Genomic DNA, 115,909 nt, shown 5'->3' with positions numbered 1-115,909 from the left:
GGGCAACAAATTTTCTGTTCTGTTCTGGTCTTTTCTTTACAAATTCTTGGAATTCTTCTATTTTGTTGAATGACCATACTTTCCTCTGTAAGAATATAGTCAGTTTTTCTGGGTAGTCGATTCTTGGTTATAGACCTAGTTCCCTTGCTTTCCAGAATATCATATTTAATGCCTTTTGTTCCTTCAGTGTGGATGCAGCCAGATCCTGCATTAACCTCCCTGTGGTTCTGTGGTATCTGAATGACTTCTTGGCAGCTTGTAATATCTTTTCTTTGGTCTGATAGTTCTTGAATTTGGCTATAACATTCCTGGATGTTGTCAGTTGGGGATTAAGTACAGGAGGTGATCTGTGGATTCTTTCAATCTCCACTTTTCCTTCTTGTTCTAGAATATTGGGGCAGTTTTCTTGAATAATTTCCTGTAGTATGATGTCCAGGCTTTTTCTTTTTTTCATGGTCTTCTGGTAGATCAATGATTCTTAAATTGTCTGTCCTCAAACAAATTTCTAAATCCTCTGTTTTGTGAATGAGATGCTTCATATTTTCCTCAATTTTTTCATTCTTTTGGTTTTGTTTTATAGTGTCCTGCTGCCTTGTGAGGTTACTTAATTCTAGTTGTTGTATTCTGGTTCTTAAAGACTGGATTTCATCCCTGGCTTTTTGGTCATCCTTCTCCTTCTGGTCTGATTTTCTTTGGAGGTCATCTTTCATTCTCTTTACCTCATATCTCATCTCATTTGCCTCATCTTTCATCTTCTTTGCCTCATATTTCATCTCCTTTGCCTCATTTTCAAGATGGTTGATTTTGGCTTTCAAGACACTATTTTCTGTTTCCAGATGACTTATTTTAGTTTTTAAATTCTTTTCCCCAGTTGTCTTCAGCCTCTCTTAATTATATTTTGAATTTCATTTAGAATTCTTCCAAAGTCTGTATCCAATTCTCTGGGATTTCTGTTTTATTACGTGCCTCCTCCTGTGTATTATTTGTTCTTGGTTGTTTGCCTGTGCAGAAGCTGTCAATTGTAATTTCCTTCTTCTTTTTCTGTTGTTTGCTCATATTTACCACTTCTTTGCTCCCCATATTTGTCTGTGTTCTTGCTCCTCTCATTTTTTTTTTGTTTTGGGACTTTCTGTCAGTCTCCCCTCTTGGAGCTTTGTCAGATTTCTCAGTGCAGTCTCTGAGGGAGGAGTGTTGGAGTTTGAGCTTCCCTGTCCTCTGGAGGCTTTTGATTGGATTAAATTCCAGCCTCAAGGTGTTGGACCTTGTTCCTTGATTCTTCTCTTACATTTGCTCTTTGTTCATTGGCTGGATAGAAGCTGTTGATTGTAATTTCTTTTTTCTTTTTCTGTTGTTTGCTCATATTTGCCCCTTCTTTTCCCCCTGTAGTTGCCTTCACTCTTGCTCCTGTCATTGTGTGCTTTATCGGTGGGTTTGCACTTTTCTGTCAGTCTTCAGCTTTGGAGCTTAGCAAGGCACTCAGAGCAGCCTGTGTGGGAGGGGTGTTGAAGCTTGTGCTTCTTGGCCCTCAGAAGGCTTGGTGAGATTAAGCCCAGATGAGTTGAACTTGCAGAGCTGGATATGCCCTGAGGCCAAAACCTTGGGAAGGGGGGGCAATATGTAGTGTCTCCGCTGGTGCGACTAGGCTGTATCCTCTGTGTTTCTTCTCGAGGTGCCTCCCAGCCACTGTATTCAGAGCCCTGAACCTGGTACAGCTTTGCCAGCAAGGTACTCCCTCCAGTCTAGAGCCCTTGTCTGCCCAGAGATTCCAGCCACTGCTGGAGGCTCAGTACTGTGGGTTGGGGAGGGGTCTGGGGACCTTTCTTCTTCCTTCCCCTTAAACCCAAGTCTTCTTGAATTTAGGCTTTTTGAAGAGTGTACCTTTTAAGTTGATTCTAGCAGGAGGGTTCCGTCGCTCTGTCCTGTTGTTAGGTTTGGTTTTCAGTCCCCTAGGAGCATTTGATTTTTAATTGGTTAGGAAGGGTTTTCAGAGGTCTGAACTTTTACTGACTCTAGCCACCATCTTTGATACTACCCAGTTGTAGCAGTTTTAGTTCTATATTGAGCCCTTTTATCTGAAGTTCACTTGGGTGTATTAGCCAGATGCCCCTTGGTTTTGGTATGCTCCGTACCTCAGGGACTTTCTTACTCTGATTTGTGCCAAATTGCTACTAATTGGATATGATTGGGGATGCAGACTCTAAATGCTCACCCTAGTGCAAATATCAATAATATGGAAATATATTTTGATCAATAACACATGTAAAACCCAGTGGAATTGTGCGTTGGCTACGTGGGGGGGGGAGAGAGGAGGGGAGGGAAAGAACATGATTCTTGTAATCATGGAAAAATACTCTAAATTAATTAAATACAATTTTCCAAACCCTTACCCCCAAACCTTTAAAAACAAATTGCCATCCTTCCTTAAACCTCTTCCCTTTAATTTTGAAGTACGGTGGATATAAAAAGCTATTGCATAATTGATGGTTGGGATTGAAAAAGGGTATCAAGGTTTAGTAAACTTATCCCTTGATGCATAACTTCCACAGGGAACTATGTATTTTTAGGAACTATTTTTTTTCAGTCAATTGACAAACTTCTATTAGGCATCTTCTATGTGGTACTTAATATGTGACACTGTGCCAAGAGCTAAGGATACAGAAACATGTTTTCTAGCTGTCCTAATAAGTTCTCCACCATTGACTGCTGTTATGTATAATATTGATCTTATTGAAATATTGATATTGATGGCCCATTGATATTGATAGGCTAATGCTGTCAGGAAGCTCAAGTAGAAGCTGAAGCCAGTTGATGAATTTGCTGGATACAGCTTAATTCAACTCCTATTTATTTATAATTAAGAGAAAGGGCAGGGACAGGATAAAAGATAGAAGTAAAGTAGGATCGATTAAATCTAAAACTAAGATTTCTTTTTTTTTTGTTCTGAACACATTTTTTTCAATGTAAGAATTTGTTTTATTTGATGAAGAATCTGTATTACAAGGACTTTGTTTTTCCTTCTTAAAAAACACCACCGCCCTTGACTTCCATCTTAGAATGTGTATTGGTTTTAAAGCAAAAGAATAATTAGGACTAGGCAATAGAAGTTAAGTGACTTGCCCAGGGTCACACAGCTGAGATGTGTCTGAGACCAGATTTAAATCCAGGATCTTCTGTCTTAAGGCCTGATTCTCTATCCACTGAGCCATCTAGTAAAACTAAGATTTCTAACTATAACCCCGAACCCCTCTGTCCCTCAAGGTATTGCTTCTTTGTCTGCAAAGGTAGACACTGCACTTACTATACTATCTGACTAAAAATGACCCTCTAACTTAATAAGCCCATTTCCAAAATGGTGAACCTTAAATATTTAGTAACTCCTAAAATATCTTATCAAAATCCACACGTGGCCTCAGCTAACTGACCAATGTGGCAGTTAGAAATCACTAGATGGTCTGACACTCCCAGCAGGGGGTCAGACAGTCACAATATTCAGTGAGAGCAAGCAGCACCCTCTACTTGTCAGCTGCTTCTCTCTTCAGGAGAGCAGCTCTCACAACAAAAAACCTTCTCAGCTAACAGATGTTCTTTCAACTTTTCAAAGTAACTTTTACAGAAATATTCAAAGATAATTTCAGAGAAAAGTTTTCAGCCACCTACTCCAGAGTCAGTTCAAGAGAGTCGCCCAGAGTTCTCTAATTGTCTTCCCATAATGCCAATCTTCATTAAAGTGACCCACAGACAGTTCTGCTCTTCCCTGCTTAAAGGAGTCTAGGTAAAATTCAAAACTCTTTCTCTACACTAAATCCTTACTTCTAACTAAGTTAATTAGCTAATTAAATTCTTATCCTGATACCGTCCTTATAAGTTCTCCACCATTGACTGCCTGAACAAATTGCAGTGATTCGATGGATAGTAAGACACCTGGAGCCAGGAGAATTTGGATCCTAATCAAGTCTCAGGCACGTCCTACCTCTGTGATCCTGGACAAGTTACTTGGGCACTTCCAAGCTGTTTAACCCTAGCCAAGTCCCATGACCATTGTATGTCTAAGGAGGCAGTGCTTAAGACCCCTGGGCCTGGCGTAAAGAAGACATAGGTTCTGGCACTTCCTTGCTGTGTGACCCTGGGCTATCCCATATGCTGTATGTGTCTAAGATGTAACTAACTGGTGGCTCAGTGGTTTAGAGCCCTGGATCTGATGTGTTCCAAAGATATTTTTTAAAAATGGGGAAGGACTTGTACAGAAATAATTATATCAGCTTTCTTTGTGGTGGTAGAGAATTGGAAAATGAGGGGATGCCCATCAGTTGGGGAACGGGTGAACAAGTTGTGGTGTATGATGATGATGGAATCTTTTGTGCTGTAAGAAAAAATGAGCAAGATGATTTTAGAAAAATCTGGAAAGACCTATATGAACTGATGCAGAGTGAAATAAACAGAACTGGGAAAATGCACACAGTAATATCAATATCGTGGAACAATCAACTGTAATAGACAGCTATTGTTGACAATACAATGATCTGTAACAATTCTGAGGGACTTGGAACAAAGAATGCTCTCCACCTCTAGAGAAAGAACTGGTGGAGTAGGAATGCAGATGAAAGCATGCGATTTTTCACTTTACTCTTTCTGGGCTTTTATTTTGGGGTTTTGATTAGATACTTTATTTTTATAATAACAATCACATGTAACTACACTTTTCAACATGTTTTTCAAAATTATAAGATCTAAATTCTCTCTCCTTCCCTCCTCCATCCTGGAGATGGTAAACAGTTTGATCTGGATTGTGCATGTATTAACATGTGAAGCATACTTCCATATTGGTCATTGTTGTGAGAAAATATTCATATAAAAACCAAAATCCAAAAATTAAATTGTAAATGAACTAATGTGAGTCTGTTTTGATCTGCATCTGACTTTAAGTTCTTTCTCTGGAGGTGGAGAGCATTCTTTGTCATAAATTCCTCAGGATTGTCCTGATCCTTGTGTTGTTGAGAGAAGCATACAAAGTTCTCCTCCTTCTGCTTATTTTGCTCTGCATCATGATATTCAAGTAGTTATTTCTAGTTTATTCAGAAATCATCCTGCTCTTCCTTTCTAATAGCACTATAATATTCCATCACAATTATATGCCACAACTTGTTCAGCTATTCCCTGATGAATATCCCCATAATTTCCAATTCTTTGCCATTACAAAAAGAGCGGCTAGAAATATTTTATGTACAATTAGGTCCTTTCCCCTTTTTATGATCTCTTTAGGACAGGGGTCCCCAAACTACGGCCCGTGGGCCACATGAGGCCCCCTGAGGCCATTTATCCAGCCCCCACTGCACTTCTGGAAGGGGCACCTCTTTCATTGGTGGTCAATGTGAGGTATGTGGCAGTGCCACAAAGCGCGATGCTGCTCATGTACAGAACTACTTCCGGTGACATAATCCTTTGCGTGGTGCCTTGTTCTGAGAGTAACTGAATGAGAACAAGGTGCCACTCAAAGAATAATATGGCTGCACAATGGTAAGCAGTGATCTGGGGGAGGGGATTCCTCACTGTGGATACTGCTGCCCGGTATAGTGGTGGCAGTGATGAGCCTGCCACTATCCCAGATAGCGGTATACACTGTCACAGGCCCAGCACCACCTGTAGTACTGTATATAGGCATTGGATACTGGTGATCTGGCCTGTGACATCAGTGGCAGGCCTCTACTGTGAGAAGCCCACCACTGCCACTGAGTGTTTTATAAGACACCCCCTGTTTTTTTGGGTCAAATTAATATGAGACAGTGCCTTATTTTGGGGGAAACACAGTAGTATAATGGCTCTAATACTCCCATAGATGCACTACATAATGGCCCCTATTATAGAGGCCTTCTAATAAGAGGAAATTACAATAGTTAGATAGAAGAGGGAAATAGAAGAAAGACAGACAGCAAAACCAATGTTTGCTGGGCACATTGACAAAAACCAATTAGGTTTTTGTCAAAAAGGCAGTCCCCTTTTGGCATAGAAGTATACATTCAAATAAATGTTCAATCAAACTTCAGTTCAATCAACCACACCCAAAGTTCGTTCTGGATCTTCTTGATGTAGTGTAGGGTTTCTGGCATCTTTCTGCAACAGTTCATTTTCTGGATTTAGGAGTTAGCAAGCTTCTTCCTTGAAGATCTTTCTCAAACAAAATTTCAAAATCTTGTATTTTTATTAAAATACAATCTCCCCTAAAGTGGGTGTTAAAAAACATCCAGTTCAGCTCAGGATGCAATGTTGAGTTATGGGGGTATATGAGTCAATTATTAAAAGGAAGAGAAAAACAAAACAAAAAAACCCCCAAAAATATAAAGAAAGAAAAAAATGGAAGAAAGTTAAATTTTGGTAGAAAGAAAAAAATTCAATATCAGAAAAAAATACCATATTATATGTATATAAAATGTTGAGTAAGCAGGAATAAATTCATAATAGGTCCATGTATCAGGGTTCAATAAATTTGTATCCCACAAGTCTGTAGGGCAGAATACAGTAATATTTCACTTACCTATTTGCAGCCAAGACTACAGGAAGTTGCCATAGTATAAGAAGAAAAAGAACTAGAATTTTATTTTGGTAGGGAAGTGTCATTCCCTGGTCTGATTTTTGGTCATTCTCAGGGACATGGGGAGCCAGGATGATAGTCAAACTTTGGTACTTGTCTGAGTACTTCACAAAGAGTGTAGATACAAGGAAGTCCTATGACTTAACATATGCCAAGCGTCACAACCTCAAGTCTCACACTAGTTTTTCCTGTGTACTCTTTTTGGCACTATTCAGGTTAAGTCTATGCGCCTTGTTTTTGTCCCATTTCCTAAAATCAGACACAAACATTAATCACAGTTCCATAATATTTTATTAAAAAATGGCAGGTTCCCACAGTTTAAAGCTTTTGGGTATGCATTGATATCATAGCAAGTATATATATATAACTTGTATTCTGCAGAAAAAATATATTAATTGTATGTATGTTTAGTACAAGAAATGAGAAAAAAGGGAAAAAATAAAATATTCTAATAAAAAATAATAGAAAAGCAATAATAAAAATAAGGGGGAAAGAAAAAATCATGAATTCAATGTGTTCTTGAAAAACAGCATCCACTTGTCAATGGATTATTATCTCCAATGCATGTGATAGGGTACAGTCAATCAGTCTCAACAGAAGATACTATCTTTATATGTGAGCAATGAATCCAAGAGTCCTTTTCTCTAATCTTTATAGATTTTGGAGTTGTCAACAATATTTGGAATGGCCCTTCCCAGTGTAAAGGATAATTTTATAGTTGTGACTTAAAATCTAAATTAATTATTGGTCACCGTGGGATATCCCAATTAATAAAATACCCAAGGCAGTTGGAAATTATGGTGATTTTAATTTATATAGAGAGAAGGAATTATGGAGAAGAGAGAGAGAGAGAGAGAGAGAGAGAGAGAGAGAGAGAGAGAGAGAGAGAGAGAGAGAGAGAGAGAGAGAGAGAAGAGTTAATTTAAACTGCTCCATCTCAGGCTGAGCCAGGCAGGAGTTAAAAGCCTTGGCCAAGGCCTCCCTTGAGAGTCAAAGGAAAGGGAAGTCAGTCTTATCACTCACCACGAGACCGTCTCAAGGAAGCTGTGTAAGAGAGCTCCTCCAGGCTCAAGTTCCAGGATCGAACTTGCTCCCAGGCCTGCTCACAGGAAATCACCAGCCAGATCCACCTCTCCAGGGAAAGACCAAAGAGAGGAAGTGACATACCCTATTTAGACGGTTTTAAATCACTTTCCTTCTTCTCATCTGTACCAATGGTAGCTTATCTTGACTTAGGACAGCCCAGGGTCTGTCAGCTGTTTCTGCACATGTATGTTGAAGATCATTCTCCTAGATACTTAATCCTTGAGTATGGGTGCAGACATTCCTGACCTTGTTAGACTAAGTAGAGTGGAGCAATGTAGAGTTCACAAGACATTCTTGATTCTATTAGGCCAAGTATCTCCATTGTTACAATCAGGAGATTACAACTTTATCTTCCCCAAAAGTATGTCTGAGTAGGGTGGAGTAGTTTTAAAGTTCACACCAGGAAGTCTGAGTTGCTCCAGTACACTGGAAATTCTTAATATACACCTTGTCTCCTGGGTTCAGGTCATAAAGTGAAAAGTCTAGTGGTCCGGGTTGTACTGCAGCTCCAGATTCATGGAGTTCATGCAGTCTGTGCTGTAATTTCTGTATATAGGAAGCAATAGTAGGATCTCCCCATAATAGTGATGTATATGCAGGGGAGAAAGGCTTAGCCTGTATAGGTGGAAGTCCAAAAAACATTTCAAATGGTGAGATGTGTAGGTCTTCTCTAGGTCTTCTTCTAAGATAAAATAGGGCCAGAGGGAGAATTTCAGGCCATTTTAAATGTGTCTTAGTGCATAATTTGCCAATCATAGTTTTAAGTTCTCTGTTCATTCTTTCAACTTGGCCTGAGCTCTGGGGATGATATGGTACATTAAATTTGGGCGTTATCCTCAAGCAAGAATATATCTGATTTAGGAAAGAATCAGTAAAATGAATTCCTCTATCTGAATCAATATGTGCTAACAGGCCAAAGTGAGGAATAATTTCTTTTAAAAGCACCTTAGCAACAAAAGCTGCTATGGCTCGGGTTGCAGGAAATACTTCCAGCCATCTTGTCAGTTGATCTACTATGACTAGACAAAATTTATAATGTCCAGCCTTTGGCATTGTTATGAAATCTATCTGTAGGTTCTCAAAAGGTGTGTAAGCCAGAGGACGCCCACCAAAGGCTTTGCCACAAAAGGAGTATTGGTTATATGCTTGGCAGGTAGAGCAGACTATACATAATTTAGAGGCTATAGTAGTTATACCAGGGGCTATCCATACTCTCTTAACAGAATCCATGATGCCCTGGGTACCAAAGTGACGATTTTTATGAATAGATTGGCAAATTTGGTGATAGAAACTTCTAGAGAGCAGGGGTTTTCCTTCAGATGACATCCATACTCCATTAATCTGTTTTGCTTTGAATTTTTGCTTCCATTTTTCTACTTCCTTTTCATTATAAGAAAGTGATAAATTTAAGTCATCAGTGGTTGTTAATGTTAAAATTAATTTAGGCCCTTCTATGGCTGCTAGCTTTGCAGTGGCATCTGCTCGATCATTTCCCCTAGATACAAGGTCAGTGCCACCTGTATGGGCAGAGAAATGAACTACAGCTAGGGCTTCAGGCAGCTGGAGAGCAGAAAGAACTTCATTAATAATTTCTGCATTAGCTATGGATTTTCTAGCTGAGGTTAAAAATCCTCTCTGAAGCCATAGCATCCCGACTGAGTGACAAATGCCAAAAGCATATCTAGAATCTGTATAAATTATTGCCTTTTTATCCTTGGCAATTATACAGGCATGTTTTAAAGCTATGAGTTCTTCCCCTTGAGTGCTAATATTAGAGGACAGTGAAGCTGACCACTCAGTGGCAAATTCTGTGACTGCAGCAGCTCCAGTGTAGTGTATGCCATCCCTCATAATAGAGGAACCATCAGTAAATAAGACCAGATCTGAATTGTCTAAGTGAGTGTCCAAGAGATTATCTTGAGGCTTTTTTGCCATGGACACTAGTGTTTCACAACTGTGTAATGGTTCTCCTGAAGTAGGTAAATCTGGAAGCAAGGTGGAAGGGTTAAGGGTTGTACAGTGTTTCAAGGTAATGTTTTCACCGTTTAACAAGGTTATTTCATACCTTGTAATTCGCTGATCCTAGAATGCCTGTGTTCTGTGGCTTAGTAACAATGCTTCTACCTCATGTGGGCACATAATTGTTAATGGGCATCCCAATGCTAGATCAACAGTTTTTGTCACTAGTAAGGCTGTAGCAACTACTCCTCTAAGACATGGTCGTGTTCCTGATGCTACTGGGTTCAGTTGGGCAGAATAATAAGCAATTGGGAGCTGAGAAGATCCTAAAAGTCTGAGTTAAAACACCTGAAGCTACCCCTCTTCGCTCATGTACATACAAAGTAAATGGCTTGTTGTAATCTGGGATGCCTAGAGCAGGGGCAGACAGGGTAGCCTGTTTTAGATCTGATAGAGCTGACAGGTGTTCTGGCTCTAATTTGAGGAGTTGAGGGACCAAATCTCTTGTTAGTACTATAAGGTGTTTAGTTATTTCCCCATAGCAAGGAATCCATTGTCAACAAAACCCTGTTGCTCCTAAAATTGCTCTCAACTGTTTTTTAGTGGTAGGAGCACTTAAATTTTGAATATTTTCAATTCGTTTGGGAGAAATAGAGTGGGCACCCACAGTCAGGATGAACTCTCTTTTGGGAGATACCACTGAACCGTATCCTTCGAGATCTTATTCCCTTTTTTGTGTAGTTCCAAAAAAAAGGTGTTTACTATCTTCCTGATATACTTCTGCATCTGCTGAGGCCAAGAGTAGGTCATCTATGTATTTGATTAATTTACTATTTTTAAATGTTATATTATCTGTTGTTCACAGCCCTCAAATCCTGTACGAATCTATAGAGGTGCTTGCCATTGGACCCTATTTTTGGTTTTTTAATGGGCAGGATGGTGAATTGTATTCAGTTTTACAAGGGATTATTATTCCAATTATTATTCCCTGTTCAATTAATGAGTTTATTACTGGGGTAATACCCTCAATTGCCTTTTGAGAGGGGATACTGAGGAATGGAAGGAGGTGGGCTAGATTTAGTTTTTTATCTGTGCAGGAATAGCTGAGTTATGTAAGCCTACATCTGAAGAAGATGTGGCCCAAGGAGACTCTGGTATATCTGTAGGAATTACAAAGGTGGGATGCTCTTTTCCCTCCTGACTCTGTGAGAGAAGTACAGGGAGTAATTTTAAAGATTCCTCAGGTACTTCCAATAATAAGGAACCATAGTTCCGTGGATTTTAGCTTAGGATTTTTGCATGTTTTTCTGCATTTCAGCTTCAATTTTTTTTGATGTTAGCATTTATTAACACAGTTTTGAGGAGTACAAAAATGACATTACCTAATTACATAAGAAATTGGAGGTATCCTGAATTCCTTAATGTCTCTAATTCTTCAACCGCCATATAAATGTTGGAGAATTCATTTATATATATATATATATATTTATTAGTTATTTCCCTAGTGAGCCTCACAAAATACGTGGGGAGCAGGACAAGGCCAAAACTTTCTTCAGGTTTCTCTCAGTGCTAATTAAGAGTAATCTAGGCAGTATTGTCAGTGAGGGTTGCCTAATTGGGTTGTTTGTTCCCTGAGGGAAAGGGGATTAATAGGTAAATAGCTTCCCCAGACCTGCCACTTTTAGGTTTTTAAAAAAACACAGTTGTTTTCAATTCAAATTAAGGAGAAAAGAGAAAAAAATGTTTTATACTCACCTGCTCTAGCAGCTGTGTTTTGAAGACAAGTTAGCTGTTTAAAAGACTGACTGAATTGAACAAGTAATAAAGAGAGAAAGCAAAGAGATTTCACAAACATTTGAGGGTCCTCGTCATACCCTTTGTGTATTAGCTAGACTGTAAGGATAATTCAGGGTCGTGACCTAATCTAAATTTAATTTTTTGTCGCCAGGGGTTATCCCAAATACAAATACCCAAGTCAGTTTGGAAATATATGGTGGTTTAATCAGTATATAGGGAAGAAATCAAGGAGAAGAGAGAGGAAGAGGGTATAGAATTTCTCTCGCCTGGCCTGTGCCGGGGGAGTTCAAAGACCTCTGCCACAAGGTTTCTGAAGAAGATTAGAGGCTTCTAAGTGGATAATGTTTGAAAGGTAAAGGAGAAAGAATCATCCTAAAACTTCGAGAGATCTCAGAGAAGATACCTCACCTGAACTAGGTTATTAGGCTTCCTCCAGTATGGTGTCAAGGAAAACTCACCAGTAAAAACCGGACAATAGCAGCCACCATGCCAAGATGCCAACACACTCAGGCAGCTGCCTTCAGCCACCTCTCCACCATCCCAGAGACCCCAGAGAAGAAGTGATGCCAAATATATAGATGGTTTTACATCACTTTCCTGCATCTCACATGTACCAATGATATCTTAGGCTTGACTTGGGACAGTCCAGGGATCTTCTAGTTGTTTCTGATTTGTCATTTGTTAGCACATGTCTGTCATAGGCCATCCTTCTAAATACTTAATCCTTAAGTATGGGTGTAGACATTCTTGATTTTGTTAGACTAAGTCAGGTGGAGTCATCTAAAGTTCACCAAAGTGAGACCTTTTATAAGGGAAATTTATTATAAAACTTTTTTCCCACTTTGTTGTTTCCCTTCTAATTTTGGTTATATTGATTTTGTTTGTATAAACCCCCTTATTATAATAAAAATGATTCATTTTATAACTTGTATTGTTTTCTATCTCTTGTTTGGTCATAAATTCTTCCCTTCTCCATAAATCTGCCAGGTAAACTATTCTATGTTCCCCTAATTTACTTCTATCTAGGTCAAATCCAGTTTTGACCCTATCTTGGTATAGGGCATGAGATACTGGTCTATACCTAATTCATGCCATTACTATTTTTAAAATATTACAGTTAACAACGTAGTGATGAGGTTTTGGTTTTATTTGAGTATTCTCTCCCAAGAATGAGGAATATGGAAGTATGTTTCTTATGATAATATATACATAAGCCAAATTAAATTGCTTACCATCTCTGGGAAGGAAGAGAGACAATTTGGTTCTTTTAACTTCAAGAAAACTTATGTGGAAAATTGTTATTACATGTAACTGAGAAAATAAAATATCTTTAAAAAAAGCCCTGGGCCTGGAGTGAGGAAGACTTGGGTTCTAATTTGAACTCTGGTATTTCCTAGCCACCTTAACCTGAAGGAGTCTGTTAACCTCAGTTTACAAACAAAAGGAACCTCTGGGGAAGGAAATGGCCAAAGTACTCCATAGGCTTAGCCCAGAAACCCAGTGGATAGTTACAGTCCCTGAGTCAGGAGGAGTCAGACACCACTGAAAGGCTCTCAAAGGACTCAAGGTCTAAATGGAGATGACACTCATTTAAAAGTTTGCAACCAGAATTTAGAAGCAGGCCTTCAAGTCACTGTTATCCCAAAGTTTCAGAAAGAATAAAGCAATTGCGTTGCTGCTACTAAAACAGTCGCCAAGCATTATCAATAACATTTATTGGAGGGCCGATAGGTTTTGTCTGGCATTTCTTGAGAAAGGATCTCAAAGGGAATTAATCGGATCTGTTCTCCCCCCCCCCCCCCCCATGTGTAGGCTTTGAATGCAGAAATTTATTTCGAAATGTACAAGTAGAGGACTTCCGACTTGTGAAGTCAAAGACAAAGTGACAGGATTCCCTTTTTGTAAAGGGAAGAATAATTTAGCCAGTCGTTTTGAAGGCTCTGGCTCAGCCCCAGGGAAGCACCCCCAAGGCAGCAGATCCCTCCCCTCCCCTAGGGAAGGCCAGTTTCCCATCCTATAGCAGGGCTCCGCCTCCTAGTCCCGCCCATTCCTAGGAAGGAGGGGGGAAGTTTCCTTTCAGTTGGGTGGCGGGGGCTGAGCTCTTCCTCACCCCCCCCCCCCCCCCCGCGTGCTGCTCGCTTCCCCGCCCTTTCCGAGAGTAGCCGAAGTAAGCCGAACGGGCCCCAGCTCTGTCCCGGAAGGAGCTGATGGGAGCCCCCACCTCCGCCCCGGAAGGAACTTGGAGGTGCCTGGCGCTCTCCTTGCTGAAACCGCCCCCGACCCCCTGAGCGAGCTCCTCCCTCAGTCAAGGAGCAGCGGGCGGGCACCCCGAGTTTGGGGAGAAAGGAGGCCGGGCGGGAAGCACTTCCGGAAGGGGAGTCGTAAGGGGGACGGACGGACGGACGGACAAACGGACAGCCAGGGGGAGGCAGCCATTGGCTCTTGGGGCCGCAGCCGCGTGAGGAGGCGTTGGGCCCCCGTGCCCCGCGCACAGCGCCCCCTGGCGGCACAGGAGACGCTGGCTCCAGCGGCAAAGGCAAGGGAGAAGGCTCCAGCTGCGGCTGAGGCGGCGGGTGGAGGAGCCAGCGGCAGGGGGGCGGCTGGAAGCCGGGCTTCAGGCTTCCTGTAGCTCAAGAGGACGAAGAGAAGCAGAAACGGACGCGACGTCCGCGGCCCCTGGGGACCAGGTGAGGAAGGGCTGTGCTGGGGGCTCGCCTGGGCTGGGCCGCTGGGCCCCCCCCCAGACACAAACCAGGAAGCGACAGCCCGTGTCTCGGGTTTTCCTTTGTGCCGGGTGGGGGGGGTCTAGGCCAGCCCACTGTGTGGGGCGCCCCGGGGGTACAGAGTGCGGGAGAGAGCTGGCTGCTTTCCGGGTGCCTACGCCTGGGCCAGACAAGTGGGAGCCCTTCCCTGCTGCCGGTGCCTCTTCTCTAGGGGCCTCCTTTCTCCCAGCTGACCCTGGCCTAATCCGCCCTTGTCCCCCTCCCCCTCATCTCCTCGACCCTTCGGGCTACTTCCTGGGCCATAACAATGCCGCCCGCTTGCCTGCCTCCCTCCCTTCCCACTCCATTCAGGCGCCTTTACTTTCCCCTGATGGGCCCGTTCTGGGGGGCCCCCCCACCCCCGCCCAAGCTGGCACCAGTAGCTGGTGCAAGACTGTCCCTGAGGGAAACGCTGGTTGCAAGGCTTCCAGCCTCCTGGGCTCCGAGGTTAGAGGATGGGGGGGGGGGGATGGAGTGGAGCAGGTGGAGGAAGGGAGACAGGTTTCAGCTGCTGTAGGGATCCCCGCGGCTGATCCTTCCATATCTGATTCTGTTATCTCCTCTCTACACCCCCCCCCCAACAGTCAGAAGGTTGGGCACAAAATAAAATGGTCGTGCAGCAGGGATTTCCCCCCAAGTCACCTTGTAGATTCTCAATTTGCCAACCCGAGAGAAACAAACAAATGGAACTCTACCAACTTGCAAGGTTTCCTCTAAGTGTCAATTAGCTTTGCTTCCAGTTTGGTAGGACCCCTTTGTGAAGCACAGGAAATCGCAGGGCCTTTTTCGGAAATCCTGCCTGCTGAAGACTGGGTTGAAATTCCCACATTTAGGTGTAAAGCCCAGAAGCCACCTCTTTTTCATCCCATGGATGCTTTTATGTTACCCTGAAACTTTTGGATATTAGCCACAAGAAATAGTCTACAAAGCAAAAGATCTGTGATCTTTTAGTCAGGTAACATTATGGTGAATTTGGAGACTGCTCTACTTTGCATCCAATGAATTTGGCTTTAGAACGCTGAAGGGTTTCTAGTTCTGACATTAAAATGTATCATCTTGATGATGCTAAAATTGGTTTTGCCACAAAGCTGTGAGATTTTATTGATCATATCTTTGCATAGTGTCATCATCGTTGTAACAAACATCTTTTTCAAGTTTAAAGAATGTTCTTGCTGATTATATATGCTAAGTTCAGAGCAGGGTTTCAGTATTATTTTTAGCCAGGCTTTACTCCCTCTTTCTGGGAGAATTTCTGAATTGTCTTTGTCATCTCAGCATTCAAAAGCTGCCAACTTTATACTGGTAGAGAATAAGTTGCTCCATGTTTTCATGGTGTATTTTGCTATATGATTTTCCTAGGACTGGAGGATTTATTGATCATTTAGTCCAACCCTTTCATTTTACAGAGGTGGAAGATGAGGCACTGAGTAGAGTTGGGATACAAACCCTGATGGTAAGGCCTTAGAGTTTGAAGGGATCTTAGGGGTGATCTGTCCCTCACCCCCTCATTCTATACTTAAAGAGATCTACAAAGGTAAAAAGTTGGTGAAATTCAAACTTAGGCACCTGGGAGGCTCTGTGGGTAGAGTGCTAGTCCTAGATTCAGGAAGACTTGAGTGTTGCCTCTGACACTTTCTACTTGCGGGATCTTGGCAAGTCACTTAACCTGTTATCTTTTTCACTTTCCTCACCTTTAAGATGATGATGATGATGATGATGATGATGATGATAATACCACCTTATTTCAAGGTTGTTGTGAGGTAAAAATGAGATATTTGCAAAGTGCTGAGCACAGTGTCTGGCACATAGTTGGTGCTATATAAATGCTAGCTATTACTATTCTTAAACCTATACAATTTGACTTTGATAACAATTAGTGATGCTGCCTGAACAAATCCCACAGACTCTTTTGAGAAGTTTAAACTTCTTAGCTCTGGACTGTGAGGGAGAAAGAAAGTTATTCTTGTCTACATCTAGTTTGGGTGATGACATTGTGATTGCTGAGAGTAGAATGAGCTGGCCGGTCACAAATAAAAAGCATTTGAGTGATTTCTGTCCCCCCCCCCAAAAAAAAAAGATGTTGCAGTATTTGGAATTTAAGTTAACATATTGGCCAAGGAAGATGAGTAAAAAATGTTTAGTGCTTAACAATGATGGGTCAATGTCAAAACCAAAGTAAGCTTCAAATTTCTAGTACAAAGTAAATGCTGGAGATAAGTGGTGGCAGAGGGAGAGAGAGAACATTTAGCAAAAGGTCAAGAGAAAGAAGAAAAGTTTGGGTGAGAATTCATGTATTCTTTCTGCACAGAAAGGAATAATAGTGTGCCCCTCTGTAAGTTTGGAGAAACTTGGGCAGGAGTGGGTCCTCAGCTTGGGTAGCTTGCTGAGCATTCATTAAGCATCTTCTGTGTGCAGACACTTAAAAAGATACAAAGATCAAAATAAATTGTTCTCTGTTCTCAAGGTGCTTGGGTTCTCTGGAGGAAGAGAGCATGTACATATTGAGGTATATACTAGATACATACAACTTTGGCTATAGTAGATCAGAACTCCTTGATTAGCTAATTAAATGGAGCAATTAGTTGTAGTAAAACATATAGCAGATAATAGCTAATGTACCCTCTTAAAGGTTTACAAAGTGCTTTTGTAAGAAGTACTTCTAATGCAAATAGGTCTTGATCAATGACACATGTAAAACCCAGTGGAATTACTCATTAGAGGGGGTGGGAGGAGAGGAGGGAAAGAGCATGAATCATGTAACCATGGAAAAACATTCTAAATTAATTAAAAACTCATTTAAAAAAAGTACTTATAGATTATCTCAATTGATTCTCACAATAACCACATGATGTCTCATGTACCTTTGGCAAAGGTTATATCAAATAGATCCATTGCTATGGTTGACAAGATTCATCTCACAATGGCCAAAGCTTGGCTGGCTTGGTATTTTAGACATTGGCCATCTAGCTAGTTCTTTGCTTCTGCCTGAAGCTGGTTCAGCTTGGTTGGCATCATCTGGCTTGGCTCCTGTCCTGTTGCTTGGCCAGCAGGTATCTAGATTTCTCTCTATACTGGGTTGGGGTATTAGAAGATGATGGTTGTGAAGGTGCATGCCAGCCAAGAAAATCCTGCTTAATCTTTAGGGAAAAGAAATAAAATTTTGCATGTGAGCAATTTATATAAAAGAAAGAAAGATTAGTTTTAGAGCTAAAGGGAACCTCGGACCTCAGGATCCATTCCAACGCCTTGATTTTACAGAGGAAGAAACTCAGGCCCAGGGAGGGTAAGTGACTTGCCCAAGGTCACATAGTAATTGGCAGTGTTGGGTTCTAATCCAGAACCTCTTCTTCTGAGTCCATTGTGTCATAAGACTATCCAGTGCAATCTCCATAGGTTAAAACTAGAATGAACTACATAGTTACTGAAACTATAGGTCTCTTATTGTTCAGTCATTATTAGCACTGTAAAGCTATCCTTGGGGCTTACTTGGCAAGGATATTTAAACAATTTGCCATTTCCTTCTCCAGTGGATCCTTTTTCTCAGGCTAGTCACATGACATGCTCAGGGTTACACTGATAGCAAGTAGGTAAGTCCAAATTTGAATTGAGGTCTTCCTGACTTGTAGACCCAGCTCTCTATCTGCTGTGCCATCCAGCTACTTTCTAGACATACATATGATAAGTGACTTGCCAAGTTTGGGCCATACACCTAGGAAGTATCCGAGGGCAGATTTGAACTTGGGTCTTCCTAACTCCAGGCCTAGGGCTCTATCTACTGAGCTACAGCTGCCACTAAACTCTAGATTAAAAAATATCTAAATAGTAAAATGCTTTTGTTTTCATTCCTTCCCCTCCCTCTTTCCTTGCTTTTTCCTTTTTTCCCCCTCTAGGCATGGAGAGCAGAAAGCTTATTTCTGCCACTGACATTCAGTACTCTGGTAATCTTCTGAACTCCTTGAATGAGCAACGAGACCATGGCCTGTTCTGCGATGTCACTGTCATTGTGGAAGATCGAAAATTCCGGGCCCACCGGAATGTTCTGTCTGCATCGAGCACTTATTTCCACCAGCTTTTTTCTGTTGCTGGGCAAGTGGTTGAACTAAACTTTTTAAGGGCAGAGATTTTTGCAGAAATTCTCAACTATATTTATAGTTCTAAACTTATGCGTATTAGATCAGATCTACTTGATGAGATAATTAAGTCAGGGCAGTTATTAGGAGTAAAGTTTATAGCAGAACTTGGTGTTCCTTTGTCACAGGTTAAAAGTATCTCAGGTTCAATAAAGCCAGATAGTGGTGAAACTTTATCTGGCACAGATGAAAATGGTCTTCAGATGCAAAAAGCAGAAAATGAAGGGTCTGATGCTGGTGTGACTATGATGCCTGTTATAACTGAGACTTTCTCTTTATGTGCTGAAGATTATGAGACAAAAAAAATTGGTACCGATTCTGATGAAGATGATGATGTCATTTTCTGCTCTGAAATTTTACCTCCCAAAGAGGGTTTGCCAGGTAGCACCTCGGTGGCCCAAGTCCAGCCTGACCCAGAGCCTGTTGCCTATGCTGATAAGGCGTGTGGTACTAGTAGTTCTCCTCCTCTAACAAATAAACCTCTGCAGACACTTGCTACTTCAGTGAGTCAGACAGTCCCGAGCCAAACCCGAAATAGTGAAGAAACACTTAAATCTGCAGCCCCAAAGCATCTTACTCCCAACATTATTTTGTTAAATCAGCCATCTCTTAACTCAATGCCAAGTTCTTCACATCCCAGTCAGATGTCTCCTGCAGTTAATTTACTGGTCCAGAATCATCCGCAGATACCAAATAATGCCACGGCCTTGCCTAAACATAGGACCAATGTAGACATGGAAGCAGAGATCATAGATGATGATGATGATACTATTAGTTCTAGTCCAGACTCAGGAGTTAGTAATACCTCTTTAGTCCCACATCCCGATACTCAGAAAAATGTTTCTTTTAATGGCTCAGCAATTCAGTCCAAGCAGGTCTCACTTTTTCATCAAGAACCACTGTCTAACTCTTTAAAAATTTCAAATGTCATTACTGAAAGCAGTAAGGATTCAGGTGGAGGTTCCAAACATGTGATGGAAGGTCAAAAGATCATTACACTTGATACAGCTACTGAAATCGAAGGCTTATCTACCGGTTGTAAGGTTTATGCAAACATTGGGGAGGACACATATGACATAGTGATTCCTGTCAAAGATGACCCTGATGAAAAAGAGGCCAAGCATGATAATGAGGTCCCCAAAACATCTGGTGATGAGCCTTCAAACAAGCGTGTGAAAGTTAAACATGATGATCACTATGAATTAATAGTAGATGGCAGGGTGTATTATATCTGTATTGTGTGCAAAAGATCTTACGTCTGTCTGACGAGTTTGCGGAGACATTTTAACATTCATTCTTGGGAGAAGAAGTACCCATGCCGTTATTGTGAGAAGGTGTTTCCCCTTGCAGAGTACCGCACCAAACATGAGATTCATCATACTGGAGAGCGACGGTATCAGTGTTTGACCTGTGGCAAATCTTTCATCAACTATCAATTTATGTCTTCACATATAAAATCAGTTCATAGTCAGGACCCTTCTGGCGACACTAAGCTTTATCGCTTACATCCATGCAGGTCTTTGCAGATCAGGCAATACGCTTACCTTACTGATAGGCCGAGGAGTATACCTGTAATAAAAGAAGATGGGATTGTGTATAAGGTTGATGGGAAAGAACCTTCGGAAGGGACTGCTACATCTACTCCCCAAAACAAGCCAATGACTTGGGATGATATCTTTATTCAACAGGGAAATGATTCAATGTTTAAACAGAATGTAACAGATGGCAGCACTGAGTTTGAATTTATAATACCAGAATCTTACTGAATTGCTTTGGGGAAAAAAAATCTGACTCTGTCAGGGGGGCAGTGGTTTCAAAAGACCAGTAAACATTTATGAAATTGAGATGGAAATGAGTTAATTAGTCCTTCAAAGTCATCTGAGAGTAGTTGTTATTTGTATTCTTTTTAGTTACAGGAAATTTGTAGGAACAAAGTTATCTAAAACTTTACTTGAATGTTAAGTGAGGAGTTACCTTCAGGGTGAGCTGTTAATTTTTTTGGGGGGGGTTTGTTTTTTAAAGAAAAATTAATCATTGTATAAAATAGTTTTCTGAAGAGAATTTGAAGCAGTCACTCCTCTCTAACTGGTATTATTGGCATAGCTGAAAAATTGAACTTCTTGTATGAATTTTCTCTTATGTATAGCACTTTACTGCTGATTTCTGCAAAAAACATTTGAAAGTTAAGTCTACAGTTTTTGTGTTGTCTAATGTATATGACCTAAAACTATCCAGCAACTTTTAAAGTCATTCTGAAAAGGTTCAGCGTAACTATCCCACCCACTTGATGCTATACTTTTTGGGTCCAGCGGTGCAGACTTTCTCTGGTTCAAATGAATTATTAAACTGCTCTCTGGATAGTTAAACTTGTCCTTTCTCATAAGCTTGTCTACCTGGAAGTGATAGATTTGGGCTTATCAGAACAAGCTTTACTTCTATCTGGCAATGTAATGAAGGAGTCCAATGGCTAGTCCACTTTATCCCTCTGCCACATGGGATATGCAGAGGAAAACTTGATGGACTAAGAGCTGAATGGAATGGAATGGAGAAAATGGAGGAGTCCTACAGCATTTATTTTAAGTTAGGAAATTATCAAGAGCTCTTAGCTGTAGACCCAGAATTTGTTGATGATTTGTTCATGCCCAGATTTATGTAATGTTACTTTGATTTTTTTTAATCTGAAGGAGGTGGCATCCTAGGCTTGAAAAAATGTATAAAACTCTAAGAATAACTAAAGTTTATCATTTTGGAGGGAGGAGTTCCTTGATGTAAATTTTTAAACCAGGAATTTTTAAATAGGAAATTTTCCTTTGAAACATTTGAATCATTAATGTTTTTTTCCCCTCAAAGAAAAACCTTTAGATGCTTACATATCCTAGGGTATGCTTATGCTCCATCCTATCTGCAAATCACTGTGATGCTATAGCATTCGGGAACTTTGTATGTCATAATGTCAACCTATTGGTTCAGGCCCATTTGTAGGACCTCCACCATGGCCTGTGTTGCCTTCAAATTGGTGAGCTGAGAAAATGGAGTTAATACAAAACATTCATTGGACAGGCTAGTACCAAAAGTGAAAGAGCAAGTCAACCTGTTGAATTTCTGTAAATTATTTGCATAAATAAAAAATGTTTAAAAAATTAATAGATATGAAAAGGTTGTCCATAGTAATAGTTATTTGTAACCTTTCATTCAGAATTTCTTATCTGACAGTTTAAAGAATTTTTCTTTTTATGTATTATAAGAAATAACTGTTTTTAAGCTTAAAGCTTTAATTGTAAAATTTAATCCCTATATCATGGTTGCCAACATGAGTTAGATTTGATGATATTGCTTTTAAGCTTCTGAAGCTACAAAGGTACCAGAAATCAGTATTTTTAATAAAAGTAGAACAAAACTTAAATCATGCTTTGCCTACCCAGCTGTATGCTGTGCATATATTTTTGGTTCTGTGTGCGAAGAGATTTTCAAATCATTTTGTAAATTTACCTTTTTAAAAAAATTGAGTAGTAGTTTTTAATTTAAGGCTCTGCTACCCGAAACCATAGTAGTAGAGCTGGTCTGTGGTATATAGATTGCTAAGGGTGCTTTTCTTTTGTCAATAAGGGTGTCTTTGTTTTTTAAAATGTTCTTTCATTAATATACTCCCTCAGTTAAATGCAGTTATCATGTATGAACAATACCTATACCAGCATAACTTCCAGACCTTTCAGACTTAATGGCCCTTGTGCAGTTAAACACATAAGATGCATTGTGTCATGCTAGGGCTTGCTTGGTAAATTTTATGAATTTGTTGTATGTGACCAATGGGGAATCATGTGTACCACTCAAATTCTCTAATCAGAATAAAGTAGATGTTATTAATTGCTGCTGAATATTCCCTGTTTAAGTCTTACATTTAAGCTCTATGCCTAAGGTCATTTGGGGGGGGGATAGAGGGAGGAGCAGGGCCTTGAAGGAAAACTGGAAAAAATGAACATTAAATTGTATTCTTGCCAGAAGACTCTTACTTGCATGTCTCAGGGTCTTCAGTTTTCCTAGTAGTAATTTCAAAATCCAAAGTTCACAGAGCATATGGAAAACTTTTTTTGGGGGTGGTGGGAATAAAACCCTTCACTTGTAGTATTTATTGGTTTGAAAATGTGTAGAGACCCCTGTTACTTTTTTTTTAATGGGGCCTGTTGGCCTTTAGATCTCAGCCTATTGCACTTATTATTTGGGGGATTGTTAAGGTAGCTTTTTCCTTTTAGTCTTATGCAGAATTTCCTGTAAATATTAGCAGGTGTTAATGCTTTGAAACAGTGCTTGTGTTCAAAACAATTCCAGAATTGGACAGCGCTTAAAAGTCTTATTAGCAAAAATCAGAAAAATACCATAGCAAATTTGCAAGAAGCAATTTAAAATACTTTTAACGTTCATGATGATATTGGTGGTGAATAGTGTGTCCCCCTCCCCCTGAGCCCCTCCACCACTAAGGGAGACTGCTATCTTTTCAGTAGAGCTAAGAACATGTAACACGTTAGAGGTAATCACTGTTAGATTGCTTATTTATTTTCGGCTGTTAAGGGACGAAGACTATTCTAAAGATCCAAAAGCTGATAACTAACTCTACACATGGGAGAGCTTTGACCGCTGGAGCTCAGAATTCAAACTGCTGTGCATTTTTATCAACACTGTAATGTGTATATAAACACTTGTACAGTCTTTAGCTTCAATTTTAAAAAGTCGTGCTTTACTTTAACCAGTAATTCTTGCTGTTAATTCTTAGCTTTCTATGGTAAAAATAAAGTTTTAATTCTGACTGTCAACTGTATTTATTCACTCATTTATTATCCATACCTTCTTAGAATTGATAGCTAGTAAGCCTTGGTGCCACGTTAGAAGAGCAGTAAGAGCAAAGCAGTTGAGATTAAGTGACTTGCCCAGGGTCACAAGGCTAGGAAAGGTCTGAGGCCAGATTTGAACCCAGGACTTCCTGTCTCTAGGCTTGGTTCTCTCCACTGAGCCACCTAGTTGCCTCAACTATTTATTTTTAAAAATCATCTTTTAGGTTTAATTTCTTACTTAGAAATGTATTTCTCAGGGGAATATATATATATATATATATATCAGTCATTGAGTATTTCAAAAAAGTTACCAAACCAGATGGAAAAAGCAGATTGATGTCTATTAGGGGACACACACAGGAAGAGGTTTCTTTGTTTCCTCAACTTGACTGAATTGTGAAAGATAAGAAATAAAAATTTGTGTGGATTTAGATTTCACTATTTTTCAGTTTTGGCAGCCAGAGATGAGAGCTAGATTTCTGTTGACTTTTTCAAAAAATTTTGGACTAGACCTGTGATTTTATTGGCATAAGGAACTCCTAGTAGGTAAATTCTCTTTACCAATTAAAATCTGTAACTTCTCTGCAACTTGGTCTTAGGAGTTCCTAAGATAGTGCTCACACAGCTAGTCAAAACTTGGTACTTTTTGCTATACACTGCAACATGGGACACTTTTTTTTGCTCTTAAAGGAGTTTTATTTTTTTCCCATTTGAATTAATTTATTTAGTCAACTTAGAACATTATGCCTTGGTTACAATAATCACATTATTCCCCTCCCTTCCCTCCACCCACCCTTCCCACAGCCAATACGCAATTTCAATGGATATTACTTGTGTCCTTGATCAGAACCTATTTCCCTGTTGTTGTTTGCACTAGGATGTTCATTTAGAGTCTACATCCCCAACCACATCCCTTCGACCCAACATGGGACACTTGAACATGCAATAATGTAAGGGTGGAAATGCAACACTGCTACTAGATAGCTATAGATTTGAAGCCTATACCCAAGTGCCCCAAGGATTTCTCATGACATTTCTGTGACGTGGGCAAAATTTCCTATGGTTTGGGTTTTTCCTGTTGTATTGTTTGGTCACATCTCAGGTGTCCAGTCTCTAGCCCCTATGGGCAAATGAAAAACATTGGTTTTAGACAAGTTATATTAAATAAAAAACATGAGAATGGTGAATATTTATACTTTTAATTTCTTTTAGGGGGGGTGGGCAGAAGGAAAGGATAGTTGAATTAGTCAAACATCACAAAAGAAAGCAATTTTCAACATGGCAGTGATACAGATTTTAAGCAACACTCCATTTATACAGATTCTGGATTAATACTTTATATTTTCATGCCTTGATCATTAGCACTTTAATACAGGGTTAGGAATAAGGCATTACATATTACAAAATGCAATCAAAATACATATTTTGGGAACATTCCTTTATTGCAAATATTTTGCTAAGTTAATATCTCTTATGATAACATGTACTTTATATATATATATATGTAGTTCAGTATAATATAAATACTGGTAAAGCTGCTTAAATTAATTTAGTCTTAGAAAATCCATAATGCATTATTTTCCAGTTATTTTGGAAAGTAAGAAAGATACATAGAAATGAGATCCTTTTACTCTTCATACTTTGGTGTGCAGAAATGTGATGGTACACTGAGTCATCTTGTATTGTTTCCAAATGAAATGATGGTATTAAAAATAAACAGAAAAGCCAATGATCATTTAACAAGTTAATAGTATAGAGTAGCAAGATAAATTAGGATATTCTCTACCTAGAATTCAATGAAATCCCCTCTCATGCTTAGATTTGCAAAAAATAAACAGCAATTTTGTTAAGAATTATGTTTTTTCAGACCCTAAATATGGATGACAAAACTAATGACGCTAATAGTTGTTTTCCAAAGAGATGCACTGAGCAATTGAGTGCATTTTAAAGGCATTGAGGAATTGTGTGGCTAGGTGTCTACAAATATCTATTTGTTTGGATAACCAGCACCTGTCTACTACCTCTAGACCCCTAGCCTGCTCTAATAATATTGATCATTTATCAAATTGGGGAAAATGTGACCTATGTACCAAAGGATTCAATTTTTCTTTGGCCCTTCTGTTTTATAATTCCCAAATGTAGGATTATCAAATTGTTCCTTTAGCACTCTCTTTCCTAGCATAGGTTGAATCCCCCAATTAGAATATACACTCCTTGAAGGCTGGGAAAGTTGTTCTTTTTTGCTGTTGTTTAATTGCACTGAAAGTCTTTATTTGGTGGAGGACCAGGTGTTCAATTTGGTAAAGTGGGAGGCAGCCTCACCCTGGGTGTTCGAGAATCAAACAGAATAATGTATGTAAAGCTGTAAGCACCATATACATATCTATTATTTGACCTTTACTAGTGTGGTTTAAAGCTTAGAATACATCTAAAAGCTGCTCAGATGCTTTACACCTACTATAATACTTAGAAATTGAGCGAGATGATGGACGGTGTTGCAGTTTTTACAGAGGCCAGACAGGAGCCTGACATGATGGAATGATCTTTTTGCTGTTTTGCAGAATGTGAGAAGTTTGTTAGAATGCTCAGCCAGCCCAGTTGTAGAAGATTAAATAGCCACAGAGATCACAACAAATTACTAACAATCCAAGACAAATCAATCACTAACAGTAACACACAAAATTTCACCCAAGTAAGATGTGTACTTCCAGCAAGTGTATTTTTGCATTGAAGCAAAATGTATGAGATTCATAGGTTCATGAGTCTGCTTTGGGGACCCCCTCTAAAAAAAAACCTCACTGTATGTCTGAATGGTTTGTGAACAAATTCTGATTTCCCCACTAAATGAAGATGAGGAACTATTATTGCACTTTTCCCTTAAGAGGTATCAACAATAGGTTCTGAGCTGAATTTCTGCAACACTCTGGAGAGTTCAAGAACTATGTAAAGCCCCATCAGCTGGGAACTTTTCTCCTTGGGACTTTGACTGGTTGAAGGAAGGGAACATTGGGTGGGGCCTCCAATCTGGGTGTTTCAGTTGTATGGCCAAGGGCTATGGCAAATTGGTATAAAAATGAAAAATACCAATTTGGTGGTTGCTGATTGCAATGAATGCAGTGGGAGAATGGTGAGGTGGCAGCATGCCAAGTCCTTGCGACTGCCCACATCCTCTGCCCTGCATGGTTGCAGAGAGAGGACAAACTGATCTCAGTGAAATGGAGAGAAGCACTGGGTTTCACCTGGTCACCCCACTTCTGCACTGAGAAATAATGAGATTATGAGGCTGGAGGGCTAGTGATGGAAGGATCACACCTTTACTCAGCCAGTGCTACATACGGCAATACAGACATCCATGATCTCAGTGGTGGCCAGGAGTTCTTCATCATGGGCTATATGGAGGTGGCTTCTCAAAAGGCGAGTAATATGGTGGGGAGTACTGTGGTGGCTCACTGGAGGACCACATGTAGCTTGGAGAAGGAGAGTTGGATTGGGGCTCCTCAGAAACAGCAGGTGGATTTGAGCCCGGAAAGACACTGGGATGCTGTGTGAGGAAAAAAAAGTTAGTTCTGGGTTTAGTTGGTCACTGAACAAAGGGTTAATGTACTCAGGAGTACTCAGTTCTGTATTTGTGGTGTGGGGTAGCCTGTTCCCCCACCATCAGCCTCTGTTGCCTTTTGAATGATACTACTAATTTACTGCTACATGGCAACAAAGAATATTTGCAGACAAGATGCTTTTATTCTAATATATCTTTGCTTTTGTGTGAACACAATGTCTGACTTGAAAAAAATCTATTTAAAAAAGCGATTTCTTTCTCCCTTATCTTCTTACTCAGAATTGACACTAAGGATCAGTTCCAAGGCAGAAGAGCTGTAAGGTTAGGCAACTGGAGTTTAAACTCTCACTTTTTGTCTTATTAACAACTCTAACCAGAAGGGCAAGAGCTAGACAATTGGGGTTAAGTGACTTTCCCAAGGTCACACAACTGGTAAGTGTCTGAGGCCAGATGTGAACCCAAGTCCTCTTGCCTTGAGTCCTGGCATTCTATCTGAGCCACCTAGCTGTGTCCCTCTGTTGTTCTTAATGTAAAAAAAAAGTCTAAAAAATCCTCATACACCATTTACATTTTTCTTGTTTGTTGTTTTATTTTCATTTTCACCCCTATATGTCCTTGGGAAAACTGCTAAGTTGGGTTTCTTACCCAGCTGTCTCTAAACTATTTTTACTCTCCGTGGAGGTCTCCCTCTTTTGAGGGGGTCCTGATTGGTCTTCTGGTATTCTTTTTAGTAATATTGACAATTGGCTGCCATCTCTGTCTGCCTGACCAATGAGTGTTAATTGCCTATTTGTCATTTTGAGATTGCTTTGGTTTTTCTCATGAGACAACTGATTTTGCCACTGGTACAACTTTTGAACATGATGGTTGTAGGCCCTGTTCTGCAGGTTTGAAACATACTAAGTTTGGTCTTTGACCTAAAAAGTTGGTGGTCTGACTCTACAGTGACAGCTGCTTTGGGAATGAGTCCCACTTCTGTAACAAGTCACCTCCTGTCTGTTATAGTATCAGTTTCAGTTTTTAGTGATGCTGTTGGGCACTTGGCACAGTCAGTGCCTTCTGATACCTTCTTGAAGAAAACATTCCTGATATATAGATATGAAGCTTCTCATTCCTCATTCCAAACTCTATTTTATAGACATGATTCTCTACAACATTACTTCCTTTCCTTTCCACTGAGGTCTTTGAGTATTCAAACAAGTATAGATTGATTGAATTTGCAGGGTCTTAGCAAGTTCTTTTGAAAACTATTGGAAACAGAAGCTGATGCAACCATGGAAATTCTTTTTCTGGTTGACTTGGCTTGTTTTGCAGAATATCACCTAAAATGCTGCTTCTTATTGTGTCTGCGTAAGTGATAAGATGTACTCTAAATCCTTTGTTGTCTCCCCAAGGAGCAGACCCATCCTGCCATTTAGTTGAAACTTCCATCTTTCCTTTGGTCTTACTTCTAATAAGAATGTTAACGAGATGACTAGATTTTGTTTCCCATGGTGGTACATCTACTGGTTATACTACTTGGTTATTAAGAATGGATCTGAATTTAGAGCAAACCGATTGTGAAGCTAACAATGATTTTGACATTTTTAAACACAAAACTATTATAAAATGTCAATCATTCTTGACTCAGGCTATAAAAAAATAGGTTGCTGGTTGCATTGATTTAGACTATAAACAACCAAGTTAAAAGTTTATAGAGTGTCTACAGACCACGTGAGTCTTAGCATCCTTTGTTCCCTTTTGATGGTACTCTGTTTCTATCACTGTGGAAAAGGAACGCACAGGATGAAAGGTCATTTTTATATGTCTTTTGTGGGGTGTCATGGCAAAAGAGGTCAATACTAAGTGGTCAACCTATTGATGGTGACCTCCATTCTTAGTCAGGCTGGTCTTTGGGAAAATAGGGTAGGCCTACTTCCTCAGCTAGACTTTGAAGCCTTTTCAGTGTGATAGGGCTTATACTCTCCTGTCAATGCTCTTGAAAACTTGGGATACCTGCCATACCATGTTTAAGTATTGATGCAAAATGCTGGAGATTGGTCAAAGTTGGGGAATTGGGGTGAGGTGGGCAAAGTCAACAATTTGTAGTCATCAGTGGGGAAAGAATGTTTTTAAAAAAGGGGCATAGGGCAGCTAGATGGCATGGTGGATAGAACACCAAGCCTTGAGTTGGATGCACATGGGTTCAGATCTCTCTTCATATACTTCCTCGCTATATGACCTTGGGCCATTCATTTAAACTCAATTGCCTAGCCCTTGCCCTTCTCTCTTAAGAGTTGTTAGTAAGATGGAAAGTAAGGGATTGAAAAAAACAGTCAAAACCAAACCAAACTAGGCAGTGAACTAAAAAGTGTAGCCTCTCTTGGCTATCCCCAAATCATGAGGACTATTGATGATGGGGAGTTTTCTCAAACTCCATTGTCTATCTGAACATCAAACATGGTTGGTTGCACTTCCTCCTTGTTTTATGAATAGTAACTAGTAGCTACTGTTATTCTACTGTTAGTATGTTGGGGAGGGGATAGAAAGGATGTGTAGTGGTAAAGAGAGCCGAGGTATAGCCAAAGGTCCTCAAGAGTTCATTGAGAAGTCACAATTCTCATTTTTTTCTGCTTGTCCAAGTTTGTGGGTCTATCACGGACCTGGAGGCAGGAACACATAGTTTTAAATCCTGCTCAAAACACTCATTGGCCATGTGACCTTCTATGTGACTTGGTTCTATTTGATGATCTCCAGGGTTTCTATGATCCTGAAAACAAAAAAGCCATGTGTGCTCTCTTTACCACCTCCTAATCAAGTGGTTGGGGAAGGAACGGCTGGCATTTCCTTTGCTTGATGAACTGTGAACACTCCTATCACATATCACCACTGGGAAGACACTGCAACTGCCCTTTTTTATTGCCCCTGGATAAAATTTCCAACTGAAGGAATGAGAAAGTCATTGAAACTGAAGACCCTTCCCCAGGTCTTTGCTCCAGGAGGCAAGCTGCAGAGAAAGTGGAAACTCCCAATTTCTTTCTTCCCTCTCCAGTGATTACCTTCTCTGAGGCACCAAAGGCTGACTAGGGGTGGGAGGAGGTGGCAGTGGGGATAACACTGACGTGTGAGAGTAGATCTGGTTATTTTCTTGTTATTTATTCCTTCTTTGAGTATTGCTTTAGGGTTTTTATAGATAGCAGCTACTTACTGTTAGCACTGAGGCAGCCCAGTGGTTTAGACTTGGGACTGGTGTTTTGTGTCCTAAAAGTAGGAGGGGGGAAAGCAGGCATGGTAACAGGGGCAAAGAAGAAGAATTTGGAGGACCTCCGTTTGAATTTGACTCTAACCTGCCTCAGGTTGGACTTGTTGACTTGAGGATACAGCCCTCTTAGTTCACAATCTGTGAATGTTTGTGCTGCTGCTGGTGCTGTTGAGGGTGGGAGATACTTGCTATTTCTATCCTCCCACAAGGGGTTGAGAGAAGTAGGGACTGCTCCTAAGCCAAAGCTCAGTATGAATTAAGGCCCTGCTGCTCCCAGGAATGGAGAAGGCTGGGGAACTGTCTTAGGGTCAGGCCAGAGATATCTACTATTGCCCAGAGCTGCCATCAAGGCCCCTGAAGGGAGCAGCTGTTAGGGGCGGCACTTTGATAACTTACACACCCCAGGGGTGGTGGAATATCCCCAGTAATCTCACTTTCAAAGTTTTATATTTTTGGAAACAGCATGTCGGAAAGGGCTTGCATGATTTGGTCATCTTCTTTGACCCTTCCTACCGTGAGTATCCAGGGAAAGAACTGGATCCCCAGTTCACAGGCTCCCCGAGTGTGTGCATGTGTATGTATGGATGGGTGTGAGCAACTATGTGTGTATATGAGAATGTGGCCATATGTCTGAGGGAATGAGTATATTTGTCAGGTTGGGCATGTTGTGTCCTAGTGTGTGTAAGCATGTGTAGGCACAGAATTTATGTGTCAGTGTATGTGTCTTATGTGTGTTTATGAGTGAGTGATGAGAACATGTGTCTACGCAAGTATGAGCATGTGCTTCTGATCATATGTCTGGGTGAGGTGATGGAGAAGGGAGAGAGAGGGGTTAAAGAGAAGCCCCCATATTAGCATGTGGCTGCCTAGCAACAGCCTACACCTTGGAGACCATGTGGCTTTGTTCCAGCTGGAGAGCAGGCCCCAGGCCTAGTGTATTTTGGTTGTACCAGGAGTCTGCTTTTATTAATGGGTTGGGAAGTTGGAGAGGCTGGGCCTTTGATTTTCCCTGTGCACCATGGGGCATGAAATGCCATCTAAATTGCCTACTGCTGGGCCCAGTCAGCCCTGTCCTTCCTGTTTCTCCTCAGTGGCAGCCAAAGGGTGCTTTGAAAGGTACCATACTGGGAAGATTAGAAACCTGCTTCTCCCTCCCTCTCCTTTTCCTTCTCCTTCCCCCACCTACACCCCCCCCCCAGGAGATTTGAGCCCTGGCTATCACTCCCTTCTCAGAATAGCTTCTCTGTGACCCTAACTATCCTCACCCCACTCAAAATGAATTGGGCAAAAAAATTTCTGACAATTAGGGGAGTAAAGGCTGCCATCAAGTATGGAGGGGAGAGGTGGGGCCCTGAAAATCAGGTGCCAATCATCATTATGCTCAGAAACCTTCTGTAACTCCCTATTACCTATTGAGAGGTGTAGATTCCGATTATACCTTTAACACTACATAAGTTGTGTGACTATAGATGGCTCATTTAATTTTTCTGAGCTTCAATTTCCTTATATGCAAAATGGGGCTACTAATGGTTGTACTGTGCAGCTAGAGGGTGTGGTAAATAAGAGCACTGGGACTGAAGCCAGGAAGACTCATCTTCCTGAGTTCAAATCCACCTTCAGATAATTCCTAGCTATGTGACACTGGGCAGGTTCCTTCACCCTGTTGGCCTCAGTTTCCTCATCTGTAAAACAAGCTAGAGAAGGACATGGTAAAAGACTACAAAATCTGTGTCAAGAGAACAATGAATTGGGTCATGAAGAGTTGGACAGGATTGACCAAAAAATGCTCGTACTACCTGCCTCATAGGGTTGACAAAGTAATTAAACAAGAAGGCATGCAAAGTTTTCTGCAAATCTTAAAACATTGTCAGTTTTCTCTATTATTACAGAAATAAGTCTAAATTCAAGGCTGGCTTTCAAGGCTTTTTACAATCTGGTCCAATTCTACTTTACTGAGCTGATATTTACAGTTCCTCTATCTTTACTGCATGTTCAACAAAGCCCGCTGTTAATTGTACCATCCTCTTACCTCCAAGCAAAGGCTCAGACTCTTTCCTCAAACTGGAATTTCCTGTTCTCCTTTTACCAGCCTATTGAAACCTACTGATCCTTCAAGGCTGTTCTCATACTAGCTTGGTAATGATTGCATTCTGTGACCTTCTCTCCAACCAGACTTGAGTTCTCCCTTGGCAGACTCCACAAAACACTTTGTACCTCTTATGGCATACAACTTCTGCCTGACATCACAGTTATTGATATGCTTGTCTTATTTTACCCACTAGACTGTAAATGCCAACTGAATTTTTGAGAAAGCAGATTTCAGAGGTCTCAAATAAGATCTCACAAACTAAAGGCCTGAATGACTTACCAGGGAGTTGGATGGGAAGACTTAAAACCAAGGGGTGGGCCCAAATGAACTACATCCTTGATGACTGAAATAGCTGGCAAATGTGACTGCTGAGCCACTATTAATGATAACGAAATGAATGAGGTAAATGGGAGAGGGTATCACAAAGCAGAATAGGAGGAGAAATAGCACAATTTTTAACAACAAAAGAGAGCAGAACCTGCAAACTATGGGCCAAAGAGTTTCATTCCACAAGTCATTAAAAGGATAGTTAGCGTTGGCTATGGAAGAAGTGGGAGGGGGGAGGAAAAGAAAATGATTTTTGTTTCCAATGAATAATGTTTGGAAATGACCAAATAAAATAATGTTTAAAAAAAAGGATAGTTAGTAAACACCTGGGAAAGGAAGCAGTGACTACAAAGGGCCAGCAGGCAAGCCTTCATGCCAGACTAACCTCATTTCCATTTTTGCACTGGGTTACTAGCAGATCAGAGAAATGCTATAGATAGAGATTATTTAGCTTTTAGGAAAGTCTTATAAAGCATCTCACTATCTAGTGGAAAAAATGTAGAGAAAAAATGTGCAGCTCTATATTTCTTACTTGATCATGTTATCATTTTAGTGAAATATTTTTGAGCTTGTGGCCTCAAAATATGCACATTAACTTATTTAAAACTTTGTGTGTGTGCATATATGTGTACTACTTAAAACATACATAAAAATAGAAAAGGATGAGCTAAAGATGAAATGTTTATCCTAGAATCAGTTGGGAGTCCCTGGAGTTTATTGAATAAGGCTTATTGAATAAGACCTGATTAGACCTATGGTAGCAGTGTGGTGGATGGATTAGAGAGGGGAAGAGACTTGTGGGAGAGAGATCAATTAGGAGGTGTGAACTTTAGATTACTCCACCCTACTTAGTCTAACAAAAACAGGAATGTCTACACCCATACTTAAGGATTAAGTATTTAGGAGGATGGCCTATGACAGACATGTGCTAGCAAATGACAAACCAGAAACAACTGACAGACCCCTGGGATGTCCTGAGTCAAGCTTAAGCTACCATTGGTACATGTAAGACACAGGAAAGGGGTGTAAAAATCGTCTATATATTTCGTGTCACTTCCTCTCTCCACTCTTTCCACGGAGAGGTGGCTCTGGTGGCAGCTTGCTGAGCATTTCGGCATCTTGGCATGGCGGCAGCTATTGTCTGTGGTTGGTGGTGAGTTTTCCTTGATACTATACTGGGAGAAGCTTAGTAGCCTAGTTTAGGTGAGGCATCTTCACTGAGGTCTCTTGGAGTTTAGGCCGATTCTTTTCTCCTTTATCTTCCAAACACTATCCTCTTAGAAAAGCCTCTAATCTTCTTCAAAGATCTCATGGCGGAGGTCTTTGAACTCCCCCTGGCACAGGCCAGGGGGGAGAAATCCTATACCCTCTTTCTCTCTCTTCTCCTTAATTCCTTCCCTCTATATTGATTAAAATCACCATAAATTTCCAAACTGACTTGGGTATTTTATTTGGGATTTTCTCTGGCTACCAAATTAATTTAGAGTAGGTCACAATCCTAGAATTATCCTTACAGAGGTCATTGCAGTAGTCCTGGGGAGAGCTGATGAGGGCCCAAACTAGTATGGAGGTTGTGGGAATACAGAAAAGAAAGATGTTAGAGACTTTCATGTGGGCAGAACTGCCAAGAGTTGGCACCTAATGAGTTTGGTTATATTCGGCAGCTATGGAGAAGAGAAGAGTTCAAGGTGATGCCCAGGTAGTGAGAACTTGGACCAATGGAAGGGTGGTAGTGCTTTAAAAAAAAACCCTTACCTTCCATCTTGGAATCAATACTATGTATTGGTTCCAAGGCAGAAGAGTGGTAAGGGCTAGACAATGGGGGTCAAATGACTTGCCCAGGGTCACACAGCTGGGAAGTGTCTGAGGCCAGATTTGAATCCAGGACCTCCTGTCTCTAGGCCTGGCTCTCAATTCACTGAGCTACCCAGCTGCCCCCATGGTAGTGCTTTTGACAGTAACAGAGAACTTTAGAAATATGAAATTTTTTGGAGGAGGTGGAAGATAATATAACTAATATTTGCACTCCAGATTTATAAGCTATCCATGCCTATCCATTCTGGGTGACTTTCTCATCCAAAATAAAATGGAGGGGCCTGACTATTCTTCACAAATTACTGTCAGCAATTGTAAATCCCACTCCACTCCCCTAGGGAGGCCTGGGGTAGCCACAGGGTAAGATAGGGGCCAGAATTTCCCCAAAGACTCCTGTGAAATACTGTGGGTGGCAGTCATTTTAGGTTCTAACTGCCCTGAGGGGGCCAACACCTGGTTTAGAAGGAGGAGCAGTAGAGGGAAGGGGTGGAGTAGAGGAATGTTGGGGGTTAAGAGTTGTATTATGGAAAAAAACAGATGGAATACAGCCTGTCTTCCCATGCTCTGACTGGTTTGTGTACCCCTTAGGTCGGGTCATGGGCTCCTTGGAGCAATGCCATGGCCTACCAGGGATCCCTGTGCCCACTTGGCAACCACTGGACTAGACGATAATACAATTAGGATATGGAAGGAGTTGAAAAGCTAGATCGAAAGAATAAGTCAAAATGACAGGGTTACCTGTTAGACTGATCATGTGTGGTCTCTTTTGCAGGTCTGTCATCCATTGTCCTCCTTCCCTGTCCTCCGTTCCTCTCTAATACCTCCCTTCCCCACCAATCTCTCTGCATGAAGCCATCAGCTCCAGAGGCTCAATTATCTCTCTGCAGATGTCTCTGAAATCTCTAGCTTTAGTGCTACAGGAGGCTAAGGGCATAATATCTACAGTATGGAGCTTAGGGTCAGTAAGACTTGGTTTTGAATTCTGCCTCAGACTCTTACTAGATGGCAATGACCACACTCAGAATCTCAGTTCCCTTATCTGAAAATGAGGCGAATAGGTCTATTTCTCTGAGTTCTTGTGAAGATTGGCAAAAAGATTTGGTAAACCTTAGAGTACACTATGTTATGTAGTTATTAGTCCTTCCTGGAGCTCCAAGCTTGAACCTCCAATGGCCTGATGGCACACCAAGAGATCCTAAAAGGAATGCAAACTCAGTATATCTAAAACAGAACTCATTCTATCTTCCCCATAACATTTTCCCCACCCCTCATTCCAAACTGCCTTATTTTGGGGAGGCCACCACTCTGATCCTAATAATAAAGATGGCCAACTTTAAAACTTGTAAACCACTTCCATTATTGATCTCATCAAATCCAAGGTTATTATTGTTGTTGTTATTATCATCATCCCTATGAGCACATTGAGGCCCACAGAGGTTAAGTGGCTTACTCAGAAACACAGTGCTCCTAAATGTTGGAGGCAAAATTTGAACTTGGGTCTAACTGGCTTGCCATCTAATTCTATCTTCCCATCTAATCACCAAGCCAAGTCTTGCTGAATCTACCTCTCTAATATAGCTCCCAAGAGAGCCATCTGAGTCCTGGCTCTCTTCTCTCTTGGACTTTTGGCACGTTCTTTCTAATTGGTCTCCCTTGCTTCTAGTTTTTGTCCCCTCTCTGATCCATCCTCTACACAATTGGCACAATGATATTCCTCAAACCCTTGGGACACTTGAGAAGCTTCCTCTCAGTACCTCTCATGGCTCTGTAAAAATAGAAACTTTGCTAGTGGATATTTCAAGCTGGTCCCAATGGAGCTGTAGCCTATCCTATGCTTAGGCCTCATTGCTTCCAACACACAGCCAACAGCCCAGGCCCACTGGTCTTCCCGTTGGCCTCCCCTCTCCTCCATGGTCATGCCTGTAATATACCCCCTTTTCACCTCCATCTCATAATTCCTACTTCTGTTCAGGGCTCAGTTCAGGTGCCATCAGAGAAGGTTTCTGAAGGAAGTAGCACCTCATTTTACAGAGGAGGAAATTGAGGTCCAGGGAGGGGAAGTGACTAATAGTGCTTGAAGGTAGCTATCATGTACTCTTCTTAGTCTTTTCTTCTCCAGACTCTGTGCTAATCCTCCGAGTATAGAGCCTAGTTCTCTTAGTTTTCCTCTTTTGGATGCACGCGCCAGCTTATTTATGCCTTTTCTCAAATATGGCCTCCACCCCAGTATTCTGGACCTGATATTAGGAATGTTCTCAAGTACATCAGTGCACCTGTGATCTCATGTATGTGAATATTTTTCCACTCAGAGATCATAGCACATCTCTGCCTATCCATCCTTTGGTATTCCTGACCATGTCTTACCATCAGTTCATAACAAGGTATCTGCTCACCGTGCTGGCAGCCTTCCTTGCTTTCTCTTGACATAGTGAGGATACAAGCAGAGCACTTGAGGTTATTATAGAACTGGCCTAATTTCTGCCCATTATTACATTTCTTTGAATGAAGCTATTTTGATGCTTGGTAATAACTGCCTCCCTTCCTAAATGCTCACAACTCAACCCTTGTCATTAGTTCTAAAATTTCCCCATTGTTTGTTCTGTACCATCTCCCAACCTGGGACATTTTCACTGGGGTTCTATGCCTGGAATCCTCTGTCTCCTTCTTCGAAGCTTCAGCTAAAATCCCATTTTTCTAAGAAGCCTTTCCTAATTCTCCTCAATGCTAGTGCCTTCTGGCTAAGATTATCTCCAATTCATCCTGTCTAGATCCTATTTGTACATAATTGTTTGTATGTTGTTTCCCCTATTATAATACAAGCTCTTTAATAATAGTAGTGAATATATATTGTTTACTATGTGCTACCCAGTGTGCTAAAGGCTTTATCTCATTTGATCCTCACAACCCTGAGAGGTAGGTGCCATTATGATCTCTGTTTTACAAGTGAGGAAACCAAGGCAAGTAGAGGTTCTATAACCTGTTGAGGGTCACAGAATTAGTATCTGAGGCTGGATTTGAATTTGGGTCTTCCTGACTCCAAATATAGCACTCTACTGTGCCACCTAACTGGGGTTTGTCCTTTCTTTGGATCCACAGTGCTTAGGCCAGCTTAGGCCAGCAGCACCCAGGAGGCATGTAATAAATGCTTAGTGACTTGACTCAACTTAGCTACTATGAGGGGTTACTGCCCAGGAGTCGAGATAGTTGGTGGAAGAACAAAGACTCTCTCCTCTATCGTCCTTCTCTTTTGTCCTAGGGCTGAGAGAGAGGCAAGAGAAAACTAATGCCACCTCACCAAAAGTCCCATAAAGGATCTCCTTGGGAGGTAAGGGGAATAGGAGCAGATCCTCCTTCTGCCTTTTTGGCTTTCTCTAGGTAAGGAAAGACTGTCTTTCCTTTAGGAAAACTATGCAAGATGGCACCACATTCATTGTCACACTTTGAGCAGGACTAGATGGAAAGTGGGTACTCATTGATTGGTTGGTTGAAGCAGTTCAAAGGATCTGAAATAAAGAGCTAAAATGTCCCTCAGAAGTTACTTAAAGCCCCTTCATTTTGTAGATTAGGACACTAAAGCCCAGGAAATGACTTGTTGAAGGTCACATCACCAGATCCTAGATTTAGATGGAATCCCAGAGGCAATCCAGTCCAAACCCCTTCATTTTCCAGATGAAGTCTCTTCTAGCTCTTTCTCACCAATAACTTTTGAAGTTCAAAGGTAACAGTCACCAGAGTAGGGATTTGAACCCAGATTCAGGGCTCTTTTCTCTTTTCACATATCACTCTGTCTGACCTATGAATATAGTGGAGTATTGATGGATAAGAATTGGCATATATAAAGAAAGTGAGGGAGACTTCACTGATCTGATGGAGAGGGAAAGGAGCAGAACCAGGAGTACCATTTCCATGATGAATATAACATAAAGGAAACCCAACATCAGAAGGCTCAGGGCTCCAATTAATTGGAACAGGCTCTAGAACTCTGCCTAGTACCCAATCTTGAATTCAAGTAGTTATTAGCCTCATAGGCTTTTGAGCTAGAAGGGACCTTAACATTAATTATAGGGTTTAAGAGTATGAAGGACTCAGAAGTCATCTATGTTTTTTCAGAGGAAGAAATAGGCCCAGAGAAGGACAGGTGATTTGACCAAGGTCACACAGCTTACAATTTAGCTTCCAACCTCCCCTCCCAACTGAAACTGTTCTCTCCAAATTGACCAATGATTGCCTATTTGCCAAATCATCTGATGGGTATTTTTCTTAGTACTGCCTTCCTCTTCTTGACTCGTCTGCTGCATTGACACTGCTGAGCATCCTCACCTCGTGGATAACTTAGTCCTTTCTAATCTTGTATCATATTGCTTGCTCCTGGTGCTCCTGTCTCCCTGACCACTTCTTTTTAGTCCTCCTTTGCTTGTTCATCATTCGCATCAAAGTCCCTAACTGTGAGCCTTCCCCAGGGTTCTCTGCTATACTCTATATTCTTCTTCTATGCTCAGTCCCTCTCTCTCTCTGTCTCTCTCTGTCTCTCTCTGTCTCCCTCTCTCCCTCTCTCCCTCTCTCCCTCTCTGTCTCTCTGTCTCTCTGTCTCTCTCCCTCTCCCTCTCCCTCTCCCTCTCCCTCTCCCTCTCTCTCTCTCTCTCTCTCTCTCTCTCTCTCTTTCTCTCTCTCTCTCTCTCTCTCTCTCTCTCTCTCTCTCTCTCTCTCTCTCTCGGTGACTACATTGTTTTTTTGGTGACTACATTCTTAAACTTATGGTTTTGATAATCACCCCAAGCCAGATCTAAAAATCCAGCCCCAGTTTCCCCTCTGAGATCCAGTCCCACATCATATATTGAGTCCCATATGTCCATAACTGAACTCGCTCATTATCTTTTCCCCTCCAAACTTAACTCTCTTCCAAACTCCTCTGTTTTCATTGTGGGCATTGCTATCCTTCCATTCTCACAGGCTCCCAAACCCAATGGCATCGCATCTTCAACCTTTCCATTATCTAATAACTTGTCAAATCTTGCTGTTCCTACCTCCATCACATATTTTGCTCCTAATCCTTTCTCCCTACCTGCACAGCTATCAGTATAATTTAGACCTTCATCTCCTAGGGGACATCCTCCTTATTCTTTCTCACTCTTCCCCCTTCCCCCAAATATCCAGTTATTTTTCAAGTCCTTAATATTGCTTATATTTAATGTGGGTTGCCAAAATGGAAGGGAGAGAGTGTGAACAGACCCAATTCCCTGAAATCAAGAAAAGAGGTGTTCCACTCCCGGCCTAGTTATTTGTCACCAATCAAAGGAACATGGCAACAATAACTGACTGACCAGTATGAGGCCATTATTCAGATAAGACATAGGAGTTGCTTGAGATTTACATTTATGAGTAAACTGCTTAGATCAGTCTTCTAGTTCTGGTCAATGTAACCTTTGTCCTTGGTTATGGGTCTTTAAGCAACTAGTACAGGTGGTTCAGTTTTCCAGCCACCCAGGGATACGTTCAATGCCCAATTTCCAAAATCACATAATCACCAATATAATCTACTCCTTCCCTGACAACCAATCAAGATAGAAAGCCCTCTCGAAATCCCCTGGGGGCTTTTCTATCAGCAGGGCCATTCCAGCACATCCCTCCCACTCTCAATAAAGCCTGTTCCCTTGCCATGGAGATTGCCTGAGTTGCCAATTCTTTGGATAAGTCCACATCATATTCACCCCCTTCTCTCCTCAGATATTTCTACCACCCTGGTGCAAGGTCCTCACCTCATACCTGGACTTTTGTAATAGGTTGCTAGTGGGTCCGCCTGCTCAAGCCTATCATCCACTGAGCTGCCAAAGTGACCTTTCTAAAACCCAACAAACATTCAAAATAGCTATTACTTCCAGGATTGAATCATAAAATAATCTGGCATTCAAAGCCTTTGGTGGTCATCTGGCTGCTTTCCATCTTTTTAGTCATCCCATATCCTCTCCTCCCTGCCCCCATACTCTGTGATGTAGTGAAACTGACCACCTTGAGGCTTTTTTGAACATGACAATTCATGTCTGACTAAAGGGACTTTACCGGCTCTCTCTGAAGCTCCTGCGTAGAAACAGTTCTATGGAGGTATAGCTGAAATCAGAAAACCAGGGATGCTAAAGGTAACCCAATTAGAAGAATATCAATTTCCTGTCATTACAGACATTGTTCCAAAGTAGGGCAATGGAAGGTCCTGAGTTCTTTCTTTCATAAAATGTGTATGTCACACTAGTCTTACTGTGGTTCACAGAAAAAAAGCTTATTAGCAAGGGCCTAGATTTTCTTTTAAATGGAGGGACACAAGGGAGAGGAGTGAGGAGGCTTATGTTCGGAAATGAAGGTCATGGTGAAATCAAGGTAATATGTAAAGGAGAATTGGAAAGGGAGGAAGAAAGAGTCATTTACAAATGACACCTACCTGAAAATCATAAGGTGAATATGGTGGTAGATCAGGCGAAGTATGGTAGTAGGTATTGTATGCAGGTATTTCTGGACGTGAGTAATAGGAAACTGTTGGATGTGCACTCTCAACCGATAAGTCCATAGGTTGAATGTTTGGAGTCTAAAGAGAAAAGGGTAAAAATAATGAATCGCTGAGAATTTTGAAGCCAAGCCTTGCCTTGCCTTGCCTTGCCTTCTTTTCTACTTACCATATCTTTAAAACTTCCAAGGATGGCTGCAGTGATGATTCCCAAGAATAGTCCCACAATATTCAAGATGGTGGCTGACCAGAGCAAATGATACAGATGAATGATATCCTGGCAACTGCTAACATCAATGTATTCATAGTAACCTCCAGTGATCTCTACTCGGCTGGATGAGGAAAAGAAGGATTCACAGACACACACAAACATATACATATACATATATATATATATGTAATATATATATATATATCAGTTTCCAAGGAGTATATTACAATGTCCTATAGCCATGGGGATCAAATGGCCCAATGGATAAAAAGCACAGTGATGTCCTGGAAATAAAAGCAGTTTGGAAAGAAGATACTATATCAATCCAAAGTATGGTTCATATCATGAGAGGCAGTATGGTGTGGTAGATGGAGAGCTAGCATTAGAATGAGGAAAAACTGAGTTCGTGTCTCACTTCTGACCTTTACTTAATTATGAGACCCTCAAAAGGCATCTCCTTTCTTCTCCCTCAGTTGCCTCATCCATAATACAACTTACAAATGTCAAACATGCCTAGCCTGGCCCCAAACCAAGAGCTAGAGCATATGTTCTCTTAAAGCCCTTTCTAGATCTCAGATGTAGGAATCTACAAACCCATGCTGTCAGTCTCTGTCTACCTAGGAGAAAACAAATCAGGTGAGAGTTTAAGCACGAAAATGAATAATGACATTGGCAGCCCATGGTCCTTTGGATGAAAAGCAGCATGGTGGAGCAGAGAGACAGCTGGCCAGGAGAATATTTGACCTGCATTCAAATCCCACCTCAATGACTAGCTGTATGACACTGGGCAAGTTACTTACCTTCTCTAGGCCTTAGTTTTTTCATCTGCAAAATGAGCAGGTTAGAGTAGATGCTCTCTAAGGGGCCTATCCAGCTGAAAAGCTATGATCCTGGGTACCTCAGTGACACATAATGAGGTTATTCTTGATGATGGCTCCCACTTTAAGAAAAATCCAGATATCTAGGTACATCTATTTCATAAAATGAAGGATACTTGTATACAGGAAAGATTCAGATAAAACCTACAAAGGATTAGCCTGAGAGGCAAGGGAGGTGAGGGTATCTTCACAGATACACAGGTACTAACTTTGGAGTCTGATGGCCCAAGTTAAAATCCTGCCTCATCTACTTACTAGCTGTGTGACATTAGATGAGTTCCTTCCCCTCACTAGGCCTCATTTTCCTCCTCTGCAAAATTAGGGACTAGATGGCCTCTAAGGCCCTTTCTAGCTCTAGAGCTAGAATCCTGTTCATGACCTTGGGTAGATCACTTCCCCTCGTTAGTTCTCCGTTTTCTGCTCTGTACAATGAGATGTGAATCAAATCATTTCCAAGGTTCCTTCCAGCCCTAAATGCTATGATCCTTGATCCAGATTCAGTGTCTTACAAAGGTGGGCACTAGTTCTTCTCTGGGTCAATCTGCTAATCAATTTTGAAAAATAAAATAAAGTTTTCCTTCAGAATGGATCTTGTATCTGCATCCTCCTCTCTGCCCCATGGGCACCAATCTTCTTCAGGCCCTCCTTGCCTGGACTCTTTCAATAGCCTTCTGAAACAGTCTCTGTTTCCTGTCCCCCCTCCTGTAATTTGCCCTTTCCTGTGTATAGCTGCCACATTAATCCTCTGAATCACCTATGTATTCCTACTTGTGAATATTTCCTTCACGGATGGGTACATTCACACATGTATTCATCCCTCTATGTCATCTTCATGAATCCTAAAGACAAGAGCATGACCTAAAGGCTAGGGCATTAGACCTGGAGACAGATAGCCTGATATTCAAATGCTGCCTTGGCATATTTACCTATTAGCTATGTGACTCTGGATAAGTTGCTTCCTTCCCTGGGCCTCAGTTTCCTCCTCTGAAAAATGAGAGGATTGGTCTAGATAGTCTCTTAGATCCATATCAATTCTCTTTTTTTTGGTTTAGAGACCTTTCCCTGTTTTTTTTGGTATTATGGAGTACCAGCGAGCCCTTGGGCTGTCCAGTTGCCACTTCTAATACTTGCCACATGCCTTTGTGCTCATAGTTGTCCTCATCAAAATCTTATTCAATTTCTTTTATGCAAGGCATCACTGGTAAATATGATTCACCTTACTTATATCTACCATGCATTTTTACTATTGCTTTTTAATCTTCCTAAAACACTGTTTTTCCCCTACTCAAAACCTTTCAATGGCTCCCCAGTGTCCAAGAGCTCAATCTCAAGCTCTTTTTCGTGCTATTCAAACATTTCCTAATCTGGTGTCAATCTAGCTATCCATCTTTACTTCTCACAGCTCACCAATAGACACTCTCTTCTCAAGCCAGGCTAGACTTCTCCCTGTCCCCTAGTTCCATTAAACCCTTGGGGAATTAATGCTGTTCAGTCATAGGATTGTAGGATCATAGATTTAAAGCTGGAAGGGTCATTAGATATTATTAAGCTCAACCCTCTCAATTTAGAGATGAGGAAATTGATACAAAAAGAGGTTAAGTCATTTGCCCAAGATATATAGCTACAAAGTGTCCACGGTAGGATTCAAACTTGGGTTTTTTGGATTCCAAGTCTGTGCTCTGTATATGCTACACCACACTGCCAACAACAATAATAATGGCTAACATCATATAATATTGTATTATTATGCACAGTGATATCTAACATTTATCGTACTTTAAGGCTTATAAAGCATTTTACATATATTTTAATCATTTGATTTGTACGACAACCCTGAGAGTTAGGTGATGTTATTATTTCTGCTTTATGGTTGAGGGAACCAAGGCTGAGAGAGATTAAGAGCCTTGCCCAGTATCACACAATTAGTAAATGTTAGAGGCAGGATTTGAATTCAGATCTTCCTGACTCCCAAACTAGGTGCCCACTCGGTGGGCCACTTGCTGTTTCTTGGAGTAACCATCAGAATGAGTCTTCTGTGTTATCTTCCCCCTTCTCTGCTCTCAGCTTGTGTGTCTGATCTTGGAAAGACTCATCAACATCTCTGGGTGTCAGCCACCAGTTTATCAAGGTCTGAAAGAGGGCTAGATTAATAAGAGAAGCTCTCTGAGGCTTGACTGCCCTCAGGCAAATGAAAGGCTTGGACCTGACAATCTCTAAAGTCGTTTCCAAGTCTAAAGTTCTATTCTAAAGTTCTATGGCCAGGAGACAATGCCTGTTCTTTCTAAAAGGCATCATGTAGTGGTTAGAGTGTTGGGATCAGACTTACTGTGTGTCCTTCGGCAAGTCATTTAAGATTGGACTTGATGGCCTCTCTAGATCTAAGAGCCTGTGTCAGACAGAAAAATCACTTCCCCACCCTGAGTCTCAGTTTCCCTTTTAGTAAAACGAGGGAGTTAAATTCGATGGCCCCTAAGGTCCCTCCCATTCTCCTTTCTTGTCCTGTCATCCTGTGCTAAACTGATCACATTGTCCTGTGTCCCACTGCTATCGATGCCTCTCCTGCCCCTGACTTCAATGAATTTCTGCAGGCAGAGAGAGCAGTGGAAATCATTTCGATAGCACCATACAAATGACTACCTGGTCGTTTTTCTCCCGACATTTTTCTTCTTGGACTTCTTTCCAGGAATAGTGCTGGGGGAGCTGGCAATTGATTAAAAATAGGTGAGGAACACATATACGCACGCATTAGGCAAAATCATGGTCTCTCACTCCGGGGGGATCATCATCACCTATATTTAGTCCTTGTGGTCAGGTTTGAATTTTGGCCTGGAAATACCTTGATACTGGACTGCAGCTGTTCCAGAAGGCTGGTTTCCTTCTATTATGTGATTATTACTCCTTGACTCTTGGGTTTTGATGCAAGCTGCCTGCAGAACATCTGGAGCTAAGTTCTAAGTAAACTTTGTCCTTGGAAGGGGTCTCCAGAGCTTCCAACTAGAAGGCAGCTCCCTACTTCATAAAGGTGAAGGGCTGACCTTTAAGCACAGATGAAGATATTGGAGATTGACAGTAGTTAACTTTTTCAAGCTCCCTGCATTCATGATGTCCCTTGGTGTGGGGAGAAGGGTGTTGGATTTGTTGTCATAAGGACTCAGTTCAAATTCTATCTCTGCCACTTTACTACCCAAGTGACCCTGGACAAGTCTCTTCCCCTCACTGGGCCTCAGTTTGTCTTCTATACAATGTGGAGGTTGGAGTGAACACTATGATTATCCTCTTTCTCTTCTTTATATGCTTCATATTACTTTGTGGTCATTTGCTTGTGTATACTCTGGGCCAGTGGTTCTCAACCTTTCTAATGCCGTGACCCCACAATACAGTTCCTCATGTTGCAGGGACCCCAAACCAAAAAATTATTTTGGCGGCTACTTCAAAACTGTAATTTTGCTACAGTTATGATTCAGAATGTAAATACCTGATAACGCATTATGTATTCTCATTGCTACAAATTGAGAGGTTGAGAACCATTGCTCTAGAGAATGATTTTGGTTTTGTTTTTGCATATATTCTCAGAATCTAGCTTAATGCCTTGTATATAGTAGGTGGTATTGACTGCTCTGCCCTGAGTTGCCTTCACATGTATTGCATGATGTAGTTTGGAGTGATCACTTGTATTCAGCACTCAGCACAGTGCCCGGCACACAGCAGGCACATTAGAAATGCTTATTGACTGACTTACCATGATATACTCTAAAACCTGATGCTTATAGTGTTTGGATGTAGATGTTTGAGTGTACCTGATAGACTTCCTAGGGACTGCAAATTTCTTACTTGGAGGAGAACATAGGGAGACAACAAGCAAGGGGGTCTTGACTTCCCACTTGATTTGCTGTGCTGTTTGCTGGAATGTCTTTTGTTTTCAACTGATGTAGGCAAGAAACAAATCAGAAAGGTGGTGAGACACCATGAGGCCAAATGCATTGGTAGTCAAGAAAGCTGCCTTCTGAGCAACAGAGATCTAGATGGCTTTCTGGCAAAGCCAGGAAGAATTAGTGAGAAATATATGTCTAGAAGAGGAGGGCAGGTAAACCTGAGAGAATAAGAAACAAAGGGAAAGCAAGAAGGCCAACTATGGTGGTTTCAGCAGGAAGGATGATCAGCACCTAATGATGTCACAAAAATGAAATTGATTATATTTTAGCAGATGGGAAATGACTGATTACAATGTAGGAGTCATTCCCAAGTCAGCAATCTGTACAGGAGAGCACTGATTAAAATCAATACTAAATATCTAGAAAAAAGAAGGAAAATGTGGGAAAAAGACATCAAATTAGAGCAATTCCACCCTGATATCTTTATTCAAGTGATTCAGGATAGTATGGGATATGGATAAAGGGAAAGATATCACCACTACTGTTATTTCATATGAAGATTCAACTGATGATCATCAGTTGTCAGAATGAAGAGACCAAAACAGTCACCCACTCTTTGCCAAGCAGAAAAATATGGCAGCTGAGGGTAACACTGGCTTAGACTATAATCTCATTTATAAAATCTCATGAAAAGAGTGGGAGAAGATATGGGGCAGTATGACCTCATAAAATAGGAAAAGGCACGTGAATAGGAAAGAACCACTTGAAAGAAACCTTGGCAAGACCTTTGATCCAGCCATAGCACTGCTGGGTTTGTACCCCAAAGAGATTATAGGGAAAAGACTTGTGTAAAAATATTTATAGTCGTGTTCTTTGTAGTGGCAAAAACTGGAAAATGAGGGGGTGCCCTTCAATTGGGGAATGGCTGAGCAAATTGTGGTATATGTTGGTGATGGAATACTATTGTGCTAAAAGGAATAATAAAGTGGAGGAATTCCATGGAGACTGGAACAACCTCCAGGAAGTGATGCAGAGTGAGAGAAGCAGAACCAGGAGAACCATATACACAGAGACTGATACACAGAGAAGAAAGACAACTGCTTGATCACATGGTTCGATGGGGATATGATTGGGGATGTAGACTCTAAGTGATCACTCTAGTGCGAACAACAACATGGAAATAGGTCTTGATAAATGACACATGTAAAACCCAGTGGAATTGTGCGTCAGATATGGGGAGGGGGTGGAAGGGAGGGATGGAAAGAACATGAATCATGTAACCATGGAAAAATATTCTAAATTAAATAAATAAAAATTTTCAATTAAAAAAAAGAAACCTTGGCAAGAGCACCAAGTTTAAGCCAAGTTATCCTTGTGCCACTTAAGGATGAAACTGGATGAAGGGTCAACAAAGGGAAAAGAGATTATTTTTCCACACTTTTCATCATGAAGGAGTAGAGCCATTAATCTCATAGTCTAACATCCTATTCTTTCAGATGGGCCTACAGAGGAGGTAGGAATGACACTGAAAAGAAGGGGAAAAAGGGGAACTGTCTCACCAGAATGGCTTGGTACAAGTTCTGGAGATGATATCATCATGAGGGCTTCAAGGGATCATTTCTCTGGGTAACTGAGGGCAGGAAAAAATCTCAAGCTTTATCATTACCAAAAAGAAAAAAGGGGACAGAGGACAAGAATAATGACCAACCAACATGCCTCGTTTCTCATCTATATAAATATTTTATGAAAATCCATTTCATACACATTGACAGCATCCTTGATGAGGACATTAGAGGGGAAAAGGCAGGGAGAAAGATGTACATGACACAGGAGCCTGCTGTACTTACTGTTTGTTCACTATGACTTAATGGTGCAAAATGTGAATTTAAAGACTCCTCCCAAAAGGGGCCTTTTACTACACATCCAAATGATAAGAGACAGAATATGGAAGAAGGATCAAATCACAGCTCCTTGGACCATTAACATCAAGAGAGGCAGAAAAGAGATCTAGTGATGTGGACAAGATAGAGGGGGATGCCCTACAGAGGCAGTGAGTGAGGTCCTCCAGGCATTGCTATTTGCATATAACTGTTGACTGTACCAAGCTGGGAATATTGCAGTCTCCTGGATGACAAGGTAACCAGAGAAAAGAGTTGAACCTGACCAAAGACCCAGGAAAAACCAAGAACTAGTTCATCAGTCTCTGTGTGAATCTGTGTGTATGATGAGTGTATACACCTCCATATCACATATACACTTTGGGATCGACACTGCAGATGTACAACGAGCTGGGCCCACAACTTAATAGGAAGAAAAGAGTTAGTGGGATTCCCTTAGGAGACTGTTTAATTTGAAGCACTCCAGACTTCTCCCAGAAACAAAGGCCCATCTTTTTAATATCGGCTTCTTTCAGTTGTAGGATGGCTATGGGACATGGAACCCTACTGTTTTTGAACAACAAAAAATGAGCATTACCCTGAGGGCTCTAGAATCCCAAGGCACACAGTGAGTATTAGATTATAATAGATGAAGAATTAGGAAGAAGTAGAAGAAATGAAGTCAATAAAGATGTATTTCAGTGAAAAAGATGGGTCATGCCATGAGAGCAAAGGCTAACTGATGGATGTTAGTTTGCTCCACGGGTTTCCTCTCAACGTCAAGAGAAAGCAAGGAAGGCTCCCAGAACGCTGAGAACATCCTGTGTGGATTTATGGGAGGATAGGGGCAAGAATTGCTGAGTCTGGGCTGGCACGGATGAATGGAGATCTGCTTTGCTGGGGGGAATACTAACATCAGTGAGATCATGGGTCCATTCAAGTATTTGAGAAATCATAAAGCAGATTTACAGCCAATGCTCAGGTGACTATGTTAAGAAAGGGCAATGAGTGTGTAAGGAATGGAAAGCCCAGGAATCCCTAAATGCCATCTCCATAACTAATAAAAAGCTGACTTCTAAGAGAGCCAGGACCCTGACTAGTGCTCCCCCTTACTACCCGCAGGCTGAAGTTGGAGAGTGGCTAACAAACAAGAGCACAGGCCACACAAAGTCCAGAGTTTGGACAAAAAACTTTGGAGGGAAGGGCGGCAAGAGCTAATCCAAAGATCTCCCTGAAAAACTTCTAAGAAGGATCCTGGAGATGAAATAATAGCCAGAGTAATGACAGAGATCAAATGGGACCATTCCAAGGTTCACACGTGGTGCTCGCTTCAGCAGCACATGTAGCAAGGTCCACATGTGGCTTCTGCTGGAACAACACTGACAGTTCCTTTCTTCATTGTCTGACTTCCAGACTCAGTCCAAACATCACCTTCCATAAGAAGCCCTTCCTGGTGCCCCCCCCAATCTAGATTCATGTATTCGTATCTTTTCTGTTAAAGTGGAAGCCTTGCGAGAGTAGGAATTGTTTCATCTTTTGTCTTTCTGTCCCCAGCACCCAGCTAACATGTTGACTGCTCAGTGCCCTCTCTGGCATTCTTTGGGTCTATGTCCAGCCTGACACATATCAACTCATTCTAATCAAGATCCCCACCCAGATAGCCAACAGTTTGAGGGGAAGGCCCAAGTTCAAAGCTAATTTAGGCTTGACTGTCAGGAAAAGCTTGCTAAAATTTCAAGATGTCTCAAAGTGGAATATGCTGCCTCAGTTGGTGGTGGGCTCTCTCTTTTAGAGGTCTCCACACAGAGTCTGGATGACCACTTGTCACGAAGGCTGGAGTGGAGATTCCTGTTACAGGTGGGTTGGCCTAGCCTATGGTCCCTTCTAATTTTCTAATTCTGTGATTCTAAGCCTGGCACACAGTTGGTGCTTGCGAGCTCCATTTAAGAAATGAGTTTAACAAGTGCTCATTGACTGACTGATTCTGTGACCACATCCTCCAATTTTTTGATCCCTGCCCATCACAGTTGAGCCCCACATGGTGGGTGGAGGGAGCAAAGCCTCCTTCCCTCCAAAGACCATCCACTCCCACTCCATTTCTGGCCCAGTCCTGGTCCTGGCTTAGTACTTACTTGCCACAGTTGTAGAGGTCACAGCAAAAGCAAGTATTGCCTCGAATTCGGGATTTACAATAGCCCTGGTTTGCAGGGAGGCAGATCACCTGAAGGGGAAGGAGGTAGTTTAGAGAGAAGGGAAGAAGGCACAGAGGAAAGAAGCCTGGGACAAGGAGAAGTGTTAATGAAGATGGAGGCCATTAGTAAGGCTTTCTTGCAAGCAAACAACCCTGAGTTGTAAAGTGTGGGGCTGGTAGTGAGTCAGATGTCTGTGACTGGAGCTGGAAGAGACCGGATGACTGGGTTTATGTCCATTCTCAAACTGGAGGGATGATTTGAATTAGCAGGGGAAATGGGAACTGCAAATCCTTCGGGCATCCTCTCCGAGAAGCCTGAATAGCAACTCGAGCACTCCTCCCCCAAGCTTGAAGAAGAGAAGGGCTGAGATAGTCAAACTCACGAGGGAAAATGGGAAGGGAAGAGCAAGGCAAGGAAGATGAGGGGATCTTGGGAAGCCAACCAACCCTGCCATGCCATGCTACCAAAACCTTAGGTATATTTTATTCTGCTGGCATGCAGATGCTGTCTTTCATGAATCAAGATGCCACCACTGGCCCACTATCCCAAGGCAATGCCCTTGGAGCTGGGTTTTCAGGGCTAGGAAATGCCTTGGCTCCAAGCCATGCACACTCTCACCTTATCCCTCTTGTGGCCAGAGGCACATACCTGAGAAGTAACTGGCTGGGGCCAGGGCCACAGCCTGGCTCTGGAACAGTGAAGCTATGCAGTCCACATGGGGACAGAAACTGGGGCCTTGGCTCCTTAGGCCACTAACAGTTAGCTGGAAATTCTCCCCAAAAGGCCAGCTCTAGTCCTGTGGGAAGGAAGGGGGATTGTGGGGGAGGGGGGAGAGGATGGACTTTCTGGGAAGTCACCAATTCTTACCTCCTCAGCCTCCTTCTGGGATGTCTTGGAATAGTAGTGACAACGGTTTGCATAAAGAGGTTTCAGATCCTGGCAAAAACAGAATAAGGGCAAAGGTGTTGGATTTTTGGGAGGCAAAAATGTAGTGTTGCTTAGCAACGAGGAAGATAAGCATGCGTGTACACACACACGCACATGCATGTACACGCATATGGGCACACCCACACACCCACCACTGAGTGAGACAGGAAGAGGAAGACGAAAGGAAGAAGAAAAGGTTGTTATTTTGGAAAAGCATTCATCAACACTTTCCTCCCTAGGGCACCCCAAAGGCACACAGAGCATGACCTGGCAACCTTTTCTCTTGACTAACTTTTGACTAGATATAATAATAGTAATAGGTAGCATGTTACATATTATCTCATTGGATCCTCTTATCTCACTGAGGTGGTTACCATCATTATACTCATTTTACAGGAAACTGAGATGGATATTAAAGGACTTGTCGAGGGTCATAAAGCTAGTAAATGTCAGGAAGGATTTCAACTCAGGTCTTCTTGACTCCAACATTATTCATTGTACCACTTAGTTATGCACATGAATAGGGGGTAGGGCTAAACATGATAGAGAGATGAAGTGGCCAGTTGATACTTATATGAAGAAGAGGTGTGACTAAGGTGGAGCAATGAGGAATGTTAATGGCCAGTGAGTGAATGGATTTGTGTTTAGTGAGAGGAAGGGTGCTCTCCTGAAGTACCTGAACAAGTTTAGTGACATGGGACACAGTGGCTTAACCAAAGTCCTTGAAGAAGTAGGAAACACTAGAGAACCTTAAACCCCCACGTAAACATTATTCTTCATGAAGCATGTTTTTTTTAAACCCTTCCCTTCCATCTTGGAATCAATACTGTGTCTTGGTTCTGTGAACTTTAGATTTACTTCACCCTGCTTAGTCTAACAAAACAGGAATGGCTACACCCATACTTAAGGATTAAGTATTGAGGAGGATGACCTATGATAGACATCAGAAACAACTGACAGACCCCTGGGCTGTCCTAAGTCAAGCTTAAGCTACCATTGGTACATGTGAGACACAGGTAGTAGTAGTCTCTCGGAAGCTGAGAATGATGGTTGTCTTTGTGCATTATCATCTATTAATGTACCCTCATGTGGCTTTGAAGTCCAAAGGCTGAGGCGCAGAGTCTGTGGCACATGGGGCATGGAACACCAGTTGTTACGGGAGGTGCGGTTGTGGCCTGGTGTCGGTGTTCACGCGCAGCGGCAAGACGTCGACGTCGTTCATCTTCAAAGGTGGTGGCGGCATGGTGAATGTGGGTATGCCAGCTGCTTCTGTCAGAGGCAGCAAGTTCTAGTTGCTTTGGTGTAATGCCAGCCCACTTCAGGTTTGACTTTAGCTGATCCTTGTATCTTTTCTTTGGTCGGCCTTGTTTCCTGAGTCCAGCTGACAGTTCACCATAGAATACTTGTCTTGGTATTCGCTGTGGGTCCATGCGGATGACATTTCCAGACCATTGTAGCTGGGTTTTGAGGACCAGGACTTCAATACTGGTGGAGTTGGCTCTGTCGAGGACTTCCTGGTTGGTGATTCGGACCTGCCATCGGATCCTCATGATTGATCGGAGAGAACGTTGGTGGAATTGCTCCGTTTCATGTGCTTCCGGTACAGTGTCCATGTCTCGCAACTGTACAGGAGCGAGCTGAGGACCACTGAGTTATACACTTTGAGCTTCATCGCAGTGCTTACACCGCTGTGTTGGAGGACTTTGGAGTGCAGCTGCCCGAGTGCCTGGCTGGCCTTTTGGATCCTGGCATTGATCTCATGGTCTAGGGACCCATCGTTGGCAATGGTGCTGCCCAGGTACTTGAAAGTGTTGACGTTAGAAAGCTGTGTGCCATCGATAGTTATGCACGGCTGGTTAGTTGGCCTCCCTGGTGCAGGTTGAAACAGCACCTCTGTTTTGCTGAGGCTGATGGTCAGGCCAAACAATTTTGTTGCAGTAGAGAACCTGTCCACAATGGTTTGGAGGTGATTTTCTTGGTGGGCCATGAGAGCACAGTCATCTGCGAAGAGAGCTTCCAGGATGAGTCTCTTTGTTGTCTTTGTTTTTGCAGTCAGGCAGCAAAGGTCGAATAGTGAGCCATCCAGTTGGTATTTGATGTAGATGCCCAGGTCTAGATCCATCACAGCATGTCATAATACTTGGGTGAAGTATAGGTTGAATAGCACCGGAGCAAGGACACAGCCTTGTTTCACGCCATTGGAGATGTTGAAGCGATCAGAAGTCTCTCCACCAGATAGGACTTCCCCTGTCATATCGACATGAAAGAGCTGGATCAGTTTGACGAATTTTGCTGGGCAACCGAGCTTGCTAAGGATCATCCACAATGCATCCCTTTTCACTGTGTCGAACGCGTTCATCAGGTCTATGAAGACAATGTAGAGACTCAGGTTCTGCTCAAGGCATTTTTCCTGCATTTGCCTCACCATGAAGACCATGTGGACGGTGCTGCGATCTGGTCGGAAGCCACATTGTGATTCAGGTAGGTTCTGCTCTGAGACAGATGACAAGAGTCTGTTGGGTATAACACAGGCGAGGATCTTTCCAGCAGTGGAGAGTAGTGAGATGCCTCTGTAGTTGTCACAGACTGCTTGTGTGCCTTTGTCCTTGTATAGGACTACCATAGAGGTCTCTCTGAGTTCTGGGGGCATGTCTTCCTCTTCCCATATGCTGGTCAACACTATATGGAATGCCTGAAGCGCCTTTCCCTTTAAGGCCTTGTACACCTCAGTTGGGATCCCATCTTTACCGGGTGCCTTGCCTGCATGCATTTGTATAATGGCTTTTTGGACTTCTTCCAATGAAGGAGGGACATCAAGTTGCTCGATGATGCAGTTTTGGGGGATCTGGTCAAGGGCCCTTTGGTCAACTGAGGAGGGTAAGTTGAAGAGCTGGCTGAAGTGTTCTTTCCACTTGTTGCTGATGCCTTTTTTGTCTTTTATGAGAGTGTCACTGTCAGAGGATAGCAGGGGGGTGGTGGCAGATTTTAATGGCCCATAGACAGTCTTGAGGGCACTGAAAAATTGTTTATAGTTTTTCGTGTCAGCAAAGCGCTGGATTTCTTCTGCCTTTTTTTCCCACCATCGGTCTTGCATTTTCCTGATCTCACACTGCGCTGTGGCTTGGAGGGACTTGAATCTGTCCTTTTTAGGATCAGAGTTTGGGTTATTTTGCCACTCCATAAAGGCTTTGTTCTTTTTTTTCAACAGGTCTTCAATAGCAGTGTTGTTCTCGTCGAACCAGTCCTGGTGGTTGTGTTGTTTGGGGCCTAGGACTGCCTTTGATGGTTCCATCACCATGTCTCTGAACTGGTTCCATTTCTTGGTTGGGCTTCCAATGAGTGGTCCCTTGGCAGACAGCTTGTCGTCCAGACAGGACTGGAATGTTTGCAGATAAAATGGATCTCTGAGACGACTCACGTTGCAAGATGCGCGAACTATCTGGGCATGTTTTGGATGGCAAGGTGCAATGCGTATTTGAAGAGTCGCTCTAACCAATCGGTGGTCTATCCAGCATTCAGCTCCTCTCATGGCTCTGGTGATCTGTACATCCTGAATGTCTTGCCGGCGTACAATGATGTAGTCAATGAGATGCCACTGTTTTGATATTTGTTCGCCATTCTGAACACAGTGTTCGTGATGGTGAGTTCGAACTCTGAGCATTTGCTAAGTAGCAGTAGGCCGTTGTTGTTCATTTTGCCCACGCTGTGTTTGCCGAGCACTCTTTTCCATCTTTCATGATCCTGGCCAACGCGGGCGTTAAAGTCTCCCAGTAGTATCAGCTTGTCATTGGTGGGCACTGAGTTCAGGACAGCACTCAGGTCAGAGTAGAACTGCTCAATGGTCTCCTCTGTGCTGGTCAGTGTAGGGGCATATGCACTGATGATTGTGACATACCAGTCTTTGCTGAGAGGTAACCGGATCTTCATGAGCCTCTCGCTGATGCCCACAGGCAAGTCTGGCAGCTGTTTGAGCAAACTGGTCTTGATGGCCAGGCCAACACCATGGATTCTGTCTTCATTTGTGGCTCTACCTTTCCAGAAGAAGGTGTATCCAGTGGTGGGTTCGCTGAGTAATCCCTCTTTTGGGAAGCGTGTTTCGCTTAAGGCTGCGATGTCGATGTTATATTGCGCCAGTTCTTTACCGATTAGAGCTGTTCTTCTCTCAGGTCTTGGGGTATTCTCTCTGTCAAGTAATGTTCTGATGTTCCATGCTCCTAGTAGGAGTTTCTTTGTATTTTGTTTTCTTTGGTTTCGACTGCTTAAAGGGATGACCCGCTAGTCGCAGTGTGCTGACTGGGTGTTTGTAGGGCAGGCAATGTTTGGGACACCTTTTATAGTCCCCTCCCTTGATTAGGGTGAGCAGTGCTGTCCTAGAGAGGGCTGCTCAGTCGCCCAGGATGCTGCCGAACGTCTCTGCTGCCCTGGGTACAGGGCCTAACGACCACTGGTGCATGGGCTGCCTACGTGCAGGATCGTGACTACAACTGCCAGTGGTCACCTCCACCTGTTGCGTCGCCACTCCCCCATCGCCGCAGGTCTTGAAGAGGGTAGGCAGGGTTGGAATAGATGAGCGTGCACAAAGATACTTGTGCGTGAAAGAGATTTAAGTGGAAAAGGGGTGTATGGGGTGTTCAGGGTGGGGTAGCACCCTTGGTATGGAGGGTTTGTTGTGCCCTCCTAGGGCAGCTCTCCAGCCTCTGCCCCCCACCTGACACCCAGCTCTCACCTGTGGCTCCCAGTAGCTGCTAGCATGTAGCAGCGGCCACACCCCGGGCAACGGCTTTGACAGGCCGGCCAAACCTTGTGAGGGTAGCCATCTGGTCGTAGACCCCTGGTGAACTAGGGCTTTGCTCACCCAGCATGTGAAGACTGCTTCAGTGGAACAGGCGGAAGAAACCAACAAGAAGGTTCAATGGCTGAGATGGTGATGCAGCAAGGCCCCATGGAGTGCTTAGGGCGTGTTGGAGCACAAAGGACAACACGGCCACCTAATGCAGCTGAGGAAGACTCCAGGTGTAACAATTTTTCGTGCCACTGGACCCAGGCTTCCAACGCCGAGAGAGTGGGACTGTCTCTGTGCATCGACTTTTCCACTTAAATCTCTTTCATGCACAAGTATCTTTGTGCACGCTCATCTATTCCAACCCTGAGACACAGGAAAGTGATGTGAAACCATCTATATATTTCACGTCACTTCTTCTGTTGGGCCTCTTTTCGTGGAGAGGTGGCTCTGGTGGCAGCGTGCTGAACATCTTGGCATCTTGGTGTGGCAGCAGCTATTGTCCAGGTTTGGCGATGAGTTTCCTTGATACAATACTGGGAGAAGCTTAGGAACCTAGTTCAGGTGAGGTGTCTTCTCTGAGCTCTCTCGGAGTTTAGGCTGATTCTTTTCTCCTTTACCTTCCAAACACTATCCTCTTAGGATGCCATGAGGCAGAGGTCTTTGAACTCCCCCTGGCACAGGCCAGGCAGGAGAAAGCCTATACTCTTTTCCTTTCTCTTTTCCTTAATTCTTTCCCTCTATATTAATTAAACCACCATAAACTTTCCAAACTGACTTGGGCATTTTATTTGGGATATTCTCTGGTGACCAAATTAATTTAGATTAAGTCACAACCCTAAAATTACCCATATAGTTCCAAGGCAGAAGAGTAGTATGGGCTAGGCAATGGGGGTTAAGTGACTTGCCCAGGGGCACACAGCTGGGAAGTGTCTGAGGCCAGATTTGAACACAGGACCTCCCATCTCTAGGCCTGGCTCTCAATCCACTGAGTCAACCAGATGCCCCCATGAAGCATGGTTTTAAAGACATTGGGAACTGGGGATTGGAGAACCCTCAATCTACACAATGAGAGAGCCAGACTAGGTGGCCCCTCAATGAGGAGGGGCTGCCTACAAAGTAGGCAGATGGTATGAGTCATCTAGGGGTCAATTGTGCCTCTAGAAGAGTGGTGGTGTGCCAGGGGGCCCACAGATTCAAGAGAGGCCAATGCAAAGTTGGAATGGCTAACTACTGGGCTAAGGGAGAGGGAAGAATGTAAAGTCAGAGCAGGGGTAATGGTTTGGTGAGTCCACTGGGATGTGCAGGAATAGGCTTAGGAAGGGATGGAATGGTAGAAGGTCATGATCAGTTAGGGGAAAATCACAGTTTCTACTCAGGGAAGTGGAACCCTTGTGGGTAAGAGCTAGAGCTAGTCTGTGACTATCTTAACATGGAGGAAGGAGACTAAAGGGGTGAGTCATAGGTTGAGAGGTTGAGAAAATGGGAAATAAGGGAATGTGAGGGAGTAGCTACATAAATATTAATATGCTCTGAGGTAAGAGCAGGAACTAGGGAGGCCTGGTACTTCTTACCACATTGACTGAGGAGGAAGAATGACCTGGGGGGTTGGTATACTACAGTGACCATAGTTTTAACTGGAATGAGAATGTTGATTGATTGAGTGCCCTTCAAAGGCTGAAAGTCTGCTGCGTGAAGAAGGCAAAGGGTGCGTTTGGAAATAAGGAAGAACCAAGTACAAGGAGTCTTCTAATTCTCTTTCCAGGACCAGTGTGAAAAGGGGCGTGTGCTCGAGGCAGCTGAAGCTAGCTCTGAAGAGCCCTGAGCTAAGAAATTTGCAGTGTGAGCACAGACACCTCAGAAATGAGCAAATGCCACAAATGGCTGCATTCTTGGCTTTGTCGTTTGGCTGGACTTAGGAAGGTGAACGGGAAAATGATAGTAACGTGAATCAGACTTACAAGGATGCTGGGTGTGAGAGGAGGTCTAGCCAGCACTGGAGAGGAAAGACAGGGATTCAGTGTCATCAGAACAGAGCCATGTCTAGGTGAGGGCTAAGAGATGAACTGAGTGAGTGTGAGGAAGAGACGCAAAACGAAGAGGAGTTTGCTCACTCTGGCAGGGCTGGCTTAAGACATAGAGGGGGTCAGACTAAGGGGGAAAAGGAAAGGAATGAGAGGATGTGAACAGGGTGGCAGGGGATGGTTCCCCCTCCCAAAGTGCTAGTGATGAATGATTACAGGGACAGAGAAATAGGAGAAGCCATAGGGTTCCTAGCTCCTAGTCTCCAGGGGTGTTAGATATTAGGCAGAAGCAATCCTGCTAGTTTTTGAAACCACAAAACAGCCTTTTAGTGCTGTTAAAATGATTACTGGGATTTGAGCAGGGGTTCAGTTTGCTCTGGGGTTTGGTCTCTGGGGCCATCTGGAAATGTGCTACAGGTTTTTAGGCAATTATTCTGCTGGTGTGGAGGGACACCTGGGCCTGTATCTCATCTTGAACCTCCCCAGCTGTAGCTTCCTGACTTCACCTTGTCCTTGGTCCCCTGGGCCCCAATCTGACATGGAATTTAAGGAGAGAAATGTCCCCAGTAGCCCAAGTACCCATTTCTCTTAGCCCTCCTGCCCTTACTTAATGCCTAACTGTACACTGGTTTCCTAAGGGTGTGCTGCCATTTTGAAGCTCTCTAAGAGGACTTGGGCCACCTCTTTATTCTTAGGGTTCCCTAAGCTCCATAGCCTAGCGCAGTGCACACTGCAAGCATTCCATCCACATCTGCTGACTTAACAGGACTCTCTCTAGTTAATGTACTCACGATATGCCGGGCTGCAAACACACCATCCACAATAGCACAGCAGAAAGCAGCAATCACGCCAAAACTGATGAAGACAATGGACGCTACCAACTGCAAGTGGGGAAGGAAAGAAAAGAAGAGGGGGACAGTCAGAACAGTGAGGGCTTTGAATCCCTATCATGCCCCCTAACGGTGGGTGTTTCCAAGACTGTTCTGGGTCTTTTTCTCATTTCCCTCCATACTATCTCCCTTGGTGATCTCATCAGCGCCTCTGGCTTCAGTGATCATCTCTACTGACCTCCAATTTTCTAGGACCAATTGCCATTTGGATATGCAGAATGTAGGTGTCTCAAATTCAACCTGTCCAAAACAGAGCCATTCTTTTTTATTGCCAGTGGTAGTCAGTATCACCACCATCCTTCCCGTCATCTAGTCTCCCAGCCTAGGAGGTGTTTGTTATCCTTGACAATTCAGTGGCTCTTGCTACCACCCCCATAACTAAGCTGTTGCCAAGGCCTATCACACAACCTTTGCAACACATCTCAAATGCACTTCCTTTTCTTGTCTCCTATCGTGTAGGCTATCATCACCCCACTCCTGAGCTGTTGCTGGTGGGTCTCCCCACCATAAGTGTCTCTCCACTTCAGTACTCTCAGCTGTCAGAGAGTGCAAGTCTGGCCACATTACCCTCCATCCGACAGATTCAGTACACTCCATTTGGTTCCCTATTACTTCAGGACCAAATCAAAAATCCTTTGTTTGGCATTGGCCTCTGCTCTTCACATCCAGATTCCGTGTCCAATCTCTGAGCCTTTCTGAGAGCTATCTCTCATGCCTAGAATGTTCTCCCTCCCTACCTCCACCTCTTGGTTTCCATGCCTTCCTTCAAATGCCAGCTAAAATCCCACTCCTGCGTCCCACTGCCCAGCAGCACTTTTTACTGCATGTTTCTGGGCTGCCCATAATCCTCTGCTTGTCATCTTCTTGCTAGAAGGGAAGCTCCTTGAATGCAGACACTATCTCGGTTTTTAGCACAGTCCCTGGCCCTTAGGAAATGCTTGGTGATTGCTTCCTTCCTATCTTTAATTTTCATTTTGCTTTTAAATTGGAGCAGTCTTTCATATGGTTGTTGATAGTTTGCACATCACATTTTTAAAACTGCCTGTTCCTACGCTCTGACCACTCACTCCTGTTTTTGTATATTTCCAAGGATTCTGAACATACATTTCTCACAGGTATATTTCCCATGAAGTCTTTAAAAAAGCCCTCACCTTCCGTCTTGGAATCAGTACTGTGTATTGGTGCCAAGGCAGAAGAATGGTAAGGGCTAGGCAATGGGGGTCAAGTGACTTGCCCAGGGTCATACAGCTGGGAAGTGTCTGAGGCCACATTTGAACCTAGGACCTCCCGTCTCTAGGCCTGGCTCTCAATCCACTGAGCTACCCAGCTGCCCCTCCCATGAAGTTCAGTTCAGGTGTCGCCTCCTCCAGAGAGTCTTAGCAACCTAGTCTAAAGATGGTGCTATCTCTCCTTAAACTTTTTCTGTTTATTTTTACAAATGTCAATATTTCGATTGGTATGCTACATATTTATCAACAGTAGGCCCCTAATGGAATGCAGGTGGGGATTTGGGGGGCTTTATTTAGTCTTATGTCCCCAGGGCCGGTTGCTGCTCTAGGCCAAATCCTCCAGAGAACCTTCAAATCCTCAGCATTCCCTCACCTAGTTGGTACCTCAAACATTTGTGCCCCATGCATACGCTACTGACATCTCTAGTCTGTGACATCAGAAATAGAAAATCAAATGAGCCTGCTAGAGACTCTATCCAAATCTTGTCAAATACTTGGCCCTCATTCAGATGGCTAAGGAGCCAGAACACAGTTGTGCCTACACTGGGCTGGGAAGAATAACAAAAGTCTAGGCCCTCTTGGTGAATCATCAGCATCCCACCTTCTCCTGCTTGATCTAGACACCCTTCTGCTGGTTGGATCATCCACCAATGCATCATTTTAGCCCTCTGGAGATCTCATTACAGAATCACACAGTTGTAGGGAAAGAAGGGACCTCTGGAGCCATCTCCATCCCAAACCCCCAAATAATAATGACGTTTAGATAATGCCTTAAGATTTGCACAATACTTTATATAGGCTAACTCATTTGGATCCTCATAGAATCCTTATAAGGTGAGTGCTATTATTATCTTCATTTTATAGATGAGGAAACTGGGGCAGTCAGAGTTTAAGTGAACTGCCTAGGGTCACACTGCTAGTAAGTCTCTGAGGACATATTTGAATTCAACCCTGTCTGACTCCAGGCCTGTCACACTCTATCCACTTTACCACTTACCTGTCTCAATGTGATGTATGTATCAAACCTGGAGTTTTCAAAAATCTTCCAATATTTTTGACATTAAATGTAGTCTGGCCACACCGCCACCATTTTGTATTTGTGAAATTGATTTTTCAAATCCAAGTCATGTCATTAAATTTGTCCCAACCTTCTACCCTTTTAAGAACTTTTTGGATCCCAACTCTATCATCCAACATGACATCGATTTCCTGGCTTCATGTCATCAGTAGACTTGAGAAAGCATGCCACCTATGTCTTTATGCAAGTTGTTGAAGAAGTGTAGGGGAAAATCACACTGGAAGAAGCATGTACATAACTTTCCATCACAGTCCACCCTTGAAGAGTAGCTAGCTGGTACAGTGCACAGACTCCAGTTCAAATCTGGCCTCAGATACTAGCTGCACAACCCTGGGCAAGTCACTTAATCTCTGTTTACCTTATCCACTAGAGAAGGAAATGGCAAGCCACTCCAGTATCTTACTCAAGAAAACTTCATGGATATCATTGACACGATAGTGTCCACAGGGCCACTAAAAGTTGGACAAGACTGAACAAAAACAACAGCAGAAAGAACTCTGGACTTTGAATCCGGAGACCTAGATTCAAATCTTGCCTTTGATGCTTATGTATCATATGACTCCAGGGAAGTCGTTTCTCCCCTCTGAACTTCAGTTTTCCCATGTAGAAAATGCCAACAATAGCATACAACCTACCTCACAGAGTTGTGAATAAAGCATAAAGTTTTTTTTTAAAGCATTTGTTTCATGGAGCCCTGGATTTATGTCTAACTGGATATAAATTATCTTTGCATCTATGGAAGATATAAAAGCCTTCTATAACTCTTAATGCCACTGCTAACAATCTTACCATTTGCCTTTTATTTTCAATTAAGTTTGAGCCGATGATTCCGAGAAATGATCCAAATCCAAGCTGGAAAAACAAACAAACATTGCTTTAGCAAAAACACTCCATTTATGCCATAGTTAATTACCTAAGTTGCCACTAGGTTCCAGGGGATAAAAGCCCACCAGTGACTAGCAAGAAAGTAAATTGTAGCCGGGCTTTGGAACCTAATGGTTTATATATTGAACCGGTGATGGCTTTGATCTCCATTAGGGGTCATTGGTATATCAAAATAGAAATGGTTAAGTAAATAAATTATGCTGGTGTTTATTCTTTTGTCATTAAAGCCAACTGCTTGGTTGGGATTTTTTAAAGTCCTCTTTTGATGTACTAAGCCTTAAGGATGCGAATCAAAATAAACACATCTTTAGGGTGAGAATGCAGTGTCAAAACCATCCCCCCAATTTGCTGGCCTGCTGAGGATTCCATGGTAGTTAACAGAAATTACTTGGAGCATGTATGGAAAAACCAGATGGAGTTGATATGTATGCACTTACATAAAGGAAATCCAACAGAAGATGATTTCCCCTAATGCTGGACAAATATGCCTAGGGGAAATGAATCATACCCCCAAACTGAAGCAAAATGACTCTGTGTAATGTACACTTATTTACTCTTGTGTCTCTGTCCCTCCCAATAATCCTTAACTCCTGGTGAGTAGATCATTTCATCCCTTGTATTTGTATCTGCAGCACCCAGTGAGGGCCTGACACATAGCAGGTATTTAAAAGATAGCTGCTGATTGACTTATTGATTGAAGGGTATCGTCAGTGAAAGTCAAAATGAGTAGTGGACAGCTAAGTGGCCCAGTGGATAAAGTTATGCGCTTGGATCAGGAAGACTCCTCTTCCCAAGTTCAAATATGGCCTCAGCTATGTGTCCCTGGGACAAGTCATTTCACCCTGTTTGCCTCAGTTTTGTCATCTGGAAAATGAGGTGGAAAAAAAGGAAATGACAAACTACTCCAGTATCTTTGCCAAGAAAACTCCATGATGGAGTCACAGAGTTGGATACACCTGAAACGTTTGAACACACATACACACGTGGAACATCAATGGACATCTTCAAGCTGGTACCTGGCCTATGAAAGCTCAAAGTTTCCCCAAAGTAAACAAATATAGAGAAATGTTGAGTGGGGAATATCTGGCCATTGGAGGGATGTTTGGTAACAAACACAAGGAGGGAGTAGAGTGACGGAGACAGAAGAGAAATTTTTTGGAACCAATATTTCAGAAGTCTTCAGGGAGAATCTAAAAACCACAGAAGATTTCAAAGGTCATCTAGTTTGACCTGAGCCTGACCAGAAATGCCTCCAATGTTATACTAGATAAGTAGTTTAGCCTCTTCTCGCAGGGGACAAGAAGAGTTGGTCTAAGGCCTCTTCCATTTAATTATCTGAAAACAACTCCCCACTAAGTCTTCTCTACACTAAACATCTCCAATTTCTTCAAGCAAACCTTGGATCCTATCTTCGCCAGTCTTTCTCACCATTCTGGTCAACCTCTTGTAGGCCCATTCCAGCTTCTCTTTCTTCAAAGGTAGTGCCCAGAACCAAGAATGATACTGCAAAAACCCAGTGGAATTGCTCGTTGGCTATGGGAGGGGGGGTGGGAGGAGGGGAGGGAAAGAACATGAATCATGTAACCATGGAAAAATATGCTAAATTAATTAAATAAACTTAATTTAAAAAAAAAAGAATGATACTGCAGGTATGGCCTGCCCAGCACAGATTACAATACATCTATCGCCTCCATCACTGGGAATTAAAGGCCTCTCAGAATGTAGCCTAGGATAATGTGCGGCCTTGGGAATTGCTTCCACTGGCTGATATTGTCCTTGAAGTTGACTACAATGACCAAATTCTTTCCACAAGAGCTATTATCTAGTTTCTTCTCTTTAAGCCAAGGATAGAAATGTATGTTTTCCCTGTTACATTCTTTTCCTTTTGGGCACAAGTTCCAGCTTGTGATATTTTTTGGGATCTAGACTATCATCTCATATGTAACTACTCTTACAAGAATTGTGTCATCTGCAAACCTGACAAGCTTGCCATCTGTATTGTCAGCCAGATCACTGATCAAAGTGTTGAACAGCACAAGGTGAGAACAGATTCCTGGGGGACTCCATTTAGAGACCTCAGTGGAAGTTGCCATTGATTTCCAAATGAATTTTCTTTGGATCTCTTCATTCGAGCAGTTCTAAATTAACCTCCTAGCATCTACCGTACATCTCTCTGTTTGGTCCACTGGATCGCATAGGAGGTTAAGCATATTCTCTCTTAGGCATTCCCCTGATTTACTAGCTTCATAACTCAGCCCATAAAAGGAAATGAAATTACTCTGGCATGACTTTTTCTTGATGAAACCATGTTAATTTTTGGTGACCACTGTTTCCCTTTTTAAGTGTTCATAAAATCCTTAACAATTTATTCTAGATTTTCCCTGAAAAGGATGCTAAGCTCCTATTCTGACTTTTAGGCACCACCTTCTTCCCTTTATTAAAAATGGGACGACCTACCCCATTCTCCAAGATCTTTCAAAGCTCACCCAGAGTGGTTTAGAAATTACACTGGCAAGTTCTTTCAATGCTTTGTAGTTCATTTGGGCCTGTACTCTGTAATTCAGCAGGGCACAGAGATGCTACCTGATCCTCTTTTCATTTATCTTGGGTTTCCACTCCCTAACCAATTTGGTTTTCTATTTCACAGGCCAAAGATTGATTTCTTTAGAAGAGAAAACAGAATCGAAATGAGCATGAAGTACCCTCTTACCATTATTTGCTATTTTCAGCCCATCCATCCCTCCCTCCCAGAAGTGGTCTTAACCCTCCTTTTAACCTTCGATTTCCCCTCAAATAGATTTAAAGAACCACTTTAGTCATCATTGGCTTTCCTCCTTTTCCAGATTCATGATCTGCTTTCCAAAGCTCTCATCAAATTCCTCCTCCTGACCCAGAGATCTGTAGTATATTGCTTCTATTTCTAACTCCATTGGTCCCTCAGCTACATGCTCATTCTCCACCTCCCCCCATTTTCTGGATTCCTCTTATGAGCATAAAAATCTTAAATTATAATGTCACTCTTCTACATCTTTTTACCTATGGTCACAAACAAGTCCTAGCCCACCAAGGCTCAATGAATGGACCTCATGGCATCGAGATCTCTAGGTCACCCCACTTACTCCCCATTCTTTGTCCACCTTTATATAAACATTTGCAACCACAGGTTTTATTGTTGGCTCTACTCTTAGATAATGTCTCCTGTGAATGAACTGAATCTCTCATTGGGACCACACTTCTTTCTAGGTTATACCTGATTTTCTCCAAGTAGGCTTATCAGAAGTATAGTTTTCTCCATTCCACTTCCTTTACAGAGAATGCCTTCTTGATGGGAAATACTTGAGGAGAAAATGTTTTTACTGGCCCTTGTTAAGTACATACCATGATTCTCATATATCAAGTTGTGGGTCCCCAAACCCAATCTGATTTGCATACATCACCTTCTTATCCAACTGGTCACTTCCCAAATCTGTCTTTTCTTCTTAACCCCCTTCCCTGCCTTCATCAGCAGTCATAAAAATCACCTGTGTTTCCAAGGTTTTTGTTTTTTGCCTGGAACGTCACATTCCCTAGAAATATTCTCTAAGTTACAGTTTGTAGAGTACTGTTTATCTCCACGTGAAATCATCAGAAGTGGGTGTTGGCTATCAGGTTTGACAATTCTGTGGTGGAGTGTGAACTTTAGATTACTCCACCCTACTTAGTCTAACAAAAACAGAAATGTCTACACCCATACTTAAGGATTAAGTATTTAGGAGGATGGCCTATGACAGACATGTGCTAGCAAATGACAAATCAGAAACAACTGACAGACCCCTGGGCTGTCCTAAGTCAAGCGTAAGCTACCATTGGTACATGTAAGACACAGGAAAGGGGTGTAAAAACTGTCTATATATTTTGCGTCACTTCCTCTCTCTGGGCTCTTTTCCGCGGAGAGATGGCTTTGGCGGCAGCTTGCTGAGCATTTCGGCATCTTGGCATGGCAGCAGCTATTGTCTGGGGTTGGTGGTGAGTTTTCCTTGATACTATACTGGGAGAAGCTTAGTAGCCTAATTCAGGTGAGGCATCTTCACTGAACTCTCTCGGAGTTTAGGCTGATTCTTTTCTCCTTTACCTTCCAAACACTATCCTCTTAGAAAAGCCTCTAATATTCTTCCTTGTGGCAGAGGTCTTTGAACTCCCCATGGCACAGGCCAGGGGGGAGAAATCCTATACCCTCTTTCTCTCTCTTCTCCTTAATTCCTTCCCTCTATATTAATTAAAATCACCATAAATTTCCAAACTGACTTGGGTATTTTATTTGGGATTTTCTCTGGCAACCAAATTAATTTAGATTAGATCACAACCCTAAAATTATCCTTACAGGATCTCCTTCATATTCCTGAGCAATGCTCTGAAACTCTTGTGTGTACGTCTCTTATGTTAGATCAGTTCAATATATGACTGCTTTGGTTTCTCTTGGCAGACCATTGCCAACCACTCTGAACTGTCTTTTTTCCATTTGGTTATTACTGGTTTACCTTTTGCTTGATGTCATCTTTGAGACCACATTATCCCATTCTAGAAGGAAGGAAGGAAGGAAGAGCCACTTTTTCCAGTGGTAATCTAATCTAGCACCTGCCCTACGGGAAGAAGCTCATACTTGGCACATGACTCAGATGTTCAGAGACCCTTCTCTCCTAACTTCTCTGTGTCCCATTTCACCATGCCCCAACCTCCTGACCCAGGGAAAAACTGTCCTCTGCCTCTTTATACAGTTGTTCCATTTTGTATTCTCCCTGCAGCACTTCCATTTTCTTTAGAAATATAACATTCTCTCTAATAACCTAGAGATGAGAAATGTTTTCCTTTAAGTTATCACTTTCTTCTTTAGTTTGGGAGCCATTTTGGATTTTGAACACTCATGGTGACACTGGTCAAAATGATAGCATGTTCTCTGCAGGTCACAGCTAAATTTCCCTCACCCCCTCTATTTGCTTCAAGTAAGTCCACAGTTTTTGTCTTGTTTCCTTAGCTTCTGTGCTAGCCTTTGTAGCTAATTACTATGGCAACTACCTACTGTAAGTTGGCATGAGACTTGAGCTATCAATATAATGAAATCCACCCACGTCCTTTCCTTTGCCCAGGCCCTGATCTTCAGGTACTTCATGGACACTAATCTGTGACCCTAATTGGTGAGGCTTAAATGATTTAGCAGATGGAAGCAGACAAGACAGAAGCACCCAAGGCACAAGATCAAATTATCTGAAAAGATCTATCTAATTCATTTTGCCTAGCTGTTGTTTTCCAGAATACTTCATTTACATCTCTAGATACTACTGCTCCTCGGCCCCATCTGAGAGCCAAAGCATAATTTATTTAGCATACAGGACAGAAATGTACAAATGGTACTGGACACAGGATGAAAAACAATCACCTAATGATGCCAACAAATCGTGTTCATTTCCCACCACTTTCCAGAAGCTCTCTGAGGTTTCTATGAGGGGTTAGCCCCCCTGATTTGTAATCTAGTGAAGGAGGGGGATCACATGAAGAAAAAAAAGCCCTTCTCTAGGCCTGGCAGCCAGCCCTGACCCCTCTGGGCCTGTTTCTGCTAACTATTCACTTGACCCCTCATCGTTTCTTTTCTATGTAAAATAAGGGGAGGACTAAACTAGATGATCCCTGAGGTCCCTTTCACCTTTGACAAGCTAGGATCCTATGATCTTCTACCTCTTCAGCTATACTATTGCTGTGGAAAGACTCAGTTGAAGAACATGAGTTGAAATGCTACCTCTGGGGGGGGAACTGGATAGCTCAGTGGATTGAGAGCCAGGCCTAGAGATGGGAGGTCCTAGGTTCAAATCTGACCTCAGACACTTCCCAGCTCTGTGACCCTGGGCAAGTCACTTGACCCCCATTGCCTAGCCCTTACCACTCTTCTACCTTGGAACCCATACACAGTATTGATTCCAAGACAGAAGGTGAGGGTTTAAAAAAATTAAAACAAAAAAGAAATGCTACCTCTGCTGCTCCTTAGCTAGGTGACCTTGAGCAAATCACTTCCCCTCCCAGGGACTCAGTTTCCTTTTCTGTGGACCTGATGGCCTCTGAGGCCCTTTCCAGCTCTAGAGCTATTATCCTAGGACCTTCTCACACGTAGTATTTGCCTTTTGACTTAGTATTAGGAAAATGACAATAAGAATTAGAGTTCAAATTTTCTTTTTTTGAAGAGAACTTTGAACAGGTTGATAACTGGACTACAGTACAATGACTGAGAGGAAGGGCAATCTGGGAGGTATCTGGCATGCTAATCAACCCCAGGGAGTACTTTAGAAACCAGCAAACTCCTTAACACCAACATTTTTGTTTTTAAACATGGGATTTTTTTGGAAGTGGCAGTAGGCACTTGTGGTTATCCCACTGCAATCTCTGTTAGCCTTTCTCCACCTCAGCTTCGCTTCCAGACAAAAAGCATCCCCTCACTTGGGGTCGAGCAGAAACAACCAGGTAAAGGCTGAAAAGTAATTTCCCTAAGTGGTTGGCATGACAGCCAGTGCCCTTTCATCCCTGCCATTAGTGGGCTGAGCTTGCCAAGCTGGTGAAGAACAGCTGCTGACTGGCCTTGGTGGGCCTGTGGAAAAGGATGAAAATTAGATCAGGGGAAAAATGGTGAGAATAGGCCAATTAATCTTAACACCAGTTGCAGATGAACAAGCCCTACCCTGATCTCTATTCACCGAAGGACTAGGCTTTCCCTGGGAGAATATTTAAATTTGAGGACTGATGGGGAAAAATGCCAGCCCAGTAAAATGATGATCAAACCTCGGAAATGTCCTTGGGCAGGGCGAAGGGGAAAAAGAGGACCTTCCTCTGTTGGGCCCCCAGAGTGGATGGAATGGCTTCCATTTTTAAAAATCACACCATTTTTATTGGCACCTTAAGGTTTGGGAAGCTCTAGACAAGTGCTTAGGTTACCTTGACTACCGGATAATCAAAGGCCAATAGGGTAATCAGTGGACCTCCTCAGGAGCTACCTCTTTCCACAGATGTCCCCCTGGGCCTGGGTAACCTCTATTGTACAGACGTCTCCCTAAAGAAGCTGGGCAAACAGTGGACCTGCTCTATTTGTTCTTCCAAAGTGGGGCAGGGGTAGGACTAAGCCTGTGGATGCTGTCCCCAGTAGCTTGGCCTCCTGGGAATCTGTTCAGCTGGCCTCCTGGCAGTGGACCAATCACAATCTTTTCTCTTCAGGTTGGGACGTGTGCAATTTGACAAATGACTCAGAAACTTAACTCAAAGGAAGGCCAAATAAGGCAGGGAAATGGAGCATATGCTAGTTTGAAAAAATACATTCTTGAGGGGTGGGAATAAGTTGTTCTCCTCTCTAGAGAGGGGGAGCCGGAGGAAGTGCCAGGGGACTGACCAAGGAAGCACAAAGGGCCTAGTGCATAGTAGGCCTCTGATAGACATACAAAGACATGAAGATGTCTCTGGGGTCCAACTCAGCAAATCTCCCCACTCCATCCCACTTCTCCAAAGCCAGAGGCAAGAAAGTCCATGCCCAGCCTGTTTGGAACTCTTTATAGGGAACTATTTCATTCTAGTCCAAGGAGAAATCTTCCTGATGGCCAACGTCTACATGGATAAGACTGCTAACCTTACTTCTTCTTTCTCTCCAAATGAAAACGCTGGCTGAATCCCAGTTTTGCCTCCCTCATAGGCTCCTCCATCTAGATCTGGAATGCACCTGAGGCCATGGACTTCAACCCTCTTATTTTGGAGAAGAGGAAAGGACTTGGCTAAAGTCACACATGAGTAGCAAATAACAAAGTTGGCATTTGAAGCCAGGTCTCCTCTCTAGATAGAAAGTACTATCTGCCTCTGTTGCTCAGTGGTTACAGAAGCTTGAAAAAAGGCCACTGACCACTGACTTCAGCACTCTTTTCTAGAAACTATTTTGCTATTTTCTTCAACTTTCAAATGTTTCTTCAGTCTTAGAATTCCAGATGGCTGGCTGGAAGGGAGCTTAAAGGCCATTGTGGAGGTCACCAAGAATTCTCCTTTAACTTCCCCCACACTGCATGAAGACCTCCAGGGAAAGGTAACCCAATATCTCTCAAGGACACCCTTGCTACTTTGGGAGGGCTCTCATTGAGGACATCCAGCCTAGGAAAGCTAGGTGGTGCTGCAGTGGACAGAGTATCAGACTTGGAGTCAACACAGCTTCCTGAGTTCAAATCCAACTTCAGATACTTCCTACTTTGGTGACCCTGGGCAAGTCACCATGTCTGCCTCAGTTTCTTCATCTGTAAAATGAGTGTGTGTATATATATATATATATGTATATGTATGTATATATACATATATATTTTGAAAATTATATACCTTGGGGACAGTTAGTGGCTTAATGGATTGAGAGCCAGATCCAGAGATGAGAGGTCCTGGGTTCCAATCTGACCTCAGACACTTCCTAGCTGTGTGACCCTGGGCAAGTCACTTAATGAATGCCCTCTGCCTAGCTTCACTGTTCTTATGCCTTGGAACCAATGCCCAGTATTATCTCTAAAACAGAAGGTAAGGCTTTTTTAAAAATTGTATTCCTTTTACGTCCTTGGTCATGAGTAAAGACTATTGAAGTGGGCTTGCATGGTGTCTCCGTTCTGCAAGGCTCATGAGACTAGGAAAACAGGCTGAGTTCTCCTTGGTAAGTGGGGGCTTAAGCCGAGATGCCAATTTGATAATCTGTATGGAACACACCTCCCTGGACCAGGGAAACTATGGCTGATGGGCCAAATCTGGCCTGCTGTCTGTTCTGGTACAGCCCAGGAGCTAAACATTGTTTTTACCTTTGAAAACATCGTATCTACTTAAAATACAGGTTGGGCATAATTTGCCAACTCTTGCTTAGATTAGCAAGGCAAGCAGCTACCCCTGGGGCCATTTGGAAAATGACAGAGACACTGGAATTCTCCCTGACTGCTGCTTGGTGTGGAGTGGACAGCACAACCACAGAGTGAATATGGGACCACCAACAACTGGACCTTCATGAATAAAAAAGGAGGAAACGAGGACACCTGGGCCAGTGGGTTAACTTTCAAACAGGTTTGGAAGGACCTGCAATCTCCAGTAGACTTTTCCTCCTGTGAATCTGCACCTTCTTCTCCGATCCCTATCAATCACTCAGTTTCACATAGAATGGTCCCCAAAAGTGAATCTTCCATCCCTAGGGGTTTCCCAGTGGAAGCTTGTAGAGGGAACTCCTCAGACTAGCTGGAGAATCAGCGCAGTCTAGACTGAAAAAGACCTCTGAGACGAAGCGTCAACTTTCATAGGAAAGGACATGGAGACTCAGAAAGGTCAAGTGTTTGCCCATGGTCACCTGGGCAGGCAACTGAGGCAGGATTTCAGCTCATGTCTCCGACTCCAAATCTAGATGTCTTTCCCTCTATACCACGATCTCTGCAATCCCTTTTAACTGTGAGATTTGGTAGTAGGTGTTCTGGGCTTTATCCTTGTCCTTGTGGTGCTTCCAATCTAATAGCAGGGAAGGATAGACACACAACTAGAACTAAGGGCACACTGTGTACCAGGGCATGGTTTCTTCCCCACTGTTCACTCTTTTACTAGCTCTGCATGTTCCATGCACTCACTCTGACTGCAAGCCTATTTCTGTGTCCCCCAGGTAAAGCAGAGCAAGATAGAGCTAGTAGGGCCCAAACCATCTGAGTTGTCCAATTATTTTTTAAACCCTTACATTCCATCTTAGAATCAATGCTACATATTGGTTCCAAGACAGAAAAGTGGTAAGGACTAGGCAATGGGGGTTAAGTGACTTGCCCAGGATCACACAGCTAGGAAGTGTCTGAGGCCAGATTTGAACCCAGACAAAACCTTCCATCTCTAGGCCTGGCTCTCAATCCAATTAGCTACCCAGCTGCCCCTTTGTCCAATTAGATCTAATTGGCACCAACATCAGCCTTGCAAAGGCTGTCTGAGAGGTCTGGCAGAATAGAGCTATATAGTCAAGTGTCAAAGGGAAAAAACCCAGGCCTACAATAAGTGGGTGTCTTCTGCACTGGTGTCTCCATCTAAGCTAGAAAATAAATCAAAAGAGGAAATCCATTTTTTAATACAGTGAATGAAAAATATCTTGGTCTCTTCCACTTGAGATTCTGAATCTTGACTTCTGGCTTTGGTTTTCGATGGTAGCAGATATGGTGGCAGGAGAGTTGGATTTGTTATCCAAGAATCCTTGAATTTAAGAATTACAAGGGTATAATTTCCTAAATATATAAGGAACTAAGTCAAATGTACAAGAAATCAAGCCATTCTCCAATGTAAAAAATAGACTTGAATACAGGACTACAATCCCCACAAGCCTTTGCTCCACTTCCCCAAAATACTTTGTAATCTCACGGAAATTCTCAGGTGGGCCGAGATTGAGAAAGTATTTAACTTGGTGGCAAAGGTTTTTGGGTCTCTCTTTTTGGACTTCCATTTTGGAGTAGACGTGGCTCTTTCCATAATGTAGGTGAGGTCTTGTCTAGGCCTCTGACCTAGGCACGTTTTCCTTATCCTGTATTTTCTTTAATCCTTAATCCTTAATAAACCTCTAAAAAATATAATACTCCTTGCAGAGAAATCTTGCAGAGAAACCAATTTCTACCTGCCTCAGTCTCCCCTAAATTTGAACTGTTACAGTTTTTGATGACCACTTTGATGAGAACTTCTCAAATTTTTTAGCCTAGATAATGATTTTTTTAAAGCTACGTTTCTCCAAGATGTTTTTTTAGAAAAACCATCTTGATCAGCTCCTGCCTGCAGCCCTCTCTGGCTCCTGCTTCTGCTCCTGGCCTCTCACCTGGTGCCCGAGCTCCTGGCCCTGCTTGTCTGCACTCCGGCTCCTGGCCCTGCCCACCCTGGCAGTCTGTCTCTCACCCATTAGGTTTTTTTTTACCCTTGCAAAGCTGCTGCTCATTCCAGCCATTAGCTCCAGGCCCTGCCTGCCTGTTTGCTGCCCACATGGCCTCTGCCTGTCTGCCTGCCGCTGCCATTAGACTGATGAAGTGGATGGCCACTTCTCCCTGCCTGCAGACCTCCCACCCCAGCTGCCCGTTCTGGCTCCCGGCCCTGCTTGCTTGCCTGGCCTACCCTGGTGCACCCAATCCTTGTTCAACCCAGATCCTTGGCTGGTAACAAAACCGGGGGTATTGGCTCCATGTGGGCGGCCTGGGCTCCACGTGGACTGGGGCAGGAAGAGGTATCATATCAGGGGAGAGAGAAAAAGGGAGAGGAGAAGAAACAGATTTTTTCAAACAGAAACTTAATAGCAATGGGCTGTTTAAGAGGATACCTTTTGACTCTTGTGGTAATTTCATTGACTTCACCTTCCTGTCAGGGAGAAGATTCAGCCAAAAGATTCAACTTTGGGGAGGCAAATGGGTGGGTCAGCGAACTGATAGCCAGGCCTAAAAACATGCTGTCCTAGGTTAAAATCTGGCCTCAGATACTGCCCAGCTGTGTGGCCCCGAGCAGATCGCTCAGACCCCATTGCTTAGCCCTTACCACTCTGCCTTCGGACAATAGACATTTAAATGGATAAGAACCCAAGGAACTTAAAGGCTATATTTTGAGGCATTTCAGACTCCAATGGTTTATAAAAAAAAATCTCTGTATTTCTATTGCATTTCCTGATTGTTCTGTTTAAGATATAACTTTGTGATTTTAAGTTCATATATTACTGGATTGAATATTATTCTGTTAAACTGAAGGTTGATTGAATTTATTTTGAATGTACTGAGTTTTAAAATTCTGTTGCTTTTCCCCTATAACTATTGAACAAATATTAGTGATTAAGCCCATATATGAAAAAACAGCCTTTCTATTTTTGCCTTTGTAAAATTGTCACATAAAGGATAGATGGACTTCATCAGAACTGGTTATAATTGTAGAACAACCTTTGGAAAATTAGTGTGCTAAATATCTCAAATGATTTTAAGGGTTTTTTAAATATGATTTTTGTAATTTTTTTAACAATCTCTGGTTATTTTTGCCTGCCCCTACCACGAGGTAAGGCCCATTCTAGTAGCTGAAGAGAAATACATTTTATAAACCTCAACCTTCCCACATGTGAATGGAAGTTGGGGCAGTTAATTTCAGGGCATTTGTACCCCTATAAAGCCTCCAAAAAAGGAGCATCCCTTTATTTATACTCTTCAGCTCACTATTTTACTTCCACCAGAATGATATCTAGATTTCTTGATGTTCTTAACCCAAGATGAGTTTTACTTTGTTTTAAAAATATATGTTTAAATACCAAGGTTGAAAGATTGCTACAGTTGTAAAAATTGTGACAAATATCCATCAATTCATAGGCTTTTAAATGTCATACAACTTATGTGAAATATGATAGTGTTTGTTTGCTATTGTAATTAATTGGGCTATTGAGAATTTTGGGGCTATTGAAACTACATATTTGTACTACTGTATTTTTAAAAATGAAAAATTGTTAACCTTGTTCAATTCATTTGCCTTCTACTCACAGTGAGCATGGCCAGATATTAAGAGGAAATGGATCTCATTTTTGGTGAGAAAGCCTTGTATTTTATATTTTCTTAGCTGACACAGAGTGTCAATGATTATAAGCTATATTTTTAAAATTTTTTTAAAGCTCTTTTATTATTACATTTTTCTTGCATGTGCAATATACTATTTCAGTTTTTTTCTCTCCTTTTTATATTTAAAGCACATGTCACCAGCATTAAGGTTTTGATTTTTCAGTACTACAAGTTTGAAATACATTCGTCAGAGCATGCCCAAAAAGCTTGTGACTATAAAAATGATGCCACTAATTATTTAATAAGTTATGGGACTTTGCTTAATGATTCTGTCTGATTCCAGGACAAGATATACACAACAGCCATTGCACAGAGCCAAAGAAAAGCCAATCCAGGATGGATTGATGCACTTCTAGGCCAATGCAAAGGTCTTGAACCTAGTGTGAAGACTCGAGGTTACTGTGTTTATCATTGTTAGACATAGGCTTTCCTTGTGTCCACACTCACTCTGAAGATACTCACAGATGAGTATCCCCAAACTTGGCTCCTACTTGGCTTCTATAATCTGGTCCCTTTCTTTTCTGCCTCTCATAGTGTGGTACCTTTCTGTAGTCCTGGCTATTGACTGGGTAAATGTATCATTGCTTAGATCATTTTGATTGGGCCCTGATTCAAGGACCTGTTATAGATTTATTTTTCTTTTTACTTGGAATTTTACACATAAGACTTTGATAGTCTATATTTTCATCCAGAAATTTTTCTTTTCTTTTTGATTTTTCTGATGTCTTTTTAATATCTCTTGCCAATTGATTCATATACCTCATACCTCAGCCATGCATCCCTAAGTGATCATGTATTTTTCAATCACCCTCTTAATGGGGGAATGTAAAAAAATATATCATTATTTAAATTGCAAAGTTTAAATTCCTTTTGAGAAGAAGTGTAGGTAAAGAAGATGCTACCTCTCTGAATCCAAAACTGAACTGTTGGAGAAGATACCATGAAGAAGCCTCCAGACCAGCCAGCTGCACAAAATTGAACTTTGGGTGTAGTTGATTGAACATTTATTTGTATGTATACTTTCATGCCAAAGGGGACTGCCCCCTAACTGGCTTTCTGTCAATGTGTCCAGTAATTATTGGTTTTATTCTTTTGTTTCTCTTATCCTCAAATTATTGTAATCTTTAAATTGATTATGTTTTCATGATCCTTTGGAAAAAAAATTAATTTTTTTCAAACGATCAAATGGGGAATGTAAAAAATAGACTCAAATACAGGACTACAATCCCCACGAGCCTTTGCTCCACTTCCCCAAAATGCTTTGTAATCTCACAGAAATTCTCAGGTGGGCCGAGATCAAGAAGGTATTTAACCTGGTGGCAAAGGTTTTTGGGTCTCTCTTTTTGGACTTCCATTTTGGAGTAGACGTGGCTCTTTCCATAATGTAGGTGAGGTCTTGTCTAGGCCTCTGGCCTAGGCACGTTTTCCTTATCCTGTATTTTCTTTAATCCTTAATCCTTAATAAACCTCTAAAAAATATAATACTCCTTGCAGAGAGAAACCAATTTTCTACCTGCCTCAGTCTCCCCTAAATTTTAACTGTTACACCAATTGATAAATTGGGAAGGGACATGAATAGGAAGTTTTCAGATGAAGAAATCAAGACTATTAATAAGCACATGAAAAAGTTTTAAAATCCCTCTTGATTAGAGAACTACAAATCAAAACAACTCTGAGGTACCCCCTAATACCTAGCAGACTGACCAATATGACAGTAAAGGAAAACAATAAATGCTGGAGGGGATGTGGCAAAATTAGGACACTAATTCCTTGCTGGTGGAGTTGCAAATTGATCAAACTATTCTGGACGGCAATTTGGAACTATGCCCAAAGGGCGCTAAAAGCCTGTCTGCCCTTTGACCCAGTTATACCACCACTGGTTTTATACCCCAAAGAAATGTAAAAAAAATGTCTGTACCAAAATATTTATAGCCATGTTCTTTGTGGTGGCAAAAAAATTGGAAAATGAAGGGTTGTCCCTAGATTGGGGAATGACTGAACAAATCGTGATATCTGTTGGTGATGGAATATTAATGAACTGGAGGATTTCTATATGAACTGATGGGGGAGTGAAATGAGATGAACCAAGAGAACATTGTACACAAAAAGCGAAATGTTGTGGAAGGATCAAATGTAATAGACTGTTACTCATAGCAATGCAGTGATCCAGGACAATCCTGAGGGACTTACAAGAATGCTACCCACATTGAGAGAAAGAACTGTGGGAGCAGAAACACAGAAGAAAAACATTTACCGCCTGGTTATACGGGTGTATGCTTTGGAGTGTGGTTTTTAAAAGATCACTCCGTTACAAATAGGAATAAAATGGAAATAGGTTTTGAGTAATAAGACATGCATAACCCAATGGAATTGCTTGTCAGCTATGGGAGTGGGGGAGGAGAAAGGGGAGGGAGAGAATGTGAATCATGGAATCATGGAAAAATATTCTAAAAAAATAAAAATAAAAAATAGCAGGGGATCTCGGTGACTATCTAGACCAGGGGTTCTTTGCCTGCTTTGTGTCCTAAACCCTTGGGGGAGTTCGGAGAACTCTTTGGATCTCTCCTCTGAGTCATGGTTTTAAAGGCATCAGAGAAAACACATGGGAATGCTTACAAAGGAAAGCAATTATATAGAAACACACATTGTAGAAACCCTTTTGAATCCCAGCTTGGTCACTTATGTCCTATGTGGCCTTGGTCAAACTGCTTAATGTTTCTGGGCTCCCATTTCCACATCTATAAAACGAGGAGCTCGGCTTAAGTGCCCTTGGAAGTTCCTCCTAGGCCTAGGCCTAGTAGCCTTTTGCTAGGCTTTCGGCTCAATTTCCTCATTTTCTCAGGCTCAGAGGATGGTGACTTACTCAGAGTCACAGAGCTATGATTAGAACCCAGGTCTCTAGAGTCTTAATTCTGGGATCTTTCTAGTACACGTTAGACAGGAATGTTTTCTTCAAGAAAGCTCTCCAAAGCAGACCTGACAAGCTACGAAAATACCCATCGGAAATGGGTGCTTACTTCAACCTTATTTTGGTTTAAAAATAAAAACCAATTCTGCTGAGGAGGAGAGATCTGGCCTCACCACAGGAAGAGAATGGGCTTAGCATTTACGTCAGGCCTCTAGCAGAGGCCACCAAGCAGGTATATACAGCCACATGCAAGCTGCCCCTTTGGGGGAGGTGAGGAGCCCTGACTGTCAGGGCCCTGTGGGCACCACAGCCCTAGGGGCTAGGACCAGGGCCAGCAGAGTCTGTCTTGGACCCCTCCCGCTGCCTCTCAACAGTCATGGTGATTTCTTCCCCAAAGCACTGATTGACTTTTAACAAATTCTCCATTTGAATTGAAAACGTGTTTGTGAATTATCTTCATTTCCAAATACAGCCATCCATCCTCCCTCCCTAGTCAGCCATCCATTCCTCTTAACAAGGAGTAAAAAAGGAACACTAGCTCAGCAAAATAAGTCAATGCAATGCCAAGTCTGACAGTACCCACCTACCCACAGGCCTCCACCTCTCCAAAGGAAAGGAGGCACATGTTCTCATGTCTAATAGCAACAACTATCTTACTCGAAGAATATAACTTTGGGCAAGACACATATTGTGTCCCTGAGCTACTTCATCGGCCTCATTTAGGAATCTTTTCCCCTGGAACTAGATAAAGATGAGATTGGCGGGCCAAGCTGGGCCAGAGAGGGGGCCCTGCTCCCACTCATGCCTCTTGAGTTTTGGGGGGACTGTGGAGCAGTCACCTCCCTCTTGGAGCCAAGTTTGTTCCCTTGTAAAATGTTCATTCTCCAGGGCTGCTGGGAGGTCAGAGGCCGTGGTGAGGCACTGAAGGAAGAGGGCAGCAGAGGAGTAAATAAGCATTTATTGGGCACCAACTATGGACCAAGCTCTTTACAAATATTATCTCATTGACCTTCACAACAACCCTATGAAGCAAGTGCTCTTAGTGGTATCATTTTACAGATGAGGAAACCGAGCCAAACAGAGATTAAGTGATTTGCCTAGAACCACACAACTAGGAAGTATCTAAGATTGAATTCACACTCAAGTCTTCCTGACCCTGGTGCAGCAGATACAATGCTGGGCCTGGAGTCAGGAGGATCTGAGTTCAGATTTGGCCATAGACACTTACTACCTCACTGTGTGTGACTCTGAGCCAGTCGCTTAACTGCTTGCCTTGGTTTCCTCACCTGTAAAATGTGCTAAAGAAAGAAGTGGCAAAACACCCCAGGATTCCTCTCAAGAAGTCCCCAAACTGGGTGCCAGAATGGGGAACGCACTTCTGAACGATGAGAACCAACTTCCTGATGGTGGCCCCTAGTGGCCTGGAACCATACTACATAATATGGGAGCCATCACAAATATCTACCACGTGGGGAATATGCTGTCTCCTACCAGGAAGGGCCTGGGGGGGGGTAGGCCCTCCCCTCTTTTCCTCTCCCTTTCTTAGAAGGGAAGACTCACAAGGAAGGAGAGTGGCTACAGGTAGAATAGAGAAACGGAGGGAACAAAGACAAATTGATAACAATAAGAATTTAATTAGCATAGATGGATAGTTATGGCTACATGGTTATGAACTCAGGTCTTCCTCACTGCAGGCCCAGCACTGCATACTGCCTCTGTGCAAATGTGAACTTGCAGAGAAGGTGGCAACCTGCATTGGTGGAGAGTTTCTTCCCCTGGGAGTTCCCTGTGCCAATGACTGCCCAGCCCCAGCTCTAGTGGTGTCCCCTCTGAGAGTGAAAGCTCTCTGAGAGCAGGAATTGGCTAAATTTTCACCTCTACACTCCCAGTGCCTAGCACAGAGCCCGGCCCAGAGTCAGTGCTTAATGAATGCTGATTGGAGAGGGGTGGCAAGAGGACCTGCTGTCACCCTAGCTCCTGAGCCCACTCAAATACAGCCTTGGGGCCAAGTCCTACAGCTCTGCCACATCCTGGCTGTGTGACCCTGGGCAAGTCACTTAACCTTTTCAAGGCTATGACTTGCAGAGAAGGTCCAGTCTCTAGCCACATCCCTACGTACTTAATCCCACTTGCTGAGGTCTTTATCTACCTGTGTTACCTCACTGGCCCCTCACTGACAATATTTCAAGGGAGAAAAGTACAGGTATTATGATTCCCATTTTATAGAAGAGAAAACTGAGGCTCAGAGAGTTTTGGAGCATGAAGCCAGTCAACCCGAGATAACAATTTGAAACCAGTCCTGTGTGCACTTGTCTCTGGCACTGTCAGTACCGTGTGGAGGGTCATGTTGGAACCTTATTTGTCAGTAGCTATCCCTGTATTTTTTCCTTCCAGAGAGATCTCTTTTGAGGGGGGTCTCCTATGCTGACACCAACACTATGCCCATTCCATGGGGCAGATGGTTTGTGAAACCTCTGGGAATTCCACCACTAAGACCTGACTGTGCACTGAAGGGGACTCTGATGTCAGAAAACCTGGACTCACATTCATCACTTACCATCTGGGTTACATTGGAGAGCTCATTGCACTTCTGTGGTCTTCCACTTCTTCTTCTGTGAAATGAGGGAGTTGGATTCAATAGCCTTTGAGGACTTGGCCAGTTATAGACCTGGGGTTCTAAGTGTGACCCTGGGCAAGTCATTTAATACAGTGAAGCCTCAGTTTCCCCTTCTGTAAAAGGAGAGGCTTAGACTAGATGCTCTCTGAGGGTGCTGATCCCCCATAATGCTGTGTGCCTAGGATGGGTGTGGCACCACCAGCTTTCCTGGTGTGGAGGAGTTTCCCAAGAGTCTGATTACTTCCCTCACATCTTATTTATCCAGAAACTTGCCAAATGTCAGTTGAGTCAGGGAGTGACTAAGAGAAAATCAACAAACAGAAGACAGCACACCATTAAAGACTAAATAGTTGTTTGGTGGAGCTTCATGATGTAGTGGGAAGGTGTTGAGTCCCAGAGTTTGGGGGGTATCCTGTTTCTGCCATTTATTAGCTCTAGGAACTCAAATCAAGTCCTTTCACTTTCCTAGGCCTCAGTTTCCCTGTTGTTCAGTCATTTTCCAGATGAGCACAACTCTGTGATCTCACTTGGAGTTTTCTTGGTAGACATACTGGAGTGGTTTGCCATTTATTTCCTTCTCCAGCTCCTTTGATAGATGAGGAAACTGAGGCAAACAGGAGTAAATGATTTGCCTAGGGTCCATTACACAGCTAGTTAGTATATGTGGCCAGACCAAACTCAGGAAGGTGAGTCTTCCTGACTCCAGGCCCGGCATTCTATACACAGAGCCATTCGCTTTCCAACCCTATAAAATAAGGAGAGAAGCCAAAATGATCTCAGAGACCCCTTTTGGCTCAAAGCTCAATACTGCTAAAATTCTGGAAGCAGGAAGGCTCCCTCTAGGGTTTGGGAGGAGTCTGCCTGCACATAAATAAGATCAATGCCTATAAGGCAGCCAATGAGAGTGCCTCAGTTTCTTTTACTAGCATCTCTGGTGCTAAGCAGAGCAGTAGTCAGGAGAGAATACCAACTGAAGGCAGCAGTGGACAGCAAATACCCTGGCCCAGGCAATTTCTGGCCAACAGTCCTGAAAGGCTGAAATGAGAAGGAAGAGGAGAAATCTCATGCTGGGAAGCCCTTGGTGGGCCAGGGGCTTCTAAGAGATAAGAAGGCCAACAGCCCTGCAAGGTAGGCTTTGCTTTCATTTTCTGGGTCTGGTAAGTCCAATAGCTATAAGGAGCTCCATGATACCTAAGTTCAGAGGGGCCCAAGAGGCCTGAGTTCAATCCTTCCTCTGATATATCCTGGCTCTTTGACCCTGGACAAATCCCTATAGAATTTCATGCTTCAGGCACTAAGCCTTCTCTCAGACTAGAAATGACCAAGAAGGTGGCTATCTGCATTAGTGGACAGTTTCCTCAAGGAGAGTTCCTTACACTGGTAGAATTATAAGTCTAGATCCAAAGAAGAAAGGAAAAAAACCTATCCCAGGTGAGGAAACTCCCTTTACTAAAGCAAATCTGCTTCTGTTCTGCACCTTGAAGTCTTGGAGAGCAGCCTCTGTGAAGATGCGATTAACTCTCCACTGTCCATTTTTTAGATTTTAGCCACCAGGAATGTATACACCCCACTTAAGGATTAAGGGGGGAGGTCGGTGACCCATGTGTGCTAGTGAGTGACAAATCAAAAACGACTGACTGCCCCCTGGGCAGTCTGAAGCAAAGATAAAGCTGCAATTGGTCCATGTAAAAGTGGAAGGAAGGCACAGGAAGTGATGCAAAGAACTGTCTTTTAAAATGGTGGTAACTTCCCGTGACCAGCTTTTTCTCCTTTGAACTTGGCCTTGAAGGAGCTCCAACGTTGGACCTCAGACTACTCTTGGATCTTCCCTTAGGACTGCCACCTGGGTGAGTGAAAAGACTGGCTTCTTTTCCTGGCTTTTCTGGAGGTATTAGCCTCCAGAGAGGTCCTTTGTCTTGGACAGAGAGAAAAATAAAATCATCTCTCTTGCTAATCAGGAGCAAAGTAGGAGAGCAACTCATTGGCTGACTCAAGACCCCAAATGGAACCCCAATATTGAGGCAGATTACACAGAAATATGCGAGGCCAGAGAAGCATTATTGACAGGTCATGAGAGCTTGCTCCAATAGGCCTGATACATGGTCAAAATTTGAAAGGGCCAAACAAAAAATCAATGAAAATCCCTCCAAGTTTATGGACAGACTTATTGAGCTGGGAAACAGATATATAGAACTGAACTTATCCAAGAAAGGGATATTAGATAAATACATAGACAATTCATTGAGAATTGTTGTACAGTGGACAAAGACTACTTTAAGACTATCTGCCTGAATTGGAACTCTATGGATCTTGAGGAATTGAGGAGGGTAGCAGTCTACATTTTTAAGGGCCATGCATGCACAAAAACATGAGGTAAACAATGAATCGATGGAGACCTTAAAAAAAGAAAATAAAATTTTAAAAGAAAAACTGGGAAATCAAGGAGTGGCCATAGCCACTTTGCAGGAATCCACAAATCAATCATTAATGTGTCTTTACTGTGGAAAAAGAGGCCATGTAATGATGGTCTGTAGGAAGTAGCTACAGGAAAAAAGGAATAATAACAACTTTAGAAATAATAACTATAGGAATCATAATGGCAATCAGAATAATGACAATGCTCCAAATGAGACAAATGATAATACACAACAAAATGCCCAACAACAATATATAAAAGTGGAGCTCGTCCACACTATACCCAGGGTGAAAATCCCCCTTGGCATAAGGGATCCCAGAAGAATGCCGAAGGATCTTTATGAAGGTGCAATGGGGGGCGGGGGAGAGGGGTAAGGGCCTTGGACAAAAAAAGTGAAATCTTTGATTTTCCAGATCCTAATGTTTTAATGTCAATTATCCCTATACTCCCCCCCCCACAGTAATGAACCCCATGTAACCCCAAAAGTGGGAAACTTGTATTATGATTGCCTCTTCAATATTGGAGCATCCAGATAAGTCCTGGTGAGTAACCAGATGCAAAATGTAACTCTATTGACTCTCTAAATGTAGTAGGTATATCAGGAACACCTCAAAAGGTCCCAAAACTTTCTCTTCACATGATATGTGTGGGACCCCTAACTGTAGAACATTTTTTTCTTTTAATGTCTGGATCCCCCACAAATCTGCTGGGAAAAGATCTGTTATGTAAACTTAAAACCACAATAACTTGTGCTCCAGACAGCTCTATGTCATTAGAATTACCTGAGGAATATTTAAATTTTCTCCCTGTACTTCTCCCAGAGAGCCAGGAGGTGGAAGAGGCTCCCACCTTTGAAATACCAGCTGATATGCCTGAGTCTCTTTGGGATACAACTTCTTCCAATGTAGGCCTACTTAATTCAGCTTTTTGTATTAAAATTAAGATAAGAGGTGGGCCAGCTCCCTCCATTCATCAGTATCCCTTATCAAAAGAGGCAATTGAGAGAATCACTCCAGTAATAAATTCATTGAACAAGGAATAACAATTCCATGTAAATCAGAATATAATACACCTATTTTACCTGTTATAAAGCCAAAATTAGGCCCATATAGAAAAGCCATATATCGATTCGTCCAAGGTTTAAAGGCTGTAAATAATCATTTCATAAAAAGACATCCTCTGGTTGCAAACCCAAACACAATAATTTCCTCTATTCCCAATACAGCCACTTTACTGTAGTGAACTTTTTCTCAGCCTTTTTTTCGATACCTGAAGATTTGAGGAATATAGCTGCTTTTACCTGGAAAGGTTCTCAGTGGACCTGGTGTAATTTGCCACAAGGGTATGTGTAAAGCCGTACCCTGTTTGCACAAATTTTTTAAATATGTGGACGATTTGCTCTTGACCTCACAAAATGCCACAGCATGACAAGAAGATAGCAAACATGTTCTTTTAGAATTACATAAAAGAGGTCACAAGGTCTCAAAGGCAAAGGTTCAGTAGTTTCTCCCCAAAGTGAAATATTTAGGGTTCATTTTAACTGCTGGTGCCCGTTCTATTTCTCGTAAGTGCACTGAAAATATTCAAAAATGGAATGCTCCCACCACTAAGAAACAGTTGAGAGCAATTTTAGGAGCAACAGGGTTTTATAGAAAATGGATCTCTTGCTATGGGGAAATTACTAAGCCCCTTATAGCACTAACAAAAGATTCAGTCTCTGAACTGCTTAGATTAGAGCCTGAACATCTATCAGCTCTGTCAAATCTAAAACAGGATATCCTGTCTGCCCCTGCTCTAGGCATCCCAGATGGTAAAAAAGAACAACAAAAAAACCCTTTTACTTTGTATGTACATGGGCTGAGAGGAGTGGCTTCAGGTGTTTTAACCCAAACTTTGGGACTGGTTCAATGTCTGGTTGCTTATTATTTGGCCCAGCTGGATCCAGTAGCTTCAGGAGCACTACCATGCCTTAGAGGTGTAGCTGCCACAGCTTTATTAGTAACAAAAGCTGCTGATCTAGTATTGGGATGCCCATTAACAATTATGTGCCCACATGAAGTATAAGCATTGTTGCTAAGGCATAGAACAGGCATTTTCAGATCAAAGACTCACAAGATATGATGTAACCTTGTTGGGCAATGAGAATATCATTTAAAAATGCTGCAGAACTCTTAACACTGCTACCTTGCTTCCTGATTTACCAGTTTGGGGAGAACTGTTACACAGTTGTGAAACACTAGTGTCCATGGCTGAAAAGCCTTGAGATATTCTCCTGGACACTCCTTTAGACAACCCAGATCTAGTCTTATTCACTGATGGTTCTTCTTTCATGAGAGATGGCATATGTTACACTGGAGTTGCAGTAGTTACAGAATTTGCCACTGTGTGGTCAGCTTCACTGCACTCAAATATAAGTGCTCAAGGTGCAGAACTTATAGCCCCAAAACATCCCTGTATAATGGCCAAAGATAAAAAGCAACAATTTATAGGGACTCTAGGTACACATTTGGAATTTGTCATTCAGTGGGTATGTTATGGCTTCAGAGAGGATTTTTAACCTCAGCTAGAAAATCTATACCTAATGCAAAAATTATTAATGAAGTTCTTTCTGCTCTCTAGCTACCCAAAGCCCTAGCTGTAGTTCATTTCTCTGCCCATACAGGTGGCACTGACCCCATCTCTAGGGAAAATGACCAGGCAGATACCACTACAAAGCTAGAAGCCATAGAAGGGCTTGAATTAATTTTAACATTAACAATCACTGATGACTTAAATTTATCACTTTCCTATAATGAAAATCAAGTGGAGAAATGGAAGCAAAAATTTAAAGAAAAACAAATTAATGGAGTATAAGCGTCATTTGAAGGAAAATCCCTGTTCCCTAGAAGTTTTTATCAACAAATTTGCCAATCCGTGCATAAAAACGATTACTTTGGTATCCAGGGCACTATAGACTTTGTTAAGAGTATGGATAGCCCCTGCTATAACTACTATAGCCCCTAAAGTGTATACAGCTTGCCCCACCTGCCAAGCATATAACCAACATGTTTTTCTTGGCAAAGCATTTGGTAGACATCCTTTGGCTTACACACCTGTTGAGCACCTACAAATTGATTTCATAACTATGCCAAAGGCTGGACAGTATAAATTTTGTCTAGTCATAATAGATCAACTGACCATATGACTAGAAGCATTTCCTACTGCCCAAGCCATAGCAGCTTTTGTTGCCAATGTGCTTTTAAATTACTATTATTCCTTGCTTTGGCCTGCCTGCACGTATTGATTCAGACAGGGTAACTCATTTTACCAGTTCAATTTTATCTCAGGTATATTCTTATTTGCAGATAACTCCCAAATTCCATGTACTATATCATTTCCAGAGCTCAGACCAAGTTGAAAGAATGAACAGAGAACTTAAAATATGATTGGCAAATTGTGCACTGAGACACATTTAAAATGGCCTGAAATTCTCCTCTGGCCCTATTTTATCTTAGAAGCAGGCTCAGGGGAAGATCTACACATCTTACCATTTGCGATGCTTTTTGGACATCCCTCTATACAGGCTAAGCCTTTTTCTCCTACATATACATCACTATTAGAGGGAGATACTTCTATTGCTTCCTATATACAGGAATTGCAGAACAAATTGTATTAACTCCGTGAATCTGGAGCTACAGTACAAGCAGAACCTATAGACTTTTCACTTCATGACCTGAACCCAGGAGGCAAGGTGTACATAAAGAACTTCCAGTGTACTGGAGCAACTCAGCCTTCCTGGGAAGGATCGTATCAACTATCGTTAACCACTCCAACGGCTATAAAAATTGGAGAAAAGGACTCTTGGATTCATTGCTTACATGTAAAAAGAGTACCCTATTGAAAATGATTGACCAAATCCTGTCACAGGCATTGGAGATAAAAGTCCATAGACAAGTGGATACTGTTTTTGGGAACAGTGAATTCCTAAACTTTATTTTATTATTGCTTTTCTTTTTATTTTAATAGAATATTTGAATTTTTCCTTCCCCTCTTTCTTATCTCTTTTACTCAAAGTACATATAATCAATAGTAATCTTTTTTGATTTTGCAGTAATATAAGTTTAAAATATACATTTGCTCTAATAGTAATGCATACCCAAAAGCTTTAGACTATGGAAACCTGCCATTTATTGATAAATGTTATGGTACTGTGATTAATGATTGTGTCTGATTCCAGGAGAAGGGAACAAAAGAACCAATGCAGTGCCAAGGAGAGCACAAAGAGCAATCTGCATAGTGCCTTCAAGCACAAGGTCAAGGAGACCAAACCAATCCTGGTGGGATTGATGAGAATCTGTGCCAAGACAGAGGACTTGTTTGAGGTTTGAGGTTGTGGTTGTTTGACATACATCAGACACAGACCTTCCCCGTCCCAAATTTGGACAAGTACCATAGTTTGGCTATCATCCTGGCTCCCCCTATCCCTGAAAGTGAAGGTAAAATCAGACCAGGGAATGACACTTCCCTTTTACACAAAAATCTAGTCCTTTTTTCTCTCTTATAGTTTGGCAGCTTCCTGTAGTCCTGGCTGATAATGGGTAAGTGCGATATTGCTGTATTTTGTCCTACCAACTGTGGGACAGAAACTGCTTTGATTGGACCCTAATACAATGGTGTGTTATGAATTTACTCTTGTTTAATTCAGAAATTTTTATATACATAGATTTTTGATATTTTGATTCTAATTTTGAATTTTTTTTCTCCAAAAAGTTCAATTTTTTTCTTCTATTTGTTTTTCTTTTTATGCTTTTGGTTTTTCTTTTGATAATTTTCTCATACACCCCATAACTCAACCATGTATCCTGAGCTAACCTGGGTGTTGATCAACACCCTCTTCAAGAGGGATTGTATTTTCATAAAAATCCAAGATTTAAAATTTTGTTTGAGAAAAATTTCAGGAAAAGAAGCTTGCTAACTCCTCAAATCCAGAAAAATGAACTGTTTGGAGAAAAAATGTGCATCAGAAAATCCAGAATGAACTTTGGGGTACACGTGATTGAACTGAAGGGGGTTGAACACATTTATTTTGAATGTACTCTTAAGTCAAAGGGGACTGCCCCTAATTGTTTTTTGTCAATGTGCCTAGCAAAACATTGGTTTTGCTCTCTCTCTCTCTCTCTCTCTCTCTCTCTCTCTCTCTCTCTCTCTCTCTCTCTCTCTCTCTCTCTCTCTCTCTCTCTCTCTCTCTTCTATTTCCCTCTTATCTCTAACTATTGTAGTTTCCTCTTAGAAGGCACAATTTTGTATATACCTGTAGTTAGAAGATTTTTAGAGGTATAAGCTGATTATGCTAAATGTTCAATTAGGGAGACTAGTCTCCCAAATGATCACAGAGGGGATTGTGAAGATGAGATTAACTCTCCACTGCCCATTTTTTAGATTTCAGCCACCAGGAATATATACACTCCCCCTTAATCCTTAAGTGGGGGGAGGTCTATGACCCATGAATGCTAGTAAGTGACAAATCAAAAACGACTGACTTCCCCTGGGCAGTCTGAAGCAAAGCTAAAGCTGCAATTGGCCCATGTAAAAGTGGAAGGAAGGCACAGGAAGTGATGCAAAGTACTGTCATTAAAAATGGTGATAACTTCCTGTGACCAACTTTTTCTCCTTTGAACTTGGCCTTGGAAGAGCTCCAACTTTGGACCTCAGACTGCTCTTGGATCTTCCCTTAGGACTGCCACCTGGGTAAGTGAAAAGATTGACTCTGTTTCTTGGCTTTTCTGTAGCTACTAGCCTCCAGAGAGGCCCTTTGTCTTGGAGGAGGCCTTGTAGCTAGAACCCTTGTTTAATTTACCTCTGGGCCCCCCTTTGCTGGGGCCTCTGAAGCCCTGCCTGGTTCGGACCAGGCTGGAGTAATTATCTATCTCTCTCTCCCTTTTTCCTTACATTGACTATTTCTATTTTGTTAATAAACTACCATAAAAGTCATTCTGACTTGAGTAATTAATTTTGGTAACCACATTTCTCATACATTTAGTCCAACCTTTAATATTTTAACCTTTACACCTCTCAAAATGAGGTTTGCATTGAAAGTATTATTCCCATTTCATGGATGAGAAAACTGAGGCTCTAAGAGGTGGTATATGTGGACCCCAATCTTCCTAATTCCATTTGCTAGGCCAGGCTGGATTCCTGTTTACTAGGTCCAGGACACTCAACTTGGATTGGTTTCCTTTTTTCTTATTCAGCCCTACCCTTGCCTGTCAGGCCATGGGGACCAGCTTTCGAGAGCCCATAGAAATCTCATTTCCCCCCCTTTTGGAGGTGAAATGATTCAAACCAATAGAAGTCTTCCATCTACAATAACCAAGCCAATCCCCTTTGACTTCAGCATGCCTAGAACTAAGGTTACTCACTCTACACTGCAGAAAATAGGACATTCTTGGAAGACACTCTCATCTTACAAGACAGGAGGTCCTGCCCCCAGGATCTGGCCTCAGACACTTCCTAGCTGTGTGACCCTGGGCAAGTCATTTAACCATGATTGCCTAACCTGTACTGCCCTGCTGCCTTGGAACTGATAAAGAACTTTTTTTCTTTTTAAACCCTTACTTTTTGTCTTGGAATCATTACTAAGTATTGGATCTAAGGCAGAAGAGCAGTAAGGGCTAGGCACTTGGGTTTGTGACTTGCCCAGGGTCACACCGCTAGGGAGTGTCTGGGGCCAGATCCTGGGGGCAGGTCCTCCCATCTCAAGGCCGGACTGTCTATCCACTGAGTCACCTACCTATCCCTAAAGAATTTTTAATCCAGCTGTTTCAACTTGCTGTCTGATTTGTGGTAGGTCATGTCCTCTCTGTAGGCCTCAGTTTCTCTATCTATTAAATGTATCTAAAGGGCTTTCTGTGTCTGTACCCAAAAGAAAACTGTCATGTAGGACATGAAACCCCACAGCCAATGAGTAAGAAGAGAGCTTTAAACTATGTACTTACAATAACTCCAGGGTAGTACCCTCCAACGGTGACATTCTGGGTCCTGGTGGTGGCAGCCAGACCCACAGTCAGGATCAGCACTGACACGATGAGCAGCGTCACAGTGACGTAGAGGGAATTCCGTTTCCTTCGGTTGAAGGTACCTAAGGAGACACAGAAAAAAAACTTTGTTCGTTTCCCATCATCCAGGGAGGGCTGGTGTGCCTCCTAAGAACAGGCTGTAGATCTGATCAAGACCACCTTCTATCTGTCACCTGGCAAAGTGACAGTATAAACTGTAGGCCCAGAATGCCCCAATTCTAAACGTGTACATGTTTTTATCACTAGCTTGGGTCTCTATAGTGTCTTTACTTCCAAAGATATGGCCTCCCATTGTAATTCCTCTGAGACTGAAGAGAGGGACCAGACCAGACAAAGGGAAAGGGAGCTCCCCTTCCAACGTGGGGCCTTGGCTCCTTTTCACCTCCAAGGACTGGGACTCTTCAACCGGAATCCATATTCACAGAGAGGCACCAAGAAGTGCTTCTGCTTTATGGCACACACCAGAAACAAAGCTTCGATCTGGCAGCTTTTGAAAACACGAGTGCGGTCAGGCTGGAAGGAGACCCTCAGTGATCCCGAACCCTTTCTTTGGATGTGGCTCAGTTTGAGCCCCACAAGTCTGGACTAGCGGGAGGGCCTCCCCTCCAAAATCACCTGGTTTACCTATGTAGAAATAGCCTCCATAGAATGGAGGCTCCTAGTGGACAGGGATAGCTTTTGCTTTGTATCCCCATCACCAATATGAAAATTACCACCACTTCTCCCCTGACTCCATAGATTCAGGGAAGCAGAGTGGTCATGGTACAAGGATCGCTGGCTATGAAGACAGGTTCAAATCCCAGCTCTGTCACTTCTTACTAGTACAACTCTAGGCAAGTCACTTCCCCTGAGCCTTAGTTTGCCCCTCTGTAAAACAAGGGAATGGGACTAGATGACTCTGAGGGCCCTTCTAGCTTTAATGCTCTGATCAGTCAATATCGAGGCCCAAATCAGGCGCAGAGGGCCCAGACCTCATCTGGTGGGGAGGTGCCACACTAATTTTGAACCCTGGGCAGTTTGGCTGTCAACAGGCCTAGCTCCCTGTGGTCTGGGAGGCTCTGCTTCATGCCCCCAATCCAAAGGAGACTTCATGAGTTTTACAGAAGAGCCCAGACTTACAAGTAAGGTGGAAGGCCGGGTTCTGGAAGCTTTCTTTCTCCCTAGACAAGTCAGCTATGTTTTCTGGGTCTCTGCTGGAAAAGCAGGGCAATACTAAGAGCTGCTCCAGAGCATTTCCCGTCCTCCCCCAGGCTGTTGGGAGGAAAGTGCTTTTGGATCCTCATGGAAAAGAAACTGATAGAATTATGCAATAGCCAAGGCATCCAGAGTGGCTTTGTTGACAGCAGCTACAGGAAGCTGTACCTCCCCTAGGCCCCAAAGTCCTTGCAAATGTCCAGGGCCCAGCCATCTGGAAGCCTGGATTTGTGCTTGTCATGGAATGCAGGATGTCTTTCTGACAACTCTTCTCCCTCAGGAGTCAGAATTAAGAACAGAGACAAGGTTTTGCTATTGCTACAGCTCGCCTGCTCTCCCTTTTTTTAATTCGGGAGAGGGTGAGAAAGGTCTGAAGTGAGTGAGGTCTGAAGAACTCTCAGTATGGAAATTCACTTCTCCCTTCTTTCCCTCAAGAAACCTCATCTGTAATATACAGTCTCAGAGTTGTCAGGGGTCACTGAGGTTAAATGACTTGCCCAGGAACACAGAGCCAATATGTGTTAGACTCAAAACTTGAACTCGGGGCTTCCTTAAACCAGGCCTAATTTCCTGGCTCTATACTCTGGGCCAGTGCTGCCTCACCCACTATCCCACACTCCTCCAAAGTATTGGAAAGGGGAGGATGAGGAGGGTTGGGGTGAGTCATCAGAAAATGATTAAAGGCAACTCCCCTCCCCAGTTTGGAACTCGGCATGTAACAGCCTACCCAAGCCCATGGACTAATCACAACAGGAGATCCATTTGTAATCCTGGCCTAGCTGGGGCCATAGGTCACACCTACTAAGCAAGTGTCTGGCAAACCCTGCTCTACTTCCAAGTGGCCATTGTCCTGGATGATGGCTCACACTGGAAGAGCAGTCCATTGTTAACTGTAGTCAACCAAGTTAAACCCAATTCCCCTACATTCATTTATGGGGAGGGTGTTCTGCAAAGTTGGCTGGCTCCCCAGCCACTGGGTCTCACAGTGGCCAAAGTGTGGCAGGCAGGCCCATCATTGTATTAATGGCGGAGCTCCCTGTAGAGAATCTCCTGTTTCAGGGGTGCCTAACCTTTATCCTTGAATCCCTTGAGAAGACACTTCAGAATGAGCTTTTTTTAATTTAAATTTTTCCCCAGTTTCATGATTCATGTTCTCTCCCTCCCTTCCCTCCCTGCTCCCAGAGCTAACAAGCAATTCCACTGAGTTATTGTCACTGAAAACCCATTTTTATATTATTTATTTTTTGAAATAGAGTCATCTTCTAAAATCAACCCCCAAATCCTATACCCAAGTAAACAAGAGATAAATCATAAGTTTTCATTGGCATTCCTACTCCCACAATTCTTTCTTTGGATGTGGATAGTGTTCTTCCTCTTAAATCCCCCAGGATTGTCCTGGATCATTGCATTGCTGCTAGTAGAGAAGTTCATTACATTTGATCACCCCACAATATTTCAATTACTGTGTACAATGTTTTCTGGTTCTGTATATTTTACTCCACATCAGTTCATGGAGGTTCTTCCAATTTATATAAAAATCAAGCAGTTCATCATTCTTGACAGCACAATAGTACTCCATCACCATCATATACCACAGTGTGTTCAGCCATTCCCCAATTGATGGGCATCCCCTCGCTTTCCAGTTTTTGGCCACCACAAAGAGCACAGCTATGAATATTCTTGTAAAACACAGAAGAAAAACAACTGCTTGATCACATGGGTTGATGGGGCTATGACTGGGGCTCTAAAAGGTCACCCTAGTGCAAATATTAATAATATGGAAATAGGTCTTGATCAATGACACATGTTAAATCCAGTGGAATTGCATGTCAGATATGGGAGGAAAGAACAAGAATCTTGTAACCATGGGAAAATATTCTAAATCATATAATTAAATACAATTTTCAAAAAAAATAAATATTTTTGTACAAACAGGTCCTTTCCCATTTTTATCTCTTTGAGGTATAAACCCAGCGGTGCTATGACTAGATCAAAGGGCAGGAAATCTTTTAAAGCCCTTTGGGTATAAATCCAAATTGCCTTCCAGAATGGTTGGATCAATTCACAACTCTACCACCAGTGCATTAGTGTCACAATTTTGCCACATCCCCTCCAATATTTATTATTTTCCCTTACTGTCATATTGGACAATCTGCTAAGTGTGAGGTAGTACCTCAGAGTTGCTTTAATTTGCATTTCTCTAATTAGAAGTAATTTAGAATATTTTCTCATATGATTATTGATAGTTTTGATTTCTTCATCTGAAAAATGCCTAGTCATATCCCTTGACCATTTGTCAATTGGGGAATGACTTGATTTCTTATAATTTTGACCTTAGTTCTTTATATATTTGAGAAACTGGACCTTTATCAGAGAAATTTGTTATAAAAAAATTTCCCAGTTTGTTGCTTCCCTTCTAATCTTGGTTGCATTGGTTTTGTTTGTACAACAACTTTTCAATTTAATATAATAAAAATTATTCATCTTGTAATGGTTTCTATCTCTTGTTTGGTTTTCTGATAGGTAAACTATTCTACAATCACTTAGTTTTATTTATATCACTCTATGTTTAAGTCATATACCCATTTTGAACTTATCTTGGTATAGAGTGTAAGATACTGATCTAAACCTAATTTTTGCCATACTGTTTTTCAATTTTCCAAGCAGTTTTTTCAAATAATGAGTTCTTATCCCCAAAGCTGGGACCTTTGGGTTTATTGAATACTAGTTTGCTGATGTCATTTACCCCTAGTCTGTTCCATTGATCTACCCTTCTATTTTGTGGGCAGTACCATATTTTTTTGATGATCACTGCTTTGTAGTACAATTTAAGATCTGGTACTGCTAGGCCCCCATCCTTCACATTTTTTTCATTGGTTCCTCTGATATTCTTGATCTTTTGTTCTTCTAGATGAATTTTGTTATTTTTCTAGTTCTATAAAATCATTTTTTGGTAGTTTGATAGGTATGGCACTGAATAGGTAAATTAATTTAGGTAAGATTGTCATTTGTATTATATTAGCTTGTCCTACCCATGAGCAATTCATGTTTTTCCAGTTGTATAGATCTAGTTTTATTTGTGTGGAAATATTCCTAAATATTTTATATTGTCTAGAGTGATTTTAAATGGAGTTCAGAATGAGCTTTTTAATTGTGTAAAATAAAACACAATTACCAAAGAAACCATTTCTACTATAATAGTCATCAAAAGACCACTTTGTAAAAAAGAAACAAGTACATGGGTCCCAGGTTAAAAACTCCTAGCCATAACTCAGGGCCTTAGAAAGTTACCCGGGGCATCCAGAAATAAAGGAACTTAATTGCTCAGGGTCACCCAGTTGGGATGTATTAGACATGGGACTTAAACTTAGGTCCTCCTGACCCAGAGGTAAAGAACTATAACATAACAAAAAAGACTTTTTCCACCATACTGAATGCAATGATACTTTACACTGAGCTAATTCCTGGACAGTTTTCTGAGTTCAAATCTGACCTGAGACACTTCGTGGCTGTGTGACTCTGGGCAAGTAACCTTTTTACCAGTTTCCTCATCGGAAAAATAGGGATGGGGGCAGCTGGGTAGCTCAGTGGATTGAGAGTCAGGCCTAGAGATGGGAGGTCCTAGGTTCAAATCTAGCCTCAGACACTTCCCAGCTGTGTGACCCTGGGCAAGTCATTTAACCACGATTGCCTTGCCCTTACCACTCTTCTGCCTTGGAACCAATACACAGTATTAATTCCAAGACAAAAGGTAAGGGTTTAAAAAAAAGAAGAAAAATAGGGATAATGACCCAGACAGCCAGGACAAGGTTTGTAAAGCACCAGACTCTTGTCATTGTAGTAAATGCTTGGTTGGCTCAATGATTCTTCTCTGAATTCCATCTTCTTCTGCAGGAGGACTGCTTCTCTCCTCCCAGCCATCACCATTTCCACCTCATCTCCAGTCCTCTCTCTGCCATCGCCGCCATCTATGCCCCTGCCAATGGCTCTGTCACCACTCCCCTCACTGCTATCACCACCCCAAGCTGGTCAAAAATTAACATGGTAAAAACTAGGACTGTAGCAGCCACACGTTTAAGTTATGATTTCAATGCAGAGACTATCGCCCTAAGCTTCCTGTGATTATAGAACCTTCTCTTAGTCTAAGGCCAGCAGACAGCAAAGGAGAGGAGTTGCCAGCTCTCTTACCAGCACAGTTGCTGTGTGCCCTTGGCTTTCTGGGCCTCCTCCTCTCTTGTCTCCCACAGATACTGTGGTGGGAGAGGGGAAGGGGGAGATGATGACCCTACAAGATAATTACACTCCTTCGTGAAGATTTTCCCAGACTCTTTACCCCACGATCACCAGGTCTCCTACCAGCTAAGGTTTTGTCTTTCCTTCTACCCTGGTTCCCCTCTACTGACCAGCAGCAAAGTGGGTCCTAGGAGAAGTAGAATTCTCATTCAATTGTTTCTATAGCAACCAGCCCCAAACATTCTCTGACATAGACGTGTTCTTTTAAAGGGCCCCTGTCTAGTTGCAACTCTGTATGGACACAGGGTTAGATTTCCTGGGGGATTTAAGAAACTTTCATGGGGAACCATGACCATGGGATTCTTTTTCTTTGCGGTGGCCCCCAAATTGGCAGACAAGGGGCACAGTGGATGATTTATCTTCCAGCCTTGGACACTTCCTAGATGTGTGGCCCTTGTGAAGTCATTTAACCATGTTTGCCTCAATTTCCTCATCTGCAAAATGAACTGGAGGAGGAAATGGCAAACTGCTCTGGTATCTTTGATAAGAGAACCCCAAAAAACAGGCCCCCAAATTACAGAATCAAAGAATATAAGAGTTGGAAGGCAATTTAGCAACCATGCAATCTAAACCATACACAAAAGGAAGCCCTGTAGAATATCCACAACTAGTGGCCATCTCGAAGCAGAGGGAAACTACCACCTTCCAATGCTGCCCATTCCACTTTAGTTCAGCCTAGTTGTTAAGGAAGTTCCAGAAGTCAGTCTCTTTGTAACATCCACCCCCTGCTCTTGGTTTTCCCCTCTGGGGTCAAGCAGATCAACTAATTCCTCCTCCCTAATTCAGTCCTTGACCTAGACATTCTTGAAGACCGCTAGCATGCTCGCCAAGTCTAAACATACTCAGTTCCTTCAAAGGATCCAGATAAGATGTAGTCATGCTAATAGTCCTTGACCACCTGGGCTGCCTCTAAACTCACTCTACATAACAATAACAATAACATTCTAAAATCTTGGCATTCAGAACTGAAAAAGCTGAGGGCTGAGGAGAAAACAAGCCAATGGAACTATCACCAGACCCTCATATCTTTTTTTGAAGAACTGCTGTCTAATTATGCTGTCCCCAAGTGGAAATTGTCTTTTTAGACCCAAATTTAAGACTTTACATTTATTCCTATTGAAATTATACAGCACGGATACCAGGGTATGCCACCAATGGTCTCCTATCATATTAGCCCTGAGCCATAAACTAGATTCCTTGAGTTTGGCCACACAATCACTTCTGACTCCTTCTCCTGGAGAAAAGCATGAGATGTAACATAGCCTTTCCTAAATCCTCATTCTTCTTGACCTAGATGTAGATTTTTAAAATGCTGATCATCCTCTCAGCCCCTTGGACTCTCTCTTCCCTCTACATTTCTGGGATACCACTCTCCTAGTTCTCCTCCTACCTATCTGACTTACAATCCTTTTCGATCTCCTTTGTGGATCTCCTTCCAAGTCACTTCCACTAACTGGGTGTCCCTCTAAGCTCTGTCCTAAGTTCTCTGTTCCTTGACCTCTATTCTATCTCACTAGTTCCTGTAAGTTCAATAATCATCTTTATGTAGATGAGTCCAGATCTATATATTTAGCCCTAACCTCTCTCTCTTGAGCTCCAATCCTGCATCACCAACTACCTTTGGAACAAAACAATCTAGATGTGTCATGGACACCTCAAAGCAACATGTCTGACAAAGAACTCATTATCTTTTGTACCTACCCTAAATCCCTTCCAAAATTCCCTAATACTTTGGAAGGCCTCACCATCCTCCTAGTCACTTGGCCTCAAAACCTTGATGTCATCCTTGACTCCTCACTCTCATTCACTCTGTCGACAAGTCCTGTCATTTCCCACTCATCTCTCAAATATACTCCTTTCTTTCTTTTGACACTGCCTCCTCCTCATATCAGACAACTGCAGTAACCAGATTCTTGGTCTCCCCAAATCAGTCTCTTCCCACCCCAGTCTATTCTCCACTAAGTTGCCAAAGTGACTTTTCTAAAGTGTAGGTCTGACTGAGCCTTCCTCCTCCTTAAAAATCTCCTGTGGCTCCCTATTGCCTCTGAGACAAAAACCTACCTCTCCGGGGCAGCAAACTGTATAAGTTATACGTGTACTTCCACACAATATATATTTCCATATTCTTCATGCAGAATGATGAAGTCAACCATTGTCATCACTGTTTCTCTTTCTAGATGTACAGTAACCATTCTCTTAATGAACCATTCAAGAATCTCCCCAGGAACAGGAGTTCGGCTCACTGGCCTAGTTTGTCAAATGTTCTCTCTTGCTTTCTGAAAATTAGGGCATTTGCTCTCTCCAAAGTTGTGGTAGCTCTCTCTTTTCCCCTGATCTTATGACTGATGGTAGACCTGTAATCACACCTGCCAGGTCCTTCAGGGATCTGAGGATGGAGTTCATTTGGGCTAAGTGATTTGAACTCATCAAGGGCAGCTAGGAGGTCCCCTACTTATGCCTTATTCATCTTTGATATCTGTTCTATCATTTCCAGAACAAACATTGTTCTCTTTGGCAGAGAAATCACACAAAATAATTGAGCAGCTCTGTCATCAGTAATCACCATGCCAGTCACTCCAAGAAAAGGTTTCAGCCTGATTCTCCTCTTTCTCTTTCTCTCTCTCTCTCTCTCTCTCTCTCTCTCTCTCTCTCTCTCTCTCTCTCTCTCTCTCTCCCTTCCTTCCTTCCTTCCTTCCTTCCTTCCTTCCTTCCTTCCTTCCTTCCTTCCTTCCTTCCTTCCTTCCTTCCTTCTTCTTTCTTTCTTTCTTTCTTTCTTTCTTTCTTTCTTTCTTTCTTTCTTTCTTTCTTTCTTTCTTTCTTTCTTTCTTTCTTTCTTTCTTTCTTTCTTTCTTTCTTTCTTTCTTTCTTTCTTTCTTTCATAAAAAACCCTTACCTTCCATCTTGAAGAGTGGTAAGGGCTAGGCAATGGGGGTGAAATGACTTTCTTTCTCTCTCTCTCTCTCTCTCTCTCTCTCTCTCTCTCTCTCTCTCTCTCTCTCTCTCTCTCTCTCTCTCTCTCTTTCCCCTTACCTTCCATCTTAGAATCAATACTGGGTATTAGTTCTAAGGCAGAAGAGTGGTAATGGCTAAGCAATGGGGGTGAAGTGACTTGCTCAGGGTCACACAGCTGGGAAGTGTCTGAGGTCACATTTGAACCCAGAACCTCCATCTCTGGGTCTGACCCTCAATCCACTGCGCCACCCAGCTGCCCCCTTTTTCTTTCAAAAGAGCTCCAAAACCCAATTCGTGGCCCTTAGTTTCTCTCCCTAGCCTCAGCTCATTCTGAGCATTAGTATTTGACACTATTTTTACAGGGCCATGATATGTACATTCTTATATTCATCTCCTGTGCCTTTCTTTTTTAAAATGTAATTTGTTTTTCATAATAATTAATTTTCTTTTAATAACAAATTTACACACAAGTTTTCCAAGTTATATGATTCATGTTGTCTCCCTCCCTTCTTCCCAGAGCTGGGAATCTGGGTCATACAGGTATACTTCTTTTTAAAAATCTAAGTTGGCTCCCCAACTGATAAATAGTCTAAAGTTATGAATGGGAAGTTTTCTAAAGAAGTAAAAACTATCTATAATCATATGAAAAAATGCTCTTACTGATGAGAGAAATGCAAACTGCAATAACTCAGAGGTACCACCTCACACCTATCAGATTAGCTAACAGGACAGAAAAGGAAAACAAATGTTGTAAGGGATGTGAGAAGATCGGGACACTAGCACACACTTTGTTGAGTTGTGAACTAATCTAACTTTTCTGGAGAACAATTTAGAAGGAGGCCCCAAAAGACTATAAAAAGGTACACACCTATGCTTTGGCCCAGCAATACTATCACTGACCAAAGAGAAAAGGCAAAGGGCTATTACGTACAAGAATATTTCTGGCAGCTCTTATTGTGGTGGCAGAGTTGAAAAGTAAGGGGATGTCTCTTAACTGGGGAATGGCTGTACAAATGAAGGTACATGTTGGTGAGGGAATACTATTGTGCTCTAAGGAACAACAAGCAGGATGGTTTGAGGAAAACCTGGGAAGACTTTCCTGAACTGATGCAAAGTGAAGTGAGCAGAACCACCTCATCGTACATGGTAAGAGCAGTATGATGATTAACTGTGAATGGCTTAGCAAGACATCAATCCAAGACTGATCGGAAGGACTTTTGTTGGACGGATGGAGTCCAAACATAGACTGAAGCATGCTTTTTTGCTTTCTGCCCCCACCCCTTCTGGGGATCTGTGTTCTCTTTTGCACTATGGCGATTAAGGAAATATGCTTTGCAAGACAGCACATGTACATAATCTGTATCGAAGTGCTTGCCTTCCCAAGAAGGAGGGGGGAGGAAATTTGGGACTCAAAAAATTTATTTAAATGTTAAAAAATATTTGTACATGTAACTGAGGAAAAATAAGATAAAAACATTCTTCAAAAGAATCTAAGTTGGCTGGTGAGTTCTCTGTGCATCCACATTGGTACCCCTCAAACAAATTTGATTTTTTCCTCTTTACTGGAATTATTACTCTCTGTGTCTTCAGAATTGCATTCTTGAGCATTTCCCATCCTGCCTGGGCTGACTCCTCATGTGTCCATTTTATCTTCATGGTATTCTATTTCTTTTCCTCCTTCAAGGCCCTTGAAAGTTTTCTCAAAATCTCCGCTGTATATTAGACTAGGGATAGCCTTCTTCTGCTTTTGTCACCAACTCTAGGAGGAAGTGGCCTCTTTCTCCAGGATTCCCATGATTTCTATCCCAGCAGCCTCTCTGTTAGTGAGAATCAGATCCAGAACAGAATTTCCCCATGTTGGGTTCTCCATCTTTTAAAGGATGAAATCATCACTAAGGGAACTCAAGAAGGTATTAGCTACTCTGCTTTTGGCAGAGAGAGAACTCCAGCAGACATGTGGAGAACTAAAGACCTATATTACTACAATACCATGCCTCAGTTAGACTGGACCTCATTGTAGTGGTTTCTTAAAGCAAGATGCACCTAGAGTCTTGAGAAAATTAGGTTAGGGAAGGTAGGTGGCTCTAGAGATGGAAGATCCTGGGTTCAAATCTGGCCTCAGACACTTCCTAGCTGGGTGACCCTGAACAAGTCACTTCACCCCCATTTCCTAGCCCTTACCACTCTTCAAGATGGAAGGTAAGGGTTTTTTATGAAAGAAAGAAAGAAAGGAAGGAAGGAAGGAAGGAAGGAAGGAAGGAAGGAAGGAAGGAAGGAAGGAAGGAAGGAAGGAAGGAAGAAAGAAAGAAAGAAAGAAAGAAAGAAAGAAAGAAAGAAAGAAAGAAAGAAAGAAAGAAAGAAAGAAAGAAAGAAAGAAAGAAAGAAAGAAAGAAAGAAAGAAAGAAAGAAAGAAAGAAAGAAAGAAAGAAAGAAAGAAAGAAGGAAGGAAGGAAGGAAGGAAGGAAGGAAGGAAGGAAGGAAGGAAGGAAGGAAGGAAGGAAGGAAGGAAGGAAGGAAGGAAGGAAGGAAGGAAGGAAGGAAGAAAAATTAGGTCCTACTGGCAGCCTAGACAAAGTAGCTCATACTCTTAACAGCCTCTTGTCTCTCTTTTCCTCAATCCTACTAAGAATCTGCTGTCACTGTATGACTCTGCAAGGGCCTAGAAATTGAGCTGTCTTCATGAGACAAACTGTCACAGGATCACAAATTTTGAGCTAGCAGGGTCCTCAGAAACCCTCTAGTCTGTCCGACCCTCTCATTTTACAGAGGAGAAAACTGAGGGGGGGGGGAGGGTAGTGACTTAGCCAAGATCACACCTAGGATTCTGGATCTAGAGCTGGAATGATCTTCAGTGGACACCTAGTTCATCGCTCTCATTTTACAGAGCAGGCAACTGAGGCTCAAGCAGAAGAAATTTGCCCAAGGTCACCCTTGGGTTCCTAGATCTAGAGCTAGGAAGGGCCTCAGAGGTTACTGAGTCCTTCCTTCTCATTTTGCAGTGGAAGAAACTGAGGCCCAGGGAGAAGTGTTTTGTCCAAGGTCACAAGAGTAGTAACCATCAGGGGTGGGCCTTCAACGTAGTCTTCCAACAAGCAGAACCAGTGCCCTTTTTACTGTCCCCTGCTGCCTCTCAAGGTGTCCTTAGGGAGCAGAAGAGGTGTAGTTTACTTCCTCCTTGGCCCACAGTGGCCATAGCAAGGCCACAATCACTGCTGGCCTCCTTTGATCTCTTTTGAAAATATCTCTATAACTCATGCTTAAAAGCACAGGCCTGTCAGAAAAGTGAGTCAGCAAACCACATAGTGGCATTGGGAAAGTAATTTTGTTCTTCCTCAGCCTGTGTGTGTGTGTGTTGGGGGGGGGCAGTCAGGCAGCTGAGAAACTCTTGGAATGACTTTGGAGTTCAGCACTGGGGATGATTCCCTCCAGGCCTCCCCCGTCACTAGGCTACCTGGCTCCTCTTGCAGAGGCCCAGAGAACCAGTCCACAGGGATCCTTTCTAGAATGTTCTCAGCTCGCCCAGGCAGAGTGTCTTTTGTCCAGGGAAGATTTACGTGGAGTGAACAAATGCAGGCATGATGGAGGATGTGAGATTTTGAAGAAGATCCCTGGATATCCACAACTAGAAATCCACAGATACAAAACTACTTGAGTGACTTCCCTTCTCTTGGGTCTCAGTTTACTTATCAGTAGAAGAGGGTTCATGATACCTGCTTACACTATCTACTCAGTAGAACTACTGTGAAAAAAGTGATTTATAAACTTTAATTGCTATAGAGGCAATACGGAAAGAACAATGGATTTAGAATGAGAAGTCTTGAATTCAAATCTTGCCTTAGATAAATCCATTCCTCTCCCTAGGCCTTATTTCCCCCACTGACTCAAAGGTCTTCTAGATCTATTCCATTTCTAGTTATTGGACCCTATGTATGACCTTGGCCAGGTCTCTTCCTCTCCCTGGGACTCAGATAGGGTTTGCCAATCCATGTGCATATGCAAGGTCCTAGCTCCTCGGTGGGGCTGAATCTCTCTCTATAGAATGGACAGTGGTCCCCCAGTGGATTACAGCCAGCCCCAAGGATAGGAATGTCCCCATCAGTGGGATTCTAGACCCAACTGAATGTTTGCTGATGTGTTTAAAGGGTGAATTGGCTTCCTACCTGGAAAGGGTAACATGGGGGCCTGTCGGAAGTGTAGTCTGTCCCTCCCACACACAAAGGAATCTCCTCTCTCACATCCTCCCCAAGTCCCTGCCCCACCAAAGTAGCCCATTCCATTTGGGGATGGCCCTCAGAGTTAGGAAAATTTTCCTGGCATCCCTCCTGAACTGGCCTCTTTGTAGCTTCCATCCATCGCAAGTCATTCTGCCCCCCAGGGCCACACAAGAAGAAGCCTCATTCCCTCCTCTATGCCAAAGACTGCTATCAGCATGGCCCTGACTCAAGGCCCCTCGCCATCTTGATTACCGTCCCTCCTGCTGGACAACCTGCGGCTTATCTTATCAGTGTCCCTAAACTGTGGTCCCTAGGCAGTGAGACCATTCTTTTGGCTGCCATAGCAATACTGCTGAAGCACGGCAAGCTTGGAGTGCTCTAAAACCCTCAGATCTTCCCCAGAGAAAGTGCCATCTACACACGCCTCCCTCGTCTTATATTTGGGAAGTCGATGATTTTACATTTATCCTTGTCAAATGTTCTCTTCTTACATTCGGCCTAGTGGTTTCAGCCCTGGCCTGTGCCATCCTTCTAGTGTTTGCTATCCCTCCCAGCAAATATCCCCTCAAATGTGAGCATCTCATCTCCATCCACATCCCAGCCACTGATCAAAGTGACAAAAAGGACCGGAGTGAAGACCAATAGACCCTGGAGCACACCACCAGGGCTCTCATCTGCCAGACAGACACCTCTTCAGAAAGGGAAGTGATTCGGCTAGCCTGTTTTGGAGGTGGCCATCCACTTCCCTTTCCTCCTCCCCCTCCTCTCATGTGCCAAAGTCACTAGTCAATGGTTTGCATTCTGCTATCTCCTCTCATTGGGCTATTTACCCATCTCCAGATTTGGGGTGCCACTATTATTTTCTGGGATCTTTCAAATATCCCTTGCTCAGCCATCTCATCCATGATCCATTTCCTCTAGGATCTGCAGGAAAATCTGGGCCAGGGGTCTTGAATTGCTCAAGGGCACCTTGGTGCTCTCTGCCTCTTCCCCTTCCTTACCTTAATATTAACTGCCTGCCAAATCATTTTGGGTGTCCCTTTCAGGGACTGAGCAAAGATTGTTCTCCTTGACAGGGCAATCATTGTGTGGCTCTGCCTTCTTTAGGCTATTGTCACCCCATCCCCTCTGACCTTTCTTCCATTCTCCTTTTTCTTAGCTCTCCTTGCCAGCTAGCTTTTGCTCCTGGCTTTGCTTTCACCTTTTCTAAAATTGAAGTCTGCTGGGGAGTTCCCTATGCATCCACATTTGTTTGTTTCTCCATTTCCCCCTCACATTTTCATTTCCTTCTGGAAGTACCATTTTGACTCACATGATTCACTCCAAGTGGGCAGCTCATCACCTACTTTGCTAACTACTACTGGGCTATTCTCTACTAGGTCTTGACTACACTCCCCCCCCCCCCCAATAAGGACAGACGTCTCTATTCTTGTCAGCAGGCCAATAAGCAGCGGCCTCTGTACTCCTGAGCAAGGATGGAATCTCATCAGCTATCTGAATTTTCTCTCTGTCCTTTGCCCTTTCCTGGGAGATCCCTCAGTGAGCCACTGTCCTTTTCCTTCTCTGTTGTCTCCCAGACTCTAGCACCCTGACGAGGGCCAAATCTGCCCATCTCTACCTTAGGTTGGTCTCTTTTCCAACTGAAGCCTCAACTGTTTCCTTTAGTTGCACATCATTCTCCCTTGTGACTTGGCAGTGTGGACTCTTACACTTGGAACAGGGTTCCTTTGGGTGCCTCAGTTGCTGAGGTACTGTTGCCCAGCCCTGGGCACACCTGAAAATCTGTGAGTTCCCAGGAACCATCTCAAAAGACACCTCCCCACTTGATTACTGCAGTTCTCTTGAGATTCCTGATCATATGGATTCCTCGCCATCACTCTCAGAGAAGCCCAACCACTTTGTCTCCTCCTCCTCCCACCTTGCCCCATCCCCATCCCCAAAGACAAGCCACTTCTATGTCCCTGCACTTGCCAGTCATCTCACATGGAACACATAACTTATCTGGAATCCATATCCCTCCCTTTCCTTCAAAACTCACCTCCTGCAGGGAGCCTTCCCTGATTGACTCACTCCACCAGGCTCATCCTTTTGCTTAGTGTCCCCTCAGTTTACATATTTTGTTGAAACTCTATGAATTTATCATTCCTAAGAACAGCAAAGAGTTATTTTGCTGGCCCAGCAGACCCAGACACCATGGGATAAGGGCCACAAGTAGGGCACTTGCTTTCTACATCCACGGGCCAGCAATTGGGTGATGTGGCATTAATTGCCCTAGGCCTGAACCCCGTACATGGGGAGTAGACAGCCTCTAAAGTACCTGCTTCTTGGCTCAGGTGCTCTGTTGGATCCTAACCAACCATTTCTCCTCCCCTCCACACAATGAGATGGGGTGAGGAAAGGGGGTGAGGGTGCTCTCATCCTAGGCCTGTAGAGTGGAGCCTCGAGCTCTCTTTCCCAACCTGACCTCACCCAAGCCAGAGAAGAGGCCCCATTTCACCTTCTGGTAAGCCTCCCCTCCCCGGAGAAGGCAATGATGCAAGCATCATTCTTGCCATTTTAGAGATGAGGAGGCTGAGGCCCCGAGACAAGTGGCCTGCTGAAGCTTCCAGGCCAGCCTAACGAGTGGCGAGTCAGAGTCCACGTTCAGGCCCTATAACCAAAGTACCTAGCAAGGGATGGAGAAAGGGGCAGAACAGGGAGTCCCTCTGGGGGACTGCCATTAGGGTACTCTGCAAAGGAGAACCCAAGGACTTGCCATGCAGAGAGAAAAAGAGGGCCCTGAGTCTGACCAGTTCCCCAGGCGCAGCCTTGGTGAAGGCCTGGCTCTCGTCGCAATAGTCCTATTAGTAGTGGCCAGTGGTCATACAGGGCCACGGGGGTGGGTGGGGGGGGAGGTCTCCGCATCACCTCATTCCATAATGGATGCTGTGGAGTAGGGAGGGGCTAGGAAACTAGCACATAGCCTGTTAAGGGGGGGGAAGTAGTATTCGAACCCAGGTCTCCACCTGCTGGTCTCTAATTAGCCCAGAGGAGTGTCTGGAATAACGGAGGGCTCATTTCAGAGTGCCCAGATGGGGGGTGGGGTGCTGTTGGGGTTTGGTTTTTGGCCGGGCGGGTTTCCATTGTGTGAGTCAAGGGAATCCCGTGGAACTGCTGAGGCCAGGGAAGGAGGCCTCACCAGAGCCCAGTTCAGCAGGAGCTGTTCCGGAGTAGCCCAGAAGCTGATTCAGACTCAGCCTGGGCAGGAGCAGAGCCAGGGAACTCCAGGGAGACTCCTCTGCCTGCGTAATGGCAGTCTAGGGTTCACACTGGACTCAGGAATTGCCCAATGCCACTTCCTCCATCCCTGGGATGGCCAGAGTGGAGAGCAGCATGGGAGAGGCCAGGCCAAAGGTCAGCCCCAGGATGCCCCTTTGCCCTACACTCCCATTGGCTTTGGAGAAGCTCATTTGGCCCCAACTCTAGCCCTACCCTGGACCCCATGTGCTCCTGCCAGTCTCCTGGACCCCTCTCGGCATCCCTCGTTCTCTCTTACACCCTACAGGTTCTGCAGCTAAGCCAAGTGACCCCCTTACTTGAGCTCAGACGCCAGGTGGGCCAAACCTATTCCAGCGTGCCAAATTCTTCTTGTCCTCTATAGGCTTGTCCAACGAAGGTGATGGGCATGGGCAGAGGCTGTGGACAAAGGATGCCCTCCAGTGCCCCCCCACCCCCCCGCCAGCAGGCCTCACCGGCTTCTGCAAACGCTTACGACAAAGCAGTGGGCTATATGGCCAGAGTGCCTAGGATCAAATTCATTCCCATGTCATTCACTAAAAGCATGACCTTGGGCACGAGAGGGAACCTCTCCCGGTCTGTTTCCTCATCTGTCCAACGAGGACATTTAGACATGACGTTGTCTAGATCTATATTCCTACTATATTCGTGACCTTGGACAAGTCCTTCCCCCTCCCAGGGCCTCAATTTCCTCAACAGTAAAAGGAGATATTTGCTTGGAGTTGGTGACAGTTTGGGCACCTTTTAGCTCCAACCCCTTCAGTGAGAATAGTGGGATCTAGTACTCCTCCCCCTAAGCCTTTTCTCATAGGGTGGCCTCATCAGGGCCAGGCCCCCAAGCAGCCCAACAGTGGGACAAAAGCTGGAGCACTAGGTGGTTGGCCCTGTAAAGGGTGCCCCTCTCTCTTCCTGCAGCCTTTTCTGAAGGAATCCCAGAATCCCTGCCCTTTCCCACAAGGGCAGACTGAAGCAGAGGGAGCCCCTCCCAGGCTTCTGTCTCCAGTGCTTGGAGGCCAGACCTCTGGCAGCCTGAGCAATATTGGAGAAAGAGAAGGCAACTCGTGTCAGACAACCCGGGGCCACTGGCTGGGTGGCCTTGTCCCCTTGAAGTCCTCACATCCCACTTTCTTGGATTCTGGAGGGCCTCTTCTGGCCGGCCTTAACGCAGAGTCCGTCATTGCCCAATGTCTCACCACCAGAAGGCAGCTCGCGCCTGCCCCCCAATTGTTGCTCTGGAGTATGCTGCCAGAGGAAAGGGACACCCAAAGGGGCCAGCTCACTGGAAGTGGCTGGATAATGGCCGAGGGGGGGGGAGGGGTCGTGTTGATGGCTCCTGCCCTGAATCCCCCTACTGGACCCTCAGAAACCACAAAGGCAGCTCCTCCAACTGCGCCCCCCCAGCGCCAGCCCCTGGCTGCGGCCAAGAACCCAGCCCTGCAGGCCTGTGCCGCTGCTGACGGGAGGGGCTTGCCACGGGCTGAGGTGCTATCCCCAGAGGGTTTGGGCATCTAGGAGACCACCCAGGAAGCCGCTCGAACCCACCCCCAGCTTCGCGGGTCGACCGACAGACGCACTCATCCTTGTGCGTACACCCGTGCCACCAATGAGACTTTATCTGGCAGCTGTGCCAGCACCCTCCCCCCCCCCCCCCCCAGCGCACCGCACCGCACCAGCAGTCCATCAACCCGTGGTGAACAGGGGGGCTGCTTCGGAGGCCAGGAGGTGCGCGCTATGCGGAGGACGATGCCCAGCCACACACACTGCCGGCGGGTCGCCGGGCAGGACCCCAGACAAGCAACAAGCAGTTACCGAGGGGTTTCTGGGGCCCCGCCGGGCGCTGCTCCCGGCAGCAGTCTCAGACTTCAACACAGACACCCAGACACACCCACACACACAGCCAGACAACGACTACGACGCACTGGCGGGCAAAGGGCTGCGGGAGCCGCGCGCACTGTCGGATACTCGCGCACCCCTGCGCACCCCGCCCCCGCCCTTGCCCAGTCTTTCCAGGGCATCCTGTTCTGTGCACCGAGCGCACCGCACCCAGCGCTCTTGAGCGAGCGCTCCTCACCAAGCGTACCAGCGCCAAGAGAGCGCAGCGCGCTGCGGCCAAAGGGGGGGGGGGGCGCGCTGAGTTGCTTCTTTACTCCCCCTACCAAGACCAGTGCACTCACCAGCACGGCCGCCAGGCACTACGTTCCGAGCAGCCCAGGGCTGGCGGGCAGGTGAGAGGGTGAGCAGCCTCCACTTACTTACCCATGGAATCGGCCAGCGAGACCTCGCTGGAGCGCTGCTGAGTCAGGGACTGGTGCATAGTGAGAGGCGCCGCGCTGCAGCGCCCTCCGCCCCAGTTCCCAGCCTCCGGCACCTCAGGCTGCCCCGCTGCAGTCGCTGCTGCTGTGGCCATGGTGCGGGCCAGCCGGCCGGAGGAGCTCCCTGCCGGAGCCCAGTTAGGAGAGCGCTCGGTCGCCCGCTCGCTCACTCGCTCGCTCCCTCCCTGCAGCCCAGCTGCCGCCGCCGCTGCTTCTACCGCCTCTGCGCCGCCGCCTCTCTCTCCCTCACTATTCCCAGGGCGTCCGCGGCATTGGCTGGCTGGCTGGTTGGCTGGCTGGCGGTCTGCGCTTGCGCAACTGCCCCCCCCCCGTCTCCACCCCCCTCCCCCTCCCCAGCCCTAGCCCCATCTCCTCTCCCCCCCCCCCCCCCGGACTTCTGGATTGCGTCTATTTAGGACCCCGCTCCGATTAGCAAAGTGCAGGCGGGGGACGTACTGGGGGCCCTAAGGGCAAAAGGGGGGCCGCAGAGGAGCCACCTGATTCGAAGTTGGACTTAGGGGGGCCAGGGTCACCCGCGGGCACACACCCGCGGGCACACACACACACACACACACACACACACACACACACACACACACAGGCTCTGCGGTGTTCTCTGCATTGCCCCAGGAGACACACCGGGGAGCTGGCAAAGGAGCTGGCTGCGAGGCCTGACCATCCGGGGATTAACTTGGCCAGGGCCCCCTCGGCCCACAGATGAAGGGTGGGAAAGGGAGGGGATGGGGTCTGGGCACCCTTGGTGCTTTCTACTTCCCTGGGCCCGAATGAAGGAATGAAGGAATGACTTCGGGGAAATGGCCTCCCAAGTATCTTCTAGTTACAATGTGATCATAAGCAAGTCACTTCACTGACTCAGTTTCCTTTTCTGAAATATGAACAGAAAAGAGAATAAACCAGACTTTGTCTAACTCTCGGACCCTAGAACTAGACCCGGAAAGGCAACGGCTCCCGGTGCAGGGCAAGGACTGAACAGGTCCCCTCATTTTACATTTGGAGCTGCTGCAACAGGAATTCATAGTCCTGTTTTATAGATGGGAAAACTGAGGCCCACAAAGGGGACACTGGCAGAGTCCCCAGACAGACCCCAATCCCCTACCTGGAAGTTTGAGAGGGGGCTCCTCGCTATAGCCAGCCAGCTCAGGCACCACGCTTCTCTAGCTGGAGAGGAGGGGAAAGAGAAATCCTTGGGTAAGGCGGCGGGGAAGCCGGGAAGGGCAGCTCCAGGCGCCCAGGGAGTAAAGCCCACCACCTCTCCTCCCCACCTCCACGGTCCAGGGGAAGACGCCAGATGGCTGGGAACCAAGGAACACCGAGAAGCTGAGCGGCGGACGCCCCAAACAGAGTGGGGGGAAATAGGTGCAACAGAGTCCGAGGGCCCTGCAAGAAAGGAGGAGGGGCCGGCGAAAGCGGCCGACATCCCCGGAGGGTCAGGGCTGCTGCTGGCTGGCCCGGGGAAGGACCAACGACGCCTGTCTGCCTCTAAACCAAGGAGGGCAGAGTGGAGAGCGCCAGGCTCTGCAGGGAAGGGAGGAAGCCCGTCTCCAAGGTGGGCTTCAGCAGCGAGGCCAGAGCTTCCTTTCATCTCCCTGGGACCAAGGAATGCAAAAGAGGAGAAGCCAGAGAGGGCCACCCCCCTCCACAGCCCCAGGGGGCCTCTTGCCTGGCCCAGGATGCCATAAGAATAGGAGAGGATATAGGGGGAGGTGCTGGGCACAAGCTGAAAATCTCACCACACTGGTGACATCACACCTTAGAGGGCCAGAACTCTGGAGCTGGAAGGGACCTCAAAGCCCCCTCATTTTCCTAAGGAGGAAACTGAGGCCCAGAGAGGTTTTCTTGGCAAGGACCATCAAGAGGTCATTTGGTTGAACCCTTTTGTTTTACAGAGAAGAAAACCACATCTTTGAGCCTTGCCCCAAATCATACAGGTTGGAGAGTAAGAGAGATGGAATTTGAACCCGGGTCTCTGCATTTCAAAGACAATTTTTTGCCTACCCACCCAAGGGACCCTTCTGATCTTTGAGGCTGATCATGCCTTCTTGTTTCCTGGCCCTTTGGGTCCTGAAAAGGCATGTCTTGAGGCCCCCATACCAGAGGGGATACAGGACTGCTCATGCTGGGGGGGACAGGTTGGGGTGCTCTCTGATGCTCTGCTGAATAATGGGATTCCCTAGAGCTCTTTGAGAAGCCAGGGGACGCCTTCCTGTGGGTTAGGGTGAGGGTTTCCAGGTCAGTGGGGGGAGGTACCCTGGCACACTGCCAGGGCTGCTGTCTGTGTACCCCTGTGGCTACAGAGGGGAGGTTCCCATGCCTTTCCTTGCCCTGGGTATCTCTTTATCCCACCTCCCCACCCTCAACTCCCCCAAAAGGAAAGGCACTCTCTTCTGGGTCACGAGGTCCAGAGGCCTCTGTGGCAGCTGTCTCACTGACCTAAGCATTAGGTCTTGCTTGCCTTATCTGGAAAATGGGAATCACAACCCCTGCCCTTTCCCAGCTTCCTAGGGAGACAAGGGGCTTCCTGGAGTTAAAAAGAAAACCATCTGTAAACACTTTGGGAGCCCCTGGGGAAAGGCTGAAGAAGAGGGACAAAGAGCAGGGTGGAAAGTTGCTGCCTTTCCCTTCCCCTTCCCTAAGCCTCGACTTCCCTTTCTGTAAAATAGTCCAAGGAAGGCCCCCTGCACCTTCCAAGGGGTGACTGGAAAGCCCAAGTGAGAGGACGGCTGGGAAAGGGCTTCCCAGAACACCAGGGGGCTGGAGGGTATTAATAGAAAAGATTGCTTGTGTTCCCTCCTTCCTCCCCTCTGCCCTTCCTAGCTGTAGCAGTGGGCCCCAGGCCCTTCCTGCCTATCCTGTGCCACTGAGCCCCTCCGAGGTCAGGACAGGAAGGGAGGCGGCCTTCACAGGAGAGCATCCATCGCTGGTGTGTTCCTTCCAGCTCAGGCAGCTGGCAAAGTTCTCCTCCCACACAAATTGCCTGACATTTATTTGTGTCTTTGGCTGCCTGCTGGATGCGCCAGCTTTCACCTTGTCTCTCTGGATCTCCAGTGCTCAGCAAGCTCCCTGGCATGGAGGGGGCACGTGCCCCCACTTGGAGCCAAGCTCTAGAGTGGGGGGACAACTTGGGGGCCATCCAGGCCAACCTCTTCATTTTCCCCAGGAGGAAACTGAGGCCCAGGGCAGGGAAGGGACTTGCCCAAGGTCATACAGCTAATATTACCATGAGACAGCTAAGACTTGAGCTCAGGGCCCCTGAGCTGGGGCCTTTTTGCCCTGGGCCACATTTCCTCCTCCAGAGGTGGGTTATTGCACACACTCTCCCATTAGGATGAGGCCTAAATACTTCCCCATGCTTCATTTGCTTTTCTTGATGGCTCAGTGAGGAGGGCAAGGAGAGTGGTCTGCAGATACCAAGGGGGTGCCTGGGATAGAGGGATTGACAGAGAGATGGGCCCCATGGGGCAGGAGTCAGGGGAGACCCAGTCGTGCCACATCCTGCTAGCTGACTGGGCAGCCTTTACCTTGCCAATGCCCTGCCCGGTGGCTCTCTCAGAGGCACAGATTAATGCCATGCTGCACTGGGGGTGGAATGAATTTACAGGGATGGGGGCAGCCAGGCCTGGAGTCAGGAGGACCTGGGTTCCAATCTGGCCTCAGATACTGCCTAGTGGTGTGATCCTGGGCAAGTCATTTAATCCTGACTGCCCAGTCCTAGCCACCCTTCAGTGCCAGAATTCACAGCAAGACAGGTCGGGCGATGTTTCTTTACGAAGCACAGGGATGATGGGGTTTTAAACTTGTTTTACGGACACACAGAGAACATGTGTGTATACATACCTATTTACATATGTGTATGTGTTCATGTATGTATGGATGTATTGTGCAGGCCTGTGTATGTGTGTATTCACATGTATGCATGTCTGGGAGTGTTGCTATGTGTATGTGTGTGTATTGTGTTTATGTATACATGTGCATCTGTATATGTTTATGTGTATCCATGTGTCTGTGTCTGAATGTGTATACATATGTTTATGTATGCGTGTGCATGCCCCATTCTCAGATGCAGAGCCCCATGCCTGGTGTAATCCCCTGGAATCCCTTGTTCCCTGCCATTCCTCTGGATGGTTTCTCGAACCTCAGCCAGGGAAGAGGCTGGCGCTAATGCTGTTATTACAGTCCCGCTATGCTATGTTGCAAGCTCCCCCCTCGTGGGTGGGCTCAGGGGACTCCGTGGCCTTTCCCTAGGACTGTCCCGTCATGTTATTCCCATTGCCCAGATAAGGGGCCCTGAGTCCCTTACATATGGATGTGAGCTATTGTCAGTGCAATTAAGTGCCTTGTCCACAGTGAGTCTCCCTTGGCCCAAAGTCCCTGGAGGCCAAGGCCTGGCTAGCTGTGCCCAGAACTGGTTGTCTCCACCCAATCTCTGCAGTGAGGGAGTGACGGTATCTTTGGCCCTTGCTGGATCTTCAGTGCTTGGCCCAGTGCCCAGCTCACAGTGGGTGCTTCTGGGACCTGGGGGACTGCCTGGCAGCTGGCAGTATGGTTCCCTTCTAGAAGAAGGTCTTCTCTCAGTGCCTGGCACCTCAGCATTTGTTGATGACTGCTGGAGCCCCTTCTACCACAACATGATGCCACTCAGATTCCCAAGCAGGAAGCACCCTAGGGTGAGACTGCCACCTCCTCTCTGCCATCCTCAAGCAGCTCTAACTTTCCCTGACAAGTAGGGAGCTGGCAGTCGGAAAATGCCCTTTGGGCATGGGTGTGGGCATGGGGGTGCATGTGTTCACTACAGGCTCCTCAGAAAGGAGGTTGGAGCCTGGAGCCCGGGGCCTGGCCTGGGAACTGGCCCACTGTGCCCCCTCTTGTTCGCTGCCTTGGAGCACAGCATGAAAGCAGGATTGGGAGAGGCGACGGGTGCATCAGGTGGCTTCCCCTGCCTCCTGACCTTAGCCTGACAGAACTGGCAGAGACCCCAGAGGCCAGCGCATTCAATCCTTCATTTTCTACAAGAGGTCACTGAGGCCCAGGAAGGGGTGTCATCTTCACGGACTAGGGCACCCACAAGGCCCTCCCTTAAGGAGCGAATGGGAGAAGACAACCTACAGAAGGAAGCCAGAAGGGAGGGAGGTGCCCAGTATGAGGGCAGGATGGAGAAGTCCAGAGAAGTGCAGCTGGTGGCAGCAGCTGAGAAGAACAATGCCTACGATGGCCCAACCTCACAGCGATTATGGCGAGGCCCAAACTGGCCCATCTAGGAGCCTTAAAGCAACGCAGAACTGGCAGCTTTTGGTTTTCCCAAAGCAAGTCTGCCTGGCTCCTGAGAAAGGGCAGCAGCCTGCCTTGGGCATCAGTGTCCTCCTCTGGCCAATGAGAGCTCGTCCCCTCCAGCTCCCTCTCTCTGTTGACAGTCAGCAGCTCCCTTGATGAGTGGGCCTTCGGGCCAATGCAGGCTGCTGTCAAAAGAGTGAAAATGCCCTATAAATCATGGGCCCAGCCCCCTCATTTTTCAGAGCAGATCACTGAGGCCCAGTGAGGTGAGGCCACATAAGTAAGAAGTTTCCTGGTCCAGATCCTTGGGACTCCAGCACCAGCATGCTTTCCACTGTGCTCTACTATCTATCTCCTGGAAGAGGGGGTGGGGACACAGCCTTCATCAGACAGTGTCCCCAATCTCTCATCCTCCACTCGTGACCCAAGGTGGGGGGCAGGAGTGGGGCTATTGCCCTCATCCCCAAATGTTGGACTTAAGCTACAGCCACCTTGACCTCCGCTCCGGCCCAGAAAAGGGCCTAGAAACAGACCGCTCCAAGTACCATCACCAACACACTGCCCCTTAGCGTGCAATAATCCTTTGGCCATGATGATGCTTGCCAAAGGGCCCTGGGGTAGAGGCGGATCCCTTCTACTTCTCCAGTGATGGAGAAAAGGAAAGGGAAGAGCATAGGCCTTGGAGTCAGGAAGACGGGTTTAAATCTCCTCCCAGACCACCTCAGTCAAGCTCAGTTTCTCCCTTTGTAAAATGATCAAGTTGAACTAGATCTGGTTCTCTTGGCTGCTTTCTAGCTCTAGCTTTAGCACCTCATAGGTGACCTTGGGATAAATGGCACCTCATAGGTGACCTTGGCATAAATGGCACCTCCCAGGGCCTCAGTGACCTTCTCTGAAAAATGACGGGGCTGGACTGGGTCCCTCCCACTGTTTCTACTAGCCTGAGATGTCTGGGCCCATGATTTATAGGGCATTTTCACTCTTTTGACAGCAGCCTCCATTGGCCCGAAGGCCCACTCATCAAGGGAGCTGCTGACTGTCAACAGAGAGAGGGAGCTGGAGGGGGCGAGCCCTCATTGGCCAGAGGAGGACACTGATGCCCAAGGCAGGCTGCTGCCCTTTCTCAGGAGCCAGGCAGACAGAAAGGGATTTTCCTAAGAAAAAATAAAGCTGAAGTTTGTGTGTTGTTTTAAGGTTTCCAGATAATCTTGTTTGGTGCCCAAACAACCCTGTGACTTAGGTTATCCCACAGGTATCATTATTCCCATTTAACTGGTTCCTTCCAGCTCACCATCTATGATCTCTTGACTTATGATGCTGTGTGACCTTGAACAAGTTGCTTCAACTCTGTACCTCAGTTTCCTCCTCTGAAAAATCAAGGGGGTCAGGCCAGATGACCTCTAAAGTTCCCTCTGGTTCTAGAGCTTGGATGCTTCAGTCTTAGAAAAGCACTGAAAAATCACACCATTTTTGTGTCATCTAGACATGGTCCGGTAACTTGGTCCCCGGAATACGACATTCTTGTCCAGTCACCAAGCACATTCACGGGGCCCAGACATTGTCAGCCTGGTGGGGTCTGAGGGCAGAATTCAGGGAGCCTGAGAAAGAACTCAGATGGGGAAAACAAGTGACATCTTGGTCTTCACTAAGCTCTAGCTAAAAGGCAGTGCTTCCTCCAATGACTGAAGACTAAGGAATGCTGACCAAGATGGCTTCCCCAGACTGCCAGGGGGCCCTGACACCTCAAGCCCTCCTTGGCCTAGAACCTGGAAACGGAAAGGAAGGAGCAGCTGGAGAAGCTGCATGTGAAGGACTTACGGTCAACAGGCTCCATGCCCTGCATTTATTAAGCACCAACTGCATGCCATCAACTCAACTAGGCTTTAAGAACCAAAGCACAAAGAATGAGATGATCCTCCAGGGGAGGTAACATGCTTGAACATGGGCAAAAAAGGAAATGAGAGGCTGTTAGGGATACAAGATGCTAAGCAGTTGGGGGTAAGGAAAGACTTCACGGAGGAGGTGATGTGGAAAAAGGATGCTACGAGGCGGAGAAGAGGAGGAGGGGCATTCCAGTCATGGCCAGAGAAGATGGCGTATTCTATGTGAGGAGCTTTACAAAGAAAGCCAGTTTGGCTTCAGGAATGGATAAGTAGAGGAAGTGGAGTGATAGGATCTTAGATCTAGAGCTGAAGGGGACTTCAGAGGCCATCTAGTCTAATCTCTTTACTTCACCGAGCAGGAAACTGAGGCAGGAAGAGGCTAAAGGATTGGCCCAAAGTCACACAAGTAGTGAGTGGCAGAACTAGGATCTTAATCTATACTGTCTGGCTGCAAAGCCGCTTCTTTTCTTACTATACCATGCTGACTCCCCTACTGGAGGGCGGTTTCATCCTGCACCCAAGGGTACCCAGAAAGCCTTAGGTCCCATTGCTATTTCACCTTGCAATACGCACACTGAAGTTCTGGTTGAGGCCTCCAGAAGGCAGAGAACTGCCAGCGTTGAGCCACATCATTTCAGAGGAAGAAGGGGGCGAGATCTTCTATGGAGGCATTTCAGAAGGGGATGAGACAAATCCGAACAGTAGCACATTCAAGGTTTATCCAGTTTTTAGAGGAGCAAGTTGCGCATCACCACAATTTGGAGGTCCCCATTTTCTTTCCCTCTTCTGCTTTACACAGGAAGTGGAACTCCAGAGGGAAAGACAAAGCTGCAGAACAAATTCTACTCCTCCAGCACATAGAGTCAAACCGGGTTCAAATGTCTTGGAGCGGGGCAGCGAGGCGGCTTAGGGAATAGAGAGCCAGGCCTGGAGTTGGGAGGGCCTCCAACACTTCACATGCAAGCACGCAGGCTAGCAATGTATCAGCTATAGAGCAGGCTTTATTTCACCCAACCCTGCTCACGGCCCCCACCCACCCACCCAAAGGCCACACTGAATACCAACAGTTGGCTTCTCTATAGTGCCTGAGCTATATGATCTTATTTGCTTCTCCAAATCCCGTGTGGGTTTTTAAATCAATAACTACATATATTTTATAAAGTTCTATTAATAATAACTAAAACAAAAGACCTGCCTGACTTCAGCCCTATCGCAGGTCCAAGAGAGGAGGAGGAAGGAGTTACAGTCACTTAAATACAATCAAGCAAAATGCAGGGATGCAGGAATAGGGACTTTTGGGAACTACTAAGGGACTTCTGGGGGATGAAGTCCAAAGGCTCAAAATCTCCATTTATACACCTGTGAGGAATTATTACAGGTATCATCCTGATTTG

The 115,909-nt window shown here is 43.9% G+C and overlaps 2 protein-coding genes across 4 annotated transcripts; one reads left to right on the top strand and one right to left on the bottom strand.

Annotated features, from left to right (window-relative positions):
• Positions 1 to 13,576: 13,576 nt before the first annotated feature.
• Positions 13,577 to 23,128, top strand: ZBTB33 (zinc finger and BTB domain containing 33). 2 transcript variants are annotated; one of them, XM_007507131.3, is made up of 3 exons: positions 13,618 to 14,115; positions 15,597 to 15,643; positions 18,081 to 23,128. In XM_007507131.3, exon 3 carries the CDS (start codon positions 18,083 to 18,085, stop codon positions 20,084 to 20,086), a length of 2,004 nt encoding a protein of 667 aa, XP_007507193.1. In that variant the 5' UTR covers positions 13,618 to 14,115; positions 15,597 to 15,643; positions 18,081 to 18,082; the 3' UTR covers positions 20,087 to 23,128. The 2 variants fall into 2 exon arrangements, with proteins under 2 accessions (XP_001363254.1, XP_007507193.1); XM_001363217.5 differs by lacking the exon at positions 15,597 to 15,643 and having other exon boundaries at positions 13,577 to 14,115.
• A 1,201-nt stretch (positions 23,129 to 24,329) lies between these two features.
• On the bottom strand, positions 24,330 to 107,645 carry TMEM255A (transmembrane protein 255A). Of its 2 annotated transcripts, XM_007507132.3 has the most exons (10): positions 107,288 to 107,645; positions 89,022 to 89,164; positions 61,415 to 61,477; positions 58,220 to 58,309; positions 50,565 to 50,633; positions 49,638 to 49,726; positions 44,394 to 44,456; positions 40,837 to 40,999; positions 40,605 to 40,748; positions 24,330 to 26,687 (listed from the first exon to the last, which is right to left on the bottom strand). In XM_007507132.3, the coding sequence occupies exons 1-10, from the start codon at positions 107,436 to 107,438 to the stop codon at positions 26,529 to 26,531; spliced, it is 1,134 nt and encodes a 377-aa protein (XP_007507194.1). In that variant the 5' UTR covers positions 107,439 to 107,645; the 3' UTR covers positions 24,330 to 26,528. The 2 variants fall into 2 exon arrangements, with proteins under 2 accessions (XP_007507194.1, XP_007507195.1); XM_007507133.3 differs by lacking the exon at positions 44,394 to 44,456.
• Between the last annotated feature and the right edge of the window lie 8,264 nt (positions 107,646 to 115,909).

Source organism: Monodelphis domestica, chromosome X (assembly GCF_027887165.1).
Source record: "Monodelphis domestica isolate mMonDom1 chromosome X, mMonDom1.pri, whole genome shotgun sequence".
Taxonomy (NCBI): domain Eukaryota; kingdom Metazoa; phylum Chordata; class Mammalia; order Didelphimorphia; family Didelphidae; genus Monodelphis; species Monodelphis domestica.
The sequence above is the reverse complement of the archived record's forward strand: the minus strand, read 5'-3'. Positions and strand labels throughout refer to the sequence as shown.

Excerpts from the sequence above, each read along its gene's own strand:
- TMEM255A (XM_007507132.3), bottom strand. The coding sequence starts at position 107,438 with ATGGCCACAGCAGCAGCGACTGCAGCGGGGCAGCCTGAGGTGCCGGAG. Across the intron at positions 50,634-58,219 it reads TGTTTGCAGCCCGGCATATC|GATCTGAAACCTCTTTATGC; the intron begins GTGAGTACATTA and ends TGTTTTTGCCAG. Across the intron at positions 40,749-40,836 it reads TTGGAAGTTTTAAAGATATG|ACTCCAAACATTCAACCTAT; the intron begins GTAAGTAGAAAA and ends TTTTCTCTTTAG.
- ZBTB33 (XM_001363217.5), top strand. The coding sequence starts at position 18,083 with ATGGAGAGCAGAAAGCTTATTTCTGCCACTGACATTCAGTACTCTGGT.